Below are 142797 nucleotides of genomic sequence, written 5' to 3'. Positions count from 1 at the left end.
TTTTCCAAGAAACCTTGAACAACATTGTTGTGTTTGCCCAGCATGATGCCTGGCATCATCAAAAGCAAAGGATGAACTAGGCGGCAGCCAGTATTTTTGTAGAAGTAGATTAGGTGAAAAATGGTTCATAATGCTGTATCATGCGTTTGGTGTGGTTTAGGCAACTGATGTCAAAAGCTTGCCTGCCTGTGCAAAAGCATATATCGAGAAGACAATTTCAAAGCAGCTGAATACAGTTAATATAGATCATGAGCAGGGGGTGATTATTGGTATTTTTCTTACTGTAACTTCTCTTTGCCTCTGACTTGGCTTTTGTGTCTGCCTCCTCTTACTGTAAATGTTAGGCTTTGTTACTGTTCTTCCAGCCTCCTGGCATCCTTACTCTTCAAACATTGTTGAATTGACCTATTACCATAGTTTAAAACCATGCAAGGCTCTCTTTTGAGCATTTCCATTTTATAGGATGTCTCTGTGATAGCTTCTGCATAATATTTTAATTGTGGAAAGTGTTGCAGCCTGATTTACTATGGAAACACCATCACTTTGTACATGTGTCTGTCCTTAGTTTTTCCTCAAATTTCAGAACCTATTGGCTAGTTTCAGTCACATTTTGGCAGGGGAGAGAGGAAGACATCTCAAAGATCGGGGTCCCTATGGGTTTGATGAAAATAAGTAACTGAGTAAAAGGGAGGGATAATGTAATAGCATTTGAGCTGAAGAAAGGCTGCATCCCTGGCTGAAGCCTTCTTAGACCCTCAAGTGATCCATGTCAGAAGGAGGTTTTATAAAGTATCCGTTTATGCTTTTCCCCCAAGGTTAGGTCTTCTCATCAGCCAAAAGCCTTTAGACCTCTCCAGTTACAGCCCTAACTCAGTTCTAGGGTTGTCTCCTGGATTTTCTCTATTCAGGCCCTGTGTCAATCAGCAGAACAGCACAACACTGATACACCGTCTGTGAGGTTATAACCGGTGGCAACCAGTCTGCCTAGCAGCTAGAATCCAAGGATCACTAAGCAGAGTTCCCATTGTTTCCGTCAGATTTTTATGAGCGTAAGGCCACGGTCCGTAGCCCTGCTCTAGGAAATGTACCCCTAGAGCTTGCATCTTAAAAATCAAAGCCAGCCAGGCACATACTCTACCTCCCTAGGAACCTGAATTCTGTTCATTTCCCTGAACTTCTTGCTGTAAGTATACAGTTACCAGAAAACATTTCAAAATGTGACCAGCTTGGATGAGGAGTGATGCCATGCTTTTGTGGTGACTGAAGCTTTGGCAAAGAGGACGGGAACAATAGGACAGTTCTCTTCGGGAATTATTTATATTGTGCTTACAAGCAGGCCACACTGTGCTAGTGCTGTGTGAGGCAATCCTCAGAAAATCAGGTGGGAGTACAAACTTCCCTTCTGCCGTATAAACAGAGCGGGTTGCATAACCAAACTTGTCTTTCTCCTGTTCGGGACATTTTTCCATTTCAATTGGTGTGTCTGTATCATCATACATACCAGCATACGCTGCACTAGCTGTTTCTTCCAGGACCTGCCTCTCCTGGGCATCCACTCCTTTGCTCCATTACATGCTGTTGCCCTCCACAGGATTTCCAGGCATCAGAAAGAGCCCCAGCCGCCAGCAGTGCAAAGCACAGCTGCCCGGCGTCAGGCCCCAGCCGGCTGCTGCACGGTGTGTTGCTAATCTCACCTCTCCTGGGGACTGAATTGCTCAATCTTACCCAAGTATTTGACATCGGATCCTTTCATCAGATGCCTTCACTAGGGCAGGGTGGTAAGTAATGAGCACGCTGTCAGTAGCGGGGTTTGCCAGACTGCGTACAACGGGGGCTCTGCTGACCCAGTGACCTGGCTTCAGTGACCCTTACCTTCCCCTGAGAGGGCTTCCTTCCTCCTTTTTTAAAAGAGGTTATGATATATTTTTTGTTAGTTTTTAGCGTGTCTCTGTTGGGCATCTTAAATACTGTTTTATTCACACACTCAGCACATCAAGCTGTAGCCACAATTAATGTCACATCATCAGTTCATGCAACTTTGAATGCCACACTTTGTCCATTCTTCAGGAGGCATCGTTATTGTGTGAGACTCCTTATCACACAGGAATCACCTGCCAGGAGTATCACCCTGCCGTAAGAGAGAAACTTATGATCAGCAGTCATTTTGCTCATCCTTTCCAGGGTTCGTTGCTGTCAGTTGCGAGCAATTGTCTACAGATGCAGCTTATGTCCTTTCTCCAATAGCACACGCACTTCACACTTAGCTAGAAGATAGACAGCATTTCTGATTTTAGGTTTGCATAGCAGATTCTCTTTAGTGCCAGTCTTCACTTAATACTTCTGCTTCATCTCTTTTTCTCTAGCCTACATATGAAAACACAGCGAACTGGGGAGAAGAAAATATTCATTGACGGTTAACTTGATTATGGACAGACTCTTCATCCTTAGATTTGAAAAGTTTTTAATACATAAACTCTTTCACTTCACAAAAAAATGCATCCCCATGTACACATTCTCACATACATGCTTCTAACTTCCCAACAGGTTTACATTTTTAGTTCCAATCTGCAACACTTCATCTGTTCCCGAGCAGTGCACATTCTTTATTTATTTCTGAGATGCAAGCAAACAAAGTTCCTTCAAACATCTTTCTGAATTAGAGGAGAGATGACAGTGAAAAAAACCAAAACAATTAAATTCTCTCCCACTTAAATGAAAATTTTACTGAGGCTTGTTTTGTTACATAGTGTCACAGTGAAAACAGATGATATTTGAAACTTGGCTTTGAGGCAAGCCTCCCTTCAGCCTCCACAGGCAACCAGACATTCCCCCTCTGCACATCACTTCCAACAGCTCTTCAGCGCAAAATATTTTTGTGTTTATCCTCCAGACGAATTACAATTGCTGATCTTAGGACATTTGTGTACTAAGAAAACGATGTGTTGTCAACCTCGAATCCCACTCTTTATAAATCCTTTCATAAAGAATTAAATGAAATGAAGAGGGAATTCACTGCATTTCTTTCTTTTCTTTTAAAGTACTAGTATGGCTTCAGTGGAGTCAGCTCATCGGTGGAAGGTGCGCGGAGCAGCATGTACCACTAGCCTGTGTAACTTGAGCCCGGAGCGCCCTGGCAGCTTGCGTGTTGCCCAGGCAGAGGGAGCTGAGGTTCAGCACTGCCGACACAGAGGAGCAGATGTTACATGCAGCTCCCCTAATCTGTGTTCTTTACAAAATGGCTGTGAACCATTTATCAAAATGTTTAGCTTGTTTTGATAGCTGGACTTAATTGTAAACAAATGGTAACCACATGTTATTTACGACAGAATAATTTTGCTTTGTTTGGTTTTATGACAGCATTTAGACAGTATTTTATGCAACCTTAGTGACCTACATAAGGTTTTGGTCTACAAGTTACACTTTTTTTCTGAAAAACCAAAGAATTAACAAAATATACGATGGCAGGGTTTGTTTTTAACCATAGCAGCTGGTAATTTGATGGGAAGAAAAAAAAAAAAAACAAAACAGTAGAACTTCTTTGGTGTTTTAAGAGATCAGAAATTCTCTTTTCTGATGTCCCAAGGGCCTTTAAAAATACTCAGCCTTGTTGTTGAAGTTCATTAAGTCATGGAGTCATAGCAATAGACATTACCATCCCTAATTTCAACTAAGTTCTCCTAATTCCTGCTGTCACAAACCATTTCCTGGCTTCTCACCTTGCTCTACAGTGTTTTTTCTTTGGTTTATGATTTTTTTGTTGCTCAAGATTTGGGAAGAAGGGGGAACATTGTGATGAAACCTTCTTCTGTAAAATCACTGAAACCATTATATCGTGGTTACAGCTCTGGACTATTTGCCTTTAGGCACAAGCCAAGATCAGATGGTTCTAGATCACTGAAGAAGAAATGGGGAAGGGAAAGCCACATAAAAGCTTTTCTCCTCCCTAGCACTTCCATTCAAGAGTCCCAGAGGGAAATCACAAATACATTAGGTCAGCCTCAGAAAAATCATCCTTTAACAAAACAGAAGTGAAAAAAAAAAAAAAGCCCCTAAACACTAGGGTGTGCAATATCTGAATTATTTCATAGTAATGTTGGAAAAGTAGTAGCTGAATTATTTTGTGGCTTGCTTCTTGTTTTCAAGACAGTTTTGTAAAGTTGCATGAGAGGGAACAGAAACCTCTTGGTTAGGGTTTGTAAATAGAAAACATCCTAAGGCTGCTGTCCCTTTCCTCTTCTGGATCATTACTCTAAGGAAGCCACCTGTAATTCTCTTTGTAAATGGTCTGTGCTGCATAGAAAGGTAGGAAAGTAGACAGGCAGGCAGGAGGGAAGGCAGGGAGGGAAGGAGAAGAAAACAAAAAAATTTCTGAACAGAACAGAGAAAAATAAGCATTTCTGAAAATGTTTGATTTTCCAGGAGGAATGTCTGCAGTTTTTGGTTCTCTGGTACTTGGGGAGGGGAAAGTTACAGCTTCTTTAAGCACCATCAGCCCCATTTTACTGCCAAGATGACATACTTACATGTGAACTCCAAATATAAGAAACACCAGTGCTAGTATTTCTCAGTGTTGCTCTGTGATTTTTGTATGTTATATGCACAGACTTTTTCAGTGAAAGACAAAGGATTATATCATTAACAAAGGCTTCCTTTTCCCCATAATTAAACTGGTCACTGAGCTTAAACAAAAGCTAAAGAGTCTGACTTAAGAGTCCCTTTCCCTTCAACTACCCAGTTTAGTGTCTGGACTTACTGGCTGTCATATTTTTCATTCCTTCTAAGCCCTTTCTGCATGACATTAACTTGCATAAACAATCCCATGGCAATAGCAGGAATAATATTTAGCCCTCTAAACCAGATCTTTCATCCATATTTCCCAAAAGTACGTCTGCTCTGAGTGTGATTGGTCGAGATACCACTTGAAATTCCTGCCTGCTCTTTTATACTGTGATGGTGAATCTGGTGTGGTTACAGCAGCTTTAGTCAATTTTCACATAAATATAGAATCACAGACTGGTTTGGGTTGGAAGGGACCTTCAAGATCACCCAGTTCCCCCCCCCCTGCCCTGGGCAGGGCCCCCTTCCCCCAGCCCAGGGGGCTCCCAGCCCCGTCCAACCTGGCCTTGAACCCTCCCAGGGAGGGGGCACCCACAGCTGCTCTGGGCACCCGGGGCCAGCGCCTCACCCCACACACAGGGAAGGATTTCTTCCTTACATCTCACCTAAATCTGCCCTCGGTCAGTTTAAAATCGTTACTCCCCATCCTACCCCCACACCCCCTGGCCCAGAGTCCCCCCCCAGCTCTCCTGTCCCCCCTTTAAGCCCGGGGAGGCCGCTCGAAGGGCTCCGCAGAGCTTTCTCTTGCCTAGCCCGAACAACCCCAACTCTCAGCCCGGCCTCACAAGGGAGCTGCTCCCTTATCTTTGTGGCCTCCTCTGGACCCACTCGAGCAGGTCTGTGTCCTTCTTATAATGGGGACCCCAGAGCTGGGCACAGGACTCCGGGTGGGGTCTCACCAGAGCAGTATTTGTAAACATTTCAGAGCCACTTAGAGCAGAGATTTAGACCTGCCATGTTTCAGCCTTTGGGACAAAATATTGCAGACCACGTGCCCTTCTTGGAATGCTTTGTTTCTGAAAAGTTTCATCCAAAATGTCTTCTTGAGAGAGTTATGGAGAAAAAGTCAGTTGCTTTTTTCTGTATTAAAAAAAAAAAAAAATTTTTTTGAGAAGCTTCAGTGTCCTTGTGTTTAGGTCAGAGGGGAAGCCTTTGTCAGGCAGCAGCAAGGGCAGGTTCCTTTCCCCTGGGGGCTGGTGGCAAGGCAGGAGCAGGGCACAGAGCTGGCCAGCACAGGTGCCATCCCACAAACCTTGGGCAAGAGGAGCAGAGAGGATCTGGTGGCAGGAGCCAGGTTGGACCAGGAGTCCAGATCACCAAGGCGAGTCCGTAGTGATGAGGCAGGTTTGAGGTCAGCTTGAGTTTGCAATTCTGGATCAGGTCCAGAGACAAACATGTGGGTCATCACACAGTTCAGTGATCACCAAGCATGTTCGTAGTGTGGAGGAACGTCTGAAGTCAAGTTAGAAAACCAGATCTGTGGGTTTTCTCAAAGAGCTCCAGGACCAGCCTCCTTGATCATCTCTCTCCTCCTAGTGAGCTCCGGCCCCAGCAGAACTTGACAACCTTCAGTAAAACCTCTGTAAGGCCCACTGCCCCCCGTGCTGGGTGGGGACGGTGCCTCTGGCAGCGCCCAGCCCGGCACCACAACGCACCCGAGCAGACGGGACGCAGGACCCGCGCAGCAGCCCGCACCAGGGGTTCCCCTGGCCGTTCCTGCTACAACATTTTCTGCTGAGCTCCCCCAAGCTTAAAAGCACCAGAGTGCCACATGCAAAAAACATTGAAGTAATGGCTGCCCTGCACCACTGTCCAGGAAAGATAATGAAATGGGAGGCTCCCTATGGAAATACAGAGCATAACTGCAAAATTAAAACACCAACGGCTGTGCGCTTGCAGAGGAGGCTCAGATTGTGCTGTTGCACAGGTAGCTTTAAAACTGACAATCTACAGCTTGCATGTTTATGGGAAAAAACACATGATGGTTACAAAGCCCAGTTTTGGCTTGAAATTTTAATACGTATAAGCTGCAGAGGCTAAGAGAGAAGGGTTGACTCATTCTTCTTGTGTGGGGAGGGATAGGGTGGAAAAGACACCAAATAACACCTAATAAAAAATAGGCAGTGGTGCATATAAATTAGATGTTGGGAAGAGGTCTGGTAAAACTTTATTTTTTGGCACTAATAGCAAGCACCAAAAGGCTTTCTGAATACTGGAGGGATTTCTTGAGAGAAAACTGAAAACTCCAATTGTCATAAAAGGAAATAGTTTTCTGACAGAGCAGTAAAAAGGTGCAACAACATGCCCTGATAAACATACCCAGTTGCCACAGGCACCTATAACAAATTCTCTAAACACGTTTTTCTGGCTGGCGAAGTGGAAAAATAGGCAAATCTAGGATTAAAGAAAATTGCATCCCACTTCAAATGTCTGGAGAATGCCTGAGTGGTATAAATTGTGTATCTTGGCCATACCCAAATATATAGGCAGGCACTTGAGGAAATGAGTTAGAACTGCATCTCCTCAGAGTCAAAACTCAGTTGCAGCCTTCCGTAAACTTACATTTTTCCATCTAACGTGGTTAGTGACTTGGATTCCTAATGAGAAAAAAAAAAAATTGCAGCAAATAAGTAAACACAGAAGTGTGACATGTCCCATATGGTAGCAGGTTTTGTTTAATTGTTTGGGTGGAACCACAGAGATACAAAAAGTTAGTTTTTCCCTAAAAATAAAAAACCCCACAGAAACAAAGAAGCAATCTAGTAAAACAACAGTCAGTATGACTGCACTGTTCCTTTGAGCTCTAGAGGGGCAGTAGCTTAAATACCACAAACGCAAAGACATTCACCTATGTTTGTGCAGATAATTTGTGTTCAGCAAGAGAGTTCAGTTTATCTGACAAGGTGAATGTTTGAAAGATTTAATGGAAATATCTGGAAAGACCATTTTTTTACCCAGTTTTCTGTTTTTGAAAGACTTCAGAATACTTGGAAGGAAGTATAATTGAGTTATATGAAACTTTAAAACAATTATTTTTGTCACATTCCCTTTGGAATATTACAAATCTTTATGGTCTGTCAGAAATATTTGTGTAAAGCTGCTAAGATTGCCTTAATGAATAGATGATGCATTTTGTTCTTTTATACCATGAGATGGTTTGTCTTCCTTTTGCATCCCAATCCTGTCTTAAATTCAAAAATAAGAGTGGAGAGACTCCTATTTGTTCTACATACGTAGCTTTTTAGATAAACTCATGCTTAATCCAGAAGCATTTTATTAACAAAGAGGAAGTGAATGATCAAGAGAGCCCATACTTTGTCTCATGTTTAAAACATGCAAATGGGAAATATGTGATTTTGCCTATTTGAAAAGCCGTAAGTCTTTCTAGTCTTTAGTAACAGATCTGTAACATCTGCTTATTAACTTCCCTAGCATCCTTGCAGTAAAAAGACTTATACTTGCAAAAGGATGGACTGAACTACACATGAAAAGTAATTCCCGATTGACAAAGTTCTACTTAGCATTGCATTTGCTCCTTTTCTTGTCTACGTAGAAGATGATTTGTATACGTGGGAGAGAAAGACCCAGTGAAAAAGCGGGACTATGTGTGTTCCAGGTACGAACTTTCTGGGTTTTGACATCACTTGCTCTGATCATATACTCATCATGGCAAGACAGAAAGGGAGAGAGCAACTTAGACCAGCATGACAGATGCTCTTGAAGGTCCCCACAAGGTATGGGCATAGCAGAAAGTATGAGCTCCTGTTGAGAAAACCTTTGTCCCACATCAGCAGATGTGTACGTGTGGCCAAAGAGTGACCGCTCCAAAAATTTGCTTGGCATCACCTGTTTTAAAATAGCAAGCCTAATAATGCTTAAACTGTTGCAAAAGTGCAGACGTGCCACCTAAATAGAAATTATCACGCCTGACTCCTTCAATACAGTTAGGCAAATATATGACAAAATATGAAATTCTAAATATCACAAGAGGCAGGACCTTTTCTGCTGTCAGACCATTGTAAGGAACTTTGAAAAGATTTAATGTTAAATTTTCAGTTTTGTTTTCCTTAGATGTCCTGACCTGGCAGCATTCGGTTCCAAAAGTGTCTGGTTTTGGTACAAATGACTCATAAATAAAAACTTACTGTAGAAGCTTTAAAACTGGCACACAGTTTTCCACAAAGCAAAATCATAAGGCACTTATTCTCAAAGTGGTAATACAAATATTAGAGTAAAAACACGGGGTGACTGGGGGGAGTGGGGTGGAAGAGAATTAATCACCTTAGTGCAGAAAGAGGAATTTGAAAGTTGGTGGGTTTTTTTCTTCTTTTTTTCTTCTTCACTGCTTCTTTTAAAGTCAAACAGTCCAAAACTGCTCAGAAGTCACGTTCAGTCCAAACTAATTCAATATTTAAAATATTTGCATTCCTTCATAACTGTTTGAATCACAGATATAAACCTTGAATCAAGGACGCCTGTGGTTAGAGGTGCCAACGGAAATGTGGCAGACTAGTCAGTAATAAAGCTTTAGCGATAGGAGGAGAATCAGATTTTGCTGCTTTATGATAACAAATGAGGACTGAAAACAAGCCTTTTGTATAATTTCAAATTTTCCACATTTCAGACCTTTCCAGCCAGTTTATGGTTCCTGCACTCTGCTTTCTGCTAAAAATAACAGTAATTGCCTCCCACTGATTTTGATCCACCAAAGTCAGGAAAAGTTGGAGTCCTCCTGCGGGCAGGCTGCAGGGAGCTGCCAGAGTTCTAGCTGCCATTTGGTCTAACTCGCTGAGAACAGAGCTGTACCTGAGATTTATAGCAGAGCCGTGCTACTTCACCAGGCTGAGCGTTGTCAGCAAGACACCAAAACCTGAGCAAGCAGGAACAAGAATTGGAGGTTATAGGAGAAGTATTCTCTTGCATGCCAAGACTATCATAGTGGTGAACTGGGGGTGGGATGAGGCTTTTTTTTCATGGTGTACCGCTCTGGCCCCTATTTGGAATTTTGGCCCCCCTGTGCTCAGCTTTCACCAACGGCACAAACCTTTCTGCCAGCCAGGAGCCCCCAGGTGTCTGTCCCAGCCACCGCTTTATAGGAGCCCGCTGAAGACAAACCCACATCACCCTCGCCCTGTCCCGCAGCGGGCTGCCCTCTTCTCTGGTTCTCTGGTGAACTAAAATGAAGTGAACGTAGCGTGGTCCCATCCTCCCTGCCACTGTTAGGCTGGTCAGACGTGAAACCACCTGCACTCTCTCATGTTCAGGCAAACCTTCGGAAAGTGAACCCACCACCCTCTAACTTGAAAAAGGCAAGTATTCAGAGAACAAATTCTCTTTCCAGTCAGATGGAGTGAATTACTCAAATTCCCATTTGTTTTCAGCTTTTATATTTACTGATCTGACATCACATTAACATTTTGGAAATACATTATGTAAATTTTCACCCATTTGAAAAAAAAAAAAAAAAAAGTAGGCAGTGCAAAATGAAGCTGGTTTTCTCCAGGTAAGCATTAGTTGCTCTTGAAATACTTATTTATAAATTTCCTGCGGGCAATTTGCAATAGTCAATTCTGCAGTAAGGACAAAAAAAATACACTTTCTAAGTTACAGTCTGTAGACCAAACTCAGTGTAATACCTAAATGACTGCAGAAAGAATTTGTTTTTCTGAAAAATAATTGAGAGAAGAATTGTTCCAAGTCAGTAATAATTTAAAAAGTTAAAGCAACGAACTATTGTCAACCCTCAGATTTTGTCTGCCAGGAGCCTGGAGCATCAGTGGTTCTGAAGATTGCTGTGGATGACTAGTGGTCCACAAACTCTGCTTGGGAATCACTTTTCCAAACTGTAATTGAAATTATGACAACTTATAATTCCAATTTGTCTTCTATATGAAAGGCAGTAATATGATATCACTGTGCAGTTATTCACGTTTTGTTTGGTTTGTTTTGGGTTTTTTTTTCTGTGTCCAAAGATAACTGACATTCTGGTTGTTTCCCTGATGAAGGAGTGTGAATGAGTGCAGTGTCTGCAGCTAAAGCTAGGTATTGGTTTACTTGGGTACGGAAATACTGATGGACTTGACTTTCCTTTGAAACCTGAAGAATGCTAAGTCAGCATTGTGACAGCTGTGCCTCTGCTCACGTTTTGAACAAACTTTGTTTTGGATTCCTGGGCCTGGATTCTTCTTAGCTTTATATTTACTTTACACTTTAAAGTTCATGTTACAAGATAGGTGTTCCTGCCTCTTTTTTCTCCATTTTGTTATAAATAAACAAAACTCAGCCTCATACAAAGTTCATGGAGTTTACAGTTTGATTTCCTTCATTTGGTTGGCCTCTCTCCAGAAAATAAATGAATACTTTTTTTAAAAAAAAAGTTCTTCATTTTAGGTGTATCCTTTCAGAATGAATGGACTTTCCTGACTAGACTGTTGCCATTTGTTCCTCAAAAATCCCAGAGTAATTCCTGTAAAGACAGCTTTCCTCTTTCATCTTATGAAGTGTAGCCTGGTGTATGGCTAGCTAAGGAAAGAGGTATTACACCAAATTCCCTCGTTTCCAGGGAAGACTTTCCTTGGCTTTAATAATTAATAATACTACTAATATAGTACTTTTCTATTCTAGTCTAATTGAATTTTAGTGACCAAGGGTGTATATTTACATAAGAAAAGTTCGCCACTTAACTTTGCTTGTTTCTTTGTGAATTGCTGCAAGAACCAAAGGTCTGGTACTTGTCCTGGTTGGGGCTGGCCCAGCACTCCCGTGGGTCGGGCAGTGGGAGGAGCTGCAGCCCCCCGGGGCTCCCCGGGTCCCAGAGCCCTCACCTGTGTGCGGGGGCGGGGGGAGCACAGCTGGAGGGCTGGGCCCCGATTGGCCGATATCCCCTGTCATGTGACACTGTGCTCACTATATAAAGGCAGGAGTGGGCCCAGAGGGGCTCTCACTTCTGGGAGTGTGGCTGTGGGGCCTTGGTGTTGGGGATCGCCGGCCAGCGGATGGTGAGCAGCTGCCTTGTCCATTACCCCCTGATACTGCTGTCAGTGTGTTGTTCTGTTACTGTTATTGAACTGTTTTTATCTCAACCCGCGAGTCTCCCTTTGCCCCTCCGATTCCCTCCCCCCGTTCCCAAGTGGGGGGAGGGCAGGTGAGCGGCTGCGTGGCGTTTAGCTGCTGACCAGGCTCAAACCACAACAGTCCTGAATGGTGTTAGGTGACTTGTAACACAGCTAGGGAGAATTTCCTCATTGCTACTTCTGCCCTTGTGCAGTAAGGCTGGAAGATCCGTGTCTTCTGAATGAAGGTGTTAGTTCCTCCTTTCACAGGTGACACCCTGTGCTTCATGAACCTCCACAGCAAACGTACTCTGTTCTGAGGCTGCGAGAAAGCTTAGGTGCTGGGTAAGAGAGAAATGCAGTTGTACTCTTTGGGATGCCCTCCTAAACAAAGGCGAGTTCTTTGAAGCCTTTATGTTTAGCAGCCTTCAAGGGCTTCTTCCACATGAATATGAAAGCCTTGTTGCCCTGAATAGCTACAGATGGGATCTAGCAGTCTTGGTCCAGGCACATAAAAGAATGTTCCTAATCTAATATAATCATAGCATAAGTCTGGGGAGTTCATTTTACCATCATATCTGATGAATGATTGATTTTTGGCTATCTGTTCTCTAGTTTTCTACCCCCATCTAGCATAGAATAATTTTAAATACAGGACTGATACCAAAAAAAAAAAATGGAGAAAACAACCATTTGGAGACCACTTCATGAAAACCAAGACAGACATCTACTGATGAGATTACATCAAGTGGAAGAGTATCAGTCATTCAAAAGGATGTTATGCAAAGAATATGTTTGAAACTTTCCATCCAGCAGTCCTTAGTGTTGAATTTAGATACATGATCCAGATCATGTTTAGATAGTTCTGATTGCTACCAAATGAGGTAAGATGTTTTTTGACACTATCCCAACAGCCAGGTCAAAGATGAGGTCACATATGCAGACTGGTCTGATGAAGACAGCTGTCCAAGCCTTCTACATCTGCACCCTTATGAATGCTAAAAACTCTGCCTGCCAAGTCTGCTGGGCATTTCAACACTGTTCAGCACTGTTGCCATGAAGGTATCAGTGAGATCTTTTGTGAAGCCTGTAGTTCTTGGCAAAGTGTAAATGAGCACAAAACTTATGTTAGCTTTGGCTCTGGGTTCTCTTGCAAATGAATAAGTTTTTATCAGTCTTGATTTACATGAAGCACCGTTTCTGGATAAGAGATTGGAAATGATGATAAATGGGGTGCCAGTTGTAATCTGCTAGTTAACCCAGTGTATAAAGGTGGATAACCCAGGGCACGTGGTGCCATCCAACCTGATCTCTGTGACACCCTTAATGTTATGCCATTGTATAGTACAGATAGTTAGTTCTTTTCAGGAGAAGCTCATTTTTATTTGTTGTTTCACAGCAGTGCTTAGAACCCATAGCCAGTCATTCAAACGTACCTAGGCTCAACTATAAGCATGTATGTATTTGTAGAACTGATGACAAAATTTAGTTAATGCCTTCAGCTGCTGGATAGGTGATGACAAACAGGAAACAGCAATTATACAGAGCAGCCCCACCAGTGACATGTGTGCACAGAGTATTTCAATAGTCAGTGGATAAAAGAGGTATCTGTGACCACTGCTGTTTACCTGCCTCATAAGTCACTGTCAAACACAGTAAGCAGGTCTTTTTTTTTGTGTTGTTTTCTGAAAATGGCTCTTGAAGGTCATTTCAAGGTGGTTAACAATGAGCAGATAAGTGTGACGGGAACAGAATGTGATTTAAGTCCAAGCAGAGAGGAAAGATGCCACAGGATTTTCATGGTGTTGAATGAGCCCTGTTGTAAACGGCTTTCTTAACACAGCAGCTACCACGTAGCATGGTTAGGAGGTCTTGCTTTCCTCCTGAGGCCAAATTTAACTATCCCCAGTGTCTACATCTTCTCTACAATGAATCTGAAAAGGGTGACTGCTGAGTAGCCCACTGCGCAGTCTGATTCTTCATCTCTCATACTTGCACCATTATTGCCCATAAGGAACCCATTAATGTGGAAGAGGTTTTGAAACCAAAGCCTCGCTTTTCAGAGCCCTGATCTAGGAATGCTTTAAAGGTATATGCCAACTCAAGAATCAGATTCATTTTGGTTCTGAGAATCAAACGACAACCTCTGAAAAACAATGGAATTCATGGCTTGTTCCAGAAAGTTAAGCAACAGCCTCAGCTTTTTGCTAAAAGAAAGCTAATAAGTTTTGATGTAACATCAGAGGAGCTAATTCAGATCTAATAACAATACTTGGTTTTTTGAACACTTTAGCCTTAACACAAACAATTTCTCACTCCATAATTTTCCTTCCTAGGGCCTTCTTTTGGACTATCCTACAGGCAGATGTCCTACCTAACAGGAGACCCCTCATATTCTGCCAATTTCCAGCTATGTTTAAGTATTTACTGATTGAGAACATTTCAACCATTAAGCAAAGAATCCTTTCTGTGTGGCACGCCAGATGTCAGCTGGAATATGGTCTGCAGAAACACATGCTGTCTTAAACCTACCTGGGCAGTAGCATGATGGGCTTAGTCATTTCTGCCTTACTTGAAGCAGCACTGTCCCTATTTACGAGTAGATGTTAGAAAATAATGAGCTGTGTACAAAAGCAGCATGATATGTACAGAGTTGAGTGGCAGAGGGAAACCAGTTTACACTACACCTGCAGAAGAATTGCCGTGAATAATATGGAGGATCAAAAGCAGCAGAAAACATGAAATGATCTCAAGGGAATGGATGTTTCAGAATGTGATTGGATTTGTATTTCAAATTTAAGAGGATTCATTACAAAAGTGTTTGCTCCCATCACTGTAAATGTAGATGGAAGAAGTAGCCAGCTACTCTGACCTTTATAAGCAGCCAGGAAATAACATAAGCCTAAATCATTCCAGTTTATTCTAGGCTCTTAAATTGCAGTTCTGATAAGGGGTGGTAGCTAAAGTGGGTGGGGGAAAGAGGATGCCAGTTGGTATCCTTTAAAAAGTTCAAACAAAGTAAAAAAAATACGTAGGAGAAAAAAAAGAGTGACAAAAATGACTAGATTTGGTGAAAGGAACTTGCACTGGAATTCATGTCCTGTTTACAATATCTGCTGTAAACTTCAGCCTCTATAGCTCCCTGTTTGCATCCTGCACAGTCCTTCTGTAGCTGTACATGGCCAAAACAAAGCTAGCTCTGTGTGCCTGTTCATGCATAGCACTGGAAAGAAGAACACAAGCTGTAAATTAAGTTGCTTTAAGAACAGGTTTTGTGATTATACTTTAATTACTAGTGAATCAGCTGGTCTCTGTTCAAATTTGTGCAAATCTGAGATGATTAAGTTGGTTTAAAAAATATTTTTAAATCCTAGGAAGTTAAAGGCACTGAAGTGGCCATAAATAAACATTAAAGAGTAAAACTAGATGTTGAAAAACAGACTCCCCAGATATGTTGGACAAGAGCCTACAAAAGCCTTCAAAAGAATTTTCTTCAAAACACTATGAAAGTTAACAGGAAATGCTCTATAGGAGACTTCATTATAATTATAAAGATGTTGTTTGGCACTTTCTGAATAATGTGTTCCCTTGTTTAAAGAAAATGATACTGACAATTCACAATAGCCTAAAATGATCTGTGCAGCAACAAACATATACTAAGGAGTGAGCTCAGATTAGCAATATTTTATGTTAAACAGTGGTTTAGCAGTAGACTAATAGAACTACCTGCTGTGCAAAGTACTTAGGAGAATTAATTACATAGGTTCAGTTGGTTGGAGCATGACAACACATTTGATTGCTCCTAATGCAGCCCCATATAAACACAGTAAGAAAAGTGATCTCTGCCCTTTTCTGCTGGGGTCTCCATCCTCCTGATTGTCAACAGATGTTTTAAGACTTTGCTACATATTATTTGATGGGTGGTCATTTACCTTGTGGCTCTTCATAGTTATCTTCCCTTCCCTCCTCCCCAGATCAGTTCTGGTCTATTAGACTCACCAGAGTTTTGCAGGTCTCTATCTGCTTTATTTCCGATTTCACTGTTTTTCTTTCTTGTTTTGTTTTGTTTCTGGTTTTGTTTTTAATTTTCAGTGATGAGGGTAGGGCTCCTGACTTAGGCTCTTGTTTTACCATCCTGTGAGTGAAGGGTTCTTTTGCATTGACTCCTTGAATGTATTTCAGCTGTCACTTAGCTGCCAGGAGTGGATAATGCATCACAATCAAGCAAACCCTCCCTGCACCTGCAGTGATGCCCATTTCAGTCTCCCACATGGCACCGGAGACAGGAGCAGATCACCACAAACATCTTTCCTGTGTAGCTCTTTCCTCAGTGTTTCCTTTCAGAGGCTCTATTCCTTTCCTAGTTCTGTCATTTTGCTGGCAAAGAACTCTTCTGTGTTCCCCGTGGGACTGCCAAACAAGACGGTGTCTTCCCACCAGAAGCTACAGGGGGACCTTTGCAGTCAGGCACGATCTGTTATCCCAAATTCCATACTGAAAATCCGCGGACGGGACAAATCCTCCTGGCTCTGAATGATCCACTGCAACCTGTCAGCAGGTACCTCTTCTCCGGGGTCTGGTGACTGCAATTACAATATAACTTTGCTCCTAAGAAATCTGCCACAGTATTGATCCTTAGTACCTGAAAACTGGAGAAAACTTGCTTCCTCTTCCCTCTATATAATGTGCTGTCACTTAACGTAACTGACTGTATATTCATCACAGGCTAACAGAGAGTTCTCTGTGGTGCTCTTTACTTCCACTGAGGCCAGCAATAGGTGATGTGTTCATTTCCACAGGCTTTGAGGCACATCCCTGCAGTCCCGCCTTTTGCTTCTCCTCTTTTCTCATACAGGACTCTCCTCTTTCTTACCTGTTCTCTCAGCTTCTAAACTTTAGACCTCTTTCTGAGTATGCATGTCTTGAGAGCAACTGACAAAACTTCAGAGGAACTGCTGATTCTGTTGTAATGTTACATAATTTAGTGTTCCAGATGATGACCCATTGCCAGCTCCCCTTGAAGAAAATGGAGAGACCACTAATTCCTGTTTTGCCATGCCATTTAACTGCTACCATGATTTATGGGATGCTCTCAGTGACCCATGCATGATATTGCTAGGGGTTTGGTTTCCGAGGTTTCTTTTTCCAAAACCCGCGCAAAGGCAGTGTTTCTATTCTTTCTAGAAATCTGGGAGAGACTTATCTATCCCCCGTCCTGAGCTGAATACTTGATGCACAGCACTTTCTACTCAGTGAATTTACCTGATTGGTTTGAGAGTCATCCCCCTTTCATCGTTCAACCCCTACTCAGGAAGACTCAGTGGTCTGCAGGACTGCATTTTTACTCCAGAAATTGTTTTTTATTTGTCTGTTTGTGCATTTTTCCATATTGAATTTTTATCTGACAGTGCAGCGAACAGTTTCCAACCCTGGCTTTCTTTAGTTTCCTCTCACTCCTCTTTAGTCCTAACATTGTTAAATATTTTTGCAACCAGAAGGTATTTTTGGAGTGAGTATACTGCCATGACTCTCTGTTTTCAATGGCAACGCTCAGTTCTGGCTGCCATGAGCAGACACAAGATGCCATGTAAAACTGCAAGTTGATTTTTTAAAAATCTGATTATATAATGTTGTACCATTCCTTTTGGTTGAAATTCCAGGAAAGTAGCAATCAGGATTTTGTATTGCCTACCCTAAGCAGTAAGCATGTTTTAAATTCAGTTCAAGACTGAAAAGCTACGCTAATACAATAATAATGTTCAAATTTTAAAGCTGTTTGGCAAGGAAGGGTACTGAAAAAATGTCAGCTTTACCCTTTGACAGCACTGGCAATCACCCTTTAAAATCTGTTATAATACTATAATTACCCCAAATATTTGGTTTAAACACTTTTAAGCTAACCAGCCATGCCAGCTGTAGGCAGGATCTCAGCTGACAGTTGATTTTGGTCAGCAGTCAGGTCAGAGAGCACCCATGACTTACTACCTGCATGTGTTTAAATTCCCCAGACATCAGATTGAGACCACGAAATGGAGGAAAGTAAGGCTAATTTGTTGACTGTCATGAAGAAAGATGAATTCTGGAACAGAATCATAGAAACCACATCCTAATACTAACATACTAGGAGAGCTGTTTGCCAACAGAATTTGTGTGAATTGAGTATTAGGTAACGCAGAAGGACAGAGGACAAAGGGAAAAATAAGAAATGGCACCATCTCTGTGCCCCCAAAACTGAGAGGCAGCCAATGGAAAGCTTCCACACTCCTGAGAAAAGGAGTGCTTGCTGAAGCCTGGCTTCTGGTTCCTTGGTTGCTTCTAAGACTGTTACAGCTACTTGGGGACTTCTCAGATCTTGCTGCAGCGCCATGACCTTTATATGCAGTAACTTTTGCACTGAATTTTGAATTAAATGTTATTAGAGGGTTAATCAAAACTATACCCTTTTGCAATCCGTGGTATCGGTTCTGATACATCAGGTCTGAACGCGTAGCTTTGAACACTCCTTTTCCACTTCTTCAATAAGAGAACAAGTTTGGCATAAGGAACAAGAGCAGAACAGCCAGAGAGTCTTAGAGCTTGACATCTCCTTCAGATTGCTTACAGATTTTCCAGATTCATCCCTGAGGTTATTTTTCAGACTCCAGAAGCTACCCAGGAAACATCCCCAGTCTCTATGGACAACATATGCATTTGCTGAGCAGAGCAAGAAATACTAATCATTAAAGTTGGTAAAAGGCTTGTAATCTGATTTTTGTTGGCTAAAGCCAAGAAGATCACTTTCCCTTCAAGTGAAGGTTCTTATCTCTTATTGAATTTGGATCTTCAAAGATTAAATAGCTATCTATAACAAAGTCATATTTTGTCAGCAGTTTTTGGACATTATATTTTTTGCCATAAGATCAAGAGCTATGGTCAAAATCAGTTCCAAGCAGTAAAGACTGGATTTTACATGTAGTCCTAGTGAAAGTTCAAATCTGTACAAAATTCTATTTATAACTTTTTAAAAGAAAAAACCCCACAAATTATTTTACTATGAAAAATTATCCAGTGGAAGAGCCTAGAAATTGTATAAAACAGTATTTATGGTAACCCCAAAATAATAGTTTTTCACTTTCCCAGGTCGCCTATAAGAATTAAGTCTAGCACAGATTATTAGAAAAGAGAGACAGGGTAGAAATGCTGGGATATGACAATGCCTAGCTGCATAAGCTAGATAATTCAGAGAATTTAGTTGGAGCACAGTCAAAGTTTTTGAACTATCTACACAGTGGATGTTTAAGGGGGAAGCTGGTTGGTTTGAACAAAAAAATCCTTTGAATTGTAATATTGCTCAAGAGTTGCACCATCCAGTCACCCATAGACAGACAGAAAATAAATAGTTCCAGATTCTAGCTAAAATGAACAAAGATAAAAAAGAGCCTTTATGCACAAAGATAAAAGCTATAACACATATTATATCTCATTACCAGTGTTATTTCCTTTTTTACCTGGATCGAATTTCCCTAGTCTTCCCCAAGACCCTTACAATTAACTTCAAGCTATTTACTTTTTATGTGGTTTCCACCTCTGTCAATGTACCTTCCACTTACAATGAATTTTATGAGTGTGTGTTGGGAGAGGATTCATGTTGTGGAGTAAGAAGGTTCTACCATGTTGAAGATGTCTATCAATAACAAAGATTTCATACTTTGTTAAAGCGCCTTCCATATTTATTTAAAAAAAAAAAATCCATGCAACATTTGGTGAGAGTTTTTAGAGGACTATCTATGCTCAGTGTGGCTTATTTTAGACTGAGAATGCTGAACTTGTATAATTCCAGGTAAAATGACAGATGTTCAGGGGCCTGGATTATTGCTGCACTTCATAGAAGATATGCAAAAGATGCTATCCAAGTGTTCAGTTATGTAAGGAAATAACTGAAAACAGACTTATTATATGTAAACAAAAGTGGATTTTAAATTGATACAGCAGCTGCCTTTGAATTTTTTTTACAACCTGACATGTCACTGTTTCTGGGTGCAGAATGCCCACAATTTTGAAATGTTAAAATCTTGTTATTTTTATATTGTTGTCTCCTGAAAATAAGGTTTGTATTGTCTTCTGATGCTCCATTGCAAACTGACAAGTCTATTGAAGCTACTGAGTAAAATGTATCTTCCTTGGAATAGGGTAGGAAAAACTTCCCAAGGGAAGTGGCTTCATAATGACAGCTGGATTGCAGTTGTGCCAGTGCTAACTACAGCAAGTGGCTCCTTTGATTTAGACAAATTAATGTGAATATTGAAATTGCTATGAAACTACATGTTGCAGTAGCAAAACATATTTACTTAGATTAAGGCAGGAGGGGATGGGAAGGAGACTTAGATCTGACTTGTTTTCCACAAAGGCATAATAAAAAAACAAAACAAAACAAACCCCAAACATTTAACTAGGTCTCCAGATGACTATTAAAACCAGTTAAAGCTACCTACAAAACTATTGTACTTACTAGCCTGAACGTTGAAAATAAACCCTGATCATGTGGTCTACTAGTGCCATCTATTGTGTACAGGGAAAAATACAGATACCAAATGTAGAAGATGCCTATTTTCTCTTCAAAATGTGAGAAATAATTTTCTGCATTACAGTACCAAGTACATATCCAACACTCGTAAAATCACTTCTGCTTTTTATAAAGTGCAACAATTACAATCATTTATGTGTATTACAGCAAGATGCAGGCAGCTAACCACTGCCAGGCTTCATTATGCCAATGCTGTTTGTATATGCAGGTATGGACCATATGGGCGCACACACACAAATGCAGTGACAGACAGACCCAGCTGGGATAGTTTTAGTCAAAGCTGCAGAAATCTTATGAATTAAAACATGTTGCAACTTCCTTACGTTATGTCAAATTTCTCCCAAATAAAGGGACGTTAGCTCATCTTCCAAGGAAATGAGCATTACCCCTTCTTAAAATCCAAGCACCACGCTGCCTTTCACCATTCCTTGGAGGAGAACGGCTCTTCTGGCCTCTTCCAGAGAGAGTATTTGTAGTGGACATTGTAAACCCCCTAGGTTACAAATCACTGACCCCCAACACGCTGAAGTCCCCAAGCTGACCCACCAAAAGCTGAAGGCTTGTGAAAATGTGGTGTCAGTATCGAGACTACGTCTCTGTGTTTAGAGAGCAGTTTCAAATACGAGACTCTAACGTCTTTTCACACTTCATACGGAAGTGCCCAAAACTTACTGATGCATGTCACCATAATCTCTCTAGTCTGCTTGAAACTTCTGCAAACAGTACTGCCGCCAAATAATAAACCCTCTGCCATCAAGGTCATTTTACTACTGTCGGACATACACTGCTGTCACGGATAAGGCAGTATGCATAGAGAGCAAATCAGAAATAAAAATGTAGAATACCTCATGAGAAAAAACAAAAGTGCAATATATGGTGATCACTGGCTGAGCACATGTGAGAGAGAAGAGCAGAGAGAGCGTAACAGTGTCCTGAGATAAAGTGGGGTTTAGGCATTTTGAATCAATTTGAGTTTCATCCTTACATGATTTGGAACTGTGATAGAGACCACCACGGTTGTATTTCAGCAACAGATCAAGATGCTCAACCTAGAGAAATGAGACGTTGCACTTTTGGAAGGGTTAGAGAAATGATTTAGCATAATCACTAAAAATAACTGTCATGTGATTTACTGTAGTTTATGCAAAAGAAGTTTCTCAATCACTCACAGTGGGCTGACAAACAGAAAACATCATGCAAGCAGAGTAGATGGTGAAAATATTTCTAGCATAGGTCCCAAGAAAAAATAGCTATTTCTTGTTGCTAAGATATGTGGAAATATAGAAAAAAGAGCCTGTGCAAAGCAACGGAAGCGTGCTGTGACATTATCTGTACTAACCTGTAGAGATCACTTGATTATAAAAAAATAAATAGCATTGTTTATTAATAATCATCCACAGCTATGATTGTACAACTTGCTAAAAGAATTTTTTTTTCCAATTGCTTGCAACTTGTCAACTCATATTTCAACTGAAAACGTAATTAGTATCTTGATGGAAATCTGCCTGGAGCCAGAGAATAATCAAAGTGTTTTCCATAGTTGTTCACTGCGCAAATGAAAAGGTCCATTGTCTCCATCTGCATGTTGATGCATGTTGATGTTTCTGGTCTAACAAATTTAATCAAAGGCAAAGTGTTGGTGATGCACTCTTTTGGTCATGAATGTAATTCATATAAAAATGTATCATGATAAAGCTCAGGAAAATAGGAAGGATTGCATTCAGTAGCTCTTTGGTACTTGAATTAACACATTGAGTTCAGTAAACAAGATTATTTTGACTCAGCCACTTTGAAAAAAAAATTTTTTTTTTTCTCTTTAGGACACTGTAAACACTGTAAAGGTTGGCAGGCTGTGTATGATTCTTTTGACGAGGACAGAGTACTAAGATATTAAATAAGTGTGAATTTGTTTCGGGTACTTTGTATTGGGATGATGATTTAATGTTTTCTTAGTGTTCTCTTGCCTTGAAACTTCTGACATTTATTGTGATGATTTCCTGTCTAAATCAGAACAACACAAAATGATTGTTTTCCTGTTTAAGTATACTTGATTCACTGCAAAAACACACTAATATTTGTTAAGGCTGAACTTAATGTAGTTTCTTTTAGCGATGTAGAGGATTTAGCAAATTGATGAGCTGGAATCTGATATCATTTGAAATAACAACTTCAAGTTCCTTATTCTTTAAACAAGCTAGGAATAAAAAGCAATAAAAGAACAATACACAGTGCACTAAGAAATGTGGTCTTTTCTTAACATAGCCTTCAAAATAGCAGGATGTCACTTTTTGTGGTTGGTATACATTTTCTTGTATTTCCGATCTTCACTTGAAAGAATGTCTGCCCCCTGCAGCATACCTCATCAGCAAGACATAAGTCTTGCACTTAGTTAGTACTAGATTTGATTTTGACATGATTGTAACTATAAAACTCTGCAAGATAACCTGAATACTGTGGAAGGCAAATCTGCGAGTGAAAAACATTTTTACTGTTTTTAGTTGGAAGAACTAAAGAAACCATGGACTCTTTAAATTGTGAAACAGCTGAATTTAATACAGTTTAAAATACACATTAAAGGAAATATCAACAGATGACTAGTCTTAAGACATCACTCTCCAAAACACACATTTGTTTTATCTCATGGAAAATTAGCAACTGAAAATCATCAATATTTCTGCATGAGCTGTGATAGACCGTGGCAAATGTCATTTGCAGAGAACTTGATTGATAGCCGAGTGGTTAGTATACTGAATGGAGGTAGTGAATCAGTCTATGAAAGATGAAAGACCCTTTTGCCTCCAGATACTTGTAACATCTGACTTCTTAGTTAGTTCCTTTCCAAGTCTTTCATTACAGAAGTACGTTTATAGCAGCAAATATGCCATATCTTCACTACAGAAGCTCTCCAGGTTTTGTTTTTTTTTTTTCCTTCAGTTTTATATATATATAATACTCATACACATACAACTATGCACCTGAGAACTACTGGTGCCTCTTCTTGTTTTCCATTCACTCTCAATGACTTTTTGGAGTCCCTCTTCATTCCATCATTGTCAGTTAAAACACAGGCTGAAAAACTTCTACTTTGTATTAACCAAAATGCAGTAAGATTCCCCTCTAGCAGATTGTGCAGAAACGTACATTAACTGTCTTTTCCCGCTTCAGTTTTAAGCTTCCTATGGCCAGCAGGAGACAGGGGTAGGCTTTTACAACATACATTGCAGTGTTGATTAGAAAACATTTTTCAAGCAGTATAGTTTCAACGTCTCCTAGGATTTGTATTTCTATACAGTGTCCACCATCAGAAACGTGTAGCATTGTGTTGCCATCTACTAACTACAAATTTCTAGTCTTGGAAGAAAGATGTCCCCTTCTGCTCCCACCCTCCTCCACAGTACTTGCGATTTAACAGAGTAGGAATTCAGCCTTAGTGTTTTCCACTGTCTTTAGACTTCCCTAACTATTTGCAAAATGTATTTTTTCAAGTTTAAAACTAATGTTACTAATCAGACTATAACATATGAAGAAGTATGGGTATGTCCAAAAGGGAAGAGCCGAGTCAAAAGTCTCTGAATGACTTTCAAGTGCTTCTACAGATTGCTTCTATTACGGTATTTTTAATGTATCAAACAGTACAAAAATTACAAAATATTGCAAAAAGGTAGCAGTAACATTGCTGTGAGTTTTTAAAATGTTTGAGTGGATGCTGTTATAGATGTTGTGGAGTTAGTGGCATCGGTTCTTTATACTTTATAAATCCGTATCCCTCTGAAACATTTTATATAAGTGAAAAGAAACCTATAATATGCATATATATAAAAAATAATTTTTTCCGCTATCAGGATTCTTCATGTATTTCTGTTGATATTCTTAAAGAAAATCTCTAAAAGAAAAATAAGAAGGTATCAGCTTACGATAAATTGATTTTACAGTTCTGTGATATGAAGTATAAGTATATAAAACAAACAAAAAAAAAGTATTTAAATGAAATACATACTGTGAGAAATTAAAAAAAAAAGGCAGCTTATTTTTCTTAGAGTCTGGTGGTTGTTTTTTTCTGAATTAATAGTTCAGCTTTCTGTGAGCACTGGTGAGGACAAAAAAAGGATAGAATCTAAAAAATCCTTCTGTCATTGTCAAACACTAACACTGGATTTCATGCTATTTAATAGCCTGTAATTTAAAATGTCTGTATTTCTATTTAGTTTAATTCCACCACTTTCTCTTATTTATTATGTTCACAATATTTTTATGTAGTTAAACTTTCAGTGTTGAACACTCTGGGATCTGTGATCTGAAGCAGACTGATACACTAATTTAGCTAATCTGAGGACTACAGCATTGTCTGCAAATACGTATCTCCATGGGAAGAGTTTGACTTTTGGTAAAACAGATACCATCATATATGTATCGGAGAGTGATGGACTGGCTATAAATACCTTCCCTCTCAAATGGTAAATGTAATGATGCATGAATTTCTGAATGGTACTTCAATTTTTTTTTTGGTCGGTTTTAGAAGGCAATTATATTCCTTTAAGATAGTGCATTGTGTAATTTTGAACAATTAGGGTTTTTTTAAAAAAAGCATTTTGTTTTGGATAATTTAGCTTTTTCTTTTATTTTATATTTTTTTTTAATAAGGGAAATCCCTGCAGCCATGCTCTATTCAGTAGCATCAGTCAAAAATAAACTGGTGTAGAAATGTTTGCTATCGGTTAGCAAAATATATATTAACTCTGAATTCTTAGCTGAAAATTAATTTCTGTATTTGCTTATGAAAGTTATGTACAGATTATATTCAAGTATTAATCACTTCCATGCTGAGCAAGCACAATAAGTGAAGAAGCAAGTAAATTAATTACTAAGTTTTACATGATCTGATGTCAAATCTTGGGTTTATGCCAGAGGACTTAGAGGGTTCTCACTGTTTTTTCTCCATTCCCACCTCCACAAAGTCTGCATATGGTTTCCAGCAATTTATCACAGCATGATTTGGCTCACATATGTGATCTTGGTTATTGGTTCTACAGTTATGCAAGTGCTTGGATCTAGTTTTTGACTCTCTGGGACGTATGTAAGGCAGTGGTATATATGAAAGATCTACAGATGGGCTATGACATCTACAGTGATTAAAACTGCATTAGTTCATCTTTGTAATTATGGTATAAAGCAGCAGCTCTCAGACTTCCCCACGTTAAGCTCTCAACTCCAGTCCTGCAAAGATCCAACTACTTTATGGGGAAAACAAACATCCAGAAGTCTGAGAAGGATAAGGAAGCCATGATCCTCCTAACACCTACAGTAATATCCAGGAGATTTTGTCCTCAGGATCTCCACAGGGCACCTGCCATGAGCAGTGGGATTTTTAATTTTGTTACAGGTTCTTTTGCCAAAGTTAAGCCTCACACACTGGTATTTTCAGTACTTTGTATCCCTGTACTAAACAAAAACCCCATGAAACACTGCAGCTAGGACATGCTGTGCAAACAACATGAGTCGGTGAGGCAAAGCTTGGGAAAATAGGTTCAAGGCACGCCTTTCACAAATCATACAGAATAGTTATCTTTTTAACCAGTCTAACATTTTCTCTTCCTTACAGTCAGGCTTGATGCATCACCAGATCCAGCTACCCAAACTAGAAGGTTTTCATGTCAATACTTTTCAAAAAGTATTTGGTATTCTTCACATTGTGAGGGAACGTGTATCAAAATGGGTAATTTTAAAAAAGGAAGGCAACATCTATGGTTGAAATGCATTGGATTATTATGCAAAAATCTCTCGGATAGAAAGAAAAGCAGTTTTAGTTGTATCATTTATTTTGGTATTATGTCACCTTTAGAGGGCTTCTTCTACAAAAAGATTGGTAAATAAGTAGAAGATATTAATTTACTGAATAATTTTCAAGACCAGACACCTGTTAAACTATTAAACTTATTTACAAAACTGATTTTTATGTTCTAAGACCCAGAGGGAAAATATTCATTAGGTAGACAGAAATCAGTTCTGTGACTGACAAAATTTGTTTCTGTATAGCTTTGTTAAATTTAGCTGAGATACCGAATGGTAATTTTCTATTTAATTTGTTGTTATACAATTCATAGCATTTCTTAGTCACTGCTAAAATATGTAGGTACCAACCTGAAAATCTCTAATGAATGTTAGAAAGAAGAAGATAAAACCAAAGGCCACCGTCCATTCACAGACTGCACTCACAAAATGATAAGTATAATCCTGATGGAATGAGACATAAAATAAATTTACAAATAAAACAGCTAAACAAAATAACTGTGGAATGCTATAAAAACAGACATTTCCTTCTGTAAATTCAACAAATATTCTAAAACTCATGACTCACCATTCAAATACTGTGTTGTATAAAAGTCAGTTCAGATTTAGTTTTTACAGAATGGTAAGTATATTTATCAACGTTGCATATATTCCATTAAGCAATATGCCTTGTGCACTAACATAAAAAAATAGTACAAGGAAACTACAATTGGCACAAAATCAAAACATAGATTGAATATAATTTGCACATGAAAAAAATCGTTTCTTACATGAAGGATACGCAAGTGCCCAGAGTCCCTTACAGTAAAATCTCACGATGTTTTAGACCAGAGGGCTAACCCTGTGTGACAGTACCCGACAGAACCTTTGTTTTCGATTAGACCATCACAGAAAACCAACATAATATGACACAAACAGAATGTAAAGTGTTTCTTAACACGCCATCAACAAATATGCCATCTGTTTCAGTAAAAACTTTTTCTCAAGTAACAAAAAACCCCTCGAGAGGTAGATATTACTAAGATTATCTAGCCTGTGAAAATTTATCTCACAGCTGCCTTGCCACTGTTTGGTTGAAGTACATTTGCCAAGTTTGCTTTTATTAAGCTCTTCAATCAGGACAGACTCTCTGCATTATTTAACTTGCTTTTTGAAAACCTCCATGTGGTAACGTTTGTTCAGAAAGAAAACTTACCTTTCATAGTTGTAATTCTGAGAATACTAAAATCAATACTGACTTCAGTGTGCTTCAGGTCAGACCCTTTACTGTCACAACAGTAAAGACTGTTTAATGAAGAATGGTGAAAAAAATGAGAAAACCAATGTTGTAAAAAACCTCAAAAACTTCACAATCATTTGGTCCACTTTTGTTTCATGTGTGAATTTCATTTTCAAGAAACGTGACTCTAGAAGGAAGTAGAACAATTCTCTCTTTTTTTTACAATTTGTTCTATGAGTAAGTTTTGAGTGCTTGGTTAAAATGAAAGTCTCACTGCCTGAACACTGACCCCTCCATGTCAAGTTTTCTTAACCAAGCTGCAGTTTCCTAATGAAATAATAACTGGAAACCAGCATTGGACAAAACAGTGAGATTTCCCAGATCTGTTCATGGTAGTGTAGTAGTTAAGAGTGTCTGAAGTGTTTGTAATGCTATACACTTTTAGCTAAACGTAACAGCATAACCAAATAATACGATACAGGGTAAGTTGGCTACCTAATGAGATTTTACCTTTTCACCTGGAGTCCAATCGATTTTTGTCATGGAAATTTGTGAAGCAAACACAATCACTGGGAAAAACACAGTGTAAAGGAAATTATAAAAGTTTAGTGAGTAATAGTGAAAATGTCTGCTTACAATAAAAGACTCAATCTCTCCCCCTCTGTAACACAGGAGATCCTGAACAACCAGAATATCAAATCAAAGTATTAAGAAGGCAAGTAAATGAAACACATTATTGAAAGGTCACTGATAGCAGCAATCAAACCAAATTTTTGCATAAATTAAGGTTTCTACAGTTCCTCCAAAGTACAGAGGATAAAGGGAGACGCTCCAAAACTCAGATCACATTCATGATTGAGAACTGTGGGAGCAGAGTCCCGCACTGTTGGAAGGGGAACCATGCTGGTTTCCATGGGTCCACAATAGGTGCTTTGTTATATTTATACAACTTTCTCTTAGGACTGGGGCCCGCTTGGAAAGCCCTCTCACAGCTGCTGAAACCAAAAGCAGGCCGTAGTTGGCTCGCTGATGTGATGAGCTGCTGCGACCCCTTTTCAACAATGCAAGATCACCTAAAGACAAATAAAATCAATGGGATGACTCTAATTTCAGCAGGCTGTGTGAAAAGCCAGTAAGTGTGTTGAGTGGGTCTCTGGGGGAGGCATCTAATGAAGCCAAACACCAACCAACACGAGCAAAAGCATCTGCTTAGGCTTGAAGGAAATCTTGTGTATGCCAGCTGCATTTTCTATGTCCATGTGTTAGGTTTGTTTTAGAAGCAGTGCCCCCTTTTGCAGACCTTCCTTCATACCCTCCTTCAAAAGAAGAAGGTCGGAAAGTTGGTCTAGCTTTTTTATTGTATGATCCTATGAAGAACACTGGGGCATTAGATTTAAATATAGCACTGAAAGAAGACATATGGCTTTTCAGAATACCCCGAAACTCATCTTTATGCTATTAATGGCATCTCAACATGCTATATAGCATTATTATAGCAGAAGTATTAGAGAGCCCTGAGGAAAGATTGTAACCTCCTTTTCATCCTTTGTCAGCAATGGTTTAACTTAAAAGGCAAACCATGAATGCATAAGGGGAAAACTGTGGGATACACCATAAAGGATACTGGGAATGAAAGCAATGCATGATATTACAGATATGGCCATCCTTATGTGACACACAAAGTAAGTGTTCCATTGTGGACAGGACTTGTAAGAGATTATAGACTGAAGTGTAATGTATACAACACCCGAGCCAAATGCCACCAGAGCTCCTATGTCATGGACACTGGGAACAGACAGCTCCTGGAAAGAGAATCAGCACAATGGTTAGCTGCTATTATTTGTACAGTGGTAGGAATCAATAAGCCCTGAGAAGATGGTAGCCACATTATGCTGGGCACGTACAAGCACTGGGAAACAGTCCTTTCTTCCAACAGCCTACACAGGGAAAATGAAAGAAAATGGAGAAAGAGTAGCTCAGAGAGGTAGACTAACCATGTCCAAAGCCACCAGCTTAAAGTCCTTTCCTGTGTTCACATAAAAGCGTAGATCAATTTTAGTGCTGTTCAGCAGTTGGTCTGTTACCAATTACTGTTTCCACAAACAGGAACTGGCTTGTGTTTTTCTTAAGAGTTTCCTATACCTCCTTTTTCCCTTTACACTGCCAAAGATTTTCACCCTTTTATTGAAAGTCTGATCTGCATTTCTGTGGCCACACTCCAATGAACAGTAAAGTTTCATGGGAACTGTTCTAAACGGTGACTGCTATAGCTCTGTCCCCCACCCTCCAGTGGCCAGCCACAAGGGCCCAGGAAAGAAGTCAGCAAAAAATTAGTTATATGCTAAAAACATACAAACAGTGTTACCTAAAATAAGCTCTTGGTATGAAGGTCTTACACACTGTCAGTCTCTTGAACTACTCATCCCCCTTATTTTTTCCTACATCATCAGCCGCTTTTATTCAAGTTCCACAACAGGTGGAAGTGTATATAAAATTCCAGTATCACTATATGCAGCCTATATTTTTGTAATACCCAACCTATGGAAGATTCTCTCCTTTAAAACACAAGTAAAATATCCAGTAACAAAACAGATTAAGATTTCAGAGAAATTATTGTATTCTAAATGTTTCAAAAAGATGCAGAGTTATGCCACCTTGGGATCCAGTATCAGGCAGGCAAGTTAGCTTTAAAGCTCCTTTCTGACACCAGGACACGGCAAAACATGTGCTATGATCTGACCTACTACAGTTCTGGTTTAGTGATTCATGAAAACACACCTATATCCTTTCATTACATATTTTAATATCTTTCCTGCCTGGAGGCCATTGTTTTATTCACCTTATAATGGTGATTATTTTCACGTGTTCTTTTAAATTCTTTTTCCCTGTGCTTTTCTTTCTACTCATTCCCTTCTGTCTCTCTGTGATGTATTAAGTTCTGTCAGATTTTAAAGCGTGTTCCTCACACAGGTATTTAAGTAGCATCTCATCTATACTTGCATTTTCTTCTCCTCTTGTCCACTTTTTGCCTACCGTATAGGCATGATAGGATTTGGTACGGAAAGCACTACATGAGTGTAACTGCTGCCCTTTGCACTTAGGCCCATACACAATACAGAGGGCTCTTCTAACGTGGCTCTCATGAGACTCCTATCAAACTTCCACAGCTTCCCTAAAAAGCCCATCACACTCAACCCCTGGGAAATGTTTCTACATCTGCTATGGTAAGCCTCCTAAGCTTTCCAGTCAAAGACAGGAAGATCCCTCTTTAATCAAGTGTAACATCTAACAGGCAAAAACAGGCCTGCTAAAACCTGGGGTTTAATTCTGTGTTATTCATTAAGGGCTACAAGATTTTTCCTCCCATATCCAATTACCTTCTCAAAGCTAACCCTCCACTGTCTTTTCTTTCTGTATTTCAAGCATTTTGCTATTTAAAATGGAGAATTAATACCTTATTCATCACCATTACTCGTTTTCTCAGAAACTCCTTTGCTTTTAGAGGACACACTCCTAGTGTCTTTTCTCCCACCTTTTTCCTCATTTTTTCTAATGTTCAGAGACCAATACCATTAAAACCTCATGCTACCCAACATATCTTACCTTGAAGCAAAAAGGGTGAAAAAAATGTCCTCACAAATAACTATGCTACTTAAAAGACATACCCCAGGTGGCACTAGATTTGAGTAAATAAAAGCAAACCTTAAACATTTCTAATATAATTTCACACCGAAGCCTTTTAATCAAACGAGATCTTCCGCTTTGGGGAAAGAGAAAATGAACTGATGCCCAATAGTGGTAATCAGCTCTACTGCAATAGTCAGGGATGGTGCTAGCTCAACTGCTGGGGAAAAATAATTGTTAAGAAACAAACAGGTAGAATCACAGAATGGTTTGGGTTGGAAGAGACTTTAAAGATCATCTAATTCCACCCTCCCCTGCCCCGGGCAGGGCTGCCACCCCCCAGAGCCCAGGGGGCTCCCAGCCCCGTCCAACCTGGCCTTGAACCCTTCCAGGGAGGGGGCACCCACAGCTGCTCTGGGCACCCGGGGCCAGCGCCTCACCCCCCGCACAGGGAGGAATTTCTGCCTCATAACTAATCTAAACCTACCCTCTTTCAGTTTAAACCCATTACCCCTCCTCCCATCACTGTGCTCTCTGATGAAGAGTCCCTCCCCAGCTTTCCTGTAGCCCCCTTTCAGTACGGGAAGGTTGCTGTAGGGTCTCCTGAGAGCCTTCTCTTCTCCAGGCTGAACAACAGTTAGAGCACGTGAATGTGAATTTTCTGCATGACCCACTGAATAGAGAGACTAGACTGAATGCTAAAGAAATAACTTCTAATTCCAGCTCTTCGGTCTCTTGACCTGCAACAATCACCTGACCTTGAGCAAATCTCAGAGCCTCTTCATTTCTCAGTTATTCTACTGGTAAATGGGGATAAGAGTGTACTGTTCATTAGTTGTACACTACACAGTTAAAAGATCGAAGACTTGCAAGCTACCATTTCCATCTTCCTGTGCAATTAAGCATGCTCTAAAATTTGATAGATCAGATCCTTAACTAGATTAGATCCTTACTTTGTTCTGAACTCCTCTTACAAACTGCACTTAACATGGAAAGTAAGGTAAAAGCAGAGGAAAGAGAAATCGGGTGAGGAAAGAGCTTATGAACAGGCAATGAGAGACAATAGAGATTAGATAAGAACTAGTGTTGTAACTGCCAAGGGGCCCCTTTGGAAACTTTAGGATCCAAGTTTCTGCTTCCCTGACTCTCCCAAGTTATTCTGCATTCCTGATTTGTCTTTTTCCTTATTGAAGCTGAGTTTTTCTATTTCAGTCAAGCAACACTGTACCCCATCATCCAACTTTTTTTTTGGTGCCTCATTAAATCTAATCAATAAGATTACAGATATTTAAAAGTAGAACAGCATGCTTAGAATGGACTGCAGTGCCTGCAGTGTTTGCAGTCCACATGCTGCCCGGAGGTAAAACTGAAAAGAGAAAGATACCAGTCTAAGGCAGATCTTTTTTTTTTTTTCCTGAAAATACCATGTCAGTTACATGCAAAATTGCATTAGCTGCTGAAGCCCTGACAATCTTTGTTTTCAATTTCTCTGTATGTTGCCAGGTCACTATATGAGCACAACAGTATTCACCAAAATGTTCCCCAAGATAGACCACCTTTTAAAAGAAACAATTCAGCTATTTCTACAGATTTAAAGGCAATATCTCAAACCGCTTGTCAATAAAACTTGACTCGATTCTCAGGTGAAGTTTTCAGCGCAACTGTCCTAATACATCTTTGTGTCAGAATCTATCCTATTACACACCTCCTCACTAGAAAAGATGAAAAGAATAGTCTATTTCAATATTCTTCCTCTTTATTGAATTTTCTTTCAGACACTGAGGGCTGGACTTTGATTAATAATGAGATGCCTTATCCATTCTTGAAAAGTACGTCTCTCAAAAGATTTAACATGTTACATCATCTCCCACAGACTCAAAACGATGGGCTAATACAGTGCTAAATGTTCTAACCTACCAAATAAGCCTTGTTTATTCTGTGGAAAATGCTGCTAGTGTGTGTGCCATCATTCAGGTAAAAATACAGGTGGTTTTGTTAGTCTGATTTATTCTGCCCTACCTGAATATAACCAAACTAAATTGTGAACAGCAAAGCTTTTTTGCAGTAAAATTTTAAAAGAAAAAATCTTACTGCAAAAGCATCTATATTAAGCTGTTTTCTAGTACAGACATGTTGCAAGACAAACACACACAAAACCCCTCACTGACAGAACTGTGCAAGCAAAATATTTAGTATATAGCAAGAAAGTAAATCTGTTTTGTTAACGCTACTGAAAAAAAGGCAGGAAGAAGAAGACATTCTTACTCTGTTTGTCAAGTATCTACACTGGGATAATGTTACCCACTCTTATCTGTTTGATTTTTTTAACTGGTAGTACAACTTTAGTTTTATTTATGATATAAAATCTATGGTCATACCTGAAAAGTTGCAACTATGCCCATTCCAATACAGCCCATCAATCCAATACATAATGAAAACATGTTGCACGAAGACCTAACAAAGTGTGATGACTCATTTTGCTTCTCTATTAATAAATATCTGATATACATTGTAATTACACCTGAAAAACAAACAATACATATTTTGTTCAATGATCATGTATTGCTTACATTTTAACACCTTGCCCTGTAACACATTAGCATACAGAATAAAATTATAAGCATAATACAATAAATAATACTGCCTTTAACTCTACTGGGATGAAGAAGGTAGTGAATTTCAGATCAGTTACTTTCAGATAATCTTAACATTATCTTAGTCTTAACATTACACATTAATGCTATCTAGAAATAACTGTACATCACTTCAAGAAAAACACTAATTTAAATCCCACCCTCCCGTGTGTTTTAGGCACAGAGGCATTGACATTCTACATTAGGAATAAATGTTACAGGGGTGAACTGTAAGCTAGAAGTGGGAGATAGTTATTCTTCTCTAACATGCAGTCTTGTACCAGAGCTAATTCTCCTTATAATGGATGCTCTGAAGAATTACTACAGTTTTTGTGAAGCGTAAACAGAAAAAAAATATAACTAGCTGTGTATCCAGAAAATATTTTCAAGCTTTTGGGCCAGTCCTGGCTGCTCTTTAATACAACAGCATCCCCAAACCACTACACACAGATTTTGTTCCAGCCTACATGGCCCCAATATGCAGTTCATTCCTGACAAACACCTCTACGGAATTAGAAGATCATGGTTCACCAGGATATAATAAGCTGTAGACCGGATTCCACATGTCAGTAATACAGAACATAGTTTCAGTGTATCTACAGTTGGAAAAATAAATCAGGTAACTTTGTCTAGGCGCTATGAAGTTACATGAAACACGCCAAGATGGTGTGACTGGATGAGGCTCTTAGGAAAGGCAAAATATGTGATTTTTTCCTTTGCATGAAGGTCATCATGGACTACACATATACAGAGGTACACAGCTCTTGATCCTCCATTCTCTAGAAGTGAAAAAGCCAAACTTCCTGATTCGAGGCCAGCAGGCATTTAGGAGAGGCGTAAGCATCTTTCAGAGGAAGTCAGGTGTTACTTCAACACTGCTCTTCCCTTTGCTTCGGCATCTTAGACCTAATGTCTGCCTACATCAAAGATACGGGTTTTGCAAGGTAATTCTGCTATCTGCCTTCCACTTCTCATTTCCAGCTGCACAGACTACTTGGCACTGACGAGGTCCTCGGAAGAGACAGAAGTGTCTCTAAGCCTGCACCTCCCGACCCTAGGGACCTGCCCCTCTAGACGTGACTTCCACCTGTCTCATGCTACCATCTGACTGTGGAGTGCTTTTTGTGCAGAATATTGTAGGGACTGCAATGTAAGCAGACAGCTTTTGCTAGTTTTCATTTCTTTGCTGTGTTCAAACCAAGTACCTTATACATACCTAAAAGTGCTGAAATATTAATCATAAAACCAAAGATACCACTCTCTGGAGGTTTAGTTCCAGTGTCACTAAAGCAGGAAGAGAAAGAAATCAAAAGTTAATTGAGATCTGTGAAACATAAATGAGATGTACCCATGAAATCCCAAGAGAAATGTAACTTGTGTGAACTGCTGCTATGTGTGTAAGGCATTTAAACATACAAATTGGAATGTTGTCTGCTGCCCACTTAAGCTCCATTTGTAGTTCTGAATATTTCGTTTTAGAAAGGAATCATATTTTTAGAGCATACTATTTGAACTGTACTCCTTCCATTTGTGTAATCGGTTGCTAGGATGATTTATCAAGTATGGGAGAAAGCTTAAGGTGAAGGGGAAAATCCTTTTCTGTGAAAAGCTGATGCAAAAAATAGAGAAAAATCTTGTATTTGTTTTGACAAGATTGGTCCCAAATTCTCAGACAACAAAAGCTTGGACCAGGCTTTTAGACAAGTTTTTACAACTTCTCAGGCATTACAAATCCCTATTCATCTATATTTTCTTGCTGTAATGCTTTCTGAAGACTTGTTCCAGCTTGCACTCAGTATTGTCTTGTTTCTCTTTGATAGTGGAATTGATGAAAAGAGTACAGGAACTCTTTTTGGTTTTTTGTTTTGGTTTTTTTTTTGGTTTTTTTTTTTTTGACAGTTCTGAAAATCATCTTAATCCATGCTTCATTTAGCCCATTTTTTAACCCTAAACTTCACATCTTTTCCTCACGTTTCTGGAGTGTTTTTGTTAATATGACAAAGGACTCCATTTAAAACGTGGGCCACTTGTGACAATCTTGAAAGACTTTTGCAAATCAGAAAGTACTCTATGCTAAGTGCAGGACTGCGATCACTTCAAAGCTTTTGAAGGACTTGAGGTGAGAAAAGAATGGAATTGGCACATGCAGAGAAAGCCATATGAAGTTCTTGGAACACTTCACATCATAAGAGCAATCCAGATAACCTGAAATTGCACTGAACTCCATTTTTTTAATGGAAGCTTTTCTCAAGCTAAAGCTTTGTAAGTGAATTTTGCTATTGTTGATTTTTAAACTCAATAATCTTAGACGCACACTTTCAAGTAATTTCATACCAAGAATACTATATCATATCTACAATGTATTTACAAAGTACTGCACTGGACTTTTAAGGACACAACCTTTTTAATGCCATATGTTCCACTAAAAAGTCCCTGAAGCTAACTGAAGACTTAGGTACATTTTTGTTTTACTTCTGGTCTGCTGCTTTGGAAAAAAGAAAAAGGTCAACAAATATTTGCGACAATTACTTTCTTTTCATGGAAAAGAAAAAAGCAAATGATGCATATGAGATAAAAACATGTGCTCACTTATTTGCAGTGGTGCGTAGATTAGCACAATGACTATTGAAAACATGAGGAACCCTGTATGAAAATTACAGCATTTATGTAATTGTCTCATGTAGTAGAATTCTACAGTCAGTCTTCTGAAAAGTGGAAAGACAAGAAGGTAGAGGAAACAGGAAAAAAATATTTTAGGGCCAGAAGACTCATCATCGTCAAGTTTCCTTCATAGACTATTTCTCTTCAAACTGAAGTCCCAAATTTTTAAAGAAGAAGATTATATCCTGGATTATATCCAGAGGTACTAACTGGTAGCAAATACCTTAAGGAAAATTCCCTTCACTCTTTCACTGAGAATTCAAACCATCAAACAGCCACCCCAGCACAACCAAATTAGTTTGGATTATGAGTAGCATGAGCAAAAGAACAAATTTGGGCAAAACCCAATAATCTTTTAGGCCTCAGCTTCTAGAAAACACAAAATCATGTTAATTTTTATCTACCCAGAAATATATTTATATGGTTTACTTGATGAGACATGAGCATAGTCTCAATGACAGATTTAGATGTGGGCTTTCTCTCAGTGTGACAGCTGTTACATGGTAAACTAATAAAATTAACAAGTTACCTCTAGGCATACACGGGGTACTTGAGGAATGTAAGTAAGATCTACAAAAATGTTGAACTAAAATTTGTCAGTGTTTTTCCTTTGTTTAACTGGAATTTCCCCATACAAGCTCTATTTAATTTTTATAGTTCATTTTAAGATACTGCACAACTGAAATGTTGCAACATTCTTCCTCTTTCTTTTTTATCACTCTAAGTTTCACTAAATCACACTCTTAATCCCATGATTCAGTTTCTGAGCCTACAGCAATGACCTGAAAAATAAGAACTATAGAATGACTATTGGCCTGAGTACTTAAAAGGAATCACCATATTACTCCCAAGCGTACCTTCTACAAAGATCATATGCTTAGACCACGCACCTTTAGAATTATTACAGATTGTTCACCTACAGTCAATGCATATCCTTAGTCCAAATGTTGTGTTAAAAGGATGTAAAATAAACAAGAAATCTGTCTGTTAAAAAACTTTACTAGCAAATGCAGAGGGCCTGAACCATGAGTGGGTTTGTGGTTTTTTTTTAATCACTGACATAGCCTCATATGTCTTGGATTTTTTTTAGGGTACATTTATTGTGATTCCTCAGTTAAAGGATGATTTTTTCAGTGAGATTTTCAGTTAGATTTATATAACCATGGGAGCTGTAATACATTCATCAGCTATACGGCTGTGACTTGTGCATTTGGTCTATCTTTTTAAGAAGAAAGACAGTTACAATCGAGATATCTGAGCTGTCAAAAACTTGACTGCAAACACAATTATACAGAATAAAAAAACGGTTTTTTTCTCTGTTTTATTCAGTGACATTCAATGTAAGAAACATCATTTGTCCAATTTCTTACTAGAAGACCTCAAAATCCTTCTGAGCACAAACCACGTACTGAGAGCATGGACAGAGTTATACCAAATGGTTTATTTTTCTTGATTAATAATGGATAGATCGCGCTGCTTACAAGTGCTTTTGTGTCAGTAAAACTGTGTATCTAAACAAGGAAGAGCATGAGTATAACCACAGTTGCTAAGGCAGTAGGGTATTTGTGCACGTACAAGCACAAGGCTTTCCAAGGTGCATCCAGATTTGGGCAGATAGTCTTAAAAGGTTTTGCTAACATAAGCTCAACTGTCTTTGGCTCAGTTTGAATGAAGCTCAACTTTCTTGTGGTTTGCAGTGTCATTTGCATCATCTCACTTGCTTATGATGACAGACTCTGATTTTCAATCAAATTTAGGTGTACATACAACTCAGGTTAGCAGCCTTCTGAAATTATGCACGTCCATAAAGTCCTTTGAGGAATGAGGTCTAGATGTATCTTGAAAGGTGTATTTGAAGTATCTTGGAAGATGTATTTGAAAGGGTTTTTTTGATTTTCTATAGATCAGAGGTGACTCTTGGATTTCTGACTTAATCTATTAAGAGCTAAATACCAGTAATGTCACAGCTCAGAATTAAATGTTAACATAAGCAACGTACAAACAGTAATTTACACAGAATCGGGCTTAAATGGCTAAGATTATGGAAAAGAGATGCCAGTCACCTCTCAGGGAACCCTTTGCGCTCGTTGTTGCTATGCCGACATTTCTAACATGCCTCTTTGGGGGGGTGTGCGCCCTACAAGAGCTGCCGTCGGGCTTCCAGCCCTGTCACCCTCTGACACACGCTGGCCCCGTTCTGGGGCGCCACAGCCTGAGCTGCCCTTCCACCACTTAGGCCTCAAGCCTGGCTGGGGCCGGGCCTGCCGCGCGCCTTGGCTCCAGCACTGAACCGGCCCGGCTCCTCCCCGGCGCGTCCCTCGGCGGCCGGGCCCGCTGCCCCCCGAGGGGCCGGGGTGCCAGAGCCGCGGCGGGAGCTCGGGGCTCGGCCGCCGCTGCGCCCCCTCCTGCGGGGAGCCCCACACCCGCGCCGGGGGAAGGAGCGGGCGCTGCGGGAGCCCCTCCGAGCCCCCCGGCTCAGCCGCCGCCTCACAGCCCGGGCGCCGGGCGCTTCCCGCCCCGGCCCCTCAGCCGCTCCCGCCGCGGCGCCCCCCCCCCCCCCCCGCCTCACCTGATGTAGGGGACGAGGGGCTCGACGTGCCCCGCCAGCACGGCGATCGCATAGGAGATGATGAAGGCGGCCGAGGACCAGCTGACGAGCAAAGCGGGGACGGCAGCCACGCCGGGCAGGCAGCCCGGCATCGCGGGCGGCCGCCCTGCCCGGGGCATCAGCGGCTGCGGCGGGAGCGCCCGGCCCGGCTCCGCGGACGTTCCGTGACCGAGGGCTTGCGGGACGCCCACGCCTCGGGCAGTGCCCGCCCTCCCGCCCCGCACGCGTGTCTTCCCCGCGCCAGGCAGCGACGCCGGCACCTCCGAGAGCCCCGGGGATCCTCCGCCGCCCTCAGCCTTCCCGTTACTTTCGGTTTTCCCCCGTGGGGGCAGCGCCCGCCCCGCCCGCCCCCGCTAACGGCCGCCAACGGCGAACGGCCCCGCGTGGGCGCCCGGAGGGGGGGGGGCGGTGAGGGGACGTGTGGGGGGGTGTCCCATTCGCGTTTCACCCGTGGCGGCACCTCGGAGGGATTCGGAGCGTTTCTGGTCGCCGACAGCGAGTGTCCCCCCAGCCCCGGGCGCGGGCGCTGCGGCCGCTCGGGGCACGGGGAGCGGGCTGTGCTGCCGGCGGGGGGGGGGTCGGTCTGTGCGCCCCGGTTACCTTGCAAAGGAGGGGAAAAAAAAAAAAAAAAAAAAGCTCAAACTGGAGTCCCGCGTGTGCGCGGATCGCTGGCGGGGAGCGCTGGGCAGGCCGGGGCGCAGCCGCTGCCGGTGGGGGCACGGCACGGGGGGGGCGGGGGGGCGCTGGGGACGGAGGGGTCTCACCGAGGAGCCCTGCGAGGGACCGAGCTCGTTCGCCTTGGGCTGGAGCTTCAGGCACTAACGCAGCCTGGGTTTGCAAACCCGACGGTGTGGCGGTGCGTGGGGGGGGTGTTCACACGCTTAAAACGTTTGAAAAACGGTTTGAAACCGCGGTTTGATCCACGATCGTGCCGTGTTCAGCGTTTTCGCTTCGCTTCAACCCGAAGCCGTCGAGGTTGTTTCTGCTTCCTTTGACTGTTCATATTTGTCTGCCTTCCAAACCAACATCCAGATGCCTGTCAGTCACCATCCGGGAACAGGGGCGAACGCGCGCGTACTCCGCTTCTCTCCTTAAGTCTCCTTGAAAATTTATTGTGAGTCTTGTCTTGCAACCTTCAGTACACACATCCTGTGGTGGGAGCTTAGGAAGTTGGAAGGTGAAGATATTAGGAAGCGAGATAGAAATTTAATAAAAGGACTTGGGACAGTGCATACTGGTACCAGTACAGAAAAGCGATCACACAAATTATCGCTGAGGCTGGAGGTACTCCACACTCTGTGCCTTTTGGCAGTAGCATATTGCTCACATTCTTAATGTGTAACTTGAGTCTAACAAGTCACTAATACTTCATGATTACACTTGAGCATTTAAAAAAACCAACCAACCAACCAAACCAAAACAGCCTGTCCCTCTTCATATTGGCTAATACTTCTCTACCACTCTGAAAGAGAAGTATTTTAGGTATAGGGAAGGCAGGGGTTTGAAAAAAAACCCAACCAAACCGCAAATTCACACTTAATCTTTCCATAGATAATCTGTCTTCTAGTCATTTTGGGTGGCAGAAATTTCTAGCTGAAAGAAAGGGAAAGCGTTTAAGTTAGAGATTTAAAAATAATGGAATTAATATTTGAGCTGACAGTATATGCTGATTTAAGACTTTTTGTTTAATTACCCCTCCATATCAGGGATCTTTCGGTTTTCCTATGAAACATAAATTTAAAAGTAATACTATGTAGGCATTATATCTAGACTCTTTGGTAAATAAATGGACTACAGAAATGTAGCAATGTTCACTGTATTTATAGAAGTAGAACTTGACAATCAATTCTTTTGATCAGTAATGAAGTATTCCATTTTAGTTCCTTGTAGAAAGAGGATAGGATTCACTTTATGACATCAACATTTACATCACATTGTTGGAAAAATGTTTCATCCACTGCTCTGCAAAATCTTATTATACTAACTATAATTTTGTAAGTAGTAAATAACTCACTTTCAAGTGAGAGTTGAGTATTTAAATTCTTCACATGACCTTTTGCAGTGCCTGGACATGATTTGGAGCGAAAGAAAAAGACATGTCTTTGGCTCAAGCAGGTGGTAACTTACTGTTTGGCCATCACTAACAAAGGCACTTTGTTGTTGCTGTGTAAACATTTAGTACAGCTCATGTGATGTTTCTTTATACTTTTATTGTAGGAGGTTATCAGTAACAACAGATAATTTGAGCGGTGATCTTTAATTTGTTTTCGTCAGCAGCATTAGTGCATTCTTCAAAAGATCAGTAGGAGCTGCAAGGAGTAACAAATACAGATTAATCAGAAATTTGGGGGGAGTTATTTTATTGACTGGTCTTGAGAAGAGTAGTGATATTTCAAAGAAGGTAGTATTGAAGGTAATATTAAAACACTGGCATTATAAAATATAAAATAACTATGGACTTTAATGTAGCTTCACTGGATTTTTATAGGTGAAAAATTAAATATGAGCCAGCAATGTGCACTTGCAGCCCAGAAAGCCAGTCACATCCTGGGCTGCATCAAGAGCAGTGTGGCCAGCAGGTCGAGGAAGTGATTCTCCCCCTCTACTCTGCTCCGTGAGATCCCACCCGGAGTCCTGTGCCCAGCTCCGGGGCCCCCGGCGTAAAGAAGACATGGAGCTGCTCGAGCGGGTCCAGAGGAGCGTCACGGAGATGATCGGGGGCTGGAGCAGCTGTCTTGTGAAAAAAGGCTGAGAGTTGCGGTGGTTCAGCCTGGAGAAGAGGAGGCTCCAGGGAGACCATGTTTCATCTTCTCAACTTAAAGAGGGCTTAGAAGAAAGACAGAGGCTTTTTACCAAGATCTGTAGTGACGGGACATGGAGTAATAGCTTTAAACTGAAAGAGGATTCAGGTAAGATCTAAGGCAGAAATCCTTCCCTGTGCGGGGGGCGAGGCGCTGGCCCAGGGTGCCCAGAGCAGCTGTGGCTGCCCCCTCCCTGGGAGGGTTCAAGGCCAGGTTGGACGGGGCTGGGAGCCCCCTGGGCTGGGGGAAGGGGGCCCTGCCCGGGGCAGGGGGGGGCACTGGGGGTGGATTTAAGGTCCCTTCCAACCCAAAACATTTTACGATTCTGTGAATTAACAAAGTGGTTGGACTACTTCCTATTTGTTTAAAACATTGATATAAATCTATGCTTTTCAGTCCAATATCGTATGAGAATTGTTAGAAAAATAGATATGTCAAGATGTGCAAATAACATTTATGTCAATGATTTGAAAACACATGAAGATAAAGGAAATAGTAATGGAAGAGACCTAAAATAGGTTATGTTGGTGATACTTGTATCTCCACTTTTCTTCTATTTTATTCACAATGTTTTCCATGGATTTTATATTTATTGTAAGTGTCTATTTTCTTTATCCCATTACATTCTGAGGAAAGTCAGGTAATTTCAATTACCTAAGGTGCACTAAGAGATCTTCTGTTCAAAGTGTCACGTAAGAATCTCATTGTTTTGTTGTCACCTACATAGCACTCTTCAATTTTTAAAATATTGTGTCCTAGAATAAATTTTGCCTTGGCACCTCCATTTTGACAATGGTTATGTACTGATTTTTAAACCCATCTCTTTCCTATTCTGCTCCTCTTACTGTCCATAAATGTATTTTGATCCCCCCAAAATGCACTCATTACTCAAATGAACTCCTGCTACCTTGTGCGTGTGTACTCCATGGACTTTCTCGACTGCTGGTGAAAAGATTATTTATTTGTCATTGACAAGCATTCTCTTTCTAACAGAAAACACAGGCAGCTAAAACCAGTTTCAGCAGAAGGGCTGGTTTGAAGGCTTAGTGATTGAAGCAAGAGTGGGGCAATAGCATTTTCTAGACACACAAGCATCTCACTTTGAGGATTGATAAAAAGAATATTGAATATTACCTTCTAAATCTAGACAGATTACTTGCATACTTCTCTGGTGTTTGTCACATCTAGGCCATTTTTTCCGGTGAGTCCATTCTCGTACTTAAACAAAGGAGGTTGAGGGGTTCGGGACTGGCTTGTAAATAGCCCTGGGTTCCTCTGAGAGAAGCTGACAGGCACTGCAGTGGTTTGTCTTGTAAGAGCATGGTCCTGATGCTGGTTTGCTTTGGTCCTTCCCCCGCTATACTTCATGCACTTCAACTGCTTGCTGCCTGAGAAGTCCACAAGCACAGCTTGCTGTGCTCTTTGCAGACAGTTCTTGAGAAAACAGAGTGGGCAAGAAGTAGGTATCACAGTGATCTCTAGCTAGAAAGATACGGATTGTGGTAGACAGGTAAGTCAAAGAATGTAGATGGAAGCTCAGAATATGTCCTTTCCACCTGTTTTTATATTGCTTATAAACATCAACATAATAGTAAAACATTGTGTTTACAAGAAAGCTGTTAAAAATAAAGGTATGGAAAAGCAGCACAGCTTAATTTAAGCAGATTTCAAGAGAACCCCAAATAAAATAAGAAAGTGTTGTCTGCAATGTGTAATTCCAAACTCATTTGTTAGGAAGTGATCTGGGTCATGGAAGACCTACTTAGAAGACTCCCCCTCCCCACGCATGTTGGTCTTTAATATCTTTGTGTGGTGTTCAGACAAATCCTGTGCAGAATAGTCATGGCAGCTCTTGCCTCCCTGATTTGGTGAAGAACTTGCTGGAAGATGGAAGAACAAGCAAGATGAGCACATGACAGTAATGAAAATCTGGAACACGAGCAAGAGAGAGGTTAATTAGTTCATTTACTTCTCAAAATCTTGTATTTTGCTACGCACAAGCACTAGAAATAAAGAGGCCTTAATCCATGAATGGAATGCTTACAAATTTTTCATTAACACCTGCCATCCTTTAGCAAACCCTACAGCAAAACCGTGTTTTTTGTCTTACATCATATGTGTTTTTTAAATATGAGTAAAGGGTACCTCCCAAGGTGGCTTTGGCTGTCAGAGAGAGGCATTCAAAACCCTAAGTAAAATTAAAAATACAATTTTATTATAGCCTGTTACTTCACTGTTCTCCTAGTACTTTTACCCTTTCTTTAAAATTGAAAGTGTTTCCAGTGTAGAAAAAACAACAGGAAAACCTGCAAGAATATTACATTTAGAATATAAAAACATAAGGTCTGCAGATTTTGCACTCAGAGATTACTGGTTGGATTTATTTATATGTAACCAGACCTGGTTATCCAGGGAGCTCCACTATAACAACATACCCTTTGGAATTCACAGACTTATGACTGCTCATATGCAGAACTAGATCTTCCCAGGGAATAAACTGAGAGAGAAGAGTAAGAATTTGTTGCTTGTGAAGAGAAAAGCCATGTATGGTGAAATAAGGAAAGGAGGGTGTGACAGCTGTACAGCAGCTGGGGACTGCAGTGGTAAAGATGGTATTGGCTGGAGAGAAGGAAGCAGTTGCCAGCCACAGGTTGTGCCAGAAGCACATTCACAGAAGTAATCAAATACACTACCTGTAACTTCTGCAGATTACTGTGTGAAGGGTTCAAGCTGGTTTGTGGTATCTCTTCCCTTCCTCTTTGGTCACATGCCAAATGTCTGTAACCTCCTGTGAGTAACAAAAGCATGTGTAAGCTATTCTCACTTCTGACATGAAGTTCAGATTGGCAGTAATAATAATTTACAACATCTGTGAAGTCTTATGCTGTGAGGCATTCATGGCATTGCATTAATATTTCTGGCAAGTAATGTGATTTAGTTGTAAAGTAGTTGTCAGGTGTTACTGTTGAAGAGAAAAGATGGTTTATTTCGTTCAGTTTATTTTGATTCCTGCCCTGGGTTGAGTGAGTGGTGGAGTTTTTTGGTGGCAGGGGAGGGGGCTATCGGGGTGGCCCCCTGTGAGAAGCTTCTCGAAGCTCCCCCAGCTCCACGTCAGCTCCACCTCTGCACCAAAACTGAGCCCATCAGCTGCGCCTCTGCGATAGTGTATTTAAGAAGGGACGTGGTGATGGGCAGTGGGACTTGTGAGGAGGAGTTGCTGCAGCTGCATGAACACCAAGGTCAGTGGGGGAACGGAGGAAGAAAGGAGGGGGGAGGTGTGCCGGAGCAGAGACCCCCCTGTATCCTGTGAGGAGACAGCAGGGCGGCCCCCCCTGCCACCCATGGAGATCTACGGTGGAGCAGACAGTGATTTATGGGCTGTGGCTCCTGCTCGGCATAATCAAGGTTCTGTGCCCAAAGAAGGCCGGGGTCTCATGGGAAAAGGCAGCCCCACTGCTGTAATTCAGTGCTGGGAGGATTGCAGCATGCGGGGGAGTCGGAGCAGCTCAGGAAGGGCTGCAGCCGTGGGAGAGAATCCAGTCGGAGGAAGTTAGTGACCCATGACGGAGCAGTGTGGGGAACGCTGCGGCCCGTGGGAGGAACTCATGTTGGAGAAAATTTGTGGAGGACTGTCTCCTGTGAGAGGGGGACCACGATGGAGCAGGAGGAACAAGTTTCGGACACTCCCCTCACCAAAGATAAGGGAAGTGGTGGCACTGCCTGCACCCCCCATTCCCTGCCCCTGGGGGAGGAGGTAGAGATATCGGGAGCAGAGCTGAGCCCGGGAAGAAGGGAGGGGTGGGGGGAAGGTGTTCTCAAGATGTGGCAATGCTTCTCACTGTCCTACTCTGTTATGTGTTGTTAGTGTCTGTAATAAATGTATGTTCTTTTTTCCTTCCCCTAACGAGTCTGCCTTTTGCTCGTGATCATAAAAGGGGGATTTTCCCCCATCCCAGTCCTGTCTTGAACCCCAAGCCTGGCTCTCTGTCCCTTCTCATTGCCGGAGGGGAAGGGAGAGAGAGCTGCTGCATTGTGGTTGGCTGCCAACCAGGCCCAAACTACGACAATTCCCTCTATAGTTAGCTAGATTATAATATCTAAACAAATGTCTAACTAAATTACTAATAATGATGTCTCAGCTGTCAAAAAACCCCAGGCAATATTGATGAGTCCCTTAAGAACAAAGAGAGATAACTACTGGATTGAAATTGTGTAGTTTTCTCTCCAAAAGAGGATAGAAGCTTCTTGTGGTGGGGGACAGATTTGGATCAATAACTCTTGATAATGCTGAGATTTGAAAAGTTTTATTCCAGAATTCCTACAGAAGATTAACTCTCAAAATGCACATTTTAAACTCCTCTACTCTCTATTTTCACTTTCTTTTCAGGTAATACTTTTTAAAAGAGAGAGTTTAATCAGAGAAATTTTTGGTTCCAGAATGCATGAGCTGTAGACCAGTGAGGGCTACAGAAGGCAAGAAAGAGAATGTTTAGCTGCAGATGAACTGTTCTGCAGTGGCTTTATTCTCCCTCACTCTAAATAAGAGAATCAACATGCTGAAGCAGGTGGTGGGAGAATTTGGCTCTAGCATGCTAATAATTTTAGCGCTACGTTTTCAGAGAAGCACATTTTTAGGGAAAAGGCAATCATTCAAAGCAAAATGGTAGCTTTTTATGTAACCTTGCCATCTGTGAGAAGTACCTTTTCAGTTTTCTTAGTGGAACACAGTAACTGACACTAAGTTGCTTGCTGAAGAAGAAAGGAAGTAGTTAAATTAATGACCTTGAGTCCAATTAAGATGCAAAGGGATTAAAGGAATCAGAGTCTAAACTGAGAGAATTTGATCAATCCTAGGAAAAGCTATCAAAAATACCTCTTTCTCAACATCGAATGTGGCTAATGATGTGCTGTGTCCAAAATGAAACCTTCCAGAAATGGGGAGTATACACTGCTGAAAAATCAGATCCTATTTTTATATGTTAAACTCATTAGACAAAACAATTTACAGATGTTGGTTTGTCTGCCTTTACTGCAGCATATTGCTAAATAAAGGGCATTCGACTATTTCTCCCTGTTCATACCATGCTTTGCACATTGCTGGCTGCATTACTGTTTGCTCCTTTCATGAACTTCCTTGTTTTGTGTCTGGTCACAGATGACACTGAGGTCTAACAAGGCCACAGAGAGCAGCTCTATGTGCTTCAGGGTAATATTATGAAATCTCTGTGTGTTGGAACTGCTTCTTTCAAGCTGATGCAAATGTAACAAACAGACTTGGTAAAATGTAATTTTACAAAACCTAAGTATTTTGTCCAATTTAATCTTTTCAGTTTTTACAAACTGTGTTTTCCAACCTTTCTTGGCCTTTGCCAATGTCCTTCATAGTTCTTCTATATCAAAGACTTGTGCTGCATAGCAACTCTGATAAGACCACAAATAATACCTAACAAAGGCAGAAGGATTGTTCTTGTTCAGTAAAAGTGAAGTGAAATCAGTATGATGAGGCATAAGCAAATGCTCAGCTTTGTCCACTGATCATGAGCACTCTGTTCTCTGTGGGAACAGAGCATCACTGCTTCTTATTTCGGTGAGGAACAATAGAGTGAGGAAAAGTTGGTCCAACTCTGGGAGTCCCGGAGAAAAGGTGGTGAACTGTAACCGGGTCTTGTCTGTAGCAGCTTTTCCACACTTAGGAACAGCAGTGGCAGACAGAGGCATCAGGTTTTCCAGCCGTTCGAGTTGTGCGTGGTTGCAGCCCATTATCAGGGTTCGGGGGGGGGGGAGGTGGTGCCATCAGCAGCAGAGGACAGAGGCTGCCCGTTACAGCCCACCATCTCACAGGGCCACCCACCGCTGCCCTGCTGGGGAAAACCCCCTTGGTCCTTCTCCCTGTCTGGGCCCTAGGGGATTCAGGTTGTCCTTGGGGGCTCATGGAGCAAGAATTCAAAGTCTAGTTTTTCTGGGGTTGAGTAACTCACTGTAGGTGTAGGGTACATGAAAATGGGGGACTCATGATGAATTCTTATCGTGTTCTGAAATAAAATAGACATGAAGAACAATAGTTAATAGGGCTTTCCAAAAAGATCTCACAGTAATTATTTCCACTCTACGCTCTGTAGTCTCTTAAGCATGTTTAGGCATAGAAAGTATATTTCCAATCAGCAAATGAAATTGTTCATCCTAAACAGGTCCTTTATCTATTTCATCCTTCTGTCTGATACTGTGATCCATGTCAGGTGCTTGAGAGCTAACCAACCAAAATGAAATGCTCTTCTGATGTTCTGAGTCTTCATCTTACTACTGTCATGTAAAACATACATGCCATTTGATACAGCCACAAAATCTTCTTGACCAGTGCTCATCACTAAAGGCACCTCAATTTTTCTGCTAAGTGTGCTGCTGAGTGGATTTAAAAGACTACCCTGCCCATCCTAACCATCAAATCCATACCGTCTGTTCTCTGTGCTATTAACGAAAGAAACGTATTCCAGCACTATTATGTAACAATTACAACAGTGTACTAAAGGTCCTGTGTTTTTAGTATTAAAATACAAAATAATACCTTTTTATTCATTAGAATAATCAAACATTTTCAGAGAACCAGACTTTACCCCAAGAAATTCAGTTCAGTTCAGTTCAATTCTACTCTATTCTGAAGTGATAGTGAAATATCAAGGGTAATCAATTCTAACTTAATATTTTCCAAAAGTGTGATGACTTACTTAAAATGTTATTTTAAATGTTTAAAAATAACATTATGTAATATATCATTTTAAAATGTACATTATATATATTAAATCATGGCTTGAGGAGACTTTCCAGGCTCTTTCATCCACTCTGTTAGGGACTTTGGAAACAGACATACAGATGTGATTTGGTTAGAAGGTCACAATCTATTTAAATTGTCATTGCCTATTGCTAGGAGCATGTCCCTTTAGAAAGCAGATTTGCTATAAGAAAGAACAACAGCCACCAACCAGCCAACCGACCAGAAAAAAGCAAGAGCAAATGCCAGGTTCTGCACCTGGGACAGAGCAATGCCAGGCACAGGCACGGACACAGGCACAGGCGCAGGTACAGGTGCAGGCACAGGCACAGGCGCAGACACAGGCACTGGCACAGGCACAGACACAGGCGCAGACACAGGCGCAGACACTGGCACAGGCACAGACACAGGCGCAGACACAGGCGCAGACACAGGCACAGGCACAGGCGCAGGCACAGGCACAGGCACAGACGCAGGCACAGACACAGGCACAGGCGCAGACACAGGCACAGGCACAGACACAGGCGCAGGCACAGGCACAGACACAGGCGCAGGCACAGACACAGGCACAGGTACAGGTACAGGCGCAGACACAGGCACAGACACAGACACAGGCACAGGCACAGACACAGGCACAGGCACAGACACAGGCGCAGGCACAGGCACAGACACAGGCGCAGGCACAGACACAGGCGCAGGCACAGACACAGGCACAGGTACAGGTACAGGCGCAGACACAGGCACAGACACAGGCACAGGCGCAGACACAGGCGCAGACACTGGCACAGGCACAGACACAGGCGCAGGCGCAGGCACAGGCACAGACGCAGGCACAGGCACAGGCGCAGACACAGGCACAGGTGCAGACACAGGCGCAGGCACAGGCACAGACACAGGCGCAGGCACAGACACAGGCACAGGTACAGGTACAGGCGCAGACACAGGCACAGACACAGACACAGGCACAGGTACAGGCACAGACACAGGTACAGGCACAGGTACAGGCGCAGGCACAGGCACAGGTGCAGACACAGACACAGACACAGGCGCAGACACAGGCGCAGACACAGGCACAGGCACAGACACAGGCACAGGCACAGGCACAGGCACAGGCACAGACACAGGCACAGGCACAGGCACAGGCACAGGCACAGGCACAGGCGCAGGCTGGGAGAGGGGCGGCTGGCGAGCCGCCGTGCAGCAAGGGCTGGGGGGGCTGGGTGAGCCGGCAGTGGGCCCCGGCAGCCGGAGGGCAAACCCCTCCTGGGCTGCATCCCACACGGCACAACCAGCCCATCAAGAGAGAGGGGTCTTCACTGCTCCCAGCGTGGGCGCAGCCTTCACCTGGGGCACTGGGTGCAGTTCTGGGCCCCACTATTTAAGACGGATGTGAAGGTACTGAAATGGGACCAGAGGAGGGGAGCAAAGTCGGTGAAAGGGCTGGGAGGCCTGTCCTGCGAGGGGCTCGTCTGGTTTGGAGAAAGGAGGCTGAGGGGCAGCCTCACTGCTCTCTGCAGCTCCCTGGGGAGGGGAAGGGGCGAGGGAGGCACCTCCCCGGGACCCAGTGACAGGACACACGGGAATGGCTCAAAGCCGCGCCAGGGTGGGTTCAGACTGGGCATTAGGAAGCATTTCTTTACCAAGAGGGTGGTCAAACGCTGGAACGGGCTTCCTAGGGAGGTGTCAGTGCCCCAAGCCTGTCAGTGTTTGAGGCATTTGAACAGTGCACTTAACAACATGCTTTAATTTTTTGTCAACCCTGAGGTGGTCGGGCAGTTGGGCTAGATGATGATTGTAGGTCCCTTTCCACTGGAATATTCTAATTCTATTCTATTCTAAATATGCTGCAACCTAACTCCCTGATTAATTTAAATAATTTCGGTAGTTTATGGCTTTTCATCCCTTCTTCCACAGAAGACAGAGCAGTTGACATTCTGCAGAAGAACTAGACCAGGCCAAGTTGCCTGCTAATTTAACCACAGTGACATTGTACAGCTATCTGCAAAGCTTCAGAAGGTTTCTTCTGGCTTTCTGCAGGCACCTGTGATTTTAGTTTGAAATGCTCAGAAAATAATGGGGTCTTTCAGAGTAAAATGTTGGTGAGTATTATCCTGTGAAAATTTGATTTCAGTGCCACGTGCACATGCTATCTCAGCCTCATCTAGATGCTCACTTTCAGAGATTTTCTAAATGCCATTATTCCAATCCTTTGCTCTCCAGTCACTGCTTTCTCTTCCATTTCTAAGATACTACTCTTTTCCTGTTTTTAAAGTTATACCTCATATTTACCAGCCATGCTCTTCAGCTTATTGTAAATATCCTTTCTAGAATCTGCACAAATAAAAAAGAAGTGGAAGGGGTAGGATGACTGATTGCTGTTTAAGAGATGATAAAATGTTTTTTCCTGTAGAGAAATGGGGCCAGTAGAGAAATGGGGTCTGAAACAAAGAAACAAAAGGATTGTACACTCTATCGAGAAAATTTTCAAGTAAGAAGTCACAAATGTTCCTTGCATACCTATCCAGAGGGTCAGGAGCTGAACATCTGAGGATTTTCAAAACTAGTGACACACTGAAGTACCAAGCACAATTTTAAAATTTCTACTTTTGCTGCAGCACTAAGTGAAAACTCTCACTACCTGCATATAATCAGAATGCATTTGGTCATGAGGCTAAAATTACTGCAGACTTATTTAGAGATAATCCATTACAAGACATAACATCAGGCTCTAACATCATCTCTGAGAAACTGATCACTTTTATTCAATCTCTCTTTTAGAGGTAATGTCAGTGGGACTGAGTCTTATCAAAGGCTAAGATCTCTATAAATGGTTAGTCAAAATGAGACGATTTTTTTTGAAGGATAGAATACTGCTCGGTCACTGTCTTCTACTCTTTTCTGTTCTGAATAACTAATGTGATTTAATTACTGTATTTGATAGATTGCGGTACTACCAATTCACTGTGCTGTACTGAGCTACTCATCCCAATACGCTTAAGGCTACTTCTTTCAATTTCAGAAGCATAGGTATTAACATTCAGATATATTTTTTGGGGTGGTGGCAGGGTGGGAACAGAAGACCTAAAAGGCCCTACTGTCTCCTGTTTTCGTTCCGTAGAAGGTGCTAATGCAGCTCTTCAAAATACTGGCAAGAACACCAGCCTGTTTTAACTGCTGTTTAGGGCCTAGCCCCCTGCAAATTCCCCTGATGGCTCCTAGGCACACTGAAGATACATACATTTGTGGAGGAGCTGGTCCTTAAGAGTATGTTAATATAGTAAATGAACATGCAAATGTAGCAGAAAAAGCTTTGATGGGTTTGACAGGGAAGAAATGGGCCAGAGATGTAGAGAGGGGCTGTAGGACCCCATTGGGCCAGCAAGCGTGCCCAGCTGCCAAAATGTTATGCTGCAACTCAGCTAGTTTTAACCCAGCTGCTACAGATCATGTTAGCTGTGAAGATCTGGCCACCCCGCTTTTGCTGTGGACTATCAGCTCGCATGCTTCTTATCAGGAGCTCACCTGCCCTGCCCCGAAGCCCACACAGGCAAGGCTTCGCTATCACTCATCTTCTGCCAAGCAGGACAAAGCTACCCTGGACACTTACACGTGCCATTTTGCATGACATAGAGACGTAACTACAATGCTACTTATTGACAACCAAGGAAAAATTGGGAGGATTCTGTGTATGTTTATGCTTTTTTGCTTTTTTTTTTTTTTCCCTTAAATGTTACCAAAAAGAGACTGTTTAGACCAGATGTACAAAGGTAACTATGGAACAGGCATTTAGGCAGGTGTCTAGATTGCCACTAAAACTGATAGGAATTTAGATATTTTTATAGGAGCTTTTGAGGACTTCTTTAGTCTTACTGAGCATGTTCCTTGCAAGAGTGAGTGGTGAAAGAGCAGGCTGCTATTTTCCTCCTCTCCATCCTTCAGCGCAGGGGGTGAACCTGTTCACAGCTATGCAGAAGAACTGCTAGATTTTTTACAAAAGTTCTTAGAAGATCTCTTGTGAATAGGGCAGGAATAGAAACGATGGCTGCATAATTACAATAAGCAAATATAAATTGGCCCCTGCCTCTGCTGCAAAACTCTTCTATGATGATAGCTAAGTTGCTTCAAACAAATTTTCCACAGGTAAGTTGTTACCTCTATGTTCTTTACTTTTGCTTGCCTGATATGAGACACCTCTGAACGCTCAGAAGTTCTGAGCATTCACAAATCCAACCAAAGTCCCCAGGAGCAAAATGCTGAGCCTTCAGAGTACTACTGGTTAGGTCCTGTTCTGTGAAAAATCAGTGCTAAAGTGGAAGCAGGCATCAGACTTGCTGAATTTTGTCTTTGCCTCTGTGCTTGATAATATTTGCTTCACAGAGGTGTTACAAGATTAATTCATGTTTGTGAAGCAGACCGGATAATGATGAACACTGGAAGTCTATGAGGATGTTAATTCTTTTTGCTTTAGAGCAATATTCGAGGAGTGTGCAGTGAATATTATTCTTGGCTAACAAAGAAGCCTGAGATGCTATGTTGATTTCTTTCTGGTCTTCTGACTCAACAAAAGATAATTACATTATTGCCTTGGATATTTAGCTCTTACTCTTCTACCTTCCCAGTAAATTAGAATGCAAAAGATTTGGAAAGAGTATTCCATGATACTTCAGCTTTTCTAAGGAAGGAACAGAGCGAGAAGTCGATTGGCGTTTTCCCAGAGTAGATACGAAGAAGAGTAGCAGCGGCTCCAGGCTTCTCTTTCTCCTGCCTTTCTCAAGCCTTCAAATGTTACAGGATCTCCGGTCCCATTTAAATGGAAGTTATTGGTTTCCTTTTGAAAGTAGCTTTTACCCCCTCTTAGAAAGAAGATCTAACTGTAATAAGAAAAACATCTCAAATTCAGAGAGCTTTCCAAGATCTAAGAGATAGAAAATTTTGGTGAAGGCAACTTGCAGAAAATCAGGATCAAGGTAAAGTGTGTTTATAATTATTTGACTGCCTATTTAGATTACTTCATATTCCACAGAAAGCATGCCTTTGCTTTAAGTGCTGCTACATGCATCTTCAGGTTAATACACATACAAGTACAGTTAAGTAGATTATTCCAAGATCCCAATGGCTTACAGGGAGAGTGATTTGGCAAGGCCCTTAAGTATATATTTGATTATAATGGCAATGTTTAATTTTTAGATATCCTGACACCTAGAGGAATTTATTGCTCCAAGCAGAATATCTGGGTACATCTGCCTGTACATTGACTGGGGAAAATGAAGAAATTTAAGTATCCCATTCTTGGATACAATACCGAGATACTCACCTGGACAGCTAAGCAATGCATTAGATAAAATGTGAAATGTAAAATGTGACAAAACAAAAAAAAAGAACTTCACCTGAGCCCTGCCACTTTCAGAAACACAGTCACAAAGCTGGCTGCGAAAGAATGAGAGGTCCCTGATCTGGTTTCTGGTTTTGAGCTTGGAGAGAATTTCTAGTGACTGATGTAGAAGGATACAAGCAAACTGGATTCAGATTGTCTCAAAATGGATTTGAACCTCCATATACTATATGAACCCTATAACTTGCAACTAATTAGCAAGCTGAGGGTGGCTTTGTTTTCATTCTGTTATGCCTTTTTGTGTTGCATGGAATAATTAAGCCTTTGATGGACTGAAGATGGCAACAGTGTATGAACCCATAGCAAAAATAGGGGTACATCTGGAGTATAGAGGCCTGTCTCCTGTCACAAGCTAGCTAAGCTGTCTCTCGAGGCTTGACAGGTATTCCTGCTATTCTTGTTTCAAATATATTCCAGAACCTGGTTTTCTCTCCTTGTTTGTTTGTTTGATTTTTGTTTTAACATGGTGACAGTACTGCATTTAGTTTATTTAAACTTCTGATCTTCATTCCTGTGATGTGAACAAGCCAAAATTGTTTAGTGTCTTCTCAGAAGGCAGGATCTGGTTGTTCCTTTCCATGCATCTTGTTTCAGTTTAAATATATATTTCTTGAACATAAGTACTCTACACACAAGGACAGATACTGTCCCATCATGATTTGCACTGTAGCTTTTTACATCTCTATCTCTACTGGAATACTTTGGCTGATACCTTTTAAAATCATATAAAGATGATGTGAATTTTAATGGTTTTAACACATTGGTATGTGATATTTATTAGCCTGTATAAATGTAGCATCCCGTACTTTGCACTAATTATTAATCGGGGCCTTGAAGTCATTCAGTTTTCTCTGACTGATTTTCTGCTTTACTTTGGTGTTATGTCTCTCAGCTTCACATCTTCAGCACATTTTAGTCCATTTATGCTGTTTTGATGAGCAGAACTAATGTTTTTGTTTTCACAATCTGCGTAGATGCTATACCTCAGTTCTCCACAAAGCCCTCAGCCTGCTGACTCAGAATACCAGGCCATCACTAGCACTGCAGCCACAGGGCTGTGGGCGGTGGTAAAGAGATGCTGCCAGTCAGTAATAATAGCGCAGTGCCTGAACAGGAGGTGCAGGTGAGGGAAGTACCAGCGACGGCCCAAAGATTACATTCCTCCAGGGTAGTACTTTGGCACATTGGGGAGAACATGTGAAGGAAGAAGACTGCGTATGTTAGGGGGAAGTGCTGGCTGTGCACAACAGGTGATAAAAAGTTAGCTAGAGGCTTCTCCGTACTGAGGCTGGAGGGCTGGGTTATCACGAAAGGCCAAATAAGTATAATTGTGCTGATAACAGAGGATAAGGAGGTGGAACACAGCACCATGTGGACTCTGCGCCTCTGAAGGTAGCCCCTAGTGAATTTGCCATCCTGTCCCGTGGCCCATGAAGAAAGGAAAAACACTGTGACACCAAAAAGGTAAATAGGAGTAGGGCTCAGTAGATGGGGAGAGCTGTGGCAGAGCGCCATGCGCTCTTGGGCACTTCTTAAAGAAGTACAGTCAGGTGCAATCCTCTCACACCACAACTGTGTAAATACGCTAGGACAAACTTCTAGAAATGGTCAGGTGTTGTTGCTTCACACAGGGAGAAAGAAGAACACAAGGGTGGTTTGTTACTCAGAAAAGTCACTGCAGTAAGTTGTAAGAAATACTTGGAAGACGACCTTTCGTTGAAGGGGCAGAACACTACGGAGATAGGTGCTACTGTCCTGGGCCTCAGGAGGGCCTATGACACTGCATTATTTTGTGCTGGTAACCAGAAGGGCCTCTGCCTGATGAAACAGTGGCAATATCAGCAGTGTCCTAAGTCAATGTCTGAATTTCATGGCAGAAACCAGAGTGATACAGACTAAGGACTTACAGTCTGATTTCAGCTAGTGGGCTCTAACTAGTTTCTTGCTATTATGTTTTTGCCCCAAGAACTGTTCTTGAAGAACTCCATGAATAACCTTCTTCTAGCCTGGTGGTTCCCCTTCCATGAACCTATCCCTGCACTTCATTTCTATGCCAAAACACTCATAGAATGCTTAAATTAAATCTCAGCATGTAGCTCTACTTTGTCTTTACGATAACACAGGAGTCTTCCCAATCCCTCTTAGCTAGGGAAGACAAATTTGCTTGGCAGCGTATCTGTGAGTGTGACAGGAGGGCGCAGCTCTGCTGGCCACAGCTGCAAGTTTTTCTACATATGCAGAAAAATTGTCTTGCGGTCAGTAATTTCATGATCGCCAAAGACGGTACACATCAAAATATTTATTCTACAGGCAGTAGATAACAAGGGAAGAGTCATGAGAACGGTGAAGTGAAACTATTGTGATTTTTGTTGTTGTTCCTGGGTGCGTATGCTCACGTGCATCGGTTCACTTTTCTGACAGCCGGTGGGGTGGGGGAGCACTGTCGGCAAAGCGCTGGGGGCACACAGGCCCCGCCACATTCTGTGGCCCGTCTGCTGCAAAGACGGCACCGGATCTGGGTTTCTTCATCTGTATGATTTTCTTTAAAAACTGCACGGGCAGGCCCGTACCACTGGCACGCCTTGAAGCCTGGCGCCTTGAGCGCTCCACGCCATGTGCGAGGAGCCAAAGAAGTTAAAAAAAAAAAAAAACAAACAAAAAACTAAACCAAACCAATAAAAAAACCAGAGCCTGGCGCCTCACCGCCTTCCGGCGCTGAGCCCTTGGGGCAGGCTGAGGAAAACGGCGCGGCCCGCCCGCCGCCTCCGGAGCCGTGAGGGCGCGGGACCGGCGGGCAGCGAGCGGCCGCCAGGTGGCGCCGCGGCGCCGCCGGAAGCGGGGCGGGCGCTGAGGGCGGCGGGGCCCGCCCGCCCCGGCGCACGGCGGGGAGGGGAGGGGAGTGGAGGGGAGGCGGGCGAGGCCGCGCCGCGCCGGGCCGGGCCGGGCGGCGGTAGCGGCGGCCGCCGCCTCGGCGGGCCATGCTGCTAAAGCTCCTGCAGCGCCAGACCTATACCTGCCTGTCGCACAGGTACGGGCCCTGCCTCTGCCTCGGGGGACTCGTCCTCATGATCGTCTCCGCCCTGCAGTTCGGGGAGGTCAGTACGGCGCCGCGCCGACGTGGCCTGGCTGCCCACCCCCCCCCCCCTCCGCCTTCCCCTCCCTCCCTCCGGGCCGGGGCGAGCCGAGCGGTGCCGGCGGGGAGAGGCGCCCGGCGCTGCCCCGCGGGAGAGAGGGAGGGAGGGCGCGGGTGCTTTTCGGTTCGCGGCTTATTTCCCCTTTGGGGAGCCGGGCGGCTGAGCAGCGAGCCTCCTCCAGCGAGCAGCTTGCCCGTGCGTGCCGCCTGCAGACGCCGGCTTCGAGCGCGCAAGGGGGATAACGTGTTTGGCGGTGGGGCGGCGCTCCCTTTCTGTGCTGGGATACCGGGTGCGGGGCGCGGGCGCAGGCCCCCCCTGCCGCGGGGGCTCGGCCGATCGCCTCCCCCTTCCTTCCCCCCCGCCCCGGGGGGCGGCTGCGGGGCAGCCCCCGGGCCTCAGGTGTGACGCGAACGGCAGGGGTGTGACGCGAACGGCAGGGGTGTGACGCGAACGGCAGGTGTGACGCGAACGGCAGGGGTGTGACGCGAACGGCAGGTGTGACGCGAACGGCAGGTGTTGCCGTCGCCCCCCCGGGGAGTGGGTCGGTGGTTTCTGAGGGCCCCGGCGGGGGGGAGCTGGGGTTCTCCTCTCTGGTGCAGTTTTGCCCCCGCTTCCCTTACCGGGTGATTTATTAGTCCCGTATTTTTTGTTTCACGCGTTTTTTCAAGCCTGTGCGTGGATGTAACCTTCGAATGGCAACGGGAGCGACAGAATCTTTCTCCCTTCGGGACTTTGGGGAGTTAGGCGTAGGCTCTCTCCAAGCTGCCTGCCGCGCAGCGGAGTCTGTATTACGTTGCTCGCTGCTTATTACTCAGCTTGCCTGCGATTTTATAAATGATGCAGCAGAACTCTTACTTCTCCTATAGTTGATTTTATACAGAGGTGTAGTGTATTTTAAAGCTTCGTTTCGTATTACCCTATTTTCCAAGTCATCAGTGAAAAAATCTGCAGGGGGGAAAAAAAAAGAACCTTGCCTCAGCATAGTGTTTGAGATTATAATAAGTATTCATGGAATTAAAGAAAGTATTTTTGTCAGTGTAAAAGGATGGCAGCATTAAATGCAAACAGACTGGATTTTCTTGATTCCTAAATTGTTGTTGTTTTTGTTTTTTTGTTTTTTTTTTTTTTTTTCCTTCATTCTCTGTTTTGATGGACTCTTTCAGATACTTTTTATGCCTGTTTGGTTTGTTTTTTTTTTTTTTTTTTTTGTTTGTTTGTTTGTTTTTTGTTTGTTTTTTGTTTTTTTTCTGTATCTGCAACTTTTGAGTGTAGCACAGTCAGAACTTTATTTTGTGTATCTGTACATATTCTTTGTATAAAGTACTTCATCCCTTTTGCCTTGTAGGATTCACAAGTTCCTGAAATACTTGAAAGCCATCAGCAGATTAATTCATTATGTAGTACCCTTGGGCAGCTGTTTGTACACGATTATCAACTTGGATTGGTGTATGCCTCTTTGTGCTGCAAAACTGAGCATAGGTTTACCTTTCTTCAGAATGGGGACTTAAACCCAGCTTTAGGATTTCTTAGAACTTTGAAGGTTTTTAAAAACATTTCAGTAGTTGTCCAAGTTAGAGCTGGTTTTGCTGAGAATCAGTCAGAATCACTGCTCAGGATTATTTTCCTACCAAGTCTTGGTTTGCTACTTCCAGACCTTTTAGAGTTACTTGGAAAGCTTAGATATTATTTAGACAGTGAGCAAATAATTGGCAGATTCATGTGGGAGTAAATTTTCAAAATTATTTGTTAAGAAAAAAGTGACCAGCAATGTTTTAAAAAAACCAAACCAACAGAAACACCAAGAAAACCCCCACCCTTTATGAAATGACCATACAGATACATAGAAAAACTTCTTCTTAAAATTTTTTAATTTATTTATTTTTTTTAATTACAGTGATAGTAAATGAGCTTGGTAAGAGATACTTGCATATATTTTGCTCTTTGCTTTTATGGTTTAAAGTGGTGTGTTCTGGTAAACAGTGGTAGTTTAAGGATTTAGGAGAGACTAGTCTTGTGAGAACAAGCACTGTTAGACCTCTTCTGACAATTATAGTGGGGCTGGAAAACACTTCTTCAGTACAGAGTCTGCAAGGCACCAACTAATAAAAATATATGACTGTTTTGAAATTAAACCAAGAAATCTTTCTAGTAATTATCAGGTCAACCATTTTTGACAATCTGTGGGGTACTGTCAAGCAATAAAAAGCAGAGTGAGGCAATGCTTATCAGACCCTGGAGTCTGAGCAGTGTTTGCAGTTCTGCTTTTTCCCCTACCCCCTGAGGAAGCTTTTTTCTTCTAGTAGGCAAAATTAGATCTGCTTGCATAGATTCTTGCTAATACCAGTATTAATGGTGGCATAAAAATGGATTGCTAGAGCAAATAATTTGAGATTGGTAATGATGTGCTTACAACCTCAAGCTGAAAATGAGCTTGATTTAGAGAAAAAACTTGAGCTTCGTTAAATGGTAGTGCATTAAGCATGATTGAGGAACGTTTCTGCAAAAACATAGGGTAGCCAGGTTTAAGCTAATGCTGTAACTTAATTTTAAGATCAGCTTTAAGTTTTAGGACAGTTTGGTTGTAAACTCGTATTGAGTATCCTTCAGGAGGTTGCTCAGCTTTGGAAAATGTTTTACAACTGGAACATGTCAGAGCCACTGTTACCAGCTGTCAGATACAGTAGCTCCTAATAGAGGGTGTCTATCCCCCTTTTTTTAATGTTGTTCCCTTAGTGGTTTTATAATATCAGTATGTAACATTACAGCAAAGTGGCCTCCAGGCACTATTGCAACACAAATAATGTGCCAGGATGAAACAGTTACAGGAAACAAAAAAAATATATATCGGGCGGGAAGAGCTTAACTTTTTTCCTAAACGTGTTTCTAAAGAGATCGGTCCTCTGTCTTTTTGGTTATAGTTGCACAAAGTCAAAAAGCAAGGGCTTGAACGGTTAACTTTTTTTTTTCCTCGAGAGCTGTATTATTCATATAGTAAATGATGTTCTTACTCAGATACTTCCGTGTTTCTTCTAGAAGCAGATCAGTGTGTCAATTCATCGTTATCAGCAGTAGCAGAAGTTTCTGTGTGGATATCTTCCAGTGTGTGCTGTATTAAACCAGTGTATTTGGCAGAAGGATGTAATGACTTGTGCATGAAAAAGTGTAATAGTGTGTTTTTAAGACACTTCCTGACTTTGGCATTTAAGAGAGGTGATTTTATGCTCACCTGGGAAATCATGTGTCCTTTGTGTAAGGGGAATGAACTTGTACAGATGAGATCTTAAGTTACACGGAGACTGTTTGCAGCTTTGGCAGGAATTGTGTGTGTGTGCGTGCGCTTGTCACCTGGCTGCACAGTGGGGCTTCCCTGCTCGCTAGGAGGCTCGGCTGTGCTGCAGTGGGCATGAGGGTGCAGGGATGTGTACCTTCTTAAAAGGGAGGGAGAGAGTCCATGTGTTATGTTTTTGAATGCTATCTTACAGTAATGGTAATACAAGAAATAAACAGTAGTAAAAGTTAAATCTAGGGAGAGTGCTGTAAAGTAAGTACTATCCTTTTCTGGTATTTTTTTTTCCCCCCTCTACAGTACATATTTGTATGTACTTATCCAGTTAAAATAAGCCATTACACCTTCATCCCTAAAGCAGTACAAGATGCCACTGTAGTTTTTAAGGTTGGACTTTCACTGTGAAAGGTACCATAACAAGTTTATCTCAGAGTAGAACCTAAATGTTTTATATTATATTTATCTCAAATTACTTATGCTTTTTGCTGTATCAAAGTGTATTAAGCATTTTTAGTGTTGAAAAGTCTGATTATTTTTTTTCTCTGCTTAGAACCATGACGTTGAATACTTTGTAATAGAAACATAACTATGTGCTTTTGTTTTGTGTGTGTATATATGTACATTTAAGGATGGAAATGGAATGTAAAGTTGCAGCTTTCCAAAGTAAGAATTGGCTTGTAATTGGTTTCCCATATAGCTAATTTATGACAATGCCTGAGAATTGGGACGGCTGGCAAAGGGCACGTAAGGGGTGCAGCTTAATGTTTTAGCTAAGCAACCTTGAAGGCTGGATGAACGTGGGGAATACAACCCTGCCTTCAGCTGTGTGTTCTCACCATTTCTCATCTGCTTCAACAACCAAGTAGAAGATCAAGTGCTCTGGTTTTTGAAGGGTCATCTTTCTGTTGGTTTAGCTCCGTGACTTGGCTCGCTGCAGGGTTGTTGGGTGGACTCATGTCAAGCTAAAGGGGGGTGGCAGAAATGCAGAGGGATGGAAGAGAGGCTGCAGCATGCAGAAATACTTTGCTGGTGGGTTAGTCTGGCTGCAGTGTAAGATGTCACCTGTATTGGGAAAGAGCTATTGTGTTTTAAGTTTGTTGCCAGGTCAGTTTGCATAATTTGATATGCCCTGGCCTGGCTGTTTGTTTGCAAAGCTCAGATTTCAGAGGTGTGTATACTTCAATATGCCCTGTACGAGAATAGAAAGGAAGATGAGGAAAATTATGCAAGGGGGTAGGAGTTTCTTTGTTGTATTGAAGTGTATTTGGTCTAGGTCTCAGTTTTCGGAAAACATTCCTGAATTTTTCAAGGCTAAGAGTCAAGAGGGAGGCAACCTAAATGAGTAGTAGAATAGAAATGAAGCGTGTCCATAAAACATGAAATCCTTTCTTGCAGAGAAAAGACCAAAGTTTGTTTAAATTAAGTGTGCGCTAAAGTTCTGGGTCTGATTGTTGGCTCACTGTAATAACTTAGTTTAGATTAAGGTCTGGTCAGTTGTGCATTAATGGATAAGTGAACTTGAATGAAATTGTGTTTAAACATTCTAAAGAGAGAAATGTAAGTGTCTAATTTTAGAAGGTGGAGACATCAAATGTTTTTTGTTTTGTTTTTTTTTTTCTTTGCAGGTGGTCTTGGAGTGGAGTAGAGACCAGTATCATGTTATGTTTGATTCATACAGAGACAACGTTGCTGGCAAATCATTTCAGAATCGGTGAGCTTTACTTGCAGTTGACAGTATTGCACACTTTATTGTTCAGTGACTTTTCAAATATTTAAATATGTTAGATGAAGTAACATACTGTTGAGTAGGACGTGATTTATGGGCTGTAAATCTGCAGCAAATTCTAAACTTAGTGGTTTTAAAATTGTGGCTTAGTGCTTAATATTCCAGCTTGGAAGATGTTTGGCATTTGGAAGGTCTAGTCATATATGGGAATTTACATTTGATGTTTCATCTAGTCTCTAATGAAACATCAAAATGGTGATAATATTAACAACAAAGGGAGGACATGACGTGTTTTCCGTATATTTTCCTATCTTTATAAGTATTGTTCCTGTGCACTTAAAATTCCAACTTTCAGTGTTTTGAAAAGTTATTTTTTATTTACTTTACATTTTTTGTGACATCTCATGAGGGACACTATTTAGTAGAGGAGTCACAAAGCTAGTAAGAAGCTTTTTAAAGCTGCGTGCATAGGCGAAGTCACTCCCAGTGAGTTGGAAACGAAGTTGTATGGGTCATTTGTTTCAGTTAACTGCTACGTGACTTTTTGTGGTTTCATCATTTGTGTCTGATTAGTCTTGGGGTCGTTGCTCAGGAAGTCAGCCGACTGTGAATTGGTAGGTGGAAAAAGCTACTAAGAAGATATCATCTGACTCTTAAGTGTTGATACACTTGACTGGAAAAAACAACCCTGAAAGCAGACTCTTAATCTCTCTTGAGGTTTGTTGAATCACAGGACAGTAGAAGTGATCAGATCAGTTTGTCACGCTTTAGCTGGTGCGAGATAACTCTGTAAAAGTACATTGCATGGTGTCAGTGAATCCTGTACACTTCTGCAGTCTCATCTCTTAGCCCCTCTCCCATTTCCCGAAGGATGGCAGATGAAAGCAGCTCATATGGATGATTAGCTTAATATTTACATGTTTCTGCAGTACTGAAGTAGAAGAATGATAGTTTATTCCTGCCAGTACTAAAATGCCTGATTTTGTCATAGTTAAGTACAGTGCTTTTATAAAATGGTCTAGTTTGTCCAAAACAGAATCTCAAATCTTACTCTTGTGATGTAGGTATAGTCAGTTCCTATTTCTGCAATGTGTTTTCTTACTTCATTTTGGAGGTGTAAAGCACTCCTTAACTAGTGTTGATTTCTAGGAATTGTGAGCAAAGCATCCCGTGCCTGTGGGGGGGACTGTTAGCTGCCTGAGCAAAGCTTAAGGTTTTCATGATGGTTGCTTAAGTTATTCCAGTTCATCCATATGCCTTTAATACTCTTATGTCGGGCGTGACAGAGAGGTTTGTTGTGATAGCTGGGTATCTACACACAGATTCCCATAAAAATTCATACCGACCAAGAGTCTTTGAAGACATACTTTTAGGCATCCATTACCTTCTAGAAGTCCCTTGTCAGGGGTTCAGTTTGCTTTTATTATCAAACTTCACAAATTCAGTAACGGACCCCGTCTTGCAGTATGCACTGTGTCATTGGTGGTTTGATGGCATTTTAAAGGCTGGTATCAATGCAATATGTAGGGTCTCACATGGTTTTTACATAAGTTGAGGATTGTAGATTTCCAGTTTTGATCCTAGTTTATCCATTGATTTTAATCAGTTCTTATTTTAGTGCTAGAGAAAAATATTCAGAATTGTGGAGCAGGAAGCTTGTTGGTTTGGAAGTTAAACAGATCCACTGCTTAGTGGAAAGTAAAAGCTGCATGGCCTTTAGGAAATATTAATGGACCTTCAACTGAATTAAAGCAGTGTTATCGTCTAGGATCTTTGCAGGAAGGCACCTCTGTTCTTGTCAAACAGTTGTGTTGTAAACTTTTATAAAGAAAACATCTGTAAAATGCAGACGAATTCATGCATGTAGGCAAGCTCCTTATGATTATAAATTCAAAAGGTTCTTCTTCCTGAGTAGCATAGACAGTGGTGTTGCTAGCATCATTAGTTTACAGCTTTTGAATGCTGTTCTCTGACAGACCAATGAAGACTTCTTGTTTTGCCATGACATTTAGCGATTGCTTTGGTTTGCTTTTCCCTCCTGTTTGTTGCATGCTGTTTGGCATCCCAGCTGTTGCTCTTTCCAGGTGGTCATGTCAGCTGCTAAACTTCCTACCTGCATCGCCCAGGCACTTACACAGCTTGAGACGGTGGAGTAGATGTTCCAGGGCTTTTTACCAAGCCAACTCATCCAAACCCATTTTTGAAGACTTAGTTTTTATATGAAAATAAAAGGGAGAGAGGGAGACTAAATAACGGAGTTGCAGGCATGAGTGTCTTAGACAAGAACTGTATTTTATTATCCTCCACCAGCAAATTCTGCATTTTGGCAAATGCAGACATGTAATTTTGCTATTCCAGGACAATGCCAAATCATATTTATAATTCCAGAATATGTATGGGAACAAAATGTGAAGGAACAATCTTCAGTTTTTAAAATGTATAGCCTGATTTCAGTATAGTACAGCAAGTGAGAGCCATTGGTGGTTGGGAAGCCATTTATTGCTGAGCAGAGTAGGGTTGTAGGGAGGAAAAGATACACAAACTAGGGAGCTAAGAGGTACTGGAGCAGGAATAGAAATGGAACAACTGAGTTGCTGTTGATGGATAATTACAGAAATGTAACAGACAGGAGTGCTGGAGGTTTACAGTGGGGAGCTTAAGGGCATAATAGACTTACAGTTGTTCATAAAGAGGCTCAGCAAGGTTGGAGGTCACTGTATGGTAGCCTGGGAGAGATCCAGAGGTTTCTGTACTCCGTCATCAGCTGTGGATGCTGAGACAATGAAGCTTTGTCTTCAAGCTGCAGTCTTGGCTGTGAGCATGGCTCTCGTATGTAAACAAACATGAAGGGTATGGAAAATACTTCCTGGCAGGTACATAGAAGAGGCAGAGCATGACAGGTCTCCTGCCCTATCTGGGAGAGCTGGTAGCTCTGGCTTTGTCTTCAAGCAGGATCCTGTTGAAGTTTTTAGGTTTGCAAGTAAGAAACAGGTATGTTTTTGTAAGAGAACAGTGTAAAGGAGCATCCAAAACAAGCTTCAACTTATTAATTGTCTGGAAGTCTCCAAGGAAGTTTCCAAAGTCTGTATTTGCTGACATTAAAATCAGTAGCAAATGGGAAAATTGTCTATTTTCTGTAGAAAGGTGTGACGTAATTCCCATTTAGGTAGCTCATCTTGGGCTTTATCTGTTTGATAGACTGGTATTTGTGATGAAGACCAAATGTATAAATACACTTGAAGGAGAAGTGCAGCTACAGAATTTGAGGGAGAAAGTTTTCGGTCTTTTCTCACCTTGAACAATTTGCAAAAGACTCTGCATATTAAAAATAGTGTTTGAGAAGGATAATGTGGAAGTGGCTCCCCTGTTCCTTTTTAATTTTAAAGCAAAATGCCACTACATGCTTTTCAAAACATAAACCCTCAGTACTTTTTAAGAAGCCATGAAATCAACCAGAAAGCTTTGGCAAAGACCAAAAAGGTGAAATCTTAACAGTGTCACCGAACCTAATTGAGAACAACAAATTAATTTGTATGTGATATCTGTTTTTTATTATTGTGTTTGATAACCCCTACTTTCTCAGAAAGTATATGGTGTAACAATGCATTAAGAAAATTTATCCGAGTATTTGGATAAAGCTGAAGCAATTAGACCAGTGGATCTGCAAACACTTCACTTGATTTAGTAGCCTTTTTTACTAGTCTCTATTGCCACTGGTGATGAAGAATGAGCTTGCCATGCCTGCATCTGACCGAAAATGCCCTTCCTCTGTGGATTTTATTATTGTCTGTGTGTGACACTGTTTCAATGCTAAAACTTAAGTGTAGCAAATTACACAGTTGTAGTTATGTTAATGTAGTTATATGTGCTATCACATAGAAACAGACTTTTAGCAAATGATAAATGGGCAAGAGGCTTCACAGAAGTCAAAATTGCCTCATACCCTAGACAGAGTTGGAGTTAGAGGCTTTTTTTTTCCTGGATGTTTTATGTTCTTCAGTGGAGCTTGGGTAAATAAGCTCTGCACTTTGCCCAGAAGCCAGAGGGTTGGGCATTTTTTAAATCAGCTGCCTCGAGTCATGTGCTTCCACCTAAAACCACTCTGTTGTCTTAGCTGTAGCATTCCAGGGACTGTCAAGCCAGTAATTTAACTGATCACAACAAATGTAGAAAAGTTGGAAGAGCTCCTGCCATTGAATTTCTACTCCTGTTGAGGACTTTTTAGTTCTTGCACATGTTAATGAACCAGAAGCTAGTGTCATCTCCTGAGAAAGAGGTGAAATAACCAATTAGAAGTGTAGTTGTAGTCAGTAAATTGACTGGTTTTGCCAGTTGAGAGGGTAGCCTCTTGCAGAGTGTTGCATGTCAGAGGTGAGCGACGTGTTCTGGGTGGTGCTGCTGGGGAAGGCAGAGCTGCTTCTTACATGTTCAAACTGTCCCAGAATGACCCACCATCATCCTCTAAGTGTCATAGCTCAGTCAGGAACAATGATGACTTGAATATGAAATGTTCCTTTCTATTGTGCTGTGACCAGCTACTGGCTGCCCTTTTTCCAAACTTTGTGCTTCAGTTACTAAATCTCAGCCAGTAGAAAATAAAGCTGGGTGAAAGTTGTCTGCATGGCTTACTGTGCAAGGGAAGGTGCAAGAGACACTCGCCTATAAGCTCTGTGTCTTTTTGAATGCCTTTTGAAGGATGCAGGGGGTGGGGAGGTAACAGCTTTCCTTGGAAACCTTATTGTGTGACCCTGTGGATCTTAGCATTAGAGAAATGCTCAATGCTTGCAAGGCCATCTACAGTTTAGGAAGGTATTGAATAGCTTGACACTGGAACTTCTGAAAATGATAATTGGGACATCCTCCTGCTCTCTGGGACTGAGAGGTTCACCTATGTCAGCAACTGAAACAAAGCTGTGGGCCTCAGAGAGGACATTATCATAAACAAATAGAAAAAAAGGGTACCCAAAATCCTTTATTTTCTCTGCCTTCGGTATGCTAGGAAATCAATAACCGTTGAGAAACACCTCCAGGTTATGAAGTTGTGTCATGAATTAATTTGACTGCTGTGTCTAGAGTCTGAATTCATGTACCCTACTGAAGTTGTTGTTTTATGAAACGCCCTATAAGTTATATCTAAGAGGCATTCCTAGGTTAGAGACCTGGTCCTGCTGAGATCTTACTGGCTCTGTGCAATTAAATAGCAGCAAGTATGGTTTAAGTCTTCATATACTTCATGCTGTCCTGTCTACTATTGGTAAAATAAGGATGTGCCTGGATGCTGGTACTGATTCGTGAAATATTTTGTGGGATCAAAGGAGTTGGGTCATAGATTAATGTCAGTGAGACTTAGAGCATAAACTTCAGATTTATTTTAGTTACTGAACTGCTGTAGCCACTTCACGTCCTTTTTGGTTTTATGTCTGTGCTGTTTTGTCAAAGGTTTGTGTATAATTAAGGGATGATATATATAGCTAAAGAGAAGCTTTTTACTTTGTCTTGTTTGTAGGCCAGACACCAAGTATTTCTGTTGTTAGACAGAAATTGCTATCGTAGGATGCCACAAACACTTGTAATATTAAACAGCTCATATAGCTTTCATTTGAATTATGTAGGCTTTGTTTACCCATGCCAATTGATGTGGTCTACACCTGGGTGAATGGCACGGATGTTGAACTGATCAAAGAATTGCAACAGGTCAGAGAACAGATGGAGGAAGAACAGAAAATAATGAGGTAATAATCTTATGTATTTTTTCCCTTTAACTGACAGCAGTGATCTAATGCAGCACTAGCCCTCTTTGGTTTTCTCCCATGTTACTCAACATGAAAATTCAAAGTGCGTTTTCTCACTTCTTCATTTGATTCTTCTCAAAACCTTCTTTCAGTTCTACATTCAGCTATGAAGTACTGTCTAATCAGAAAACTAAGATACAAAGAATAATAATTTAAAGTAATTAAGGCTATTCTGTCTTGAATTTGTAAAATGCTGTGCAGAAAACTGCTCAGTGTATGTAATTTTGTACCGATTTCTATAACTCAGTTTGTAAATAATAAAACTATATCTCAATTGTATAACCTCTCCTCATCCCATTTTTCCTCCTTCCCATCTTCCAGTATTTCTGTTTATAATGGGCATAATAAAATCTTAAGCATATGTTTCTTAAAGGCTCCTTTTTAAAGTTAGATTTGTAGTCTCCCAAACACTGAAACTAATAAAGAGGAAAATTACAAATTCGTGTTATAAAGATACGAGTCAGCCTTCTAAGGAGGGAAAGACATGTATTGCTGCAGTTGCTGTTATGGATTGTGCTATGCTGTTCTGCAAAGTTACCGATCTAAGGCTTCAACACAGGCTGTTGCAGCTACCATGGATTGTGTCTTGTAACCATTGATTTAATTCTTAATAAGACACTCTGTGGTTGTATGATCTGTTTTGGCCAGCAAATATGCTAAATGGAAGAACAAGTCTGTTCTAAGGTTTGTAGTAGTTTAATTCAGAATAATATGAAATCTGCAAGTGAGCAGATTGATCTGACTTCTGGCATATTATGACTTGCAATTTAGGTACCATGGACGATGTGTTCACATGTGAAATTCTGGATCTTTGTTTTGCTACTTAAACAATGAAAATATTAGTAGAACTTTAAATTCATTAAGTTTAAGCACCTTAAATGCAGACATGGTCTCTTCTCTGAAAAGCTGTCAAATTTATATTAATCTTTTCCTAGCAGTTCATATAGCAAATGGTAGTGGTTTTAGCTTTGTCATCACTCATGCTGTGATTCCCATTTTACAAAGGGAGAAATACATATTTTTTTCCATAATGCTGATTTGGAAAGATGGTATCAATCTTACTCATAAGACTCATGTCCATGCCACATTCATTATCTACAGGGGCACCTGGTTCTCTCCCTTGTAGATAACTTTTTTTCATGTACTTTGAAATCAGTTAGCACTGTTAGAAGATATTTTGTATTGCATAGCAAAACTTAGGAGGTTGTAACTTTCTTGTCGATAGGCCTGAATTGAGCTAGTCATGGTCCAGGTGCTTTATTTTTCCATGGGAGAGCGCAGCTTGATGGATGGTGGTTCTCTTTCTGTTGGTGTGTGCAGAAGGCTGCTCTTCTGATAGTATTACGATTATTCTTTAGCATCAGCACTGTACTGCTTTCACATTAATTCTCATTAGTTTCTACGTGCAAATGGTAAATGCATGACAGACCATATCAGAATATGTATGTTAGGCAAAACAAGCAAGTCAGCCTAGTTTCAGGTCACTTCGTCCTGGTTTCTGACCAGTGTTTTTCACATCAACATCAGTTGCATTAGGTAATCTAATAATAACACCTGAAAATCCTATTACTAAAGAGAGTCCTGATGCCACAGCTGTCAGCACAACCAAGAATTTTTGAGCGCTACTGCACGAGGGTGAGCAGTGAGGGGCATGTGTGTCAGCTCGTGCGCATCTCGGCAAGGCGGTGGCAGTTTTATAACTGGGTTATCGGTGCTTTCACAATGCGTCCCTGACTCAGTTAACACTCTGAAATTGCACTTAATTCCTTACTGTCAACTCAGTGTTATTTAATGTAGTTATTTTAATTTTGTAATAGGGAAATCCTCGGAAAGAATGCAACAGAACCAACAAAGAAGAGGTGAGTTTTTGTGGGTTTGGGCATAAATTGGAATAAATTATACCCCACTCATTGTTAGCTGAAAGCAGATGCCAGTTGGGGAGATACGGTTCTCTATAGCCTGTGCATGCTTTCCTACTGTTACTTCAAGAAAAGTTGACAGCATGAAAATATATATGTTCAATAAAAGTAATGTTATTGTGACATATATGAATGAGCTTCTTAAAATGTGACGATTTTGAAGTTCAGAAAACATACCCTCGTTGCTGGTTAGGCATAGTTCCTATTCCAAGTGTGTATTTTTAATGCATATGTACCTGGAGTTTTATCCTTCAAAAGCATGAAGACTTCTTCGGCATTGCTTTCACCTGCCATTTTGATACATGAAACTGCAAGTCATTGTCTGTGGAGGGGCCAAGGCTCTTGTGCCTCTGCTGCCAGGAAGTGGCAGGGCCTGGTCTGTCCTATTCCTTGTTTGGCTTGGTCGTTCTGCTATTTAGAGATCTTTGTAAGGTCTCTTCTGTGGGCAAACTTTGTAGTCTTTGAAACTTTAAAAAACAGTTATGGGAATGAACTAAACTGTAACACACATACTTGCCTTCCACAGTAAAATAAGCATGCTTTTAGTAATTTCACCCTGCCCCAGCAGATGTTAGAAATAGTTGATCAGATTTTAGAAAAACGTCTCTCATTGCATCTAACACTGATTTTTGTCTTAGATTTTCTGCTAGTGCTAAATACACCTTTGGTATTTTGCTGTAGTGAGAAGCAACTGGAGTGTTTGCTGACACACTGCATCAAAGTGCCAATGCTTGTCCTGGATCCTGCGCTGCCTACCAATGTCACACTGAAAGACCTGCTGTCCATTCATCCTGCTTTACAAGCTGCTAACAATATGTTCTTTGTAGCAAAACCAAAAAATCCTTCTACCAACGTGACAGTAATTGTTTTTGATAGCCCTAAGGATGGTAAGAACCTATTTGTTGGATTGCAGCCGGTTTTCTAGAGGAAGCTTTTTAGTAAGCTGCTGTGAATTAGTTGTTTTTTGTCCAGTACTGACTCTGCCACTAATTTTCTGTTCGACTTTAGCAAGTCATTCAACATCTCTTGCCCTCAGTCTGTTCCTCTAAATGATGACATTAATGATACTGTTTGCCTGCCTCTCAGACAACTGATTACAGATGATTAGAGTTCCATGCTTTAAAAGACTATTGCAAAACAGGTTTGGTATCTGATTATCCGTGTTGCACTGATAATCTCGGAAGACTGAGGTTTAGACTGAGGAAGATTAGTTTTAGAAATCCTCTTTTAATTGCTGTGAAGTCTAATTTAAATATTGTGCCATAAGTTCTGCCCTTGCTCAAAGGGTTGCATACCATAAACCAAAATTATCCATGTGTTCAGCATATATAAGTAGGATCTTAGAGCAGGTATGGGCTGCTTATTTTGTTTAATATGTAGTGCTTGACAACTACCGCCCACTAGCCCAACCACTGGTGTTGATTTTACTATCAATAATTATTTACCAGTTATAAAGGCAACTCTTCACATGATAAATATCCAAATCTTTTTAATTTGCAAAAGTATATATTAGTTACTAGACTATACGAAATAAGTGAATTTCAGCTTTTGATTTGCAATGCATTTTATGTATTCTAGTTGAAGCTGCCCATTCTGGAATGTTAAAAGACAACAGCAAACAGATAGTATGGAGAGGTTACTTGGTATGTACTTTTAAAATATGTTGATTAGGTTTTGTATATATTAAACCTCTGTACATTTTTTAGAAAGAGTTTCTGTGCTATTCTCTTTCCATAACTCACATGTAGTACAAGTGAAAGATTCTAAAATAACCCTTATTTCAGTTTTGAAGTTTGGGTTAAGAGACAAAATATACACTATTAAATCTGTCACCTGATGAAGGATTGACAGATAAATGTGAATTACTGTAAGTTTAAAAAAGTCTTTGTACTTTGTTTTCTTGGTTTTAGACTACAGACAAAGAAGTTCCAGGTCTAGTATTAATGCAAGACTTGGCCTTCCTTAGTGGATTTCCAGCTACGTTCAAAGAAACAAATCAGCTGCGAACAAAACTACCAGAGAGTCTGTCCTCTAAAGTAAAACTGGTAAGGGTCTGGATGAAAGAGTAACTTAATTGTATTGTTTTTTTGGAATGGTTCACGTATGGGATCTCATCCACCTAGGAGACAGGATGTTTCTGATAGCGATCTGTTTTACTGTGTGAGTCTGTTTTCTTCAGTTGTGAGGAGTAGTAAATAGTGACTCAAACAGTTGCTTTCAAAAGACCAATTGTCCATTCTGTGAGTGCAAGTTACTAGGCATTAGATTTGCTAGCCTGCAACTGATTAAAAAGTACCAACCTTATCAGTTTCAGCCATTTGCTGTACGCTGTTGTTTTGAAGTATGCTATATCACTGACTTGTTTTAATGTGACAGAATTTCGTTTATGTAATTTCTTAGCTTTTTTCTTCTCTCTTTGATTTCAGAAGAATAATCTTAATAGTAACAACACTGGACTGTTTCACAGCTGAATGCTGTATTTCTCTCTGTCAAATCCTCTGTATGGTCTTGAGCAAGTTGCACTTCAACTTACCCACCTGCAAGGCAACAGTAGATCACAACTAGTGTGACTCTGCCATCCATTAACATTTTGTGCCTTCTATTCTTTGCTGCTATTTGGACACCTTGTCCAGTTACAGCAAGGTTTAACACATAGGTAAAAGTTTCAAAAGTTTGTGAAAATCGTTGGCTTGTATATTGGAGAGAGATGTGATTGGTGATGTGAAAGGGGCTGAGGCCAGAGAGTTTGTGGAGGAGGAGGAGTTAGCAGGGGTAAAGGGATGTCAATCCATAGGTAATCTGTCTTCATTAGTCTGATGCCCACTTGTAGGATGTGCTAATTCACTTTATGGATTATTCTTGGTGCTCGAATGAACATGACTTCCTTTCCATGTCTTTTTGGCAGGCTGGTTTAACAAATCTGGTATTCTGCTATTGCAGAAATAACATTGTGTAACCCCTTTCATAGGCTGGTCACACTCCAACTTAATGCAAGCCGAATTTTTTCTTTCTTGTCTTGGCTTGTGTTAGCAGGTTTAAAGTTTCTCTAATGGTAGAAACCTTCTGAAGTGCACACATTTGTACCTCTCTTCCTACATGCTCTTTAAGAACTTTATAGAGCTCTTAAACAGTTATGTAAGCTTAAATAGATATTTTCCTTTGCCTTTGTTTACACCTCTGGTGTATTCATAGAGAGTGGCTATGGCTTTTCCTAGCCATTGTTTTACTAAGTTAATCAGGCAGTGTTCATTCTGCAGCATCGACTCTCCATTCCTCTCATCCTTCTGACAGCCCTTCACTGCCACTTCCATTGTGGATTTGTCTGCCTTCAACACGATTGGCTAGAATTTTATACAGCATTTTAAATGAGCCATCACCACAACTTTTTAACAGTGAAAAGTACATAGTACCTAGCTAACCCAAGGCTGTCAGACTGTCAGAGACTCACTGTGTGCTAGATTGTGCTCATTGCAAACACTGCTGCCACTGTTTCTACATAACATCCCTTTTATCCTGCCACTGCTGTGTATTGGTGCTGTTCATAAAAATTGTCTCTTGGGTATCATGAATCTGTTGCTAGTCTGGGTGAGTGATGGCAGATGTGCTCTGGTGTGACCAAAGCATCCTTCCTTCTCTCGTGGTGGCACACTGGTTAAATAGTAATGGATATTAATATGGTCAATCTGCCAGTCTCTGCTTGTTTTGTGCGCTATGGGTATTTTTTAAATCACTTTAAAGAAATGCTGTCTACTGTAGAGAAATGACGTTGTTATCCAACAGGAGATGGCACTTCCGTTTTGCTGTCTGAGATGCTAGGTTCTTCATTTCAAGTTTGCTTGCGGAACATTGTTACTGAAATGCTTCCTGACTTTGAGCCATCTGAAGAATGTTCTGTGAGGGCAGGTTCATCCATTTGGGTTTGGAACCTTTTCTAGTTCCTCACCACAGCTTAAGTTACAGGTTCCTGGTAGTTTTAATACATTTGACTTAATGGATCTGAGGAGCTCAGTATACCTTTGACTTACCAGCTCCTCACATTTATTAAGCTTGCCCTTTAGCATTCGAGAAATTTAGTAACAAGATGTTCCTTAATTTATTTTTTTTCCGTTTGTTTAAAATCAATCTGTTTGTTTTCCTGACCTAGGGTTATTTTCTAGGACCAGCTCCTCTGTAGCATTCTCATTAATTACCAAACTGGTATTTGAAATAATATTGCCTTTATCAGTTCAGAGATTATTTGGTGGAAAAGAAATCTGTCTGCTTCCACCTCTGGGAATATATTGGACCACCATCCTAGGCAATGTTTGCTCTCTGTTTGAACATCAGATATAAGCTCTCATAGTAACATAGGTCTGAGGAATGTTCTTCCTTCAAACAATATTTAGAATGTCATTCTCTGTCCCTTAGCAGATGTTGCTTTATGTTCTTTTTCCAAAATGATTTTGACTTAAATGAGTTTTTATCCATAGTACCCTACTATTTTTTTTTTTTTTTGAGTTCTGATACCTTGTATCATTCACACTTGGTGTTCCTTTGTCAGAGTAATGTATATAAATGTAAGGAAAGTTCTATTTGCAAAGATAAAAATTTTCACGTATGAAATGTGGATGAAGTTGTTTCTGTAGAAGTCTTTACGAAGATCCTAGCTCAGAATCAGTTGCTCATTCAGGGGATGTTGTAGGTCAGCAGTTACGGTAAACATAACCAAGAGTACTTTCCTCCTTACCAAAGAGAGAGATGCTAGGTTAATGCTACAGTTAAGTAGAAAAAAGGTTGGTTGTTTATAATCTCCACTAAAATTTGCAGCAAATCCTCTGCTGTTACCCCTTCTGGAATCTAGGGTCTGAGAGATGCTTGGTAGAGAGGAGGAAAGTTGCACCTGAGTTTAGGCTAGACCTGTCTCATAGCCACCTCCTTATGCTGAACGGGTTTCTGCATGCTCTGAGTGGAGGTTTCTTAGTGTTAGGCTGGATGTAAAGAAATAATAATAAAAAACTTCAACAGTGCTGCTACTAGAAGGGAAGAAAGGTGAGAAAAAGAGTGTAGCTGTCTGTATGTTTGTGTTGAATGTTGATAATGTTGTTTTAATTGGGTTGGTTTTGTTTGATTGAAATCACTTCTGAATCCAAAGATGACCAAAAATTGCTCAGACATCCAGGCCAGGTGTTTCTTCTTCTAAAAATCTCTGAGTAAAACAGCTGAGCTCAACTAGAGGGGGTTAAATTGTAAAGATTTCATATATAATGAATCAATTTCCAAGGTGAATTATGTTATGTTATAGTCTACTGAACTTTGTACTTATGGCTTTCACTGTAATGTAATGATATGGTAGCTTATTTCCAGATAAAAGGTAAGCAGCAGTGTGTCTGCTGACCACATTTGTTGTTCTATGCTGTGTGTGTTACGACAGATGTGGTTGAAAATTGTATTTGGCTCCTATTTATTTTCCATGGTTTCTTAACGGTGCATGAGTAAGCCACTAGATGGAGGTGTTACTCTGGTTGTGCAGCTGTCTACTGCTAAGCTGTATTTCTTTAAAGGCTGTAAAGATGTAACATTGTACTTATACCTGAAAAACAACTGAATTTTTTCATTTTTCCTTCCCCTGCTTACATACATTTCTAAATAAAACTATTATTGTTCAGCCCAAAAGAGACATTTGTGACTTAAAATCTAGGTAGTTGATGTAAAGACAGATAAGGGAAGGATTGAAAGGGCACGGTGATTTGATTTGTTTGATTTTGTTTTTTTTCAGGCTATCGTGCTAACACTTTTTCACTGAAATAGTATACAGTAGTGAATAGTTCTGGAGAGAGGTGACTTTCCTTCAAGGTTTATTATCCTCATTGCTTCAGAGAAGACTGAGACTTTGTAGACCTCTTTACTTTACAAAATATTGTTTCCTCTTTAATCTGCATGCACACACAAATACACGTATATTGACAAGTTCTGTTGGAATCTAAGGGCTGTAATGTGTCTTGATGACCTGGTCTTGCTAATGGAAGAAATTCCACATAGGAACCTGCAAGCGCAGCAATGCTGGCTGTTGCTGTCCTCACTGCCTTGAGGGTAGAGGGTCTGGGATTCTTACTGCTGCTCTTGTCAGTGTTGGTGGAGCAGACAGGTGACTTGAGGAATTGGTGTTGTATGTTCACACAGATGTGATAAGTAAGCTTTGTAGGAAAAAAAAAAACAACAAACAAACAAACAAACAAAAAAAAAAACAAAAAAAAACAACAACAACCAAAAAAAAACCCCCAAAACAAAACCTAAGGCATTGTAATAGCTTTGACTCTGGTATGACCCTCCTACTATGTTATCTTATAAAGGGAACTTGATAAATTTGTAAAGACACAACGGTATTTCGTATTTGTGAATAGTTTTGTAACTCTTTAGCACAACACATGCTCCCTGCCTTTTCCTTACTATGTGAGCATGAGTTTTCCCAATATCCTTACTGGAGTGTGAAAAAAGGAGCATCTCATCTCCTTAACAATCGGCTTTGGTCATCAAGAAGATAAAGCATAATAATTTAAAGACTGGTTAGGAGTCCAAGTCCCACCTCAGAAAGAAATCTGCTCTTGAGGCCTCTTACCTTGAGAACATGGAAATTAAAATGTTTACTTCTGCATGGGGTGGCTTCGCATGTCCAGCTTGCCTCCTAATGTAGTAAGTCTAATCATTGCCAGACGTGCTGGCTCCAAAGGAGAACCTGCATTTAAAGTTGCCTGATGAGGAGAATGTAGTTTTCCTGCCTCATGTTCAGGTGCATGATATAAATGTGTATAGTGGTGGTCTGGGTGTGTGCCTGCACGGTGTCTTCACCCCGCTTGTGCTAGAAGCAGAGGCTCGCCTGATCACGCTGAGTCTGTGCATCTGCCTGCTTTTTTCTCTGTTCTATTTTCACAACGCCTTTGGATCTGCTGACCTGTTCTGTCAGGATGTCTGGAAGATATTTCAAGGGAATGGGCAGTCACACGCGCCCCCACTGAGAGGAGGTTAATACCTGTGAGACGTTAGAAAATCTGTCAGGGGAGAATTCCATTTTGAATACAACAGCAACAAAATGCTTGGAGCAGAGCTTTCAATTTATTAGATTCTAGTTAGTTATGTCACCAGATAACCTAGCTGAAATCTAGCTCTATTGATAGCTGTGCTTATGAAAAGACTTGTTTCTTAAAAAACATATTGGTGGAAAAAACACTGATGTAATAAAACTAATCTATTCAATGCAGGGGTTATCTTAACTCCAATGCTGACCAGTGGAGCACATTTTTCCCTTACTTCTTGTTTGTGCTTGGACTGTTACATATTTAAAAACCTAGAGTGTATATGTTGTGTTAGTGGGGGGAAAGGGAAAGTGCTTGTAGTAAATCTAGCTAGGAATCTGTAGTACAGGTACCTATTTTGAGTTTGGTGGAAGCGAGTTAAAGAGAAACTAAATGTTCTTACATGCGTTCAGATCTCTAGAATGGTAATATTTTTGGTTTCTTATACGTATGTTTTAAATGACAGATTCTAAGGGACTGTGTGACACTTGTATTCCTAAATAAAGCACATACCCACTGCTGGCAGCTTTGCAATCTGTAGCATTTCGATACTGATATTTTTGGAGGTTGCTAGCTGCAGTCCGTAACTATACCTCAGCCATTTAGCTACTGAAGCCATCCTTTCCACCCGTAGGTTCAGATGATTCCCTGGAAGGTCTGAGATTTATCAGATTTTTCTAATGGCAGGCCTCATAAGTCAGATTGAAAGATCTCAAATAGCATATGAGTCAAAGCATCAACAGCTTTAAAATGTCACAAGTGGGACAGCTGGTCTTGCTAAGGGAAGGGGTGCTAACTCTGGGACAAGTGGTGTTTTAAAATGAGCAGAAAGGGTCAGATTTAATAAAAAATAAAGAAGAAAAACCACTTAGGGGCATTATGAAATAAGCTGTGATGGTTTTGCTGTTTTCGAACATGAAAGTATTCAAATTTTGTTAACTTATGAATTGCATTTACAGATTTTATGCAACTGAAAATCTGGTAGATGTGCTTATTTGTCTTATGTGTTGCATGAAGGAGCAAAAATTAAGCAGAGCATCTAATAAATATTGTTAATGATTAACTGCATTTATTCTCAATCTGACTGTTGAATGCATGCACTTGGAGAATCAAAGTGTAGTCCTGCTTTTGGCGTGTGTCTGCTCGTGCTACTTCATATGGTAAACACAACATTTTATTGGATTATGGTATATTTCTAGTGAAATGTTTTGGTGCCCTGTAATTTAACCTATACTAGCTGTTAGAGAGGTTATGTAGTACAAGCCCCTTCTTACCCTGTGCATTATGAAATCTGATATACAGACTTACTAGTGGCAAGAGATAAAAACAGCAAACAGATCAAACAGTCCACAACCAAGAAATGACCTTAACAGCATATTGGCAACCATCATTAAGGACTTGGAGACCCACATGGATTAGTTCTGGAGCCCTTTGTATCTCAGATTTCTGAGCTGTAGGTTGATCTATAAACCATTCTGAAAATTTCACGCTTCTGACAGCAATGATGAACCAGTGGCCTTAATTTTCCAAGAAGAGCATTGCTTGGTCAAGACAGAAAAAAAGTATGATTCTTTCAGTCATATAATTACTTGGTAATAAAATATAAATTTTGTTATTGAGGGTGGGAGAGAATGGATGGGGACTTACTAGTCACTTACTCCAGAAATATTTATAACATGGACAGCTTCACTGTTGCTGGATCATTAAATAAAGAGACATTTTATTTGGAAAGGGAAGATTAAGCCTCTAGAAATGTTCTGTATCTTTAAATGCTGCTCATTTCCCGTTTTACTACCCCTTTTTGTGTTCTTACAAAATTGTAGTTCTTTAAAAACAGTGCTTACCAGTCATTCTTATTAGTAACTCTAGTAAGAAAAATTCAACAAAAAGATGGAATTGGCAAAGGAAGAGTGTTGCTCTGGGTGCATGCCAGACATTTTTTATCTCTGTTTGTATAGTTGCAGCTTTATTCGGAAGCCAGTGTGGCTCTCTTGCAACTGAATAACCCTAAGGGTTTCCAAGACCTGAGCAAGCAAGCAAAGAAGAACATGACTATAGATGGAAAAGAACTGATGCTTAATCCTGCTTATTTACTATGGGACCTCAGCTCTGTCAGTCAGGTAGGTAAATTCTGTTACAGCATATCAAGGTTGTAGTATTGAAAAACTGCAAGTAGCGTCTTAACTAGTCATTGACAAAGAACACGGGATTTCTTCCAGAAGCTTGGAAATGTTAAGAATCCAGTATTTATTATGTTGTAAGAAAACATCACAAGAACACTGTCAAATTCTAAAATTGAGGAAGAGGGATCAGACAGTGTGACATTTGACATTTTCATGTTCTCCACTAAGTGAAAAATATTGCCCTCTGCACGTGTTCTAATAAAGTTGTGCGCAGTCAAGTCATGAGGGGCTTAACTGATACTGACTGACAGATAAGCAGGCTTCTTGTGTGGGGGAGACAGAGGGCTTCATTAACAAACATGATTATCTCCTTCCTGATATGTTTCTTCGTCATTTTTTCCTCTGCAGCATCATATGTGCTGAGAAAATGCTAATTATTTCTCTTCCAAAAATTTTCAAGACCTGAAATACAGATGTCTATAAGGAAAGGAGGTTTACTTTGAATACTTTTGATACAAGCAAGGATATTTGGTTTAGCAACAGGAAATAAAATAACAAGGTGTCTGTTTCAAGATAAGATCTAAAATCTTGGGTTTTTTCTCCTGCTGGAATTTAATTTTACATTAAATGTCAGGTGGGGTGGGTAAAGTAAATGTGCCTGCTCCAGTAAAACTTGCAGTCTGTCTTTGTATCCTGTGAACCTGGCTTTTGGAGAATTTTTCCTTGTTAATACAAACCCTGAACTCAAACTTTATACTTCCCCGTGTTGAAATGATGCATAATTTTGTAAATGGGTACTTTGCTGATGGATGATGATGTTGCTGAAATATTTTCAGTTGTTATGTTTTTGAGAATATGTAAACTGTGTTACTGTACATATTAGAAAAGATGATGACATTTACAGTGTGTAGAATCTGCAGTGAAAATGGTAATTGTTAAGTGTTCAAATTTTTCTCGAGTTTCCTGTTTCAGTTGGGCATAGTTCTTTTAGAAACGTTCCTTTTAGGCAGCCCTACTCGTTGCTTTTAGAAGAGGTCATTAGGTTCTCATAAATGGGAAAAGAAACATATGTTAGTATTATGTAACCTGATTTTCTTACTTATCTGATGAGTTTCTAATTAACACGTTGTCTTTTTAACAAAAACATATGGAAACATTTAGCTATGTGATAGTGAATATTGGACTAAGTTTTGTTAATTTCCTCCTGCTTAAATTCTTTAAAAGAGCAGGGTATAATTGAAGAGCTGCTACACCATGACTCTTACAGTGTGTCTATATTAGGGGACATTTATATACGGCTTATGATGTAATGTAATTGGAAGGCCCCAGACTCTTAAAACTGGATTTCTGAAGGGTGATGTTACTGATTTGAAATGCAACTTGACTTTTGGTTAAGATCAGGAAATAATTGAGACTAGGAAAACAAGAGGGCATGTGTTTTCTTGAGTTCTTTTTTCAAGAGCCAGGATCACACACAGGGCACTGTCATCTTGCAGTGTGGTCAGCAGACATCCTAATGACACCAGGTGGTCAGCCATTGATGTCAGAAGATTGTATTATTCACCGTGATAATTCAGAAGAATACGATCCTTTAGAAGAATAATGGTATTTGATCAATGTACTTTCTATTTAAGTCCTCAGGCGCTTATGCACCCCTACACTAAAGCACACTTATTACCTAGCTGGATCAGAACTTGAATGTTCTGTTTAAAATCTAAGAAAGGATTCTTTATAGTCTAAACAGGATGAAGATATTTCTGCCAGCCGTTTTGAAGATAATGAAGAGCTGAGGTACTCATTACGATCAATAGAGAGGCATGCCCCTTGGGTACGGCATATTTTCATCGTCACTAATGGGCAGATCCCTTCCTGGCTTAATTTGGATAATCCTCGGATAACCATAGTGACACATCAGGTAAAACCCAAACAAACAGAAGTCAAACAAAAACCCTGCCAGAAACCCCAAACAAACAAAAATACCGGCATGGGAGTGCTACTAGTAAAGATTCTGTGTTTTGAAATGCAGTTATCCCCTTTCAGCTAAAGGCTGCATGTGTTTGGAAGGTAGAAGCGACTACCTCTTCCCCATCTCATTAATGGTTTTATTAAACCCCAGTATGTCTTTGTATTTTGGCTAAGCAGATAACTGAATATATATCAAGCCTTCATTTAGTCCAGTTTTCCAAATACTGAGGCTTCATCTAATGTATACTCATGTCTAATTTACTTATAAAGTCTACTTATAAAAAACCTAGGGAGAAGAAAATGTAATCCAAATCCATAAAAACTCTTTCATGACCAGTAATAACCTAATAAGCTTGTATTGAGACAGAATGGATTACAATTACTGGAACTAAGAAGATGGCTGCAAAAAAAAGTAGCTATGCATTCTAAAAATCTTATTTAAAAAAAGAAAGTGAAACCTTCAAGCTTCCTGAAGAAGTGAAGCAAACATACTCTAGTATCTTCTTATTATGAATTTGGGAGTAATGCCATAGTAGCCCTAAGCAACTAAAGTGATAATGAGATACTAATTCAACTTTGTTGCTGTCTGCTTGTGGAGTTACTTGAAAGAGGTGGAACAATCCTGACTTTTTCAATGCTGGAACAGGTTCAATGTGCTTGAAATTTTGTACAGCCTGTACTTCATGAGAAGTATAAATATGTGTACATAGGGCCTGTTCCAGTACCCAGTGAAGGAGGAGTTTGTGTCTTTGCATTATTGTCTTTCATATCTCTTCTTGTTCTTGATAAAACTTTTTTTTTTTTTTTTTTTTTTTTATTTAGTAGATAAGTATCAGATATCTGGTGTGCCTGACTGTTTGTGGTTTTGGGCTTTATTTTTGCCTTCTGAAACTGTTCTGGGTTGTTGGGGCTTTTTTTGTTTTAGGAAATATTTCAGAATGTGAGTCACTTGCCTACCTTCAGTTCACCAGCTATTGAAAGTCACATTCATCGTATCAGTGGCCTCTCTCAGAAGTTTATCTATCTCAATGATGATGTTATGTTTGGGAAGGATGTCTGGCCTGATGATTTTTACAGTCACTCTAAAGGTCAAAAGGTAAGCCATTAAGAAAGGATTTTTTTTTTTTTACCAGAAGTAGATGTAAAGCTTTTCTATGGTAATATAATAAAAATCAAATAACTACTACCTCAAAAGGGAGAACAAATATAAGATGATTTTCCCTTCATCCCTGCTTCCTCTTTTATCTCTAAAGGTTCATTGTTTTTAACTAGACAATTCTTAGCAAAGGTGCAGGGTGGGGAGGGCTCTGTCTGTTTTTATGTTTGCTGTGTTGATGCTTGGGTTGCAGAATTTCTTTTTCCTCATATTCACTCACAGGTTTCTGGTGGTATAATGGTTCCTCTGTCAGGCTTCATGCTTTAGTTTCAGTGTCATTTTCTAATCCTCCCATTTTTTCTTGGAGCACTGGTAAGACTGATGTGGTGTTTGGCAGCTGTCAGTCTTCCCTCCCTTGTAAACTTTTGTTTTGTGGGAAATGTTCAAAACAAAACAGAATCAATTCATTCATGAGAACACTGAGGTCAGATGACATTCAAACTGGTCTAATATTTAAATTTACCATTAATTACCTCTGTTGCAGACACCTGTAATATCTTTTCCCAATCTGTATATATTTACTAAAAGATACACTGTTGCATGTTCATGAACATATCAAATATTTTAGGCTTTCAGTAGACTTACTATCAGCAACGGGGTTTAAGCAGAGAAAGCAGGCTGAGGAACCATTGGCAATAATCATGCATAAAGACCCTGGTTGCCAGCAGAGTTTTCATCCAGGAGTGATATGGAGGAAAATATGAAGATTTTTGTTTATTATTTATATTTAAAGCAGTAAGTACACAGGGCACTAGAGGCCACTGAATTAAACAATTCATGCAGGCAGGTGTGCACACTTGTGCACACAGATAGAAGGATTGTACAAAATGAGTTTAAGCTACTCTAAAATTACTGTTTCAGTGCTTGAGGATGTTAGAAGGCTTTTAGTTGTTTTAAGTCTTTAAGGATTTAGGCATACAATTGCAAAATCCTGTTGATAGTGCATTTGTATTGTTGTTCAGTTATTCTTCCTAGTTATGATGATAAAGTCAGCTCAGGTGCAATGTTGCTGGTGAGCAAGCGTTTCATTAGGAAATGTGCTGCTAAAATCTTGAAACACTAAGGCATAAGGGAAAACATGTGTGGTTTTTAATGCCTTCCCAGTTTAAAATACACACACCCACACACTTTTTTTTATGTTGGCAATTCTTACAATTATTTAAGTCACAGAGGATCAGATGCTTCAGGGATTATGCCCAACACGTGCTCCTTATCTCATGACTGGTTAGTAATGAAGAAACATTTTGAGTCAGGAGAACAAGTTAACTGCAGAGCTATTTCAGAGTTTAAGTTCCGCCTTCTTTTCTGATGAAAGAGTATTTTTGATTGGAATAAGGTTTGCAGAAGTAGATTTGGGAAGTCCTGTTTTCTATTTCTGGCCATGGCTGCCTTGCAGTATGGCCCTGGGAATTCTTCAGTACTTCCTTCTGTTTGAAATGGATAACATTTACTTCACAGGTGATAAGATTTAAATGCTGTTTGTAAAGCTTTGTGAATAGGGAGGCATTATTTTAAGTCTCTCTCTCTATTCCAGGAAACAAGCTCAGTTGACTTCTATTTGCCAGTCCTTGTCTCAGACTGTAATGTTGTTCCAGGTTTACTTGACTTGGCCTGTGCCAAACTGTGCTGAGGGATGTCCTGGCTCGTGGATTAAAGATGGTTACTGTGATAAAGCCTGTAATAACTCGGCATGTGATTGGGATGGAGGTGATTGCATTGGTAAGTCAGCAGTGTTATATTTAGAAAATTTGAACTGGTTTTGGTTTTTCTTATAAGAATAGTTCTATAATTTGCTATTCTCCTACAACTACAAAATTTACCTTCTTTAATAATAATAAGAAAGTTCATTTACAGGTGAAAGCCTTATTTCTTGCAAACTACAAATTTCTATGGAAAATCACAGCAAACAGTCGGGCACAGGAAGATCTTTGGGTACCAAATTTGATTAGCTGAAAATGAATATTTTTGGAATTCAAATTATTGTTAGATGTTATTGTATAATATATATATTATTTGGACTTGGAACCAAATAATAAGACTGGTGAAGCTGCACCATTAATTTCTACATCAAATTTTCGGGACTGCAGGGCAGGAAAATGAAGTGGTGCTTCTGGATTGAGGAAGTGATACCACTCTAAGCAGCTGTAAAGTCAACACTGCAAGCATGAGCAGTAGATCAGTTTTCTACCTGTGTTTTTGAAGTTAAGACAAAATATGTTGGAGCTTTTGTTGCAATTTTAAGTTGGTTCCTAAACTTCTACAGTGAGATTGTGCACACTATAGATTTTGCACTAACGCACAGAAGTCTACTTAGCATTTGCCCCATTTTAATTTCACCAGTGATAAATAAGATTGTCAGCTCTTCAGTTCAGCCTTAACATTGTAGCTTAAAATGTGCCTTTCCTCAGAAATAAGGATTTCAAATGACTGGGGGTTTTGTTTTCCTGTTCTTTCCCTATAGGTAACAGTGGGGGTAGTCGCTATGTTGCTGGTGGAGGTGCAGTTGGAGGTATTGGGAATGGACCACCGTGGCAGTTTGGTGCAGGAATAAGTGGTGTTTCATACTGTAACCAAGGCTGTGCTAATTCCTGGTTAGCAGACAAATTCTGTGATCAGGCCTGCAATGTCCTTTCCTGTGGATTTGATGCTGGTGACTGTGGCCAGGGTATGTAAATACATTGCTGATAAACTTTTTGTAGGGATTCTCTTGAATTGTCTGGCCTTTTTGGTTCATCATTATTCTGACTGGGCTAAAATGCCCTGTACAGAGTCATGAAAAAGAGCTGGTAGCAGCTGAAGAAAGAAGTCAGTTGGTCCTTATATTCACTTATCCAAACCTCAATCATCATTATATGCTGCTTTATTTAAAACATTTATTGGCCAAGCATGGATGGGGTGCTTGATACTGTACGGAGCAGCAAGCATCAGACTCCTTGCTCCAAGAATCTTACATTTTAAATGGAGAAATCACATTTCAGTTAAGCAAGCAGTCTTTACGCAAATAAGGACAGCTGACTTGATGATGCCCATAGTGGTTAAGAAATTTAAAGAACTTCTCTGATGCTGGCAGCTTGAGTTTGAGTCTGGCTCTGGACTCTTGCTAAAGGCTCCTTTCAGTCACCTGTGAAGTTGTCTGAAGTTTATTTTCATATGAAAGGCTAGCAGGAGTAAATGAAGTTATTGAGAGTGCTGTCTGGTATAGGCAGAGGAACAGAAATGGAAGAATCTGGCCTGTTTGGAAGAGTAGAGGCTCCCCTGCATCTCAGCTCAGACAAATGTCTTCTGCTGTGGGCGGGAGAAATTCCATTCAGCCTGTCTGATATTGGAAGTCTCAAATCAAGATGCAGTGTTACAGCGAAATCCAACTGTTGTAACATTAATCTACTAAAATGTGGCAAAAATGTAGTATGGGCATGTTACTTATGACTGATACATAATTTTAAGTAATGTGTGATAATGAGCCACTTAAGCTCTTCAGGTGGAGACTGAGAGAGTGATAAATTATACTGGCTTTTAGAGTTACCACTGGAATGTCTGGCAGCTTTATATATCTGGGTATGTTCTAGTCATTCATTATTAAAAATAGGTGAGCAAGAACTGGAAGCTATAGTAAGTGTTCTTCCACAAAGTTGTCTTGCTGCTAATACAGTGAATCTAGCTGGGCATATTACAATTCAAAAGACTGAAAGACAGGTGTCACACTGCAAATTGACAGCAATTCGCTTTGTTTCTTGGGGCTTTTTCCAGATCACTTTGAAGAGATGTACAAGGTGACGCTTCAGCTTAATCAGACCTACTATGTCATTCCCAAAGGTGAATGTCTGCCCTACTTCAGTTTCAGCGAAATAGCCAAGAAAGGAATCGAGGGTTCGTATAGCGATAACCCAATTATCCGTCATGCTTCAGTTGCTAACAAATGGAAGACTATCCACCTCATAATGCATAGTGGCATGAATGCAACTGTGATCTATTTTAACCTTACATTTCTAAATAAAAATGATGAAGAGTTTAAAATGCAGGTAGCTGTTGAAGCTGATACTAGAGAGGAACCAAAACTGAACACAACTTCCGTTCAAAAATCTGACTCTGATTTTAAAACTATAACTTCAATACCAGAAGCTGAAATGATATTTGAGGATATTCCTGAAGAAAAACGCTTTCCAAGAGTCAGGAGACGTCGAAATGGCACAAAAGAGAGCCTACATGAAGAGGTGATAATACCATCAGTAAATGTGTCTCTTCTTCCTGAAGATGTTCAGCTAGCACTGCAGAACCTGGACTTAAAGCTACTAAATGGTGATATCACTCTGAAAGGATTTAACCTATCCAAGGCTGCTCTCCTGAGACCTTTCCATTTCTTAACTACAGCAAAGAGTATTATAGGCCTGGAAAAGAAGGGCCTGCATAATCATTCAGAAGATCAGAAGAACCGTACCAGCTGGCAAAAGCCTTATAATGATGTTAACAATGTCAAAATAAAAACAATAAGAGCAAATGAGGAAGCTCCTTCAAGACTTACAGGATCAAAGGAGACTGTTGTGACAATGAACACAAATAAACCTATCTATAAAGTAAAACCTAAATCCACAGTTCCCTCCCAGAGCATGGGAAATAAAAATGAAACTCGAGAAAAAGTATTGAATGCACTCATATTAAGAGAAACCCAGAAATCAAAACATACTGGGAATTTAGATGCTGGAGAAGACACACAGGGAATGGAAGGAGGAAAAGTGCATGTGCAGGTGGATACAAATGAAAGGGAGGGGCAAGTGGGGAGAAAATTACAGTCTTATGCTGGAAGCTACCAAGGCTTTTTGCCATGGGAGAAAAAGAAGTATTTCCAGGACCTTCTTGATGTGAGTATCTTAATGTCATTTTCTATTGGAATAGTTGCATCTTTCTGCATTTAGTGGAATACTGTTAAGACTATTTATAAATTTGGAATGTGTCTTGCCTATGAGGCACATACTCAGATTTTTTGAAAGCTTCTTTTGACTTTTCACATAAAATCTAATTTGTTTATGATCTGGGCCTCTTTTAGCTAGGTGGTAAAAGCTGAATAGCCATTTCTGTTCCCTTTCTACTGATGTTTTTTTTTTTTTGTCAGATTCACTTTTTATGCATTGTATTATGGCACAATGCTATTGTTCAGACATATAGCACTACAACAAAAGGCTTAAATTCTGTTTTGATTGCATTTGTGCAAATATGGATCCAGTTTATTTTTTGAAAATATGTAAAATATATGAATAATGGTAAATACTTGGGTTTTAAAAGTTAAATTGAAAGCCTACCACCAAAACTGAGTATCTAGACCGTGTCAATAAAACGTGTAGGAAGCTTCCTCTGCCTCCAGCCAAAGCTTTTTGGCAGTTTTGAAAACCACTAGAAGTGAAGACACAGAGACTGTTTCAGTTGGTAGCAGCTGCTTTGCACTACTCCAAATAGCAAAGGGGCTACGTTTTTAAAAGAGTACCTCTTTCAGTTGATCTGAGATTAGGTTTTTGCACGAGGAATTTTTCTATTCATAGGATTTCAGTTCATCAAATATGGGTGAATAACCAACAAAAAAGGGCAATATTACAAATAAATCTGAGAGCAGACAGGGACTTCAGTGTATCTGTGAGGTGTCAGAGCGCAAATATTAAGGAAGATTTTTATAGACTACTTTTCCTCAAAGCATGAAAATTCTATGGAAATGGTTACTTTTTATCTCTTCTTTTTAAAGAGAGAACCAAGGAAGATGAAGAAAAATACTCCAAACTTCTCTTCCCATTTTCAGATATTGGAATGAGTTGGCACCTGGCTGAAGTGTCATTTTTCCGGTGTGATTAATGTTTTCAGTCTTTTTTGGTAATGTAACCTTGATTTATGCCTGTCCTGCTGTTTAGGAAGAAGAGTCATTACTCAAGCAAATGTCGTACTTTACTGATGGTAAACATGTTGGAAGGCAGCTGAAAGATACATTTGCTGATTCCCTTCGATATGTAAATAAGCTTTTAAACAGCAAATTTGGATTTACATCTCGGAAAGTCCCTGCTCATATGCCTCATATGATTGACCGCACAGTTATGCAAGAGCTACAGGATATGTGAGTATGTCTTTGGAATAATGTAAAACCATAGGTAATTCTACCTTTCTGTTGATACTTTGCTATAGCTATTTCCAGTGTGTTGATGGCTATTCATTAAAATTACATTTTGAGAAAGGAAATAGAGAATTTGTTACAACATGATAGTTGTGCTAAAAATAAGGAGACTTTTGAGGACCTCTTAAAATTCTAGATAAAAATTTGTTTTTAGATAAGGAATGTTTTACTTTAAGAAACTAGAGTACTAAATTATTTTACATTCTTATATAGGTTTCCTGAGGAGTTTGACAAGACGTCGTTTCACAAAGTGCGGCACTCAGAAGATATGCAGTTTGCTTTTTCGTATTTCTACTATCTTATGAGTGCGGTCCAGCCACTGAACGTTTCTCAGATCTTTGATGAGATTGACACAGACCAGTCAGGCATTTTATCTGACAGAGAGATTCGCACGCTGGCCACAAGAATCCATGAACTACCACTAAGTTTGCAGGTACGCTTTCCTTACTAGCAGCTTTTATAGTCATTTCAGTTTTAAAGTCAAAAACTGTTAAAATGGGTAAAAACTTTATTTATCCTTGCTTATAGCATCTGTAACATTTGGCAATTCTTACCTTTTACCTCGAGAATGTAACATTGTATTTCACTACTTCATTGTACTATGGACTTAACAATTAAATTGATTTCTAGCAGCATCAGAAAAATGGATCACTGGTGTCTGAGTTCAAGAAAGTAGTTAGTGTGAATTTGTAAGAAAAGATGTTCAGCACTAAGGGCCACTGTGAAGAGTGGGATCCTGCTGTGCTTACTCTTCTTCTTGCACATAGTAAAAGACAGTTCTTGCCCTGAGGAACTTGTGGCCTAAAGAAAGAATTGAGAAAACGGGTGGCAAAGAAGTAAATACTGTGCCCATATACAAAGACTCACACTTGTGTTTTTCTAGGAACCTGATGAACAGAGACATGGTCGTTGTAGGACTTATGCTCTTAGAGATAGTTGGTAGAGAACAAAGTGTACTATTTCTGCTTTACAGAGAGGAATTGGCACAAACCAAATAAATAATTTGTTCTTGAAACAGTACACAAAATCACTGCCATAGCTGGAACACAGCCCTACGTTAGTGCGTTCCTGGCCTGTACCTTAATCAGAAAATCTTCTTCCTGTCCTTTCAGTTCACTTTTCTGTTTGCTTGCTTTGGGATTTAATATGCCACTGCTGGTTTGGAAATTATGTACTATCCTGACATCATCAGTAAAGCTGTGCTTTTCATTTTAAATGAAAAGTATGTTGTCATGCTTTATCCAGTCTCAATCCAACTATGCACTGTGCATTTGCATTAATTCAGGCATATGGGGAGTCCCACTGACTTCAGCAGTTGTTGAACTGGGTTCTGCTGAATATTAAGGCTTCTTTTTCCAACCGTAGCACAGAAGTTTTTGTAGATAACTGCCCTGGGTTGAGTGAGTGGTGGAGTTTTTTGGTGGCAAGGGAGGGGGCTATCGGGGCGGCCCCCTGTGAGAAGCTTCTTGAAGCTCCCCCAGCTCCAAGTCAGCTCCACCTCTGCACCAAAACTGAGCCCATCAGCTGCGCCTCTGCAAGAACATATTTAAGAAGGAACGTGGGGAGCAGTGGGACTTGTGAGGAGGAGTTGGGGCAGCTGCCTGAACACCAAGGTCAGTGGAGGAATGGAGGAAGAAAGGAGGGGGGAGGTGTGCCGGAGCAGAGACCCCCCTGTATCCTGTGGGGAGACGGCAGGGCGGCCCCCCCCGCCACCCATGAAGATCTACGGTGGAGCAGACATTGATTTGTGGCCTGTTGCTCCTGCTCGGCATAATCAAGGTTCTGTGCCCGAAGAAGGCCGGGGTCTTGTGGGAAAAGGCAGCCCCACTGCTGTAATTCAGCGCTGGGAGGATTGCAGCATGCGGGGGAGTCCCACGCCGGAGCAGCTCGGGAAGGGCTGCAGCCGTGGGAGGGAATCCAGTCGGAGGAAGTTAGTGACCCATGACGGAGCAGTGTGGGGAACGCTGCGGCCCGTGGGAGGGACTCAAGTCAGAGAAAGTGTGTGGAGGACTGTCTGCTGTGAGAGGGGGACCACGCTGGAGCAGGGGGTAACAAGTTTTGGACACTCCCCTCACCGAAGATAAAGGAAGTGGCAGCGCTGCCTGCACCCCCCATTCCCTGCCCCTGTGCCACTGGGGGAGGAGGTAGAGATATCGGGAGCAGAGCTGAGCCCGGGAAGAAGGGAGGGGTGGGGGGAAGGTGTTCTCAAGATGTGGCAATGCTTCTCACTGTCCTACTCTGTTATGTGTTGTTAGTGTCTGTAATAAATGTATGTTCTTTTTTTCTTCCCCTAATGAGTCTGCCTTTTGCTCGTGATCATAAAGGGGGATTTTTCCCCATCCCAGTCCTATCTTGAACCCCAAGCCTGGCTCTCTGTCCCTTCTCATTGCCGGAGGGGAAGGGAGAGAGAGCTGCTGCATTGTGGTTGGCTGCCAAACAGGCCTAAACCACAACAATAACATTGAATATATCTGTGCTCCCTGGATTTTTAGAACTGTGTCAGTGAGAAAACAGGAATAACTTTCTTTTCTTCTTTCTTTTTCTCCTGTTAGGACTTGACAGGTTTAGAACAAATGCTGATAAATTGCTCTAAAGCTCTCCCTGCCAACATCACTCAGATCCACGTCATTCCACCAACTCAGGAAGCTTACTATGATCCCAATCTGGTAAGAAACATCAGTTTCTTTCCTGAGTGTGTATCTACTGTGCTTGAAAAGCTGGTCTGATTTCTAGAAGGAAAGTATTTACAAAAATTTCTACTTGTGTGTACATGAAGTGTTATAAAATTAAAATTTTACAAGCTACTTTCTGACTTACAAAGCCATTAATTTCCTTCAAAAATGGAAAAGCTGAGCTTTAGAATGTTATTATGTGTGCGATCTAAAAAGTCATCCTTGTTAGGAAAATTCACTGTTGTGAAACAAAAAGACAGTAAAGCCAACACCTCTCTGACTACAACTTTCTGATAGGCCTTTATCTGAATTATAACCCATGTATTTAAAAACAAAATAAAATCAAGAAAAGCACAAAAACATCAGGTGGACATGTTTAGAGTAACTCTTCCCAATTTGAAGGCTTTAGACTAACTCCTTTTAACACCAAAGATGGGCTGACAAAAACCTCATGACGTTCAGCAAAGACAAGTGCAGCGTCCTGCTCCTGGGGAGGAAGAACCCCATGCAGCAGTGTTATGCTGGGGGCTACCCAGCTGGAAAGCAGCTTTGCAGAAAAGGACCTGAGGGGTTCTGGTGGCCACCAAGTTCAACAGGAGCCAGCATGTGCCCTTGACACAAGGAAGGCTAATGGTATCTTCGGCTGCATTGGACAAAAGTGTTGCTAGCAGGTCAAGGAAGGTGACCCTTCCCTGCTACTCAGCACTGGTGAGGCCACACCTGAAGTGCTGGGTCCAGTTCTGGGATCCTTGGTACAAGAGAGATACGGACATACTGGGTGGAGTCCAGTGAAGGGCCACAAAGGTGGTGGACAAGAGCATTTCTCTTACGCGGAAAGGCTGAGAGACCTGGGACTGTTCAGCCTAAAGAAGAGTAGTCCCAAGGGGGATCCCATCAATGTATGTAAATACCTGAAGGGAGGGCACAAAGAAGATGGAGCCAGGCTCTTCTCGGTGGTGCTCAGCGTCAGGACCGGAGGCAGTGGGCACAAACTGAAAACACAGGAGTTACCTCGGAAGGTCAGGAAACACTTTGATTGTGAGGGTGACCAAGCACTGGTACAGGTTGCCCATTTGTAGTCAATCTCCATCCTTGGAGATACTCAGAAGCCATCTGAACAAGGTCCTGGGCAGCTGGCACCAGGGAGCCCTGCATGAGCAGGGGGGTTGGACCAGATTAACTCCCGAGGTCCCTTCCAACCTAAACCATTCTGTGAAAATTGAGGTTTTAGGACTAGATTCCTTAAGGATTCCTTAGGACTAGGTTCCTTAGGGATTTAAGTCCTTTGTTTCTATTTTAATGGTTAAATTCTCATTAAAACCTGCTGGAATTTAGGAATCTAGAATCTTTAGATCTGATACTAATACCTGAATTTCTTTTACAGTGAGAATTTAATTTCTGCATCGAGCTATGCATTTGGAAAAAAAAAAAAAAAAGTGTACATGTACTTTGTTAAATTGATGACCTAGTGTTTTATAGCTTCAAACTAATCCTATATCAAAGCAAAAAGATGAGTACAGATCATGAACTTTTGGGTAGTAGAACATTATTGAATTATTGATCCTCAACACGTGCAAATCATAGTACAGAGATATACAGTGTGTGTGTAGATAAATGTATATGGACAATGACTATTTTTGGTTTTTTCTTTCTTCCCTCTGGACATCTATCCTGTCTTGTATTCTTATCAGGTTCTTACAAGGTTTTAAATACATTTGCCCTAAGTCTGAGTTCCAGCAAAGTTCTACATAGTGCCATTCTATCAGCCTGATTTGAAGAAATAGAAGTGCGAATTTGAAAATGCTGCACAGTCTGAGGATGTTGCATCCAGTACTTCATCTTGCCTCTTTATGACTCTGAATTGAGTCTGCAGAATTCTGTGAAGTAAAAACTGACAAGTAGTAGTAAAGGATGTCTGCCATGAATATGATTCAAGGTGGTGTTAAAAATAAGTGTCAGTGGTTGGGAACAATGTCAAAATACTTTACTCTTTTTGGATAATTAGTAAAGTATTACTAATCTCAGCAGTAACGCCTAACATACTAATGTTATCAGTCAGTTGAAATACTGATAAAATAGCATTTGTGTTCAGCACAGAGGCCTAATTTATTTTTACATCTGTTGTTTGCAACAGGTAGATTTCTTGGAATGAGTCTACCACCATAGAAATATCCCTTGAAAATAGGGACTTTATTTCCCAGAATTGTTTCAACATAGTTTCTGACAGAAATAAGGCCTCGTGGATCAGCTGTTCTGCAGAGTTTGCCTGGCCAGTGCTACTGGAGGCCTCTACCAGAGGAATGCCAAAGACAGCTGTCAAATGAGCTACAATTTCTGAATATTTTATTGAGGATGAAATCTAGAAGTTGCAGTGCTTTTTCAAAAATAATCTGTATTTTTCGTATAGTATTTGTATGCATAGGAAATCATGATGTTATGCACTGGTATATTTTTGTTTGTTTGTTTGTTTTTCTCCTTGACAGTTGATAGAAACTGTTGCTTTTCATTGCAGGAGAGTAAGTGTACATGAGCCTTTTTAGCTGTAATGTCAGTTTTCTACAAAGTGCATCTTTAAAAGAGACTGTAATTTTCAGTAGCCTATAATCTAAACAGTGTTTTCTTCCAGCCTCCAGTAACAAAAAACCTTGTGACTAATTGCAAACCTGTGACTGACAGAATTCGTAAGGCATACAAGGACAAAAACAAATACAGGTATGTTGTTACAGTCCCGTGAAAAGCCATGCTAGGTTTTGTAAAGCAGTAAGGTATAAATACATAGATGACCAAAGATTGTATATGTATGTTAACAAATCTTAGCTCAAGTTATTTTAACAGTGGTATGATGAGGAAACATATTGATACCTACTTATGTGTGTTTCACTGTGCAGAATGATGTGATTTTTTTTTTTCCATAGTTTCTTATTAAGTAGACTAAGTAGTTCCATGCTACTTGGGTCATCTTGAGCCAGATCCTAATTTGTGTTGTACAACAGTAAGACAGAGTATCTTTAGATAGCTATATAAATTGACTGTATGTAGTGAGTGAAGGCAGTTAAAGTAGCATAAAAAGGAGGAAGGAGCCTGTCGTGTATCTAGAAGTTATAAATCTGTATCATCCTTTCTTCTACCGAAGCTTAAAAAAAGACCAGAGAACGTGTTTTAGCCCAAACTACCTTACAGTTTTGCTGCAAGGAGGGAGGAGTGACAGGTATGGGGGGGGGGGGGGACGGACACGGACGGACGGACACAAGAAAAGGATTTCCATCCACTTGTGGTAAGGGCAAGACAAACCATGATCATGACCGTGGGTTTTTCTGAATAACTGTATTTGTGTAGATCTGCCTGAGACCAGGTTCTCTCAGACCTTTCTCCTCCGAAACCTGCAACCCAACTGCACGCCAGTGGGGCTGGCTGCTGGCGTGGAGCGGGCAGCCTTGCCTCCCTCCACTGCCCTGCCAGCAGAGGTGGGCATGCGAGCGTGGGGGGGGTCTCTGAAGCGTGCCGTTGCCCCAGGGCTGGCTACAAAGTCAGATAAAACTGTAGAGTGAAAGAAGGCTACAGACGCTGCTTAGGGCAGCTTTTGGACATTACTAAACATGAATTCATAGTACCTCAGGTTGTGCTGAAAGCTCTATAAATAATTCCCTTCCCACAAGAGTTTACACTAGAGCTGAGAAGCTGACACAACAAATGAGATTGAAAAATGTTGGGCTGGGGGCAAGGATTTGCTGTACATAGTGATTTATAGTAATATATTTATATCGCTAGGTTACATACTGCTCTTGTTCTGTTGAACTTTAATATTAAATAATTGTATTATTAATTTTGTAAGCTGTAAAAATGGAGTAGGTTCTCAAGTAGACTTCAGGGAGCAGCCAGGGTATTTTTTTATATCAAGATAAGAAAGGTGAGAAATGTAAGTGTGGTACCTCTAGTAAGAGTGTTAAGCTAGGGTCAGATGTTCTTTCAAACTCAAGATATCCTTCAGAGATAATACAATATTTCTGCATTTCATATACTTGCTTTGTTTGCAAGTAAACGATCAGGTAAGTGAGGAAGGTTTAATTTTACTTAAGGTTGTAGTTATATATACTCTTCTGTAATTTTATTTTAAGATTTGTCTGGGATTGGTGATTGGACAATAAGAACATGTTTTCTCTTGTCTGGAGTGTAATTATAAATGACAGTTGTAAATTGTGTGTGTTTAAAAACAAAACAAAAAACCCAACAAAAGTGTTATGTTCACTCTCATATCAATTGTTACTTTTATGCCAAAACTCACGGATTATATACTTTTGTATTAGAATTCAGTTCTTTGATTTATGTGTGGCTACTAATAAATCTATAGGAAAGTGGTTCTGTGCAATGGCATTAGCTGAAAAATGTAAATATACCGATAGAAAGCAAATGGCAAATTCTAATGGAGGTTGGACAGTCAGATTAGAAATAAAGTATTAAATAAAAGATTAATATTTAGTGAACCTGACTTTAGGTTGTTTTATTCATGTATAAATATTATTTTAACAATAAGGTTTGAAATCATGGGAGAAGAGGAAATTGCCTTCAAAATGATTCGCACAAACGTTTCTCATGTGGTTGGTCAGCTGGATGATATACGAAAAAATCCCAGGTATCCTATTTCTTGATTTGCATGAAGCTTTGAGTTGGATTTAGTTTTCTGCTTCGACTGTTTGTGTGTTGCAAAAATAATTTATTGCACTGTAATTCCACACTGTGTGCTACAGGGTAAGACCAATTTTAACCAGAAGTACTTCTACTCTTTTCTATTTAACTGCAGCTAAGCAACTGCTCTCTCTGTTACACTAGGGGCTGTCTCATTAACTTCTGTTACATTGTTATATGTTTAAAGCCTTTGAAAACTTATAGATAAACTTCAGCTATTTTTGAGGCTTTAATTTTTGCCTTTCTAGAGGGCATACATTTTACATTGCAGGCAATTTTATTTTAAAGGGAGAGCATTTTGATCTGCTTTATGTAGCAATTTTAAACTAAAACTTAGTTGCAGGTTATTGTGTTACAAAATCAGTTTTGCATTGATACTATGCTTTCATGCTCTGTCACAACATAGCAAGGGGTTTTGTTTTTTTTTTTTAATATTTGTCGAGAAACAATACAAAGCTGGAGGGTGGTCCTCTGTTTCTCCTCTCTTCAGTGGTGAAAGGTTTAGATACCCGAATCTGAGAGTAGGCTTTGTAGTGTTGAATTAAGCTTCTGAAATGACTGAGAGATAAGTGGGGAAAATAAATGTCCTGTCATACATTTTACAGCAACCATCTTGCAAACCTAAGGATGCTGTATTTAAGACTCAAGTCTAATCTGCTTTGCAGAAGCATTTAACTGTAGTCCTGAGCCCATTGCATAAGGCTGGGGCTTGACAAGACATGGAGCAACAATTTAATAGTTAGCTGTCTTAGAAGTGAGACAGTGCCTCTACCCATCTCCTTCCTTGCGCTCAGTTGCATGCTTTTTATCTTGCTTCTGTCTTCAGAAACCTAGAGATTTCCCTGCCAATTTAATGCATTAGGCCTCAAGGAGGGGTCTCACAAGTGTCAAAAAGCAGAGCAAGGAGGAAGGTAGGACCAGGTGCCTTTGCCCAGGGAAAGTGAAACCACCTCTTGCAGGTCACAGCAAGCTATTGGGTAATCTCAGTTGCCTGTAAAGCTACACCATTATTTGCATTTGTAAAGAGCAGGTTTTCACCTGCCTTTTACACTGTACTACCTAGGCCATTCATTCAGAAATGAGAATTCTAGTCTTGAGACATTTTGTACCTGAAGGTGGTTTGTATCTATTGCTCCTCCTTACAAGAGTGCCTTCTGGCCATGTAACTCCTGCAGTGCAATTCCTACAGTGACCCATTTCAAAAGAAAAATGGACAGTGCCCTAACTCATCCTTCTGCTTCCTTTTCCTTCTCCATTTCTTTGCATCTACTGTCTATAATGGCTAGTAGTTTGCTTTGTTTTGTTTTTTGAAAAGTAAGTCTGATTTCAAGCCTTGTTACGCCCAAGCAGGGCATGTAACATGAGTTTCTCACCTTCAGTGTTCCAGTCACTGGCTTCTTATTTTGAAGGGTGGTTGCTGATATCAGGCTTGATCCTGGCACTGTGTTGGTTATAGTGTGAGCATGCCTAATGTGTTGAGGCCCCCCAGTAACTTAAAATGCAGCTGCCGATTCTGTGGAGTGATTGCATCCTTAGATGGGGATGTGTTTGAGTAAGGGTGTCTAATTATTGTCTCAGGAGCCTCAGCAGGCAAGATGAGGCAGGGGAGCTGGTCTGTCTTGAATCTTCCATAATTTTCATGTGATGCACTGGCATGCTATTACGGACTTAGCCTGAGACTCCATGTGTGCATATCCTTTTGTTGTTGTTGGGTTTTTGGTTTGTTTGGGTTTTGTTTTGTTTTTTGTTTGTTTGTTTGTTTTTTCTCTTAAGGAATGATAGTATATTGTAGTTCCAGATTGTTGACTGGTTTGTGAAGTGAGGTTGAGTCAATTGCTTGGACTGTACTCCTGCAAAGTATAGTGCAGTACTGTAGTCATATCTTGTTAGCAAAGGAGAGCTGTCACGGCAGTGTAGGCCTGCCATTTCTTTCTCTTTCCCATGTTTTTTCTTAATTTAAAACAATTACACACAGTTTCTTAAAACAGGCGCCTCTTTTTGGAAAAACTACTAGTGTTGTTCACTTACTGATCTGCCTAAAATGTTTGTTTTGCATCCTTGAGGAAAAGTGAGCCTTAATCATCTAAGTATTAACTCTGGACTGTCCAAAAGAATGTCCGGTTTGGTTTCTTTTGGATGGATTAAAACAGTCTTTCCATTTGAAACAAGTTGATACCCTCATTTGCTGTGCTTTGGTTTGCTCTGTGTAGCAACCTCTCAGTTTGTAAACTGCATCTTTTTCAGGTGAAGCTAAACAGGGATATATGTGCTCCAGGAGTGCAGCTACTGTGTTCCCAGGGCTAACGAGCTGCCAGTCCAAGGGACAAGGTCAGGGGTAGTCCAGAATGAACTCCCAAAATACTTACACTGTTAGCCATACGATTGCCATAACCAGGTGCTTTGCATAGTATTATGTGATAGCGTAGGCACAGCCTGCTCATCACTGAGAGGCGTATTTTGTTCTTCTCAGATGTAGCAATTTGAATGACCGTTTATCCTCTGCACGTAACTGTCTAGAACAAGGTTACCAATTATGCCAGATTCAGTACAGGCTGAAGAAAAGTGGTGTAATGCTCTGTGTAGCCTTATTCACATGCTCCAGAGTTCTGCTTATTTCCAGCTTCATGTAGGAAGTCTGAACTTTGCTCTTTGAAAGAGCACACCATACTATAGAGAATACAGCTGACCAGAACTGCTTATTTACAAAGGTTAGTGATTACAAGGCATATGTCACCAGATATGATTTCTCCCTCGGGGGAAATGTAAGGGTCTTATATCTCACAATATAAATAAAGCACATAACCTTGCCCATATGTGGGAAAGGGAATTTTTGTTGTCAAGCACCAGGTCAGAGTGGCCAAGGGTACGTAGCAGTCTAGCACACTAGCTGCTGCTTTAGTTTCTATAATTGGCAGTAACTTAGTTTCTTATACAAGAAATAACTCTCTGCAAGAGGCATTATTGGGAGCGTGCTTATTTTGTCACTGTAATTTCCATATAAATTCTATCCAGGCTGTTGTTGTTTGTATTTTGGTTGATTGTGCAAGTTCAGCTTTGGGTCTGTGATTCAAGTCACATCCTGCCCAATTTATATAGTGTTCTCAGTAACTCAAAGCCTGGGGACCAAGCTTTTGCCTTCTCTTGTACAACTGTCTATAGTTTTTATGTTGACTTTCTCTGAAGAGTGAAGCATCCACAGTAAAATATTAATAATTTAGTATGTTTACCTCCTACAGTGGAGATCACTTTAAGACACTTTACTCACGATAATTTACTTAAAACTATAAAACCCCTTACCCAAATCATAATGCTGGCCTTCTAACCTGCTCTCTGCTGTGCTGGGCTCTGGGGTGATACATACTAGTGCCCATTAGATGGCAGCAGTTTATAAATAGAAGAGAGAGAAATATGGCTTGTCATCGGATTCTTCAGAGGTTTTGACTCACTGTCAGCCTTCGTGCTCTTAGAATTAAAATCAAATTAATTTAAAATAATGCAACAATAAGGAAAGTGATTACCAGTATCAAACATACTGGTTTTGTTTTAAAAGGATAGTGTATGAATTTTTTTTAAAAGGATTCTGTTTGCGTTCTTGGCTTGCCAACACCTCTGCTATATTATTAAAGAAATATTGTAACAATGACTTCTTGCTTTCTAGAAAATTCGTTTGCCTAAATGACAATATTGATCACAATCATAAGGATGCTCAGACAGTGAAAGCAGTGCTTAGGGATTTTTATGAATCAATGTTTCCCATACCTTCTCAGTTTGAACTGCCAAGAGAATATCGGAATCGTTTCCTTCACATGCATGAACTCCAGGAATGGTATGTTGCACAGATTCTCTTCAAGTTATTGTAGTGCAATAACATATAATTATAGAACATATTGGTACAACCCTTCCCCCCACCCCCCCCCCCCCCACCCCGTATTGTCATGAGGGAGTTAACAGCAAAAATAATGTGAAAATATTTGAATGGACAAAAATTTGAGGTTTGCAGCATTCGGGTTTTTCTAGTGCTCATAAAGTCATTAACATTTCATTGATTGGCCCTAACCTACTTCAAAGAAAAATTTGGGGTTTTTTTCTAAAAGTAAATCAGGACTTCTGGCTTTCTTTAAGTGTAAAAAAACCCACGCCATTGTTTGGAATGCCTGTTGCACAGGGGCAATATAAACTGTTGCATTTCTCACTAAGTGATTTATGGTTTTTTTATCTGTCAGACAGCAATAATCAGCTGGATAATAATCAGAAAAGATACATGTGTGTCTCATACATAATGTGTGACAGTTTTGCATGTGTGTACCTCTTGCCATTTCATAAATAATAACTTCAGAAATTGGGATAGTTGATTTGAGAAAGCAAGCAAAAGGTTGGCAGGTACAGTGATAAAAGTGAGACCAGAAGACTAGTGTAGTAATTTTGATGCTGATCACCAAATTATGAGAAATAGCTATTAGTAAGGAAAGAGAAAATATTAGAGGAACTTTAGAAGGAATCAGAAGGATTGTAGGTGATGGGAACAGGCGTGGATTGCAGTGCTACAGGCCCTGCTGTGGCAGTGGCAGAGGGGGTCAGGGGCAAACCCATTTCAGCAGTTAGCTGGAGAAAGTTGTTCTGGAGTGATAGACGTATTGTTGGCTCCCTTTTTGAGGACATCCATTAGGACTTCATTAGCTTTCAAAAGAAGACTTTATTTTGACTTGTTTGTAGACAAAGCAGATTTCTACCAGGGTGAGTTAAAGCATGCTGGTGAAAATCTATGTTTGTCAGAATATTTTACGGAATCGTAAGACAGCCCAGGTTGGAAGGGACCTCAAGATCATCTGCTCCAGTATTTGGTGGGAAGAGGAGCCTACATTAGATTATCTAGCACTCTGGCCAGTTGTGTTTTGAAAATCTCCAGTGGTGGGGACACCACCACCTCTCTGGGGAGGTTGCTCCAGTGAATGATTGTTCTCACTGTAAAAAAAATTTCTTATATCAACATGAAAGCTTTCCCAGTCCAACTTGTACCTGCTACCCCTTGTCCTCTCCATGTGGCTCTTTGTGAAGAGAGAGCCTCTGTCCTCTTTCTAGTCACCCTTTAAGTACTGAAAAAAACGTCCTTTGCCCCTTTCATGGAAACTCCTTAAAGCTTATATTTTTGCATTTGTAATACATGAAGCTGTTTTTCTGTTTTCTTCTTTCTTTGTGCAGGAGGGCATATAGAGACAAGCTCAAATTCTGGACCCATTGTGTTCTAGTAACACTTATTGTATTTACAGTCATCTCATTTTTTGCTGAACAGGTAAAATTAACATCTTCCTATCAAATTTATAACAATTAATAGATTGCTGTATCTTCAGGATAACATAAGATGGATTTTTTAAAATAGGTTTTGAAGAGTAGCTAGGATTTTTCCCTCATAAAGGAAGTAAAGATGTTATATGACTAATAAGTAGGTTGCTTCAATTTTTAAGTCATTGTGTTGAGATTCCTTGAAAAGGGAGTCATATGGGGGGAAGGAGAGTGGTATTCCCTTTTCAGGTGCCTTGTGACTGTCAAGTCCATCGTCAATGTGCTAAATTTGGATGCTCAAAATCAGTAATTGTTTTTTAAATTCTTGGTCTATTAACACACATCTTTGTAAAAGTGCAAAGTAAGTTAACAGGAAGAAAATTTAAGCAATAGCTATACTCTGGTCCTGAAGAGAATCTTGAGGTATTTAGAGGCCTTATCTAAATCTCATCCCTAAGTAATTGCAGACTCCTATTGAATTCAAAAGGTTTTTAATCTGACTCAGAGGAAAAAAACCCCTCCACTTCTGCAAGCATAAAATAGCCTTAAACATGATTAATCCTGCTAAATTTAGAGGGAGTCAACGGAACAAATCATATGGGTAATTCTTTGCAGGTGGGGGCCTTAAGTAACACTTTCCGTGGTCTGATGAAGAGGGTGTAATTCTTGAAAGGTTGGCTTTTGATTATTATTTTTTTCCCACCTGTAACTTTTGCATGAATCTTTCCCTTGATTTTCAGCCTTTTGTATATATTAGAAATCTCACGCTCCATTAGTAACTTCATTTTGGAAGTAGGTACTCAACTCAGTAGTACAGCTAGGTGTATCAATACTGTTTTAAGATGCCAGCTTTGCGTTGATATTTTAGAAACTGAATGTAGCCTGGTGTTCTATTAATATACAAATTAACTTTAAAATAATCAGAATATAGGCATACTGTATTTTTCACTTTCTGCTTGTAGTCTGGTTATTGAGAATTTCAGTGGAAATGTGCACAACTAATAGGTTAATTTGAATAAATAACTTTCTTCCTGTGCAGTGAAAAAAAAAAAAAAAGGACAGTTTTGACACAATTACCATGGATGGTAGCCTGACCAGCTGTGCACCTCTAGCCCAGCAGAGAACTAAACATTGTATTTTTTTTCTCTCCTCAGCTGATTGCACTTAAACGAAAGATTTTTCCAAGGAGAAGGATCCAAAAAGAAGTTGGTCATGAACGAATCAAAGTGTAGAAGAGCTTTATTTTGGAGATCAGTCTACCTCAAGATGTGATAAGCATTTAAAATCTCTCTCTCACAAGTGTCTTTTATGGTTTGACATTTAACTACGTTGTTATGAGGAAAAAAAAATCATGCATCTACAGTTAGGATCTCCACAGTACTCTTCATGATATACAGGCTGCTGGAGCTGTGACAATGCAAAAGCAAAAAAAAAAAATTAATAGTTGCAGGAAATCTGTACATAGGCAGTTTTCAACACATCTTACTTTACAACTGTTAGTTCTTGGCCATGTTATCCTTTTTTATAAAAAGGGTTAACTAAAGAAATGTAACTGCATTTATTGCAGTGGATGTTGCCAACTAAATAAAATGTTGGAAGGCAAAGTTGTTTGGGATCAGCTTAACAGGTCCTTGATCTCGCGTTCCAGAACATTTTGCAAATTTCTGTTGTTGCTGCTTTTTTTTCAGCCCTATGGGAAAATTAAGAGTTATGTAACTTGTCATTTTAGATTTAGGATACGTTTATTGATGTTGACATTCTTTAAAGCACAGTGACAATTCATCCCCCTATTTGTAGTACTTAATTGGGATTTGGAAGAAATACATGCTAATAAAAAAATACACGGTAATAGGACAACTAAATATTATTTGAAAGATACTTTATATCTGGTGCATTATATTCCAAAGAAAACAATGGTGTTACTTCTTGGCCTGATTATAAAGAGAGGATTGTAATTAAATGAAAATGATCAAGGTATAGTATTTTACAAGCACTGTAAATATAAAAGCAAAAGTGCCTCTCTATATGAATGGGTAACAAACTGTTTTAATGTAGCAATGTGCAGGAGCAGTGTTTCACTTCAGAAAAATATTCCTACTGACATCTGAAGCTTTAGTGTTTCTAAATTTAACAGGGTTCGGCCCTGTATTTTGCTGAGACATCAGAATAGTGTGGTTTTATGTGGGAAAATACTGAATCTTTTCAAGCAGAAATTTTTGGTGGTATAACTTCAGTTAATTGTAATAGCAGTATTCAAAAAAGCATTAATTTTTGTAATCAGATGATGTACAAAATGTATGTGCATATGTATTGTAAGATACTTGGATTGCTTTGAAATTAACTAAAATGTGATAAAAGTTTTGTCTGTTGTTTCTGTTTTAAAGTAAAACATAACTCACACATTTTGATAAATTAGCCATTAATGTGTATGAATCCTTATGTTAAACGTTATTTTTCCCTTAAAAAAACTTCCAACAGTAATGATTTGAGAATCCATTCGTGCTTCAAATTAATATTAAAGTAGAATCAAAGTTTTGAGCATTGTAAAAATACAAGCACTTTTAATTATTAAGGTTATATTTCATGCTAGCAATATCTATTATGCTGAAACGTGGAATATAAATGAGTAGTTTAAACCTAGAGTACTTCAGACTAGCAGAAAATGAGACATTTCAAGAAATAAAAGAAAATGTTAGCTTTTTACACTTCATCCTGTTTGGTAGACTCAGGTTTAACTAGGATCTGTTTTCTAAAAAATTATTTGACATTCTAATCATAATAGTTGAAAAAGCTTGGTTGAAATTTTAAGACAGTTTTTCTGCTGAAGTTAGGTATAAATAATCAGATTGCATAGATAGCTCAGCTGTCACTGCAATTCCTTTCTGTTTAAGGAAAGTTTTGAAGGTAGATTCATGTTGTTTCACTACAGCAATAAGAATTCAAAAGGTGTAGCATAAGCATTCACTGAAAATCACTGCTCGATCTACGTGCGTGGTACCTGGAAAAAAAGCAGGTGAACGAACTAGGCTAAGATGTGAACAGCAAATTCTGTGCTGGCAGCTGAGTGCCCAGCCACTGGCTCCTGCCAGTAGGATGGAGTAGGGAACTGGCAAAGTGAGGAAAAACTTGACCCACAAGACAAAGCCAGTTTAATAAGCAAGAAGGGGGAGGAAGAAACACAAAGGCAAGTGCTGCAAAGGGACATGCTGAGCCCCTGTTGCACCTCCCTGAAGCAGACTGAGCCCCGGCCCGTCTCTGAGCACTGGCTGCTGTGGGAAACACCAACCCCCCAGCTTTTATTGCAGAGCCTGATGTTGTATGCTGTGGAAAATACCAACCCCCCAGCTTTTATTGCAGAGCCTGACGTTGTATGCTGTGGAAAATACCAACCCCCAGCTTTTATTGCAGAGCCTGACGTTGTATGCTGCAGAGTATCTCAGGTGGTTCAGGTTCAGCTGTGCCCCCCTCCCCCCCGGCTCCTGGCTGGCCCCCTCAGCCTTGCCAAATACCTTAATGGGCTGAGGAGAGAAAATCCTGTGAGTAGAAATACCTGAAACATAGAGCATTGAGTTTGTAAAATTAATTTGACTGGAGAAACATCGCCTGTTTGCCTTGACTGATGGAAAAATCAGCCCTTCGCATCATACTCTAACCTACATACGCAGCAGAGCACTTCTTTTGCAGGCTTTATCGTCTGAATGAGAAATTAAAGCCATTTCCATTAAAAAAAAAAAAAAAAAAAAAAGAAAAAAAGAAAAAAAGACTAAAAATAGATAAAGGCAGACGAGGTTGAAGCGAGTTTAAGGCCGGCGGTGCACCAGGCGCCCGGCCCTGCCCACCGGCCGCGCTGCTGAGGGCGCGGCGGGGGGCGCTACTGCGCATGCGCCCCCTCCCTTTTGTGCGGCTCTCCCCGCTTCCCGCCCTTCGCTCGCGGTGGGAGCTGCTGAGGCGGGGCCGCGTCCTGTCGCGCCTGTCGGGCTCTGTCGCCGGGGAGAGGCGTGAGGGCTGCGAGGGGCTCTGGTGCGAGTTCGGGTGTGGGGGGGCTTGGGGCGCTCCGGTGTTCCCTGCTGCCTGCGGGGGGGTGCGAGGCGCCCTGTCTCCGGTGGGTCCGCTGCGTGGGAGGCGGCGGGAGTGGGGAACAGGCGGTGGAAGGGCAGAGGCGGAGCGGTGGAAGGCGTTGGGGTGGAGAGTAGGAACGGGGACAGCTCACCGCAGCGCCCCTCAGCCTTGGTCGCCCCCAAACCCCGTAGTGGTGAGGTGTGGGGCGAAGCCGCCCTTGCCGCTCTGGGGGAGTAACGGGTGGGGCCCCCATGGTGAAAAGCCCCACGTAGGAAAGTCACACAACTACCGGTTTATTTCACAACTTCTTGGGCAGGGTGAAAAACGGAAGCGGGTTTCTCTGGAAAATCGTTGATAAATACACAACTGTGATTTGAAGGTACTTCTGTCAGCTAAAGCAGGTAGCCACGCGGGATGGACGAAGGCTGTATGGGTTTGTGAGACGGCAAGGTTGTTTCGCAGTGTATGGAGGAACTGAGGAGTTCTGCTTTCTATACTGATTTTCGGTAGAAAGAAAAGTGCTCATATGTAAGATGAAATAAATACTTGCAGTTTGGCAGCACGAAGATGTGCACAGCCAATGCTGTACCAGTACTTTTCCTCCTTGCATCATGTTTTCAGCAGCCTCAGTAGTTGAAAAGCGGAATGAGTCTTGGAAGATTTTCTCTCATTTGAGGATAATTTTAATGCAAGAGCTTTTGATTTTGCAGTTAGTAATTTAAAGAGGTGTTGGTTTCATTTTTCATGAAACTTGTCTAAAAATCTTCATGCTATATAGAGAAATATCAACCACAGAAAAAGCTGGATATTAAAAAGCGGTGTTTCTTACTTGGTAGGTTACTGTGATCATATTGTATATATTTATGTAATACGTGGTTAAAAAAACATTTTCATAGCTATGGACAAATGATTCAAAAAACAGAAATTGGAAACTCAGGTGTGCGAGAGAGCTGTTAATGTGGGAACTTCACAGTCCTGGAAATTTAAAAGACCTTTACTGGAGTTCTCAGTTTCGGTGTGTGAACTTAATTTTCAGATCTATCTTTGCCCTGGCTTGTGGAAAACTTACTGATATTTCTAGACGTATTGAATTGTGCCTAAAATGAGAAGTTTATCCACTGCTGAGTCACATCTTGCTCAGTTTGGAAACAGGGTACTTGCAGCTGATATTTTTTTTCAGTTTCTTTCCATCTTCCAAATAATTCTGTTATTTTTTGAAGGATTTTTACAAGTATGTGTCATGTGACACTTGAAATGCTTCATACCTCTTGCTAGCAAAAAGAAATAGTAAGGATTCAGAAGCTTGCTATTTCCTGTTGTATTTGTATACTATTTTTCTTGATAAAGTGCTAAAGAAAAAACTATTTTGTGATTCATGCATTTAATGATTACAGCTGTGCTCTTTTCCTTCTAAATAGATATTTTACTCCTTGAATATTTATAAAAATACATAGAATATATGAAAATTCGTGTTATTAAAGGAATATTGTGTCTTTAAGAGGGCAGTGTATTTGTAAAATGTTTACAAATACAGAAACTGATATAGAATGCAGAGACATAATAGGTATAAATAAAGATGGTTCAGAAAGTTAAAGTTGCCCAGGATTTTTAAAAATGGCATACACGTGTGTGTATTTGTCTCTCTAGTGTGGGATGGCTTGTAGAATCACAGTGTTCTTTATGATTTCTGCATTTTGTAAAATAGAATATTGGCATATCTTTTTGGAAATTCAGTACTGGGATATGTTAAAATACATCATAAACATTATGGAAGCCAAACAGGCAGGCACCTTAAGAAAGTGCGTTATTTTCTTCCTTTTTCAGCAGAATCAATTTTGTTCCTGCTAGCCCTGATTATGTTTACCCTGTTCTTAAAAACACCACTGATGGGTAATCCTGTGGATTACCTCAAAATTGGAAGTTTGACTGCTCAAATATCCTTACAGATGGAGACTGTTACATAGGTGTCTGTAACAGGTCAATGTAAGCATGAAAACATACTTATCTTCAAGGTATTGTGGGGAAAGTTACGTTAACAAATACAACATACTGTTTCAGTCGGAAGAGGATCTGATGGCACCATCGGGAAGAAAGCATGGAGGCAAAGCTGGTAAAGCAGCACAGGAAAATCAAGCCATACCTGCCTATGACTTTGAGGAGGGAAGAAAAGAGTTGAGTGGATCAGAGGAAGATATTAGAGAAGGTGCTTATATGATTGGGGTTGTTTTTAAAACACAAAGTTTATAGTACTTCTGCCTATGAGCAGAAATGAAGGTACTTCAGTGTTAGTGAGTGTCTGAGTGGTTCATAATGTTTGTGACAGCTAGCCTCCTACTGTATAATTCTGATTGGCAGGAGAAGAGAACATGAAAGAAAAGCTGTATAGTGCACTGTGATGTCTCAGAATTATAGGTGGAGTCTTTAATAGAGTCAGATCTTGTTACATCATTTTGTTACCTCATTTTAATGCCATATCCTTCTGTCACCTGGCTGCATACAAGGTTGAGGCAAGGATAGAAGAGAAGAGCTCTGTTTGCTTGTAAGGAGTGCGAGTCAGGTACGGTAGTTGGAGTCTTATTAATGCTGGCAGGGTTAAGAATACTTCAGGAAGAATCTGAACCAAAATAAAGAAAGAGGAAGAGGCAGAGAAAGATGAGGAAAAATGTCAACCAAGGGATTCATGTTTGAGAGAGTGTCATAAAAAAGTGGACTTTACTTAAAAATGCAGTTCTTACTCATCACGATAGTTTTTTGTGAAATTTGATATAACTCTGTTTCTGGATTTTTGTCTTTTAGTTATTTTCTCTGGTTTTGTTTCTATTAATTTCTTCCCTTCTTCATTTGTTCAGACTAAGTTCCTGCCCCTCCCTTAATAGCCTTAATAAAAATCTGACAGCCAAGGATTTTTATTTTCTGGAAAGAATTTATTTGTCTATTTATGATTTTGCTTTTTTAAAGATCAGAGTACACAATTTCTGTACTTATTTTACAGTAAAATTAAATTCTTACAGATTGGGCTTTTTCGATTTTTGGATTATTTTTAACTTTCTGATGATTATTATATTGTGAGTTGGGAGTAATTGTGTAGTAGTGGGCAGAAGAATAAAAACTGGTTGAGACCAGTCTAGAGGAACTCCAGGCAGTGCCAGCTCAACTCCAGCCTTGCAGAATAATTCACCACCATCTGTCAATTCTAGATTCAAAGTTTTAGCTACACATGTTATGTATGAGAACTGAGACCCATGAGACGGGTTCAGAGAAGTGGCATTACAGAAAAGGAATTACACTTTTAGTAACTTAAATTACCCCCACAAAATATAAGATATTTTTGTAAATCTTTCTGAAATTTGTATTAAGGTGAAACACCGGTAATGGACAAGCATGGAAAGAAAAGACCTTTGGTGACTACTCATGTGGTTCCAGATGATGTGGGGTAAGGTTAGGATTTCTTTTTCTTTTTTTTTTTTTTTTTTTTTTCCAAAATAAGTAAGTCTTAAATAGGTACCAATTTCAGTAACTCATTGTGCTTATTTTGCTTGGGTTAGTTTTAGTATTTGATTAAAAAATCAGGTGACATAATACAGTAGTTTTAGATAAAAAAAGAAAATGTAACATTTTAAAATGAGTAATTCTGCAGTCTCTTTGTAGATACTTTAGAACATGCATAAAAAATTGATATATTTGTGTAAGTTCTTAAAATTATCTCTTTCAAAAGATGATTTAAGTTTTATCCTAAATTGTTCATAATTTCATTATTTTTTTCCCTCTGACCTTAGTGGCTTGACGATAATAACAGTACTTTAAATGATCCAACTATTGCATGAAAAATAAATAATTTTTAGGGCTAAATCTTATGAAATAGTGTTTATGGGCAGTGTAAATGTAATAAAAAAGTGTATGTTGAAATAGTTTTCAGCAAGATTATGGCTGTTGAGTTAAAGATACTTTTTTTAGTCTTCAAAGAGGAAAGTGATACCCTGTGGAGAAGAAGATCTAAAAACAAGATAAATATTTTCTTTACCCACCATGTCCCTTTTTGGACTTGTCAGCTATGGTACCACTGCCTTATCTTAAAGGTGTTGTAAAAACTACCCTGATATTATTTGTCTTGGATTTTTCTTACTGTGCCAGTCATGCGAACTGATGGACTTGTTTTCATTTGATGTTCCAAATACCTTTTGTGTTTTATTTTTGTACACGGAACGTTCAATTTTATTTACACTCCTCCCTCACTCAAGACCCTTTAAATGCCTAATACTGCCTTTTTACTGGGGAGTAAGTTAATAGGTTCTAGTAATATTTTTTTTTCTTTTTCCAAAAGAATTAGTGTAAAAAAGAGATCTCTCACAGGAGGAGTGCATTTTTTTTATATTGTAGAACAGCAGCAGCTCTGTCACTGCTTACAAGTAACAGGCGTGTGAATAAAATTAGTTTTAAGCTTATACAAAAGGTCTTATTCTAAAGTCAGAAAGCGGGCAAATAAATGTTTTAAACACTTTTGTAGGGGTGAAGTACAGAATATGCTGGAAAGATTTGGAGGTAAGAACATTTACATTCTAATAAATTAAAACACAAGTAATATTTAAATTGTGAAATTCCTTACCATAAGATTTACGTAAAATGACTGGTCTTTGTAGCATTTTTCAGCATTTATGAAAAAAAAAATAAAAAAGCCAGTTTTTAGAAAAAAAGTTTTATCTAAGTAGATCAAAGGGAAAGAAGAGAAGGGAATAACAGCATATAAAATGAGATGTAAATATTAGTGTAGGTAATGGCAAAGGAAAAAGGGAAAGATGCATGAGGGCTTTTGATTATCAATTCTGATTTTAAGATTAAGAGGTAGCGATTACATTGTAGCAAAAAATGACAATATGAGTTAGCTGTTGTTCTTAGTTTTTTGTTACAATGACATAGAAGAGACCAGGGAGACTTGAGTGAGAAATTAGGGGCATGTGAATGTTAATACAAGCAGCTAAATAGAACAAGTAGTTCTAATTCTAGACAGGAAATTTTGGAAGTAGACTGTAGTTGTGACACAGAACGAGCTAGAGAGTAGCCTGTGCTCCACACCTTCAGAAATTTAGAGAACAGGAAATAAGCAGAAAAGAGTACTTCAGCAGCGAGGCAGGAGATGACAAGTTTCTAGAAGCGCTGCAGAACGAGGGTAAGTAATGCCAGGCGTCTAGCGACGGGAGATTTGTGTGTCACCTAGCTGGATTTAGTTTAGTCACAATCAGATCCTCAGATGGCTTTACTTACAGTTAAATTTGCAACTGAATTCTAGATAGCTAATAGGTTAGAGAAAAAACACACTTCACTTGTAAAGAATGTATAATAATACATCAGTGTAGCAAAGCATCAGAAAGCCATGGAAGGGAGGGAAACCACCTTAATGCCAGTGCTGCATACTCAACAGCCAGTTAATACTTGAATTGTAGGTGTAAGAAAATGCTCTACACAGTCACGACTTGCATGTAAATCTTAAGGTGAGAGAGGAGTTCAAGGAATTTCTTAATCCACCAATTAAGAATTTCTTTTGCTGGTCAGGTACGTATTGGAATGCTACTGCAGATCTAGCAATCTAGATAGGAGGAGGATTTCAGTGTTAAAAGGCTTGGATTGCTTGTTACCGGAGGCTCAAAAATAGGATGGAAGGAAGGAAAATGAATAGGTCAGAGAAGGGATGCTGTCTGCTCAAAAATAATGGGTTTGGCATTAGCCAGGGGCAGGTGCCTCGGCAAATTAGAGAGAGGGGCTTGACAGATGTTTCCTGAAATCTGCAGTGAGAAGGAAAGGAAATTGCTGTATTAACCATAATCTGCAGCTTGTCTCTTAACTCTCCAAATGTAAATTAAATTACGTTATGAAATTAAATGTAAATAATTATTTTAACTTGAATACTTTTCAAAAAGTACAAAGTCTCTCCAAAGTATGAAAAAGTTTGTCCTTTATTCAACGTGTTCACAGTGATAGTAATCACATAGTAACTGTATTTCTAAAATCTAAGCGATTTGAATAATGCCCTGAAGCGTGTGGTTTTACTAGAAAAAAAAAAAGAATTTAAAAGGTGTCGGCATAACTAATTTCCTTGGGGGCCTGGGGCCTGTGGGCGGGCCCTCGGGCGGCCGCACAGCTGACCTAAGGCGGGCTTTGCGGGGCAGGCTCGGGCGGGGGTCCCGCAGCCTGCGCGCCGGGCAGACACGGGCTGTGGGGGCGCGGCGTGGGCCGCTGGCGTGGGTGCTGTGCCGGCCCGCGGGGGCACCCGCTGCGGGCTGGCAGGGCCCGGCCCGGGGCCGGTGGCGGGAGCGCGGCAGCTGCCGCGGGTCCCGACCGCCCCGGGGCCCCAGCGGAGCCCCCTGCGGGGGGCTCCCACTCGGGCTGGCCCGCGAGAGAGGGGGCGCCCGGAGCACATGCGAGAGCAGGTGCTGGGGGTGGGCAACCAGCAGTGGCAGCCGCAGAGCCCGGGTGTCGGCCCGCGTGCAGGGGGGAGCAGCACTCACCGCCCTGCCCACGGCAGCCCGAGGGGCGCCCACGGCAGCCCCAGGGGCGCCCACGGCAGCCCGAGGGGCGCCCACGGCAGCCCCAGGGGCGCCCACGGCAGCCCGAGGGGCGCCCACGGCAGGCCCAGGGACGCCCACGGCAGGCCCAGGGACGCCCACGGCAGCCCGAGGGGCGCCCACGGCAGGCCCAGGGACGCCCACGGCAGGCCCAGGGACGCCCACGGCAGCCCGAGGGGCGCCCACGGCAGCCCCAGGGACGCCCACGGCAGCCCGAGGGGCGCCCACGGCAGGTCGAGGGACGCCCACGGCAGGCCCAGGGACGCCCACGGCAGCCCCAGGGACGCCCATGGCAGCCCGAGGGGCGCCCACGGCAGGCCCAGGGACGCCCACGGCAGCCCGAGGGACGCCCACGGCAGGCCCAGGGACGCCCACGGCAGGCCCAGGGACGCCCACGGCAGCCCGAGGGACGCCCACGGCAGGCCCAGGGACGCCCACGGCAGGCCCAGGGACGCCCACGGCAGGCCCAGGGACGCCCACGGCAGCCCGAGGGACGCCCACGGCAGGCCCAGGGACGCCCATGGCAGCCCGAGGGACGCCCATGGCAGCCCGAGGGACGCCCACGGCAGGCCCAGGGACGCCCACGGCAGCCCCAGGGACGCCCATGGCAGCCCGAGGGGCGCCCACGGCAGGCCCAGGGACGCCCACGGCAGCCCGAGGGGCGCCCACGGCAGGCCCAGGGACGCCCACGGCAGCCAGGGGCCCAGGGCAGGAGCTTAGAGCACACCTCCTTTGCTTCCCCCAAGTGTAACTCGTCAGCACTTTTAATAAAAGACGCAGTGTATCTCGGCGTGCCTGATCGCTAAGTTTTCTTTGATTTTTAGCTGATATTAACAAGGCTCTCATAGCTAAGAGGAAACGGTTAGAAATGTATACAAAAGCCTCACTCAAAACCAGTAACCAGAAGATTGAACAAGTTTGGAAAACACAGCAGGAGCAAAGGTAACATCTACCCTTGTTGTTCAAACCTGTGAAGTCAGATTCCCTCTCGTGTCACAGCACGGATAGCTGGGCCAGCTTCTTGCAGCCAAATAGCAAGTAGTGCATCCACTGGTTAGGCAGCTGCTCGGGTCCTCTGTGCCTGCTGCCTCGGTTGTGTCCACCTGGTTAAACTGACAGCACGAGTTTGGCACAGTGTTTTCTCTGTTGAATGGGGAAATTTAAGAATTGGAATTTTGAGAGCAAGGTATGCTAAAGAGCTGGTTTTACTTTTGTTTTATCTTTATGGAAAATGACCGTCCTGTAAACCAATGTTTTTATTTTTTCCACTTCAGTTGGAATTTTTTGTTTCAACCTGAAAACTGAAAATGTTCAGTAAAACTTCTATGATGTCATTCTGGTTAAGAAAAAAAAAAAATTTTATTTTCACATTGTAAATAGTTTTCACTCTACATTACCTTCCTTTTGCATCTTAAGGCATATTTAATTACTATATCTGATAGTACAGGTAGAGTAAATGAAAAATGAGACAGCTAAAAACTGAAAGTCAGCTTGTAACTTTCTTGGTGGTTTTTATATATATATGTGTGTATATATATATATATATATTTGAAACCTGCATTGACAAAATTTACATTTACATAGAGAAAGTAGAGCATAATGAACTAATGAATGAGCTAATTATTTTTTCATTATAAACCCCTTCTGTTAAAGCCAAGATCTGTAATTGGGTTAGAAAATCAGTAAATCTCAGAAAACCTGACACTGTCAGGAAGAGAAGTTGTTGTAATTTTTTTTTTTTATCTGAGTTTTGTATATGAGGCCTGTCTCCTTACATGTATATAATCCACACACACTCAGAAAGTGTGTGTATGTGTGTTCAGTTTTTCAAAGCCTACAATATCCAGTGATGGCCAGGTGTCAAAACAGCTGCCTTCTTTACCTATGCCAGCTCGTTTTATTCTGCTCCGTGTGTGTGTTGAACCTTAGCCTTCCTTGTAATTCTTCGCAGCGTTTGTCATACTTACAGCTAGTGTCTGTTTATAGGCAGAAGCTCAATCATGAGTTCTCCCAGCAGTTCCTGACTTTATTTCAGCAATGGGATGTAGATGTGCAGAAAGCAGAAGAGCAGGAAGAAAAACTAACGGTGGGTTTCCAGCGTGGCATGAGTTTCACGGTGTTTTCACAAAGAGGAAATACTGTTGTTTAGGCACTCGAGAAATGTAAAAACACTTTATCTAGTTTAAACAAACATAGGGTTGTTTGCCTCTTGATTAAAAAAATTAATTCAGGTTTGGTGGCTCTCAAACTGCAAATGTTAAGTTTTGGGATATATTTTAAAGTGAAGAGGGCTGCATTTATTAACTTCCTTGCAATTTTACAAATTGTAAAGTGATGCTGTAGGCCAGCTTGAGAAAAGCCAAGACCATTTATGGAGAAGAAAGACGTGTGCTGTTTCTGCGCATTCGTAGTCTTTGGGTTCAGGGAACAAAGGAGTAAATGAAAAATAAATGCATTTTAAGCATGCATTGCTTAAAAATATGCCTGCATATAATACACGTATGAGAACTGGATCATTGCAAGGGGGTAGGAGCTTTACAGTGGAATGTAACCACATGATGTTGCTGCTCCCAACACATTTTCAAATTTTGCTTTTCCCTAGGCAGCACATTTCCCTGGGGTACCCCTGAGAGCTGCGTTGGATAGCAATCCCCACGGGATCTCACAGGGATAATTCAGGTTGGAAGGGACCTCAGGAGGTGACTCAGAGCTTAATCCAGTCTTCAGTCTTTCTTTCATTAATGAGAACACGGATAATTCTCCAGGCAGGGATCTAATTACATGACCCAGATCTCCAGTGAAGGCAGAATTTCTGATTCCATTAAATGACAACAGTGTCGCTGTCCAAGCGCCTTTGGTTAACTAATGCAATTTTTTTTTTTTCCTTTTGCTTCAGAATGTCTTTCGTCAGCAACAAAAAGTTTTTCAGCAGGCAAGAATAGTTCAAAGTCAGAGGCTGAAAACCATTAAGCAACTCTACGATCAATTCTTAAAGGTACGGTAAGTTTTCTTCTTAGAAGGCTGCTGATCCTTACCACATCACTTAAGAAAGCTGTATTAATTCAGCTTTTATGAAATACAGAGATTTAAGAAATCTGAGGAAAACGGCAACCTCGCATGAATATTCCTGTTAGTATCTTTCCCTTGTTTGCTAAGAACATGCACACAGATTGCAGCCATTTAATAAATTATGTAGTTAAATGTGTTCTCGCAGGGACCCGACTGGCTCCCCTGTTTCAAATGTTTCACCACAACCCGCACAGCACACTTTCTAGGCGGAACACAGTTTTGTACTAGTTTAAAGGTTATATAGGTCAGTTAAATCATCAGGATTTTGTTTTAATTATTCCCTTAGATTTTTGTTACGTATTTAAAAAAGTAAAACTCAATGATCTATTAAAAATACATCTTAGGTTTCAATTTGCTGCTTTTATTACTGCTGGCAGGTGCGCTGGCGGTCGCAGTTGCGAACAGAACTTACCTGCACAAAGCTTGTGACCGCTAACGGGTGCATCCCCCGCGATGAGAATTAGATAGCAGGTTTCTTCCATCATTAACCTTTTTAGCTGTTGCTGCTTCATGTAAGGCAAGTGACCACTAAAGAAAATCAGTGGTAATTCCCTTAAAATTTCCCAGTTAGAACTCCCTTCATCTCTTCCTAAGGAACGTTCATTAGAAAGGGTTTTCCTTTTTGTAACCAGGTATTCAAGGTGAGCATTCGCTAAAACGTCTGCATCAAGAATCTGATGGAAATAAGGATTTTTGGCGAAATCAGTCTTGCTTAACTTTCCTGTTGCTTCACGCATAATTTTTGTATTTGCTGGGAGTCCCTACAAGCACCACAGTTCTTACAGAAATAATGTATTTTAAACACGCAATTCATACTGATCAACTGTGTTTTGGTTTTTTAACAGAGAGTAGTTAACCGGACAGCAAACAAAAAATGATTACTAGTACTACTCTAAAATTTGACTTTTTGGTGATGAAATTTAAAAAAAAAAAAAAAATGCTTTTCCCTGTCATTTTACACTAAGAGCAAAACACTTTATTCCCAGAATTTCATTCCCCTACTATTTTTCTAAGTAAGGTATTAAAACTGTGAGGAAAATGAAGGTACCCCGAGTTCCCTGGATTTGTAATGAACGCAGAGGCGCAGCACCAGCCGCCGAAGGGCTGAGGTCGGAAGGGACCTCAGGAGGTCGCCTGGTCCAGCCCCCAGAGGGCTTCCCAGTACCCCCAGGATGGAGGCTCGGCAGCCTCCCCGGGCCAGCGCTCGCTCACCCTCACAGTGAGAAGGTGTTCTGATGTTCGGAGGGAGCCTCCTGTTTCAGCGTTGTGCCCGTAGCCGCTGGGCCTGCCCCCGGACACCTCACGATCTGGCGCTGTCTTCTTTGCGTGCCCCCTCCCAAGGATTCATGCAGCTAGGTGAGATCCCCCCCCGGCCCTCTCCTCTCCAGGCTGAGCAGCCCCGGCTCCCCCAGCCCGCGCTGGCAAGAGAAATGCTCCTGTCCCCTCATCACCTTTGCGGCCCTTTGCTGGGCTCCGGCCGGTACGTCCGGGTCTCTCTGGTCCCGAGGAGCCCGGGTGGGGACGCAGCGCGCCAGCGGTGGCCTCGCCAGCGCTGAGCAGAGCGCCCAGGATCCCCCCCCCCCCCCCCCAATGCGGCGCAGGAAGCCGCTGGGCACCTCTGCACCCAGGGCACGCGCTGGCTCCTCTCCAAGCTGGCGGCCACCAGGACGCCCCGGGCCCGCTCCTGCAGAGCTGCCCTCCAGCTGGGTGGCCCCCCGGGCGTACCGGTGCATGGGGTGGGCAAACCTCGCTTTCTGTTCAAGTCGCTTCCTAACTGGTCCCTTTTTGAAACTAAGGTTAGTAACGTTTGAGGTTTTTTTCCAAGTCTGGTAGCTTTGAAAAAATAAAGCTGAAAGAGAGCAGCTCTTAGTTTAAGATAATAGAAATTTACAGAGGATATTGCAGAAGCATTAATAAATAATACCCGCTTCAAAATGTTGAAGATGTCTTCATCAAAGATGAAAAACTGAACAGAAGGTGAAGTATTACTTTGATTTTTCTCCTCAAAAAAGATCAAAAGGTAGAAATCAATCCTCAAATAAGCTTAACTAAGTACGAGTCAAGAAAAATACAACTACACACATACACAGAGTTCGGCATAATTGTAGGTACAAAAGGGAAGGTAACCAGTGAGCTTTAATTGGCTTATGTGAGGAGGAGTGTGCAAAGAGAAGGAAACGTAATGGGTTTTATAGTCCTTCACATCCCCGAGGTTGTCACAGCATCAAACCCCCGACAGACGTCTGTTTCATCTTTTCCTGTGGAACTCCCAGGGCAATGCAGGCCCCCTCGGTGCGCCCGCCCAGAGGCGGAGTGGAGGGGCCCGGCTCCTCCGCAGGTTCCGTGTTGGTTCCCAGGGTCCCTGTTGTTTAAACAGGAACGTGGACCGGAATACAAAGCCCTGTATGGCTTGTCTGTCGAGTTCGTGACAAAACTCATCGAGTATCAGTGACCCCTGCTGCTGTAAAAATTAAACTGTAGTCTGAATAATGGTTTGTTTGTTTTAAATTAACCCTTTGGCATTCAACAGTTCTGAATTAAGATTATCCTTAACTTCAGAGCATGGAAGAGCTGGAGAAGAGCAATGAAAATCTTCTAGCTGGAGCACAAAGCGAACTTCGCAAGGAGATGGCTATGTTGCAGAAGAAGATTATGATGGACACAGTAAGTATCAGATCTGTGAAGCAGTTAGTTAAATGCAACACCAGAACGTTCTATAGGAAAGTCATTTGACATTCATTTTTAATTAGCTGAAAGGAATCCTAGTGATACAGCATTTGTTCAGTATTATCTCCTTTTCTTGTAACAGCAACAGCAGGAGATGGCAACTGTTCGCAAGTCTCTTCAGTCCATGTTATTCTGATGGCTCAGTGGAGAAACAACTTGTACCTAAGTAACATGATACAGGTATAGGCATTAGCCATGGAGAAGAATGTTGTGATTTAAATGTTTTAAAGTTCCTATTAAACGCTTTTGTGGATTGTTCTAATCTTGTGTCAGATAATGCTGTAAGAACGTATATCAGTAAATGTATGACTTTGGGGGGAGCACTATGGACCCAGAACCATTTTACTGTCTGTCTAATTCATCTTTAACTACTTAATAGTTGCTTTCAGTAGTACTGGACTATTTAAATTGTTTCACTTGTTATAATGCCAAATTGTAACAGTTAATAAACGATTAATCAAATTAATGAAAAGTGCGTTACTCAGATTTTAGAGAATAACTTTAGGCCCTTAGGTACACTGTGCAAATAGAAGCATTCTTCACAAGCTGCAGACTTCAAGATTTTCATAGTTTCAACATTCAGTCTGCTGCCGTATCAGCAGTTACAAGAAGTTTACAGAGTATGACATAGCTCATGAAAGATTGTTTAATGATGTGTATTATGGGAAATTAAAGTAAATGTTGTTAACTCTTTTGTTAGGCTAGGCGTCGTAATAGCTTTGTACTAGTCAGAGATTTATGAACTGCTGTAGTTTGTCCAAAAAGCAGGTCTCTTTAGTTGAATAATTAGCTGAGTGTCACAGCTTTATATGACATCTGCTCAAGTAAGCATAATTAAACATTTTACATTTTGGGGTATATAGACCTTGCAGGACCACTGCTAGAAGTAATCTAGCTCATTTATTTAGTACAAGTTATTACAAGCCTTTGAGACGGAATATTACTTTTTGCAATTCCAAATGACTAGCAATTTAGGGAGGCCTACGTTTTAAGGATAAAGCATTTACCTTTCATGTATCTCATTACAGTAAATCAGCACAAATTAAACAATCGGCTTAGCTTGCATGCAGTTTGTTTTTACAGAAAACCATTACGCCTGAATATCCACTTTTACAAATTAGGCAGTTCCTGACCTATTCAATGCTTAGATTTAATACCGTAGTAGGTAAAACAAAAACCATCCGCACACCCACACGCACAAATGTGATGTCTTCATAACAATGTATTTCAAAACCAGCCCCTGCAGCTTCTTCTCCTCAGCGTACTACCGGTTTTGGTTGAGAACCGAGTCCCTTCCTGTCGGTTCTCCCGCTGCAGGAGCCAGGCTGATGACGGCTAACTTACAGAAACGTCAGCAGTTTGGTTGCAGCTGAAGCTGAACAGGCGACTGTTCGGGAGCCCGTTGTTCTGTCCCGTGCCTGGGAGGCCGTGGGGAAGGGGTTAGGCGGCCAGCACCAGGCAGCACGAGCGCCCGGTGGGCAGCGCCGCGCTCCCTCACCCGCGCTGCGGGGCCGCGGCGCTCTCGGGCACAGTGAGGGGGTGCTGGGAAATGCAGGTGGCAAGTTTTGCTTCCTGTCTCCCATACGAGGTTACTTGTTAGTACTGCCTTACGGTTCTGGATTTATTTGTTAGCATTGCCTCATCTTTCTGCTTTTCTGACCCATTTCTGCACTACTTTCCAATCATCCGCATACCTCAATCCCATCCTCAAAACTGCTTACACCTACTACGCCACATGACGCATTTTTGAGCATTCCGGGGAACCAAACCTTCTCATTCTAAAAAAACCCACCCTGTCTATGTCTTCATCAGGTGGTTAATTTGTTTACAGTATTAAGACAAACTGAAATGGTCTTTACCATCTTATCTTCTGTTTGCCCTCGCCCTGGGTTCAAGTTAACTTCAGGGGTGGATGCTGCCTCCCCCAGCCTCAAGCAGCAGTAGGATTCATTTGGAATTGGTATCAGTCCCTTACAGCACTGGGCCTTTGGCAGTGACCATGACAGTTCTCTCATGCGTATCGGTGTGTCCTTCTTAGGCAGGAATGTGGTCGATGGTATTTTATTCCCTCCACATTTAGCAGAGAATACACCACTTTTAAAGTTCCCTGAACACCTCAGGAAGTCTTTTTGAATTAACATGCAGCTAGGAAGCCGCAGTGGTAACATTTTTAAAACAACCCATAGCATTCTTTATTGTACAGTTCACAAAGAACTTTATGAACTCACAGCTCAGCTACAGATCAGCAACTGGAAGTGGTAACGGACACTTACATTCAACAACTTTTTACAGAAATCACGGTCAAACAGCACCTCTTAAAGGAGCTTAAGCTTCAGGGTTTGTGTGCAAATCATGATTTGCTCATACAGCTAATAAACTGCTTTCATTCTGCTTTTCTCTAATGACAGCGGGAGCCCTCTAGCCAGGCACATTATGTTAGCCAGTTTAGAGAAGGAGAAAGGCTGACAGGAGGCCTGACTGTCTGTTTTGGAGCGTTTTACTATACATTAGGCTTTAGTTCTGTGCAGTTTTGGATGAAGTACAGTGATAGCTACAAGGCAGATTAGAAGGTAGATGAACACAGCAACAGCAAATCTACTTCAGAGGGAATTACATATGGGTGGGTTGCATTGTCACAGTCAAACAGTCACAGTCACTTAAGTCAGTGAACTCTGTCATTCATTTGTGCAGTTTCACAGATAGAAGCTAGGCTAGGTAAAGCTACTGTCCTCCAAGTACGCAACTACCTACGGTCTAGATAATGGTGGAGTACAATGAGGCAAACCTTACTACGACCATCAAACCAGAAACTGGCCTTGAAGGAAAATACAAGCCACAGTTGTATTTAGTAACAGTAGGCTGTGTACTCAGACACCAGAGAACGCACGGCTCCTACAGGCACTCATAACAGTGTTTTGAAATAGAAGAAAACCTTCCTGAGCTATACCTCCTTCCTCCGACTGATCCAGAAGCTTGTTCTTTAGAAACCCCAGAACAGAGATTCACAAGTAGTTTTAAGTCATGGGTGCCTCATTTCACCAGTCTTAATAATGCAGTACTGTATTCACTGGTACGTCTGACTATCGCCTCACAGCAATTCCAATCTGACTTTAGAAATTAATGCTAGAAGTCCAGTCACTTGATCTAGGGAAAAAGTGAAATCCCTCTTCAAGTTCTGGTTGGCAGCACCGTGGTTTGCCATCTACCTTCACCAGACCAGCAGTACGGAATTAAGGTTACTTAACAGGACATGGCAAAAGTTTCAAATGTGGTATTCATGGTGTGAACTAACAGCTGCAACGTCTGGGGCACCGGGGAAAATACAGCCTGGTCCAAAAGTCCTGATCACAGTGGAAGCCGCAGGACACTGTATTTCATAATTCTAACATCTGGGAATCTCTGGGATAGAGCGAGCTTTCTCATAAAACTGTTTTCTTGAAAAGCTTAATCTGCCTTCCCAAAAGAGAGGCTGCTTCATTCAGCATTCCCCTAACTGCTTCTTCGCTTGTCCTTGACCTGTTTAATCAGTCATTATGGTTTTGAACCTGTTCAGGAGCTTGATGAGATGAAATTCTGAAGACATGTATATGAAGATGAGCAGCAATCTGTAGGCATACACCAGTGGCATATCTCAGCATATCAAACAAGGATATGAACTTCAAAAGAACAAAACAGAACAGGTTAAAAAAAAATCCAAGTATTTTTAAAAATTGTCCCTACTACAAATTCAGCTACGCTTCAATCACAATCTAACCAAATGAGAAGTTTAACAAGCATTTTACCATTCAAGTGGTCTAGTTTAGAAGAAAAAACCAACCCCCCAAACCCGAACAGCACTAAACAAAGTCTGATAGAGGTTGCCAGTCTGCACTTCGCAGAACAAATTTAAACAGACCACCTGCACTAAAGCATAATTACAAGAGAGCTCTGCAAATTTACTTTCACATCTCTGCTCCAAGGACAGCAAGCCAGTCAGCTCCCACAACGCACGTTTACATGGCATCCCGGCACTCCCTCCGCGGTGACAGCTGAAAACCGAGCACGCCAGAAACGGCAGAGCAGAACGGCAGGGACAGTTCCCAATCCGTTCCTTTAAGCATGTTCCAAATTGAAAGTCAAACCCCAAATGCTTACCAGTGCTATCCAGAGAACAACATATTCATCAACAAAACTGTTGAAGTACTGGTCCAAAACCAGAAGTCCTGGCCCAATAAACGCAGTGTCCTGAAGACAGATTTCGCTTTTTGTCATGTGAGCCACCTACGTTAAAAAAGAAAAAGGACCAAGAGACACAAAAATGCACACTGCAAGATCGATGTAACTATCAGAAACCCTCCCCGGAGTTACAGAGGGGCCTTCCAGCCCCACCCAGCCCCAGCCTGCTGGCCCCACTCCCTCGGAAGCCATCGACAGGCAGGCCAAGGGCTTCAACAAATGCCCCGGGGCCTGCTGCTCCCTCACGGTTTCCTTCCCAAGGACCAAACTCATTCCAGGTTATTTAACCAGTATATAGCACTTTAATCAGTGATAACAGCTATTTTTTACTTTATTATACAAGAAATGCGTACGTGCCCTTCGACGTTATTTTGCAGTGTCTTACATCTACACCAGGGCATTTTAGCTATCTGCACGGGTAGCACTATGCAAGTGTAATACTGAAAACGAATACCATTCACTTGAAATGTTGTTTCCCAGTTGAACTTGAAAATTTTGGCTTTACTTAGCAAAAAGCTAACTAGAAATTGGACTTCTACTTAGGTGACAAGACTTGTTTTCACTGTTTATTAAAAACAGTGATGTATGCAGAGACACTTCACAGCATGACCAAGAGAAGAAGAAAGATTACAGGGCAGGGAGGGAATCCCTTCCCCCCCACACCTTGATCCTTCCATATTTAGCATTCTTAGAGACAACTTAAGGTCACCTTTAATTGAGAGGCAGAAGAAGAGGTTTCTGTAAAAGTTGGAGACCTAATAAAGGACATAGGAAAAGTCCGTATCAGGAAGCTCAAAAACAGCAGAAGGAAAGTAGCCTAGGTGCCAAGCTTGCCGTAAGAAATCACCCTGTCACTCCTTGTTTCCATCTATTGTGGACACCTTTAAAATATGATCGAAGTGCTGAGAGGTTCCTCTGAACAAGGTGGTCTCTTGGCATAATATAAATCCCATCCAACTTTACGCTGAACAGCAAAGTTCACGGAAAAGCCTGCGAGTGCCCCCGTCTGAAGACAAGACGGACCGCAAAGGCTTCTGCTCCGAGCCAGCTACGGATGCAGCTCTCCTGCTAAAGGGAACTGCTGCAGGGAGCAACCCCCAGCTCACACCTCCCCCTGCGCCCAGGGAGCGGCTCGGGCACACCCTCACCACCCCACAGCCCTCGGCCCCTGTGCCCACTGGGCCTCCCACTCGACCACGCCTGGAATTTTTACTGCAGTTTGCTCACTCCAGCGTGCCCGAAGGACAAGGCCTCCCGAAACAGCAGCAGAAAACTGAAGGCTAACCCCACAAAATCCTTTACAGACCTGCCTCCCGAGCAGCCTGCCCTCACAGCCACCCACAAACCCCCGGGAAGCGCCCAGAGCGGGCCGGCAGGCTGCTGGCCACCCGGGCCCAGGGCTCCTCAGACCCAGCAAGGGAGCCGAGGGTTCAGCGCGATAGATGAACTGCCTCAAGGTCAGTCTTACGGCTAAGCCTCCTTGGGAGCATTCTCCCTCTTGAACCAAGTCAGTAGCTCACGAGGTGAACTCCTGTTTAGCAAGAAAGTCTGTAGAATACCCGTTTTCTGGTGTTCGAAAAATGTCATGCCAGTAAAAAAAAAAAAAAAAAAAAATCAGATGGCTGGATTGCTGTTGTTAGCAAATATGTAGTAAGGCAGGGTTTATTTTTTTTAATCCAATGATGAGGTTTTTAATTACAAAAGAAAGAAAGATAGAAAAGTTTATCTCTTCCTTTTAATGATTAAATTCCTGTTTGGGGCAATTAAATCAAAAGTCACAGCAGTGACTGTTAGTGAGGCTTGAGGGACCACAGGTATGATGCTAAAGACAGGCAGTACATTTCCGAACTGACAAGTTCTAACGAAGACATTCAACAACAAGTGTGTGTTTGCAGGAGGGTGCTGTGTGATCGCTCCCTCGGGGCCGGGGCCCAGCTCAGTGCCTCGGCCATGTGGGAACACAGCGGCGGGGCAGAAAGGAAAACTTGCACGGCGCCCGCTGATCCGGCAAGCATTAAACCAAGAACCAGTTTAGTTTTAGGAGGTTCAGGACTGAAACAAGGATTCCTTACCACCAACTTCTGTGAGATTTTAGCGTTCACAAATCCAAACGTCAAGACATACAAGCAAGAATGTTTTTCGAACAGCTGAGTTGTAGACTTTTTATAGATCACAACGGCCAGTGCGAGAAGTAGTCCAATGTGCAGGCCTGGAGAAAGAACACTTGTTCCCTGAAATACAAACAGACAGAAGATTTGTCTTAAGCTTCAGTCACAGTAAGGTCCAGACTTTATACGTACTGCAAATCCCACGAAACAAAACCAGAGTTGTCAAAACTTAGGGAAAGTCTATTAGCATTATGCCAATGCTAACAGTATTCTTTGCAGTGACCACTAATCAATTTTGTAAGAAAATTCATTGCTGGTTCCTGTGACAGAAGAAATCCACCACCAGGTAGGGAGAAGGTAAGTCTTTGCTTTAGCCATCTGACACTCATATGCTTGTCTGCTTAAATGCTTTAACAGATCAAACCCTTACGATGATCTGAATTGCAATAAATTATGGGCATAAAGTATTCAAACCTCATTTAGATTTTTTAAGCAACTTACTGCTATCGTAGAGCCATTCTTTCCAACCCCTCCACCAAAGATGACACGGAAGTAATTGAAAAAAGAAAGTGCTGTTCCACACAGGATGCCAAAAACCGCCACGAACTTCAGTTCCAAGCCCACCAAAGGGACCTTAGCAGGAAAAACAAGAGAAAGATATTAAAACCTAAGGGTAACACCTTTTTTAAAAAGTGCTTTAAAAAGCTACTGATACCTACTAAACAATTGTTTTATTTGAACTCTTGCGTTTTCGGGAACAAGCTCGGGAAGACAGTGTGTAGAATCTGGTTCCTTACCAAGGAGATGATGAACTTCTTTTGTAACGTTTAAACTCAACCTCTGAGTGCTTAAGTTCTGATCTTGGAATTCAGCTAGGTCTTACTGTGTTTGCCCTTAGGATGTTCTTTAAATATTTTTACTACATAAGCGAAAACCTGACACAGACTACTGCATCTCCAAGGCATGGGGGGGAGGGGGAAGAAGACTTCCTTCTATTTCACTGGGTAACACAACACTGAACCACAGGAAACACAAACACCATCTGCCTGCTTTGTGCTTTGGTACACCTTATTCGTGTGCTGTATCTTTGCATTTCAAATAGTCTCCAGATACAAATTTTAGTTAAACAGTTACCTTTCAGAATCAATTGTAGTTTCAAGGAAACTTCCAAAGGCAGCAGAGGATTTAAAAAAAAAAAAAAAAAAAGTAGTAATAAATTGAAACTGTTGGCTATATTTTTGAATATAGATTGTTTTGAGATACAGCATAACTACCACAGATTTCAATACTGAAGAATAATCGATCATAATTAAAGTCTAATGCACCTACTTTATTTTCTAACATGAAAACAGTTTGAAAATAGAACAAAAGCATCTTGCAGGATATGAAAAGTAAAGAAAGTTTAACATTTCTTAATTGCTGAGTAAACTTAGGAATTAAATTTCAATTATTTCGTGGCTTTTATTTAGATTAATTTGCATTGGTTATCAATAGCATGGAATGGTCTCAGCTCTTTTCCATGTGCGATAACCAAGGGGAATTACACATTTCTGAGTAAGGACCCTGGAAAGGATGAAGATGCCAGTCTAATATACTTTTGATACTGTACATTAAAGTGCATCTTTAAAGATCAGAATAAAAACCAGAGATTAGGAAATGCTTTTTGAAAGAAAACATTTATTTAAATATAGGTATTAACATTTATGTCAGATGTGACATAACTGTTAAAAATCAGTACATCTTCATCGGCATTAAAATATGGATTACTTAACCAAAACCCCCCTAACTTCATCCCATGGTTTTGTTGGATTAAAGCATTTAATCTTTAAATTTGAAAAGAAAGCATCTTATAAATCATTTAGCTGAACAGAAATGTCTGTCTTACAATAAAATGCACAAAAAAAACACCAACCCAAAGCCAAAACTAAAACAAAACCTATCTGTTAAAGCTTAAATATCTGCAGAGTATTAGTTCCAGATCAGAAGTTCTTATGTGGCAGATGGGGTCTTTTTTCCTCTACACAGCTCTAAATTTGCGCCTAGGAAGTCACGCCATTATGCTTAACTACAACATAAAAATAACCTACATTTGTACAATCAGCTAAACCAGAACACGAGACAACTAGTAGGTGCCGATGGTACTTGCACAGGATAGCTCCAAACAGCACAGGACCAGCGACCGCGTCAGAGCTGCACCCCGAGCGGGCACCCCGAACGCCGCGTCCACTTACCCCGCAGTCCCAGGCCGCTGTGCCCCCACACGCAGACACCAAGAGCAGCACTGCTATGGCTATCTGAACTTCAGTGACGTCAATTCTATGAAGGAAAACAAGGGAGCTTCACTGAAAGCAGAGGTCTCGTTGCTGTAAGTGTCAGGTGAGCAAGGGGGGACATCAAAACCCACTGACTTTATCTCCTTAAAAGTACTTCACATTCCATCAATGTATATAAATATGATTTTCCTTGACTGAGAAAGATACTTTATATGGAGTCATGCATCTCTGGTTAAGATTTAAAATTAAACCTATACTCTTTATCTAGAGCAAGCTACATATAATTGTAATAGGGGGAAAATCTTTAATGAATACATTGTTAAGTATTTGAGAATTCTGTATAAATTTACAGAATTGTTGCTGTATAAGCATCAAATCAAAGTTTAAGGCAAGCTCATAGTAAACGCAATCAAACATTTCCATTAAAAGCATATCATAGGAAAGGAGAGACCGTGCAGGCTGAGAAGAAGGGATTTCTTTAAGCCATCATATCATGAAAATTTGAGAGATAAAGCCTGAAAAACGTAAGGGCAGTATTTTGAGGACTGACTCAGTGGATAGCTAAGCATCTGTCCTCCTTCAGAAGACATATAATTGGCATCTTGCTCTTCTCCATTAAAAAAAAAAAAAAAAATTAAAAAAGGAAGGTGGCCTTGTATGTCTCCTGATGTCTAGGCTCTATATTCCACCTTTTTTGTTCTCAGACAAGAGAGCCAAACTCTTTCTGTATTTGATTGAAATGTTTTGAGAAGACCTGAATATATAAAAAAAAGTTAAGAAGCAGCTCAAGAGGAAGAATTAGTATTTTCAATAAAGCTTTAACATAAAAAAAAAAAATAAAGTGCACAAGTAAGGTACTGTTTATGCTACTGCAAGTTTTGAGACAGGTACCTGATCTATGTTCTGAAGTCACCAGCAAACGGTGACAATGGATGTTTAAACTGCAACGTTTCCTTAAGCAGTTAGAATAGATTTGCTGGTTTAAGGTGTTATGACCAAAGACAACGTGTATCATTACTTGCTTTGCCCGTGAAGTGTTTTCACAGGAAACTAAAGGGGGATAAGAATCAACTCTTGGCTAATGGAAAACATTTATTTGATCTTGATAATCACAGTAACATTAAACTCTTTTCTTTCACCAGGAAGATAGTGATAAAACACGCTAAATTTCACCACAAGCTGCTGACACTTGTCCTAGAAGAGCCAGAGCTTGAGCTGCAACTAGCTGATATGCTGAGGTGCCGGTCGCTGCCCCGAGGCACAGGAACGGGCTGTGCTCTCCGTCCTACGCCGCTGCGCTCCTTCGCTTGTGCTAGCTCTAGCTGGTGTGCTCACCGGGCTGCAAGGCCAACCAGCTCAGCGCAGGCTTTTCCTCTGCTGCCCACGGGCGCCCGGGCCTGAAGCCAAACAGTATGTGCCGGGGGAACAGGGGGCAGCGGTGCTGGGCGGGGGCCTCCCCCGCTCTGCCAGGGCTGCAGCGTTACCCCTGCCGCCCCACTGCCCAGCCCGCGCTGAACTCGCGCCTTACCTCCCGCAGAGGCGGCCGGCCGGGGTGTGCAGGCTGCTCCACTAACACCTACATTCTAAGCTGGATGGCACTTGCTGGTGCTGTCGGGGGGAGGCTCACTAAACAGAAAAAGGTCATCTTGGAGAACAGTTGTGTCTATTTAACCTCACACGGGAAGCATGGGACAGCAGGCCATCCCAAACTGCCTGTACTGTCCACTATCACTACATTTACGTAAAGCCATTCAGTTTTTAATAAACAAGTTTTTGGCATGGGAGCCTCAGTGCCCTCCTGATGTAGGGAAATCATTCCCACATTTTATGCAAGAATGCCAGGCACAGGAAAGCAATGACTGCTGCAAAATCCCAGAGCTCATGGCACAGTCCATCTCCCTTCATCGTAGCGCGCTGTCACGTACGGAAACTAGTCTGTTTTAGCCATCACTCTAAAGCATCTGGTTTTGTTTACAGCACAAGATGGCCCTTCAAATGCAGGATGGGTAAGCAGGTAAGAGAGTTATAGTTTGTGTGATAAAATGCATTATCAGCAAATAAAAAAGAGCTCTTGGTGTCACCACGGAGGCAGCTTGCTTTTGATACAGACATCGAGCAGTACGCAAGGACAGCTGATCACCAGCCCGTGCGCCCAGCGATGCTCAGATTTGCAAAGGTGCTTCTTCCAGGTCAGAGCTAAGTAGGACTGTGAACAGGTGACTTAGCAAGGTGATTAGCATTAGCAGAAGGGTAGTCTTCACCTATCACTTCTTTCCAGTTTTGCTGCTACAGAAGTCTCTGACCTTTTCCTCTTTTCAGAAACCATTTCTGAAGTGCAGCTCGTTGTTTAAAAACAGCAAAAGGCCATGGCTAGGCACCACCACAGCTGCGGGAGGGTGCAGCAATCCCCCACACACTATTAGGACTTAAAATGCAATTGTTATCTTCTACATAAATGTCATGGCTCCTCCTCCTACGCTGCAGCGAGAACAGATGAAATTTCTACCAAGTCATGAGCAGCATCACAGCAATCTCCAGAACTGTGACCTAGCACAAAACCTAGAGGACATCAAGGCCAGTATGAGCCATATTAAAAGCAAAACCCCCACATAAACCTGGGGTAACTGTTCAGGCACTGCCACAGCTCTGTGGAACTCCTTGCCAAAGGATGCGATGGAAGCAGAGTTTGCTCGAAGGAAGCCTGAAGATGTCTGTGGAAGGGAAACCCACGAGCAGGGGAATTTCTCTAAAACTGCATGTGGTTCAGGGTCCCCTGGGCTGGCACTGTTCTGTGGCTGGGAGACAGAGGGAGGTACTGCATATGCTCGCCCTGTCCCTGCTCCTGCGCAGAGCACTTGTTCCCACTGCAGACCAGACCTCCCTGGCCTGAGCCGGCACGGTGCTTGCGTGGGCTCCGAGAACAAATCCGCACACCAGAGAGGCAAATGCATGCAAACAAAGCATACACAGCTAAAATCAACTGCTAAACGAACAAGTCCTCTACTCAGTATTATGCAGAGTTTTACAGCTCTTGCCAGGTAAAATGCAAATCTGCCAGGGTGGAAGGGAGATGAGGGAGAAGACAAGAGGAAGGGAGAGCCGGGAAAACAGCAAGAAGAAATGGAAATCGAGTAGCTAGCAGTCTCAGACATTAAGCCACATGTACTTCTAGAGATACCTACTTACTTTCCAAACCTTAGTATGCCTGATACATATGTCTGCCAGTGAGCAGAATAGAACATGAACAGTCCCACAAAACAACAGAAAAACAACCAGTCAGGACTTGTTCCTAGTCGGATTGCTATGCAGGATCCAAGGACAACAAAAACTGAAAAGCAGAAATGAACATGTTAGTCATATACTCTTTGCTTGCAGTTAACAAAAAAAAATAAAAAAGTCACAGGACATTTTACATTGCTATAACAAAGTAATGATATGACTAATACTTCACTGAGTAGCTAACCTCAGGGAAAGTCCCAGCAGGAGAGACCAAAACACAGGACTCCTTTGCTTCCAAGCAAGGGCCCCACCTTCTAGCCTACAGTGGTCACCCTCCTCTCTTCTGGCCTTGTCATCTCACGATCTTTGCAACACTGACAGCTTCATCTGAAGGGCCCAGCCCAGAGAGACTTTATACTGCACTTCTCTGGGAAGCGAGGTATAAAGAACGTACCAACTCTCAAGGCAAATGTTTCAGCTGTTAAGCTTTTACAGAAGTGCAGGCATTGCCACCACCACCAGCCAATTTAGGGAAAGTAAAACTGTGCAAGACTTACTTTTTAAGGACCCTAAATCAACTTTTTTTATTACCAAACTGATATTTTGACATCTCACTCAAATTCTTAGTTTCACATGCCAGAATCAGTCTTTTAGGTCCCTAGAATCCTTTATCAGGCATCACCTGTACCCTACTGGAAAACACGGGCTATGTATAGTAAAGAATCTCTAAGCACGCTCTCATGGAGTTCTTTGTTCACCATCTAGCTCATTCAAAGAACACCGCACGTGAAGATGCACAGTGAGTAGGAGTGGAACACACATTACCCCACGCCTGCCAAAGGTACTTCTGAAATATCCTCCCCGATACTGGTCAGGGATGCAAAGGGCAGAGGCAGCCTTGGCTGCAGTGACCAGGAAACCGCAAAGTTATCCTCAGAGAAGGGAACATGCTGACACTGCTCTGAGCAGGCGGTTGGACCAGCTGATCTCCAGAGGTCCTTCCCAATTTCAACACTTCTGTCAGTAATCAGCTCCTCCTAAACACAAGTAACTATTTTAAAACTAGCATGGGTAACAGTAGGTTAAGACTACCTGTGGAAATAGAGTCGCAACCATGATCAAAGAGTTCTCCTAGAGGAGAACTACTGTTTGTTCTTCTGGCTTGCTTCCCATCAATGGCATCCAGAGACTGGTAGATAAAAAGTCCTAATGCACCCAGGATGTATGCCCAGAAAGGTGCCTGAAAGAGATTCACATAAAATGTCACTAGGCCGTTCCCAACGTCTTAGCTGATAATCTAGTTCATTAAAGGTAAAATCTTGTTCAGCACTAAACTATACTACATTGTGCTGTTTGTTACTTAGTTAATGGACCAGCCAAATTCCTTGCACTAGTCTCTACCTGAATTGTAGTAACTACTCCACATACGTCAGTGAAACACAGGTCCTTCTATTTATTAAAAAACAAACAAACAAACCAACCAACCAAACAAACAAACAAACAACTCACTTTAACCTCTCTTCTGCATCAACTGACTTGTTTTTTCCACCTTAAAACCACAGTATTTCTATAATTATTTGTATTCTCTGTGCCGAAAAATGTTATGAAAGTGAAATCTGTAAAAAAGAAAATAGTAGCAAGGCACTTACTAAAGTTCTCAGCTGTTTATGTGATACACTTAGATGATTTGCTCAGATTTACAACATACACATATAAAAACTCATTAAATAAAGACCTCGGCTTTTAGGAAAGAGATTGATTTTTTTCTTTCCAACATACAAAAATTGACTACATAGGCACTTTGAACAAGGGTTTGAAGAAATTAAGTCATTCACTAAATATGAAGGAGCAACTATCCTCTTAATATAGACTATTAGAGTTTGAAAACAAGCTGTGAATCAGTTACATTAACACCAGTCTTGGGTTCAGAGGAAGTGTCCTGCAGCAGTACCTTTCAAAAGCATTATTTTCACATGCACAGTCAGTATGTCTTTGTCTGGGAATTAGTTTTTAATAATCTAATTAACACCTTTTGAACAAAGTACAGGTAACACATTTGCCTCAAGTAGTTTCCAGCATATCCTTAATGTTTAGAAGTGGTGGTCACAAAAAAAAAAAGAGTCAAAGTTAGGTACAAATGTTGGAAATGTAACTTGCAGGTATAACAAGTGAGCAGCCATGGACAGTCACAGAGCTGAATCCTTCCCCACTCCCAGGTAAGGGGCAGCTGCCGTGGCTCTACACCTCTGCAATTCCTCTCCTGCAGCACAAACAGACCAACACAGTTACACGCATCTCCTAAATCCAGCGAAGGCTATTAACTAGATTTAGACAACAGATCAGATCTCAGTGGGCTGAGATTTGTCCACACTCACATAAATCAGGTGGTGATGCTGGGGAAAAAGGAAAAATGACAGTTGCCAATCAGTTCATAGGCAGGGACAGGAGAAGACGGCAATCAGAATGCAGATAAGGTGAGTTGCTCCTCCAGACATTCTGTTTTCCCATCATCATTATATTCACTGACTTGAGTTAGAAAAAAAGTTACGCCTCCAGTCAGACTGATCACAAACCACATCCTTTCCAAGAACCAGTGGGTTTAAGGGTGTTTCAGTTCTGAGCACTTTTCTGCTGTTATTTAAGACTTCCTCACGTGTTCAAGGCTGGCTGATATACTCTGTTACCACTTAGTTTTACACTTTTAATACGGAAACAGTATTGTCAGCAAATTTATCCAAATACTGGGTAGTGGGAAAATCATAATTTCATTAATAAAACATTCCACCATTTAAAGTCAGATGGTTGGCTGCTTTGCCCAACCTTGAAGCAAAAAGAAGCTACACATCAACAGTCTGTATTTGTATGTATATAGAAATCTAGAAAACTTAGAAAATTCTGCAAAACTGGCAAGGCCACCTTTCCTCTTAATCCAAAGAAACTGAGAAAAATTGTAATGACAGCAACACGTGTTTGATGTTTACCAATGGAATCAGTCGAGTTATTTAGGGTTCTTCTCCCTTGTTAGTCCAGTTAAACAAAGGAATGTGTGTTGGAGAAAGGGGTTAAACCAAGGAGTGAGTTCTCAGCCATCTTTTGACAAAGTTTCTCTCCTCTGACAGAGGGGGAAGGACAGAGCCCACGGCCAGCAAGGCCTCTCCTGGCGTGAGCTCACTTGCTCAGATGTTCTGTGGGGAGGCAGCGGCTACCTGTCGGCTCCCAGTCTCGCTCGCCACCTTTCCAGAACAGAGGGCTGTCAGCCACTGCTCAGGTGTATCAGGACATAAACACATAGTCAGGGCCCTGTTGAAGCGAAGATCATTTTACTTGTGATATAATCCACATCCTAAAGCTACCACAGTACCTGTACGAGCTTTTTCAGAATAACTTTGTTATATGGAGAATAACAGATATTCTCAAACAAGGCAGCTCCTGACACAGACCTGTGAATGAAGCACTATTAGCAGAAAGGCCAGGAGAAACCCTTTAAAGTAGTATTTCAAAGACATTTCCAATTTTATCACCAATATTACTGTGAAGTGCCACAAAGATAATGTACAGCATTTTACAAGGCGTCCTTACTGTGACATACTTCTCCTAGTTACAAAAAGATAGCTCAAAATTTATCGAAACCAGTCATGCTCACCCCTGGATTTTGGCAAGTAAACCAGACTGCATCTGGCAATTCTGCCCAGGACACCACTGGTTTTCTGGTTGCATTAGGCTCCCCTCCTTTTGCAACCATCTACCTATAACTGAAAGAGATTTTAGTTTGCTTTGAAGTCATCAGGTTCTCCACATCACAGACAAAAGTCGATTGTATCCAGTGCTGAATATGCTAGCCAAATTCCTTACCCGCTCTGCACTCGCCACCCCCCACCCCTCAACGTGGGGCACACCACCAATTAAGTCAAATGCCAGAGCATGGGAAGTTTTTTTATTTAACAGGATCATTTCCATCATTGAAACACCAATCAGGAACAGAAACCTATTATGTCACTTTTTTTTTTTTTTTATCATTAGCTGTAGTGCTGTATTCTGTGTGCTTAGTATATCACAGGCTTTTGAAATGTAAACTCCATGAAATACAGCCTCAATTCTAACCAGAACAGAAGGCTTGCGTGCTGGTTACTGGAGTCAGTTAATGAAAGTTTCCATAATCCACAAAACATGATGCAAGAATTCTTGTTGAAGTTAACATTGTCTACACTGACCTTACCTCACAACAAATGTAACATATTAAATGTAAAAATAAACAAATAAATTAGCTTTAACTCAATCTTATCTTATTAGGCCTTCTTGACAAAGCAATGGTTTTTGTCAAGTTGCACGTTACAGTAGAAGTCTAATCAGTAAAACTGCTGACCCAAGTCTGTTTGCATTAGCTCCTGCTGGGATAAATTAAATCAATGGTTCTCCCAGACTCCAAAACTAAAATGCTCTGCTCCCTGACAATCTGGGAAGAGGGTGAGTTTTCATCCTCTTCCCAGTAAGGATCATCTGTATCCATTAACACCTGTAGCGGATGCATCTGTAACCCCGCAGTTGTGGAGAAGGGAAGATCCCAGTAAGAACAGGGGAACAGGTGTCGGAGAGCTTAGAAACACAATCTGGAGTATTTCATTCCCAGGCTGTCAATTCAAATTTAACCCAAAGTGGTAATAACCGAAGGTCACTTGTGATCAACTATGCATGTAGCAGATTAAATGAATACTCTAATGCTTTAATCGGTAAAATACAGTTTTCGAAATCACCGAAGGTGCACAGAGGTTTCCAAAGCTCTTAATTACCACAGATTCTCTCTGCTATCTGCCCTCCCAACACAGCTACAGCTGCCATCTCCTCTGCCTTCTCACATGCCTGGCTCTCCATCCAGGGAAGTCCCCTGCCAGCTTCCCACGCTGGACCCAAGTTTTCAAATTAGTAAAGTGGGAGCATTTGAGAATGATGACATGGCTGACAGACTCAGCAGAAAGGTCAGGAGGCTCCCAGTAATGATCAGCTTTTCACTGATGAGGTGTTTATTATCTCTGCCCAAGCTTATATCCTGTCCAAGCAAATGTATTCTTTGGCCAGAGCTTGCTGCTATTCTCACGGAACTAGAAGAGAACATGAACCTGGGGGAAGAGGAAGGGGGGGATGCTTCTCTGCTTCAATTAAAAAGGATGTCTGAAAGACGATACAGCCCCAGAATCTTGTCACACATAGATTTGGTACAGCAACCCTGCTGATCTACTGAACCAGAGGGTGTCAAAACAACACCATGTGCATACAGTGTTTGACAGATATGCGTGACACACCTCTCCTTCAGGAAAAGGTGTAGGTTGAACAGCAGTCCTTATTCTTCTACTTCTGTGATTCCACGCCACAAAAGAGCACAGACAGCTACAAAAGACTGCATGTGCCAAGGAGATCCCTCACACTTAGTTCAAGCAAAGCTCTTAAGCCCAAAGTGTTCAACAGCCCAGGCTATTGCAATATTTAAAGATTCAGCTCTCCTTAATTATTCATCCCATTTAGTCATAATCTCACTTTCTCAATCCACAGCTACTGATTTTGCCCTAGTTTACATGGCCCCTCTCTGGAACAGATCCAGAATACAGAGACATTTCTACTGGGCTCCTTCCCTCTTCCCCCCAAACACGGGTCATTTCCCTCACTTCTGTTCAGCACAACGCACTATGTACAATTGAACTAATAGCAGGAGAAGGGAAGGGGCTGTTCAAACCTGCATTACAGCAGGGGGAAAGGACAGGGAGGAAAAAAAATAACAATCAAATAATCATACTATGGCCCAAGCGCCATTTATGCACACCAGGGACTCTCTGCATTCCTTCAGCATCCTCCTCTTCTCAACAAGCTCCCCCTGAAAGAGCTCGCGTCCTGCACCAGGCTGCCTGAACCTTTGCTCTTACTCTCTACCAAATACACTGCTGAGTGCTCTGCTCTTCACTCGTGGGTACTGGCTGGATTCCCCACCCCACTCAGTGCTTCACACTTCACCTCTACCAGGTCAGAGGCTTAATGCTTCTTCCTTCACACCACCACGCCCCCAGTTCATACCAGCTGCTCCAGTTCACCCTCTTTTCTACTTCTTTATTGTCTCTCCCACACAAAGCTCAGTTGTGCCCTTGCTGTTTACATAAATATCATGCCTGTCAATATCTTCCCCTCATTTATCCCTCTGACAGGAAAAAACTCAAGACAATCCCTCTTTCAGTTTAAAAGGTGGTGGTTTGGTTTGTTGGGTTTTGCTTTCTTTTTTTTTTTTTTTTGTTTTGGTTTGGGTGTTTTTGTTTGTTTGTTTGTTTGTATGTATGTTTTGTTTTTTTGGTGGGGGGGGTGGGAAGAGGTGTTGTTGGGGGTTTTTTTAGGGCAATTTTTTAAAAAAGGGAGAGAAGCAGAGAGCACCTCACTAATGTTCCCCCCTCCCTCCAAACAGTTAACAGTAGAGCTAGCTGGAGTCACCTAGACCCCCCCCCCGCTTTATGATCTCCCTAGGTGTCTGGCTGTCTAAACAGCACATTTTTGCAAGGTATGGCACGGCACCCTTTTATAACTTCACTACACTATTTCTTAAACAATTCTACAGAGTCAACCATCGCAAGCTTCCCTTCCCACCCTCTGCTCTCTGCATGAGAACTCTTGAGCCCCTGCCTTCTTTTGCCACCACTGCCCAAACTGCAAACCCACAGGGCACGCTTTTCTCTTCCTTCCTCAATTCCCTATAACCTCCACGAAATTACAGACAACAGAAACAAAGGCTTTAAAAAAATCCCAAAGAAATGAGACATGATGGAACCTAAGAAGCTGAGCACAAACAGGACAAGTCTTTATCACTGGCTGAAAGCTACTCTGATCAGTTTGGGGGGATCTTAGATCCTGCTGAAACTCCTACAAGATTTTTAAAAAAATAGATATAAATTCAATACAAAGTAATAATTACGGGTAGCATGAACTTCTGTCCTAAAATTCTACCTTCCCATGGTAGTTGAGAGAGCCTTGTGGCCGAGTTTGAAGGATTGCTGAAGCTAGGCCTCCCCATGAGCAACCATGAAAGTAGCAGGATCAGAGTTTTCTTTCTCTCTTTTAAAAAGATTGAAAATCATGTTGAGCTAGTTTTCTTCCTAGTGTTGACACAAGGAAAAAAAATAACATGTCAGTTTTCCCCAGAATGGGAATGGGTACAAGAGGTTCACCTGCAAAACCTAATCAAGTAATTGTAGCTACTTCAGAGAAGTCAGCTCACAGTAGAGCAAAACAGTTCAGTCCACCTAAGAAGTGCTCCTTTTACACTCTAACACAGCAAATACACACTGTTCATACTTAAAGTCAGCAAAACTTTTCATTCCTAAATATTGTATCGTTTGTATCAAAAAAAAATCCCAAAACAAAAACACCCCAACCCCCTGCCTACAGTCACAGTGAAGAAGGCATTTCAGCCCTCCACAGACCATGGTAGTGTCCTCCCCAGCACCACACCTGGTGTAGCAGTCCTGTATGTTATTTCTATAGATTACTGTCCTAAGCTACACAGAGTAGGAAACTGGACAAACACTCATACACAGATGGATTTTAGTTACAACAGCACTTGAGGGGTGCAATCTGCCAATGGCTTAGCTACAAATAAGGTTTACGTTGAAATGTGCATTTATAGGAGACAGCTATACAATCATCTTCCTACCAGATAAGACGACATTACTGAAGCAGACAATATTTTATAAAGCCAAAATATATTGTGGTAGTCAGCAACAAACTGGCTGTTAGTGGCTACTGATGCTGATAAAAAGAATAGTGTATAGGGAAATAATGGCTACACAGAGAACAAGGGTGCATGGTATGCTTTTAAACATTAATTACATCGTGTGTGGGGTGGGGAAGTATTATTCAGTTGTGGAATTCACTGCAGCAGGACATAACAGAAGCTGAAAGTACAAACATGTAATTCAAAAGGCAAAAATCACAAGGTGGAAGGTGTCTGTGGAGAGACTGGTCCATCAGTTGCTGCTCTAGCAAGTAACCTGAGTAGAACCCCTTGCCGAGAAACACCTAAAACCCAGTCTTTTGGCAGCTGGAAGGGCATACTGGGGAAAGATCTCTTTTTTAAGCATCTACTAGCAGCAACTCTCCAATGGATTTCAGCTACCAGCTTTACTTGTTTTGGATGGTTTGCAGAAACACTCAATGTTTTCAATAAAGGACTAACAGAAATGGCCCACTTAAGACAGTTTAGGGAAAAAAAAAAAAAACAACACACAAACCAACTCATTAAAAACAAAAACCAAAACCAAACAAAAAAACATAAAGAGAAAAACAACACCTAAAACCAAAACTTGCTTGTTATTTTATCTGAGTCTTCTATCCAGTGCTCCTACACTTCCACCAAGAGAATATAACAAGTTCTTCTTAGTCCATCAGGTAATCAAGACTTGTTCACGAATGGAAGAGGTGGCTTGGCAAGATACAGAGGTGATGTTGAAGTGCACTATGCTATTAGTTCAGTATGTGATTCAATCACCTCTAACAACATTTTCAGTTCCACCTTCCTCCTAGCCCTTCCAGCCTACACATCTAAGTCAAAAGTACAAAGTAGATATTACAACAGAACATATAGCACCTACTAGTGTTGCAACAAGCCGTCCAGACACATGACCTCAGGCAGAAGACAAGCTGAGTCATTAAACAAGCAGAAGAGAGATAACGATGCCCTAAGTGATGCAGCAAAAGAAAGTGAGGGCTATTCTCACAGCACAGAGGCAACAAAAAAACAATAGGATAAGGAGTCTGGCTTTACACTACATATTTATAAAGGGTATACTGATATATGAACAAGGAAGTTTAGTCCAAACTGTAGGTTCCTGTAAAATTCAGCTTCCACAATTAAAATAAAAAAAAAAAAAAACAGTGAAGTTCCTAAAATTCAATCTAAGCTTTCCTGGAAGGAATGGATCTCTGGATGTCTGCAATACAACCTTATTCTTTTTGTACTGGAGTCCTCAAAGGGGAAAACAACTTAAAATTTACTTTTTGCTTCTTTTTTTTTTCTGAAAAGCAAAGAGAAAATGCTAAAATGAACATCCAGACACGTAGCTGGAACATGACAGTTATCTACCTCACAAACTAAACGAAAAGTAGCAGTTCCACAAGCATTTTAATTCTGGAAGTGTCACTAGATGACAACCTGCCGTTTCCAACCATTCACACTCATTTCTATCCTCCTGGATCCTACTACGTGCAACACCACAGAATGCCTCAACCTGGTGCTGCAAATCAGGGAAGTGATTAGGGCTAGACCAAAGCAAAGTTCATTTTGATCTGGATCAGCTTCCTGATATGTCTGCCACAAGTGGCAAAGCAACTCCAGAAAAATATGGGTGCTTCTGTCAACAAGCACACCCACCAAAGTACACTGAAATTTATTAAAAAAACTCCAGCCAACGGCCACCTCTGCCATTAGGATTTAAGACCATCAGAACAAGAAAAACAACTGCCACCCTTCAAGATATTGTACCTACAGAAAGCACTTTCCCCTGGTATTTCCCACCCTAACTGCCATGAAGACTGTACTGGGAAACTCATATCAGGCTGGGAAGCGCCGACAGAGCTCCTTAAACTGCCAGAGAAACTGTAGACAACTCAGTTTGTGTGACACAAGCATCAGCCCGCATCAAGAAGCCCGTTTTCCCTCCGGAAGCTGAAGTAATTAAAAGTTTCCCACGCAAGGACACAAAGCACTCGAGCCGTTGTCAGCTCACACATCCGCAGCGCAGTGAAACCTCGGCTGTGGAGTGGTGTCAGCCCCGCCGCTCTGCCCCGCCCTGCCCTGCCCTGCCCCGCCCCGCCCCGCCCTGCCCCGCCCTGCCCCGCTCTGCCCCGCCCCGCCCCGCTCTGCCCCGCCCCGCTCCGCCCCGCCCTGCCCTGCCCCGCCCTGCCCTGCCCCGCCCCGCTCTGCCCCGCCCTGCCCCGCCCCGCCCTGCCCTGCCCCGCCCCGCCCTGCCCCGCCCTGCCCTGCCCCGCCCCGCCCCGCTCTGCCCCGCCCTGCCCCGCCCCGCCCTGCCCTGCCCCGCCCCGCCCCGCTCTGCCCCGCCCTGCCCTGCCCCGCCCTGCCCTGCCCCGCCCCGCCCCGCTCTGCCCCGCCCTGCCCCGCCCCGCCCCGCCCCGCCCTGCTCTGCCCCGCCCCGGGCACACCTCGCGCCCTCCCTCCTGCCCGGCAGCTGCTTCCACCCCCGCAGCGCCCCCGTTTCAGCCTTCCCGGCGGGAGGGCAGCTGGCACCGCTCACGCCTCCTTCCCGCCACGCTGCCCTGCCCCAGCAGAGGCACCGGCGCGGGACACAAGAGGGGCCCGGGGTCTGGGCTGGCCAAGCACCCCCCAGAGCCCCGTCCCCACGGGGACCTCTGGTCAGCAAAGGGTCAGGGAGGAGAGAGGAGCCCACCGACACTCGCCCTTTCGTGCGATCCCCCCAGCATCTCGGCATTCAAACCTTGACCACCTAGCCTCCAGCTTGACCCCTGCTACCCCGAAGCGTGACCCCCACCTCCAATCACCAGATTTCCCGGGGCAAACCCGCAGCGCTACCTCAGCGCCCCCTCCCACGGGAAGGGCCGCCCGTTATTACGGCGGTGGAGCCGCCAGGGACAGGGCAGCGGGCCGCGGCAGCCCCCCCGGCCCTGTCAGGGGGTTGCCGGTGCGGCTGCCCCACGCCGGGCCGCCCGGGACCGGGCTGCGGCAGCCGGAGGGCAGCGGGGCCGCGGCCGGGGCAAGGCCGCCGGGCCGCGGTGGTGTCAGGCGGGGGAAGGGGTCAGGCGGCAGCGGGGAGGCGGCGGGCGGTACCTGCTCGGTGGCGCTGGGGCAGCAGGCGATGAGCGGCAGCGCCGTCAGGCAGTTCAGCAGGAGGCCGCCCAGGGTGATGGCGTTGGGGGCCAGCCCCAGCGGGACCTGCTCCACCAGCCAGGCCCAGTAAGGCTGCAGCCACGGCTCCAGCAGCGAGCGCCCGGCCGCGCTGTAGCGGTGCTGCTCCAACCGCTTCAGCTGCGCCGGGCTGAGGGGCGCGGGCAGAGCCCACAACGCGGCCATGGCGCCACCGCCCCGCCGAGCTCCGGACGGGGCCGCGCTCAGGCCGCGGGCGGGGCCGGGCCGGGGGCAGCGGAAGAGGCCGACGCCCAGCGGCGCCTCCGCGGCAGCTGCCGCGGGGCGGGTCGTCCCCCTCGCCCCCGGCCCGCCGTCGCTTCCCTCGCCCGCAGAGCGCGGCTACGTCCTCCCGCCCCGCAGCAAGGGCTCCGTTTCTGGGCGGGTTGCCCAGGCCGCGGCGGCTCCGCTCAGCCCCGCCTCGCCGCGAGGGGACGGGGACACCCCCGGCGGCGCGGGGAGCCCGGGCGGGCCCGGCCCGCCGGCCGCCATTTCGCCGGGGCTGAGGCCTGGCCGCCCGCGTCTCGCCGCTGACGGGTGCGGGCGGAGCGGGCTGAATCCCGCCCCCTCTGCCCTCTGGTTTTGCTGATTTATCACATTTTCCTTTCGCGCGTTGTATAATGCAAGGAGAGGGGGCGGGGGGGGGTAGGGCGCCCGCAGCAGGCGACCAGCGAGGCTTTTGGCAGGAGCAAAGTACAAAGGCAGGGCCTGAGGAGATGGGTGGCCTGCCTGCGGTCAGCAGGGTGCTGCGGCCGTGTCCTCAGGGAGGGGATTCTCCCCCCACTGCATCAGCCGGGGGTCCCCCGCCTGCGGGAGACCCGCTGCCCCTCGGGGAGCGGGGGCTCGCGTGGTACCGGGCGGCTGGGAAGGGCGTTAGCCAGGACTCGCTTCACCTCCTTGACCTGCACGGAGAAGGCGCTTCAAAACAAAAACGCCTTTTCAGAAATTGTGGCCCGTCCAATTGCTTGAATTGGTCGTTGGAAGGGTTTTAGATGTATCCCTGAGTCTCTGGGAAGGTAGGCAGTTACGGAACGTGGCCAAGGGAAGGTGAGCACTGTGTAGCTGTATGAAGGGCAAAGTAGAAAGTAGAAAACACAACCTCTAGCAAGTATTACACACCCAAATGGCATCTTCTTAGAGTTGGGAATCCTTTTTTAAGATACGCTGTTGTGAGCCAGAGGCTGCTGCTTTCTGGCCAGACACAATTTCCTGAACAGAGCTGTTTCCTATTAAAGTGAGCTGATTCACTTTGCCTGATAAAGTTTGTATGTTTTTGAATAGGTTTCTCTACCACAGGGGTCAGGAATGCTTACCATAAACAAAAATACGGTTTCAAAATCCATTGACGTGGTATGCGCATCCCGAGTGCTATGTCGTTGATCAGCTGATTTCATTTACAGATCACTAAATACAGTCTGATACAGCAGTTGAGATTAGGAGCCAAAACAGAGAGGAACTGCCAACAAGGGAGGGAGTAATACATAACCTAATAAAGAAAGATTGCATAACAGCCAACTAGAGAATGGCAAAAGGGAAATGTGACAGGTTCACAACCAGCCAGATCCCCAGTCCACTGGAATCACAGGGTTTGGAAAAAGGTAAAGCTGTTTCTTTTAATGCCCTGTGCATTGCTGCGGTTGATGAGGATAATGGTACTGGTATTTATGGAGAGATTGATCAAGCTTTTCCAAGAGGAAAAGAAGAGAAAACAAACTAGGAAAAGAAGTGAAGGGGAAAGTAAGTGGTGTAAAAAGTGAGGGCCACATGAGTAGAGGAAGAAATAGATTCCCTACTGAATTTATCACTGAGCTTGGGGAAGGGTTTGTTTTAATTTAAAAAGTATTCAGCAGCAAAGTGAACAAGAGAATCTAGAATATAAAGTCCAGTGTGTTTAGACTTCCAGTGCTTCCTCAGTATTCAGGATACTGTTTTGCTTCCAAATGCTTCAGCAAAGCAACAGCTTTACTTGTCAGTCAGGAAAGCAGTCTGTGAAAATCAAGTGACAGTAAGTATACTGTGCTTAAAATAGAATGCCTTTTGCTGCAGAATCTCAAAATACAACAAAAGATGTTTATAAAGTAAGTCTCCCTTCACAGTGCTCTGTAAAAGGTAGCAATATTATGCTTTTTTTTTTTTTTTTTTTCCCCCCTAGAAGGAAGTACAGGAAGTTTGAAACATTTTTTTATAAAGGATTGTTTTTTAAAATTTCTGTCTCTCGTTAAAGACCTCCTTATAAGCAACATACGCCAATTTAAGCATTCTTTAAAAGATTTGCGTGTGTTTTTTCCCCTCCCCTTTCAATATCTGTGAGATTGTTTTCAGTGAAGGAAAAATGGGCTGGCACTAGCCATGATCTTTCAATGCAGACGGGTAACTACAATGCCTGTATCAAGCTCCACATACAGCAACTGGAGAATGGGTCTGTATTTATATAACAGCAACATTTATATGCCAAATGCCTTTCCATGGGTAAGGAAAGCAAGCCAAGAGAAGACAAAACAGTTTCCTCTGGCTTCCTTAAAAATAAACCTTTTTCTAATCAACTTTGATTCTTCTTTGTATGTGTATCTGTGTGTGTATATATGTTTGGGCCTGCTTTCTTATTCCAAGAAATCATTTTCCTTGACCTATATTAAGTCAAACTGAACACCAAGACAGAGCTTGATTAATATTTTTAGTATTTTCATTGATATATCGATTAATATTTTTGATACTAAATTTCTACCAGATAGTGAAACTGTGCAGAAAAGAAAAGCCTCAGCACGTACTGGTTGATGGAGAGTGTACATTGCAAACAGATAATATGAATAATGCAACTAAGCTGAAGGCTTAAACTGGTTTCACATATGAGACTTCAGGGAACACAACCAAAAGCCATAAAAGCATTACTAGTTTCACTTCCCCTGGAGCTTTTATGTTTTAATCTCGTATGACCAGGTTTTATTTGATGTCCTCAGGTTCACTAATTTCCTGGAAATTCCGTGCCAGCTGACTTTGGAGAAATTTCTTCT

The 142797-nt window shown here is 41.7% G+C and overlaps 4 protein-coding genes across 16 annotated transcripts; 2 read left to right on the top strand and 2 right to left on the bottom strand.

Moving 5' to 3' along the window:
* Window positions 1-15137: 15137 nt before the first annotated feature.
* DRAM1 (DNA damage regulated autophagy modulator 1) lies at window positions 15138-39081 on the bottom strand. 2 transcript variants are annotated; one of them, XM_042795487.1, is made up of 7 exons: window positions 38726-39081; window positions 34712-34779; window positions 33241-33383; window positions 28863-29040; window positions 27749-27807; window positions 26371-26463; window positions 15138-24115 (listed from the first exon to the last, which is right to left on the bottom strand). In XM_042795487.1, exons 1-7 carry the CDS (start codon window positions 38881-38883, stop codon window positions 24071-24073), a joined length of 744 nt encoding a protein of 247 aa, XP_042651421.1. In that variant the 5' UTR covers window positions 38884-39081; the 3' UTR covers window positions 15138-24070. The 2 variants fall into 2 exon arrangements, with proteins under 2 accessions (XP_042651421.1, XP_042651422.1); XM_042795488.1 differs by lacking the exon at window positions 26371-26463.
* A 17529-nt stretch (window positions 39082-56610) lies between these two features.
* GNPTAB (N-acetylglucosamine-1-phosphate transferase subunits alpha and beta) lies at window positions 56611-103017 on the top strand. Of its 3 annotated transcripts, XM_042795506.1 has the most exons (22): window positions 56611-56818; window positions 61769-61854; window positions 67482-67601; window positions 69479-69520; window positions 70262-70467; window positions 71159-71223; window positions 71491-71625; window positions 78588-78749; window positions 80488-80667; window positions 81643-81813; window positions 83469-83592; window positions 84335-84538; window positions 85621-86729; window positions 87765-87964; window positions 88235-88454; window positions 90574-90687; window positions 93320-93405; window positions 95225-95323; window positions 99035-99202; window positions 100576-100666; window positions 101272-101329; window positions 101811-103017. In XM_042795506.1, the coding sequence occupies exons 1-21, from the start codon at window positions 56702-56704 to the stop codon at window positions 101317-101319; spliced, it is 3747 nt and encodes a 1248-aa protein (XP_042651440.1). In that variant the 5' UTR covers window positions 56611-56701; the 3' UTR covers window positions 101320-101329; window positions 101811-103017. The 3 variants fall into 3 exon arrangements, with proteins under 3 accessions (XP_042651440.1, XP_042651439.1, XP_042651441.1); XM_042795505.1 differs by lacking the exon at window positions 101272-101329 and having other exon boundaries at window positions 56612-56818; XM_042795507.1 differs by lacking the exons at window positions 56611-56818; window positions 61769-61854; window positions 67482-67601; ... (3 more) ...; window positions 71491-71625; window positions 101272-101329 and adding an exon at window positions 74191-77789.
* Window positions 103018-104147: 1130 nt separating this feature from the next.
* On the top strand, window positions 104148-117267 carry SYCP3 (synaptonemal complex protein 3). 8 transcript variants are annotated; one of them, XM_032995903.2, is made up of 10 exons: window positions 104148-104654; window positions 105032-105116; window positions 106774-106918; window positions 108073-108148; window positions 109220-109254; window positions 112097-112214; window positions 113259-113358; window positions 114169-114267; window positions 116901-117005; window positions 117151-117267. In XM_032995903.2, the coding sequence occupies exons 3-10, from the start codon at window positions 106789-106791 to the stop codon at window positions 117202-117204; spliced, it is 717 nt and encodes a 238-aa protein (XP_032851794.1). In that variant the 5' UTR covers window positions 104148-104654; window positions 105032-105116; window positions 106774-106788; the 3' UTR covers window positions 117205-117267. The 8 variants fall into 8 exon arrangements, with proteins under 8 accessions (XP_032851794.1, XP_032851756.1, XP_032851785.1 ...); XM_032995865.2 differs by lacking the exon at window positions 117151-117267 and having other exon boundaries at window positions 104154-104654; window positions 116901-117074; XM_032995886.2 differs by lacking the exons at window positions 104148-104654; window positions 117151-117267 and adding an exon at window positions 104749-104758 and having other exon boundaries at window positions 116901-117074.
* CHPT1 (choline phosphotransferase 1) lies at window positions 117057-140304 on the bottom strand. Of its 3 annotated transcripts, none has more exons than XM_042795509.1 (9): window positions 139712-140304; window positions 129976-130123; window positions 128851-128992; window positions 125623-125707; window positions 123893-124024; window positions 123356-123514; window positions 121203-121328; window positions 121008-121103; window positions 117057-117230 (listed from the first exon to the last, which is right to left on the bottom strand). In XM_042795509.1, the coding sequence occupies exons 1-8, from the start codon at window positions 139952-139954 to the stop codon at window positions 121041-121043; spliced, it is 1098 nt and encodes a 365-aa protein (XP_042651443.1). In that variant the 5' UTR covers window positions 139955-140304; the 3' UTR covers window positions 117057-117230; window positions 121008-121040. The 3 variants fall into 3 exon arrangements, with proteins under 3 accessions (XP_042651443.1, XP_042651442.1, XP_042651444.1); XM_042795508.1 differs by lacking the exon at window positions 121008-121103 and adding an exon at window positions 120614-120724 and having other exon boundaries at window positions 139712-140303; XM_042795510.1 differs by lacking the exon at window positions 121008-121103 and having other exon boundaries at window positions 139712-140303.
* Between the last annotated feature and the right edge of the window lie 2493 nt (window positions 140305-142797).

This window comes from Tyto alba, unplaced genomic scaffold (genome assembly GCF_018691265.1).
Source record: "Tyto alba isolate M040663 unplaced genomic scaffold, T.alba_DEE_v4.0 Super-Scaffold_21, whole genome shotgun sequence".
NCBI classification, from domain to species: domain Eukaryota; kingdom Metazoa; phylum Chordata; class Aves; order Strigiformes; family Tytonidae; genus Tyto; species Tyto alba.
This window is presented reverse-complemented; position numbering and strand designations above follow the sequence as displayed.

Bases quoted from the DNA above. Each gene is read 5' to 3' on its own strand.
- DRAM1 (XM_042795487.1), bottom strand. From the start codon at position 38,883: ATGCCCCGGGCAGGGCGGCCGCCCGCGATGCCGGGCTGCCTGCCCGGC. The intron at 34,780-38,725 runs GTGAGGCGGGGG...TTCCTGCTTTAG, and splicing joins CCCCTCGTCCCCTACATCAG to TGACACTGGAACTAAACCTC. The intron at 29,041-33,240 runs GTATGACCATAG...TTCTCTTTCCAG, and splicing joins GCATAGTTGCAACTTTTCAG to GAGCTGTCTGTTCCCAGTGT.
- GNPTAB (XM_042795505.1), top strand. From the start codon at position 56,702: ATGCTGCTAAAGCTCCTGCAGCGCCAGACCTATACCTGCCTGTCGCAC. The intron at 71,626-78,587 runs GTAAGGGTCTGG...CTGTTTGTATAG, and splicing joins TGTCCTCTAAAGTAAAACTG to TTGCAGCTTTATTCGGAAGC. The intron at 78,750-80,487 runs GTAGGTAAATTC...GATTCTTTATAG, and splicing joins ACCTCAGCTCTGTCAGTCAG to TCTAAACAGGATGAAGATAT.
- SYCP3 (XM_032995894.2), top strand. From the start codon at position 106,789: ATGGCACCATCGGGAAGAAAGCATGGAGGCAAAGCTGGTAAAGCAGCA. The intron at 112,215-113,258 runs GTAACATCTACC...GTCTGTTTATAG, and splicing joins AAAACACAGCAGGAGCAAAG to GCAGAAGCTCAATCATGAGT. The intron at 113,359-114,168 runs GTGGGTTTCCAG...CTTTTGCTTCAG, and splicing joins AGCAGGAAGAAAAACTAACG to AATGTCTTTCGTCAGCAACA.
- CHPT1 (XM_042795508.1), bottom strand. From the start codon at position 139,954: ATGGCCGCGTTGTGGGCTCTGCCCGCGCCCCTCAGCCCGGCGCAGCTG. The intron at 123,515-123,892 runs GTAAGTTGCTTA...TTTGTATTTCAG, and splicing joins AGAATGGCTCTACGATAGCA to GGAACAAGTGTTCTTTCTCC. The intron at 117,231-120,613 runs GTTCAAAACCAT...CATGTTACTTAG, and splicing joins CTCATCAAGCTCCTGAACAG to GTACAAGTTGTTTCTCCACT.